General features: G+C 36.6%; 10 protein-coding genes and 2 long non-coding RNA genes across 13 annotated transcripts; 8 read left to right on the top strand and 4 right to left on the bottom strand.

Moving 5' to 3' along the window:
* Positions 1-2,135: 2,135 nt before the first annotated feature.
* Positions 2,136-14,478, top strand: LOC136811609 (uncharacterized). Its single transcript, XR_010847254.1, has 3 exons — positions 2,136-2,260; positions 13,529-13,630; positions 14,038-14,478. It is a non-coding gene; the product is annotated as an uncharacterized lncRNA (long non-coding RNA).
* LOC136811604 (uncharacterized) lies at positions 4,874-8,602 on the top strand. The gene is made up of 2 exons (XM_067068232.1): positions 4,874-6,239; positions 6,728-8,602. The coding sequence occupies exons 1-2, from the start codon at positions 4,898-4,900 to the stop codon at positions 8,566-8,568; spliced, it is 3,183 nt and encodes a 1,060-aa protein (XP_066924333.1). The 5' UTR covers positions 4,874-4,897; the 3' UTR covers positions 8,569-8,602.
* A 6,165-nt stretch (positions 14,479-20,643) lies between the features above and the next one.
* On the top strand, positions 20,644-23,673 carry LOC136811608 (uncharacterized). Of its 2 annotated transcripts, none has more exons than XR_010847253.1 (3): positions 20,644-20,722; positions 22,840-22,951; positions 23,166-23,673. It is a non-coding gene; the product is annotated as an uncharacterized lncRNA (long non-coding RNA). The 2 variants fall into 2 exon arrangements; XR_010847252.1 differs by having other exon boundaries at positions 20,644-20,766.
* A 4,765-nt stretch (positions 23,674-28,438) lies between these two features.
* On the top strand, positions 28,439-32,100 carry LOC136811607 (epithelial membrane protein 1-like). Its single transcript, XM_067068234.1, has 3 exons — positions 28,439-28,488; positions 31,042-31,171; positions 31,467-32,100. The coding sequence occupies exons 2-3, from the start codon at positions 31,054-31,056 to the stop codon at positions 31,886-31,888; spliced, it is 540 nt and encodes a 179-aa protein (XP_066924335.1). The 5' UTR covers positions 28,439-28,488; positions 31,042-31,053; the 3' UTR covers positions 31,889-32,100.
* Positions 32,101-44,602: 12,502 nt separating this feature from the next.
* LOC136811606 (uncharacterized) lies at positions 44,603-48,048 on the bottom strand. Its single transcript, XM_067068233.1, has 4 exons — positions 47,686-48,048; positions 47,008-47,056; positions 45,705-46,148; positions 44,603-45,234 (listed from the first exon to the last, which is right to left on the bottom strand). The coding sequence occupies exons 1-4, from the start codon at positions 47,962-47,964 to the stop codon at positions 44,777-44,779; spliced, it is 1,230 nt and encodes a 409-aa protein (XP_066924334.1). The 5' UTR covers positions 47,965-48,048; the 3' UTR covers positions 44,603-44,776.
* Positions 48,049-60,302: 12,254 nt separating this feature from the next.
* On the top strand, positions 60,303-63,704 carry LOC136811596 (UPF0764 protein C16orf89 homolog). The gene is made up of 4 exons (XM_067068225.1): positions 60,303-60,845; positions 62,386-62,586; positions 62,886-63,176; positions 63,518-63,704. The coding sequence occupies exons 1-4, from the start codon at positions 60,359-60,361 to the stop codon at positions 63,604-63,606; spliced, it is 1,068 nt and encodes a 355-aa protein (XP_066924326.1). The 5' UTR covers positions 60,303-60,358; the 3' UTR covers positions 63,607-63,704.
* Positions 63,705-67,688: 3,984 nt separating this feature from the next.
* On the bottom strand, positions 67,689-70,421 carry LOC136811595 (uncharacterized). The gene is made up of 2 exons (XM_067068223.1): positions 70,133-70,421; positions 67,689-69,286 (listed from the first exon to the last, which is right to left on the bottom strand). The coding sequence occupies exon 2, from the start codon at positions 69,262-69,264 to the stop codon at positions 67,879-67,881; it is 1,386 nt and encodes a 461-aa protein (XP_066924324.1). The 5' UTR covers positions 69,265-69,286; positions 70,133-70,421; the 3' UTR covers positions 67,689-67,878.
* A 13,763-nt stretch (positions 70,422-84,184) lies between these two features.
* Positions 84,185-86,610, top strand: LOC136811615 (uncharacterized). The gene is made up of 3 exons (XM_067068239.1): positions 84,185-84,659; positions 85,063-85,311; positions 85,429-86,610. The coding sequence occupies exons 1-3, from the start codon at positions 84,185-84,187 to the stop codon at positions 86,529-86,531; spliced, it is 1,827 nt and encodes a 608-aa protein (XP_066924340.1). The 3' UTR covers positions 86,532-86,610.
* A 1,278-nt stretch (positions 86,611-87,888) lies between these two features.
* LOC136811590 (TALPID3 protein-like) lies at positions 87,889-143,099 on the bottom strand. Its single transcript, XM_067068219.1, has 30 exons — positions 142,947-143,099; positions 142,567-142,687; positions 142,316-142,362; positions 142,126-142,201; positions 141,210-141,282; positions 140,469-140,610; positions 139,858-140,043; positions 138,946-139,210; positions 138,511-138,649; positions 113,918-113,981; positions 113,420-113,467; positions 112,195-112,344; positions 111,782-111,824; positions 110,987-111,152; positions 110,327-110,396; positions 109,600-109,830; positions 108,732-109,074; positions 108,257-108,420; positions 107,687-107,953; positions 106,623-106,700; positions 106,104-106,324; positions 105,759-105,892; positions 104,906-105,066; positions 104,013-104,196; positions 103,381-103,600; positions 102,397-102,569; positions 101,889-102,056; positions 100,959-101,164; positions 89,272-89,488; positions 87,889-88,466 (listed from the first exon to the last, which is right to left on the bottom strand). The coding sequence occupies exons 1-30, from the start codon at positions 143,067-143,069 to the stop codon at positions 88,117-88,119; spliced, it is 4,830 nt and encodes a 1,609-aa protein (XP_066924320.1). The 5' UTR covers positions 143,070-143,099; the 3' UTR covers positions 87,889-88,116.
* Positions 91,033-93,326, top strand: LOC136811593 (uncharacterized). Its single transcript, XM_067068221.1, has 2 exons — positions 91,033-91,335; positions 91,703-93,326. The coding sequence occupies exons 1-2, from the start codon at positions 91,131-91,133 to the stop codon at positions 93,055-93,057; spliced, it is 1,560 nt and encodes a 519-aa protein (XP_066924322.1). The 5' UTR covers positions 91,033-91,130; the 3' UTR covers positions 93,058-93,326.
* On the top strand, positions 98,712-100,923 carry LOC136811591 (uncharacterized). Its single transcript, XM_067068220.1, has one exon. The coding sequence runs from the start codon at positions 98,783-98,785 to the stop codon at positions 100,448-100,450; it is 1,668 nt and encodes a 555-aa protein (XP_066924321.1). The 5' UTR covers positions 98,712-98,782; the 3' UTR covers positions 100,451-100,923.
* Positions 124,453-126,975, bottom strand: LOC136811587 (interferon regulatory factor 2-binding protein-like A). The gene has a single exon (XM_067068216.1). The coding sequence runs from the start codon at positions 126,774-126,776 to the stop codon at positions 124,866-124,868; it is 1,911 nt and encodes a 636-aa protein (XP_066924317.1). The 5' UTR covers positions 126,777-126,975; the 3' UTR covers positions 124,453-124,865.
* Positions 143,100-144,179: the final 1,080 nt, after the last annotated feature.

Below are 144,179 nucleotides of genomic sequence, written 5' to 3'. Positions count from 1 at the left end.
AAACTTTGAAAAGATGAAGATGCTATTTTTGTGTTGGAGTGGAGACAAAGTCATTTGGCTGTCTAAGCTTTTTAAATGGCCGTAAATGAATTGAGTTGTAGACGGTTGTCTAGGCGAGAAGAAGAGGAAGCATTTAGGACTTCCTCTAGAGTTGGGTATGCCGGCAGGAGTAAAATTCTTTGCTTTTCTAGAACCACCAACCTTCTCTACCAAGAGTCATTTCTCTTCAACTTATACCTGTAGACGTAGAACATGACATATCAGTGGAGGGATTCAAAGACTGTTATGTGCCTGAGTGTGGCTGAGTGAAGCCTCCAGAGGAGAGTGAAAAAAATGAGAAAAAGAAAAAGAGATGTTGAAAGAAATAGATATTTTGAAAGCAGTGAGGAAGATTAGATAGTGGGTAAATGAACATAGTAATATTCTTACATTCAGGTGAAGCTTGAGTCATCTTCAGTAATCTTGAGTGCAGAATGCAGAGAGCGAAAAAAAATTTGTTTTCCTTTTTTTGAAATTTGGCGCTGTTGTAAACAACTTTATGTAACCATGGAGACTACATTTCGATTGGTTCCTGTCCAGAGATTCTAACCAATCGATTGAGAGGGGCGTATGTGGCGGATATGTAATGGGCGGGTCAAACGGGTGTGACGGAAGTAGATATACTAAGCAATGTTGGAAGTAGTACCAGTTTAGACAAAGCCAAAGTGAAAGTGGAGTGGTCTTGAGGTAAAAAGAGTGGTGAGGGATAAGGAAAAAAGGAGGGAGATAGAGATTTTTTTTCAAATTTTAAAATTTTAAGATAGAAAAATAGCATCCTCTGTGGTCTAACCCGGGTCATTGCGGCCCGGGGTAGGAGTGCTAGCAGTTTGAGAGAGCAGTTTCTATTACGGAGTATGAAGGAGATAAAGGTGACAGGGCTACGACGGTGTAATCAAATAGCAATTATCTCTCACGTGTGAAAAAAGAGGGGAAGTAGTGCAAATCAGTGAGCACGTTGAAAAAACAAATATGGTGAATCTTGAGTTAGCAATTGGGAAAATTAGAAATTGGGAAAATTAGAAATTGGGAAAATTAGAAATTGGGAAAATTAGAAATTGGGAAATTAGAAATTGGGAAAATTAGAAATTGGGAAAATTAGAAATAGGGAAAAAGAATGAGAAGAGGATCCAGAAAAGTTCATGTAGAAGGGTAAGTTTACGAAAAAGGAGATCCACAAGGAAGTTGACAAAATTGATCTGTAATCATTGTAGCTTCTTTGGAATTATAGTCAAGTATAAGTTGGATAAAATGATAAAATTATTGAAATGGTGATGATACGAGGCTAGTATATAACGCTTTGAATGGAATTATAATTAAGAAATTGAACAAGTATATCCAAATGTTTATCTTCATTAACTTAAGTATCAATATTTGTATGTCAGTGTCATAGGTTCCCTTCTTTACCTTTCCCTTTTACTGTTGGAAAGAGTTATTTTGAAGTAACAGGAGATTCTTAGGTAGTAGATAGTACATGCACATTTTTTAAGAGAACATCCAAAATCGAAACATCCAAATATGTTTGTATCTTCGGGTGTTCTTAACTTTTTGAGTTTTAAGCCTAAAAATGTTATTGACATGTTCTTGTTTTCATATTTTTGAATATCTTTGTTCATTTTCCTAAGAAATCGGGGTTCTAGGATCTTTAATACCGTAATATGTTCTTAGCTTGTTCTTAACAATTTGGCAATCGATGCCAAGGCCAAGGCCAGGTTCTTATATGTTTTGTCCTTAAAAAACGTGTATTTTATGATGCAAGCCGATACTCAAGATAGGGAGGATTTCTTTGGGTCTATGACCCAGGTGTAGTAATTAGACGAAATCGGTGTCGGGTATGTGTGAGCCATAAAGAAACTTTACTAAGCTCTCGAAAAAGTGATTGATTCTCGGAAAGGGTCCCAAAATTACAAAATAAAAAAATCTTCCGGTTACTGTAAGTTTCTCAAAGGGTCGTAAAAACGCTACTAAGGGGCAAAACATTTTAAATTCAGTCCCTCACAGCCTCGGACATACTCGTCACCTTGCAACCCTAGTACTCCTGGTCTATCATACATGGGTGTGTAAAGCCATAGCAATATTTTTAATTTCCGTTCTAGCAGATTGGTCATGGTTGAAGGAAAGAAGATTGGAATTTTCATTGCTTGCTTAGTTATCCTTGCCATTTTATTAACATCTGTTGTTGGTGTTGGATGGATGACATATAACACTCCAAACCTCGATTTATGTAAGGAACTTATTTGATATATTGTTACTTAGTTGTTTGCTTTAAATTGTACTAGCTGCCAAAAATAATGATCTTCATGATTGAAGTATGGGTTTATTTTCTTTAACTGACGTTTATAAACCCTGGAATAAGTCATAGTTGTCATCTTTGAACTAAAATCAAGGTCATAATATTTGAGAAAAAAGGGGAATTCACCGGGAAGTTTTGAAACCACAATTGACTTGTAAGTGCTCTATAGTAGGTTTTAACTTCTTATGATCTGAGGATCCTAAAGTTAAAAAATATTCCAATAACGCTCAGAAAAAAGCCTGGAAGCAAATCCCTCCCAAATTGAAATATTCGATTAAATTAAAGGGATAGCCCAAACACTGGGCGAAATCTTGTCTTTCCATTTTCGAAAGATGTTGAGAAGATCAACTTTCAACAAATTTTCAAAATTTTCGAAAGATGAAGTTTCAAATTTGTTGAAAGATATTGGAAGCTCATCTTTCGATGTCTTTCGACTTTTAGGAAGATGAACTTCTCTATTTTTCCAAGATTTGGAAAGACGAACTTACAAGTTTGTTGAATTTTGTTGAAAATTCATCTTCCAACAACTTTCTTTTTTTCGAAAGACGAACTTCTCTGTATTTCAAAAGTTTTGAAATATGAACTTTCAATTTTTCAAAAAGATGTCGAAAAGTCGTTTATCGACGTCTTTCAACTTTTCGAAAGATGAACTTCTCTGTATTTCAAAAGTTTCGAAATTTGAACTTTCAATTTTTTAAAAAGATCGTATTTATCGACGTCTTTTAATTTAACTTTTCGAAAGACGAACCACGAACTTCTCTGTCTTTCAAAAGTTTCGAAATAGAAACTTTCAATTTTTCAAAATGATGTCTAAAACTCGTATATCGACGTCTTCCAACTTTTCGAAAGGCGAACTTTTACACTTTTACGTTTAATGTTTAATGTTTAATGTTTTTTAAATACACGCTTTTTTATAGGAACAATTTTAAAAGAACACGAGTTTGCTGATTTCAATGGGTTTTAATAGATTTTAAGCCATTTTAATTTCTTAAGGAAAAAAACTAATCGTAAGAACATTTAAGCCTAAAAACCTCGAAAAATTTTGAACAGTCCAGACAGCCCAGCCTGAGCCAAAATTTTCTTATAAAAAAAGCAAAAATTTCGACGCTCGTATTTCGACGTCTTTCAACTTCTCGAAAGATGAACTTCTCTTGGTTTTTCTACGCGCCAGAACGTTTACGAACCAAAGTCCGCACTGATGAATACCGGAGATCAAAAAGACTATTTGAAGCATACTTTTTGACGTTTAAAACACAAGAAGATACTAAAATAGTGTGTCAAATTTCTTGTAAAATGAGATAATTCTAAGTGTATTATATACACAGTTTATGGTTAAATACTGTAAATATAATATCTACATTATTGGAAGTACTTTTGCAAACCCCCGGGAAAAAAACTTTGATTATTTTATGATTGCCAGCAAAATTTCTTTTTGTAATTTTGAAACTGGAAGCTGTGGATTGGAAGGCAGTGTGTGTGTGTGTGATGGAGGAAGACAACAAACCAAAGCAAAGCCAAAATGCAGTGCAAATGGAAACTTTATTCTAAAGATATGAAATGGGAATCAAGAGAAGCTAAGGTGAGCTCCTTTTTATATATTTCTAATTATCAACCACACTTCAATCATACTTTTTGTGTCCAGTCTGGACACAAAAAGTATGATTGAAATGTGATACACATGGCTACACCACAGCTTTTCAAAGCTATGGGCCGTTCCAGTTATAGTCTGTTAACCCCCAGTGGACGATGTGGATTTTCCACAACAATTTACTTTTGAAAAACTTCAGGGTATTAGCCTCCCAGGGGGAGGCACTAGTGAGGCACTTAGGCAAAATTGGGTATGTGTCGCTGCTGGTGACAGGGTCCCATTTTTAGGCTCCATCAGATGGCTGACCAATTAAATCAGAAAATTTCAAAACAGATGAACTACGCATGCAGCTCTGCTAGTAGTAGTACTCTACCATTTTTGTTTTGATTTAATGTTGTATTTTAATGACCAACCAGCCAGGTCAATCATTCGAGAGCTATGCATGTTAGCCTCCACTGATGCAAGTTGCCCAATCTCACGGTATATGACAGGTTCCCAAAAATTTCGATTTTTTACTATTTTGGACAATCTTCAGGGTGAAAATCAGAAAATTCTTTTAATTTTTCATCTACTTTATTAATTTTGCCACTTTTCAGGGTGAAAATGGGAAAAATTTTCTTCTGACAGAGTCCCAATTTTGCTGAAAATTCATATCTGACAGGGTCCACTTTTCAAACTCCAACGGCACATCCTTGTCGGCTGTCTAGATCAGTGCCCCACCCCCTAGGTGAAAGCCTCCTTTTCAAAAGTTTTCCACCAAGGACGTTTTAATACCAATTTTCTTTCTATTATAATGTGTAATGTATATACAGGAATTCTTCTTGATAATCAAACAAGTAGGGGGTCTAGAGAACTATCAGAGACATTACATTTGTGATTTATCATTTCTTTTATATCTTTTAGTTCCAACATTGAAATATTTACAAAAAGTATATTCAAATGATCTCGGATCTATTTATGTTGGAACTTTTGGTTTAAATATGCCGTCTGTTAACTGCCCCGTCCCTGGGTGCAACTATGCCACCCCAGACACAGAGGCAGTCATTGTTGCAGCCCTTATCACCGCCCACGCCAATTCGACACATAACGGTCCAGCCCAAGCAGGTCAAGGCACAACCAAGGTGGAGAAAGTCAAGCGCCCAACAATCGTATCATCCAGCACATCTGAAGACTGGACGTACTTCCTGACCCGATGGAATGAGTATAAACAAGCCACACGTGTCGCTGGAAGAGAAATTATTATTCAATTGCTTGAGTGTTGCGAGGAACAATTACGTAAAGATTTAACAAGATCCTCTGTCGGACCACTAACCGAAAAGACAGAGGACGACATCTTAGCAGCTATCAAATCACTTGCCGTCCGAGAGGAAAATATTATGGTTGCCCGAGTCGCTCTAAACAACATGCATCAGGACCAAGAGGAATCTATTCGTGCTTTCGGTGCCCGCCTCCGGGGACAAGCTGCAGTATGCAGATACGTTATCGATTGCCCAGGAGATGAGTGTAACATTGTAGTAGACTATACCGAACAAATTTTACGTGATGTTTTTTGCCGTGGGATTGGTGATCCCGACATTCAATTAGAACTTTTAGGTCATACAAATCAGGACATGACCTTAGAGGAAGTCTTTCATTTTGTTGAAGCCAAAGAGGCAGGCAAGAGATCAGCGAATCGTTTATTAGACAATCAAGCTGCTGCCATCAGAAGTAACTACTCAAAATCTAAAAGAGACACTTTGAAACAATCCTCACAAACTGATAAGACTGACAAAGTTGATAAAAACTCTAAATGTTCGTATTGTGGCACGTTTGGTCACGGTACAAACTCCACGTCTCAGTCTAGGAGAAACTCTTGCCCTGCGTTCAACCACACTTGCGGATATTGCCACAGACCTCACCATTTTGACCACGTGTGCAGAAGCAAGGATAAACCTAAACGTGTGGAAAAGAAATCTGACAATGCTTCGATCCAAGAAGAATCCAACAGTGTTTTCAATACCCTATGTGCTGTTTCTTCCAACGCTTCTACAGAGTCGCCAATTGCTCACCATTGTTACGATCCGTCGACCAACACCTGGAAAAAGCGATCGTCAAAATCGCAGCCCTTCATTCCGTTGTCCATCCAAGTTGCCGAAGAAGACTACCTCCAGCTTGGCTTCAAACCAATTGCCTTCGAGTCAAAAACGATTCAAGTCCGAGCAATGGCCGATACGGGATGTCAGAGTTGCCTCATCAGTTTCAAACACATCCAACGTCTTGGACTCAACAAGAAGGACCTTCTTCCAACAACCATGAAACTAGTTTTTACCAAGCGTGCAAGTGGTTAGACATTTGTGGAAAGAATGGGATAATCCAAAACCCATCGAAATTCAAATTTGGAGAGAACATTGTTGAATTTGCGGGGTTCGAGATCACCCTTGATTCTGTACGACCAGCTCCATCCATGCTAAGGGCTATCACTGACTTCCCGACACCAAAAAACATAACAGACGTTCGTTCATGGTTCGGGCTCATAAACCAAGTTTCGTATGCTTTTAGTATGACAGAGACAATGTTGCCATTCCGTGAATTGTTAAAACCAAAGACTCCGTTTTGCTGGACGGACGAACTCCAGCATGCATTTGAACAGTCGAAACTGCATATCGTTAGCGAAATCGAAAAAGGCGTTAAGATCTTCGACAAAGGATTGCCTACATGTCTTGCTACCGACTGGTCGAAAACCGGTGTAGGATTCTTACTCTATCAGAAACATTGTTCGTGCAAAAGTATCAAACCACAGTGCTGTAAAGATGGGTGGTAAGTCGTTCTAGTCGGCAGTCGTTTCACCAGCCCAGCTGAATCACGCTATGCACCTGTGGAAGGAGAGGCTCTTGCAGTTGCGTATTCCCTTGATAGGGCAAGACATTTCGTCCTTGGTTGTAAAGAACTGATCATTGCTGTCGACCACAAACCACTTTTGGGTCTATTCACCAATCGCTCTTTGGATGACATACCCAACAACCGGCTTGAGAACCTGAAAGAACTCACCCTACGCTATCGATTTTCCATGTATCACATCCCTGGACTGAAACACCGTGCATCTGATGCAACGTCAAGATATCCAACGGGTGATCCTTCGCCAGAACCATTGTTTCTCCAAGATGACATTGCACCCATCAATGTATCCAACTATACTCTCCAATCAATCCAATCGATCACTTGGGACAAAGTACGTCTACTATCAGCCAGTGACCCTGAGATGAAACAGCTTATTGACTTCATCGACTCTAACATGTCAGCTAGCAAAAACGAAATTCCAGCTTCAGTTCAACCATTCCATCAATTCATAGATCATCTCTCAACCGTTGATGGTGTCGCTCTCTACAAGGACAGAGTCATCATTCCCAAGCAGCTTCGACAAGCCGTCCTGATTGCCCTGCATGCGGCACACCACGGTGTCACATCCATGACCGCCAGAGCTGATTCGTCTGTTTTTTGGCCTGGTATTTCAAAAGACATTGTCAAACAACGTAACAACTGCAACCATTGTGACCGCATCGCCCCATCGCAACCATCTGCTCCACCAACGCCTCTCGCATACCCAGAGTATCCTTTCCAATATCTGTGTGGTGACTTCTTTCACCACAAAGGACATTATTACCTCGTATGTGTTGATCGATATTCAAACTGGCCCATCGTTGAAGAGTCCAAAGAGGGTGCCACCAGCCTAATAAATTGTCTCCGACGCTCCTTTGTTACCTACGGAATACCGGACGAGTTATCATCTGATGGAGGTCCAGAATTCACCGCGTCATCAACTGAAACTTTTCTGAAGAATTGGGGCGTCAAGCATCGCCGTTCATCTGTTGCCTTCCCACACAGCAACTGCCGCGCCGAAATCGGTGTCAAGACCGTCAAGCGAATGCTCACCGACAACTCTGGACCGAATGGGGAGCTCGATACCGAATCATTCCAACGTGCAATGTTACAATATCGCAACACACCTAACCAGGACACCAAGCTCTCACCCGCCATGTGTTTATTTGGCCGTCCCATCAAAGATTTTATTCCAATCCTTCCTGGTAAATACCTACCACATTCCACATGGCAGAACGTCCTCCAAGACCGCGAGAACGCACTCCGTCATCGTCACATGAAGATTGCTGAACGGTTGGAGCAGCACACAAGACGCCTGCCCCCACTCCGTGTTGGTGATCGAGTGAGATTGCAGAACCAAGTTGGCCCCCATCCAAAAAAGTGGGACAAAACCGGATCTGTCGTCGAAGTCAGACAACATGACCAATACGTTGTACGTGTAGATGGATCGAGACGTGTCACTCCCAGAAATCGTAAATTTCTCCGCCGCTACGTACCTGTTCATCAAACACCACAATTCGTCGGGAGCGACATCCCGGTACCAATTTCTCCTACAGCCCAACAACTGCTCAACACACCAAGAGAAACAACTTATGCTCCCGGCGTATCTCCAACACCACGTGCTCGCTTGACTGAGCAGACACATCCATCAAAGAACCCCTCCGCAGCACCTTCTTCCGACGGACCAACATCAACTTTGGATCCAACACCTACAACCAACGCGCAAGCTCCAGCCTTACGAAGATCAAGTCGTATTCGTAAACCTCCAAGCTACCTTACTGACTTTCAAACATGAACTTTCGTTTGAACACTGTTGATTTACTTGAGAAACTTTCAAACACAACTTTTCGTTGAACACTGTTTATTTATGTACGTCAAAGACTTTCAGACACAAGCTTTTGTTAGTACATTATGGAACTACATTCAGAAACTTTCAACCAGCCTCTCATTTGAAGGCTTGCGCACACGTGTATATATTATCGTCATTCCCTTCAGTAATGACTGGGGGGAGATAGAGAACTATCAGAGACATTACATTTGTGATTTATCATTTCTTTTATATCTTTTAGTTCCAACATTGAAATATTTACAAAAAGTATATTCAAATGATCTCGGATCTATTTAGGGTCAAGCAGCTAGTACGAGACATGTCATCTAAATGCCTTTTCGTAAGAAGCTGGTAACATTATCACACATATCGTGAGTGGTCCTAAATCCGACAGCCCTGCCTAAATCCGACGTGGTCTTTCAAAGATACAAACTAAAATGAAAACAAAATTTTTTGCTGTAACACAATGAAGATACCAACAAAGTGTCAACTAAACTGAGAGATTATATACAGTAATTACTTTTACAACTCACACTTTTTAATTACATTATTGACATCTTGCATTTGGCTAAAGCTTCAGATGCATTCGGCTGGACTGGATAATTTTTTTCAAGTTGAATAGTGACCAGAGGGTCTCGAACCGGGAACATATAGGCTTCGAAACCATTGCCCTATCCACTAGGCCAAGCTAGCTGCCTAAAAATCGTTATTTGGGGTTACTTATATGAAGGTCTTAGTACTATATATAAATAAGTCTGACTGACAAGTTAGGCTAACTGTTATGATCGCCATTACTCCGAAGAAGCCACCACACGTATGCACCGCTGGGTGGGTGCACCGCCGGCCGGGTGAGGGGTTGATGTGCACCAGGGTGGCTTAGCCACCCTGGTGCAAATCCCTAACCCTATGCTACGCGCTCCGCGCGGTATATTTGCATCTGAAACATTAGCTGCATTCTGGCGTTGTAAGGAAATTAAATTCACATAACACACCACCACCAGGTACCAACTGGTATGATGTCTTGTACTAACTGCTTGATCCCTCTGGACCAAAGCTGGTCACTTTTGTTTTAACTAGTTGTCTTTCCATTTTCAGGAGATAAAATAAAGGTTGGTTGGTTGGTTGGAATGCAAGCTGTCAGATCATTTTATTTTGGAAGATTCTTATTCTGACTTCCCTGTTAGAATTAATGAAGATTTTGTCATAACATGGTTGAAGTAAAAAATGATGTTAAATTAAACTCAATGTGGAATATCAAATTATAACATAGCTGAAGGTAGGCCTTTGAGACATAATTCTTTAGACTAAAAACAAAGAAATGTTGACGTTTTCGTTTTTGCTATGGAACTGAAAAAGATGAAATGATTAAATACACATTTTTTAATAAGCAACTCCAAATTTTCTGGTCAGGCCTAGGGTTACTTAGCATTCTGGTCCATTTTCTGAAAAAATTGCTTTGAATACCCCTAATATTATACCATATTTATGTGTATTGGGCCAAAGGGCTATAGTTTGCCATGGTTAGATCATCTAAAACAGCTGTCACTTTTCGAGATAGTGGAAAAAAATTGACAAATTTGAGGTCTCAAGCCTTAGCAGCCTAATTGCTTATAAAAAATGTGTAGAACAGGGAAATTACTTTTTAAACTCTGAGGTGGCAAGCTTTACAGTGTGTCAAATTTTCATAAAGCTTTCATGTTTATAGGATACATTGAATGTGTGTCGACATTGAGCCATTGAAGTTTTGGGGATTTCATTTTATCCATTGAACAAGGAACAAAATACAACACAGTAAGTATTTTTTGTAATATAATCCAGTAATACAAGACTATTGATGATACTATTCCATTGTGCATCAAAAGAAGCTAAAATTTTGTTACAGTACACAAAGTCTTGACCTGAAATTATTTTGAAAATAGGTTTTTGTAACCTTTTTTAGAACTCTTTAGAAATAGAAACAATCTGAATAATTTGTCTTACTAAAGGGTCTTTCTACTATAGTCTACTGAAAGCTGTAAATAACTTATCAACAATTTTACAAACCTCTTTTAGTTATACACCGTTTGTATGCCTGGATTTCAATACTGATTCAATTTCTATTTGTTTTATTAGGGTCATGACGTGAGGACACCCCCAGGACAGTTACTGGCTGATTTTGAAATGCACTTGAAAAACGATGCTGCAAAACAAAAATGTATGTTGCTGCCATGCAATCAAGATATTTATATGCTTCATGTGGTAGTTCGTTTCAACTTCGAAAATAATAACTTGGTAATATTTTCATTGCAATAATTGGTTGCTGAATGATAGAAGGTATTCTTGTACTCTTTAATGCTTAATTGTAAGAGTCAATCTGTACCATCTTCAAGGGATTGACAATACCGTACCATATCACATGTTCTATAGCACAATAACCTCAGTCTAATAAGTGAACAACTAAACTGAGGACTGGAGTGAGATTGTGGGTCATATTTTTGGAAAATATCACCGTAATATAATTTTATTAAGACCCCCTCCCATTTTATGAATTTTTTCTGTCAGATTTATGCTTCTTTTACTGTGTAGATTTTTCGTTGGATAATGTGTTTAAGGTTTGAAAATATTCTTCAAAAGCATTCAAAAATATCTCAGAATATGTTAAATTGAGAAAATGGAGAGACTTTTGGTTTACCCCTGAAATTAATTTTGTCAAAATGGTGGAGTCCACAATTTTTTTTAAAAAATTACAAAGTAGGTGGGACGTTTATTCAGACTAGAGCATTTTGGGAAAATCATCTTAATATCAGTTTTTAATAATGACTTGTACTTTATGGTTTTTCTACCCTCCCCTATAATTGAGCACAAAAGAGTTTATTTGGCATAGCTTTCATTATTCATAGTGTCATCTTTTAGAGTGATTTGCATAATTTTTTAATTTATTATACAGTATTTTTATATTTTTCATATTTTTTACTTCATTACTTTTTATAATTATAATACCGGCTAATACCCTCAGGCGCCCAAATCTTCCCTAAACCCCCACCGCCCATCATAATTTTGTTCCACCATCCGCCCATTCAAGAAACTTTTTGACTTTTTTCTAGGAATTTTGACTTAACACTCGGATTCGAGAGTCTTGTTTTAATTATCAAAAAAATATTAGAAATAGTTTTGAAACACCCGGTTGAACCTTTTTGACGACGATGTGAGTAATCAATTCCAGTTTCCTAAACATTGAAAGTTTGCTCTCTCTCTCTCTCTCAAACTCGCAAAGGGATCACACAATTTTTTTATATTTATGTATAAGGGTATTTTAAATAGTGCAGTTTACACATTATGCTTGTTTTTTGTTGTGATTTAGGAGATTAAATTATTTGAAACTTTGTTAACTGAGGCTCAGCATATGCTTTATAGGCAATGTTTAATTTTCCAAGGGATCAGTCTGGATATGCTTGTTAGCAGTATGCTTATAAAAATGTCTATAATTTAGTAGAATTGATCCCCATTGTAGAAAGTATTCCCAAAGTATTTAACGAGGATTTCGCACTTACGGGAATGGAAATTTCAATGTATCCTGTAATGTCCTTTGAAGCCCTATGGCCAATCTATTCCTTGATAGGGACTAAGATTCTAAAAAATTATAATTTAGATTAGCTACTATATTATTGAAAATGAAATTAGATTATAGAAATTACACGCAATTTTTATAAGAACCAGTAAATTCTTGCTCAGGCTGGGCTGTTCTTAATTTTTGCAATTTTTCAGGCTTAAATGTTCTTATGATGTTCTTAGTCGCTTAGTTTCTTTACTTAAGAATCAGTTAAAATCTGTTGAAATTAGTGTTTTAATAATTTCTGAAAGCTGAGGCTCAGTTTGTTCTTAATTGTTTTTAGGTTTTGGCCAAATTTCAGCCTCGTGTTCTATTAAAATTGTTCTTATACGAAACGTGTAATTTGTCATTCAGAATTATTTTATTTAGACTACTTAATTTTTTTAGCAAAAAGTCATCACTACCGTACTATTTTGTTTCATATTTTCTGTTTTCTATGCTTTGTAAATATATGAATTGTTCGTTTGAATGTCACAGAAAAAATTTATCCGCACATAAACACAAATTATTTAAAAGATCTCTCATTTACTTTTGAAGACTTGTTAATGAAAGAAAAGCAAAAATCATCTTCCAAAGTATTTGGAAAGTTTCGGAATATGAAATTTCAACATATTAGGGAGTTAGGAATTTAATCTTTCAGGCCTGTTTGAAAGTTTGAGAATGTGGTCTTTCAACTTTTTTGGAAAGTTGGGAAGATGACCTGGTCGAAAGATGTTGGAAGGTAAGGTGCACAACTTCCCAATCCTTGTTGAAAGACCAACTTTAAAACCTGTCGAAAGATGTCAGAATATGAAATTTCAACATATTAGGAAGTTGGGAATTTCATTTTCCCAGCCTGTTTGAAAGTTTGAGAAGGTCGTCTTTCAACTTTTTTGGAAAGATGGGAAGATGATCTGGTCGAAAGATGTTGAAAGGTAAGGTGCACATCTTTCCAATTTTTGTTGAAAGACCAACTTTCAACTCTGTCGAAAGATGTGGAAATGTGACCTTCCTACATCTTTCAAACGATTTGAAAGACATTATTTCGCCCAGTGAAAATCGACTTTCTCGCCGGAGCTTTAAATCTTGAAAAACGTTAAAATAACCCGAATTCTCAATATGTTTCAACCGTGATTGTAGCGCCCTCAATGCTATGCCATTGAGGAATGCTACCATTAGAGTACCACTTTCAAAAAAAATTTCGATCAAGGACTTTCATGGTTTGTATGGAAGCTCTGTGATCTTATATGTAAAATGTTGACTCGATTTGCTGCTTATTATAATCTACAAATAGATCCAAATACATCCTATCAAATTTTACCGACATGCTTATTAATCAACCATAATTAATGTTTGTAGCCATATTAGACAAACATCTGGCAAAACCAATAAACCCTGCAAAGACTGAGGAGAAAAATCCAATCAGAAATCGCCGCAGTGCTCCAGAAGACTCCCTACCAGGTACCTAATTATTTTGAGGCTTTATTCTATTTTCTATTTCAGTTACTTTTCAATCCCACTGTTAATTTTAAATTTCCAAATAAATACACAAACGCCCACAAACGGTTAGATTTTATTAAAAAAAACAGTAGTGTCGTGATCGCATGCAGAGGATGCAGCCGTCGATTTTTGGTTGGTGGGAGCGAGGGTCCCTTATATACAAGGGAAACAATTATTATCGTCAATATAGCACTTTTCTTTTCTCCCCGCAAACTGAGTGGTTTTTCAGCTAAAAAAGGTAAAATTATCCCGAAAAAAGCTCTAAAATCCTAATTTCTTTCCTTTTCCTCCCCGTAGTCTTAGTTTAGCCACGTTAATTGCAATACAGCAACCTACATACAGCTTTATTTCATTTTTTACTTTCATAGTGGATTTAAAGTTGGAATTCAACATCAAGAAAGGATTATTCACGGGGTGTTTCATGGGCGTTTGACAACCATATGGTGTGACGGTACCGCCCAAATGGCGTTGTGTCCAAGCCTTTATGCTGTTGTCCGTATTAGCCAGTATTGGAGCAGTGATATGTGGTATCACTTTTATGACACATGATAAAACACATGGGAATGCCATTTTTATAGCCCTGCTAATTACTTTTTGTTTTCGCATTGAGTATCTTCATCAATATCAAAGAGGACATCATTTATAAGCAATATAGCTATGGATGGGCGTTTACTTTAGGATGGGTTGGCGCCCTTTCCGCCTTGGGCGCTGGTATCGCTATCTTTATCATTAATCGATCGTCATAAAACAGTTCCCGAGTCTAAAATCCATTTTCTTTGAGTATCTTTTTTCCATGTGGAAACCACTGTTAAGGGAATAACTGATAAAACGCTGTCATGGTTTCTTTAAAGAAGCAGAACAGAGTAAACTTAAACGTAAATAGTTTTTACATTTTCGAGTTTTTCAAAACAATATTATTTCAATGATATTAATGAGATGATTATTGTATTGTGAAATTTGTATCAAGATGAACCTGAATTACCACTACTTGAATATAAGTATTTCTTCAGTATTTTACAGTGCTCGATACATAAGAAGAGCGATGTCAATCAGAAAGAAAGACACGTTTTTATTCTGCTACTGGTAGTTTCATGCCACTTTGGTGACAATTTTCAGGCAACGTTAATACAATAATGACCGGTTAGTGAGGGCTGTACTGAGAAATATTGTCCAAGTTCAAGAAACGACCGAGTTTGCAAGGTTGTTGCGTTGGCCGATGGTAACATTTCACAGTGTACAGCCCAAAAAAACGGTCATTATTTTACTTGTTAACCCTTTCCTTAAGCTTTGATTGATTTTTCGCGCTTTATTCAGAAAAATAGCGAAAAAAGCCAAAATACAAGCGAAAGGAGACCAAGAATTGTTTTAATTTCTGACGTCAAAATGAAAATTAGGACGAATGATGTCAACGCAGTGTTCATTTTCCTTTGAAAAAAGTGACGTCACAATGAATTTTCCTAACGACGGGCAACTCTGTGCAGTTTAATGTGCAGGCCCGTCGTCATTTTAGCAATGCAAGGTCTTCCTGTTTTGCAAGTAGATTAAAGAATGGCAGTTCCGATTTGATTTGCTTTAAAAATAACCTCAACCATTTTCAACCTTTTTTCAAGACAGAAGGGGATTTTTGTTGAAAACTTGGTGAAAGTAGCAAAAGTTTGATTCAGCTAATTCTCTTGAAACATTTTAGATTGTGATACGTAATTTTTTCCTTGGAAGACACAAAAAATGGTATTGGTCGATTTTCCTTAAAAAATGCAAGAATTTGCTTAAGGTAACCTGATAACAGCTGGTCATAATTTCTTTACGGGCACGGTAATTCTCTGTCGGCGCTTGAAAATTAACCATCTGAGGAAATAGTCCTCCCACGCAAAATTCCACAATAAGAATCTTGTTGTGCGCCGGAAAGTCAAAAACTATGATACCTGATACAGTGCCCTATTTTTAAGCACAATCACGCACCTTTTTGCATTTCCAGTCCTATAGACGAGCGTAGTCCTCGCAAATTCGAGATAGCATATTCGCCGCAGATTGTTTTGTTTTCACACATACCTTTAGAGCTTCAGCATGGTGTGCAGAAAACAATCACAATCTAATCTCAGGCTAGCTTAAGGATGTTTCCCTTGCCAAAAAGAAAAAATGTATTATATCTAATTTTCCTTTGAAAAGGCAACAAATCTTATAAAAGTAAAAGATACATTTAGATTCTCAAAAATGACAGCCAGCCAAACGAGCTTAATTATCATGGTAAAGATGGTTGTCTCGGACAACGCTGGAACGGCGTATCTCTTTAATTTTGCATTTCTTCTGTTTCTTTGTTCATGTTTTCTTTTGATTAAAAAGCTGTATCTCTACTAACACAAGAGGAACGTTGTTGCAGATTGATCGCAAACAAGCGGATTATCTGATATTCTAATGGCGGATTTGCAGCCGCCCATACTAAAGCTCTAAAGGAGCGGGCCAATTTCCCATCGGAGAGGAATGGTAGTCGGCCTTTGATGTGCTGCATCCCCAGTCTAACTATCCTGGGGCATAAACCTAAAAACCCCAACCATGCATACATCTTTGGAGGTTAAACCACCGACCAGGTGTGGGGGGGTTCCTCCTAACCCCTAAGGGTGCGCATATAGGCGCTGTGCGGTTTATTTACGTCTTCTCGGGATTTATCGCTTCTATGAAAAACAGCTTCCCGCTTCGTCGGTTACATTGAATTTCAACAGCACGATCTATATTGCTTCGTAATGGGTAGAACCTTTTTGCAAATTAATCATCATAAGCAATCGAGAGCTAAAATAGTTTATTTAGTGGTATTTATTAGGAAAAAGGATCTACCGAGTACCGTGGAAAGCACATGCAGAAATCATATATCGACCTGTGCCGACAAATCTAGATTCTATTCAGTGTGAAGTATCAACGCAGGAAAATTAATCATGACAACAATCCAAGATCTTGGATTAAGTTCAATGTTGAAATTTTTTGGCGTCGTTGAAAACACAGCTCAAAAATGTTATCAACGCTTTTTAAAAAGAGTCAGTGATAGAGAATTGGGCTGTTCCATTAAAAAACCATACAGGGGGTGGACGAACCTTTTCAAGTGAAAAAAAATCATCGAAAATGTCTGGATACCCCCCTGGAAAATGGCAAAATTTACACTTTTCATAAACTGAAATAAGGGTGGACGAACTAAAATCAGTCTTTTACCCCCTGGAAATTCAAAATAACTTTTTACCCCCTTGGAAAAATGAAACAACACCCCCTGGAATTCTTTCTCTGATACCCCCTATTCAATTGAAGTAACATTACCATAATTGATAATTTAGGGTGCTTTTTCACTACGCTAGATAGATAAGTGGCTCTCATCAACATTTTGATCGCTTCATATTAATATTCCAGATTTTTGGTCATTAAACCTTTTGTTCTCCAAGAGAGCAGTAGAGGGGTGGGTTTACATCTGTCGGGAGAAATCGATTAACACTGCCTTTATCGATAACAGTTCAGACCATAAACGAAACAAAAGCTCAAAATCACTTTTACAAATTCTTTTATAAACATAATCGATCTTTCCCTCGTTGTTGCCATCGTTACAAGAGGTAGGTTTGGGTACCTCTTAAGACAAAGGACCTAACGAGGAGAAGATCCATTAAATTTTTAAAAGAAATCATGTAAACGATTTTTCCAATTCATTTTAAACAAATAAAAAATTGGAAAATGATTTCGATAACGAAGATGACGGGTGTTTTCACTCTATCTGCTTGAAACATGGTGAGCAATTGAATGCAAGATTTTCTCTATTGTTTGCTGAAGATGTCAAGCATACTTGAAGTCGATATGATTAAGTAAAATGAGCAATTAAAATAGGTTTGTGAACCGAGATTCTTTTCGGAATGTCACTTATCATTAGAATATTTTTGATTCTTATATGGAAAAATAGCCGTATTACACGTATTGGAAATATACAAATTTAGGGTTTTTAATTTAATTTGTTCAAATATGTATAGTCAGTTCATTTTCGTTTGGATAATCGTTTTAACGACCTCAGAAGCAAATATTTTCTTTCAACTTTCGAAAATAATGAAATTAATGGGTTTTAAAAAAACATTATCCAAATGAAAGTGAACAAAACTATATCAATATGTTGCGAGTCTCTTTCAAATGTAAAAATCTGTGAAAAGTCAAAATGGATGGACACAGACTTAAGGTGTTTATTATAAGGAAGATGTTTAAAAGACGTAAAAAGTTCAAAGGAAATCATTCACATTGATTTTTAAAACTCATTGTTAAGTAATTACACTGCACGCTTTCCAACATCTCAAGGAACGTCAGACCTTCCCCAGGAAAACAAAAGAAATTATTACTTTTGCTTGAACGAGTCTCTGGCATTCCAGCGAGAATTAATAAAATTTCTTTTCTTTTCCAGCCTTTCTTTATTTCATCAACAAAACATTTATATGATTCACACGTTCAAGCAACAATTAGCTTTAACTTGCAGACTAAAAACACCCGACAACTACGCAAATTACTTTTTTGATCAATATATTCTATGGCTGCGTTTAGACCAACTGGCATTTGTAATTTGGCATTTGCTCATGAGGGATTCGATTTTAATAGCTTTTTTAATTGTACTTTCTGTCATGGCATTTAAGGAATCGTCTTTTTAGAGTCATTACTGAAAAGGTGATTCCCTCAAGTTCAACTTTGACAGATCAAACAATGAAAAGCATGCAATTTCACACGAAATTGGCAACGAAATGCCAACACGCTGGTATCATTAGGCATTTGGCAAACCGAACAATTGCGCGGAACAATAGAATTCAAAAGAATACTGCAAGCAATTACAAATGCCAGGCTGGTCTAAACGCAGCCTATGTAGCATGAACTTGTACGGGGTGCTTTTTCACTACGCTAGATAGATAAGTGGTTCTCATCAACGGTCCTTTTCATAAATTTCTAAGGGTTGTAAAAAATATACAATAAAGATTCGTGCTTAACATCAGATTTTGATCGTTTCATATCAGCATTCCAGATTTAACGTCGAAAATTGGTCATTAAACCTTTTGTCCTCCAAGAGAGGGGTAGACCTCTCTTGGCTTAATGACCAATTAAGTGAAAAAGGCAGCATAAATAAATTGGTTGCCATAAAAGTAGCAGAATGTGCAGAGGGATTCTTTTGTAAAAAATTGGTCGTATGGGAAAAGTGTTTTCTTTCCCGATAGAGTTGAAGAGCAAACTTTCATCTGTATTGATTTGATACAAAAGACGAGGAATCTTGTCACAGAAAATGTTCATTAGAAGGCTGTAATTCTAAATCCCTTGATATGCGAGTTGATGATTTTAATAAAATTTTCTTCAAATTCAGAGGGTTGTAAACGCTTTGAAAACTGTCTTAGGAGTCAATAATGTTTTCCTACCAATTTTGTTTGTTTCAGCTAATCGATTTTCTTAAACAGCCTCAGTGAAAAAGCACCCACACCATCAACATTTATCAGCAGTGAAATGGTTCGGTTTTTGCATAAAATGAAAGAACTGCCTCCACTGTTGGAGAACTGTTTATAGAAACGACTGACTTAAAATATTTTTTAATTAGATTTTGTCAACCATGCTGCAGTTAACTCCAAATTCAAAGTTTGACAACTGTTTTGGGAGTCAGTAATTTTTTCCTATCAATTTTCTTTGTTTCGGCAAATCGATTTTCGCCAGACAGTCTCAGTGAAAAAGCACCCTTAGTAAGTACTGTAAATTTGGGAATCGTGTAGAAGATTTCTTTTGAAAGAAACTCATTTCAATTACACTCGGAGGTTTCTTGGGAATTTCGTCAATAGTAAACATGTATATTGATACAATCTGCCAGACATTAGTATGGTAATACTTGCTCTTCATCTTTGATTTTTTCTACTGTGATTAGATTGACACATGCGTGATAAAATTTCTTTATTTGGTGCTCAGAGGTTGATATGTTCGTCTTGTCAACCTCTGATACTCAGGGTATGTACCGATTATTAATCAGCCTCTACAAGAAACTCGTTTCGCTAAAAACGGAAGTTATTTTTCTTTATTTTTCGACACTTCTTTTTCTTTCTTTTTAGAATTTACATTGACACAAACCGTAGCCTGGATATCCAAGCTCAAAATTTTAGAAAAAACAAAATTTACCTCAACATACAAAGTTCTGAAATTATAGAGCTTGGTCTCCCTAGAGAATGAAAGTGCAAACCCATGTTTCCAAAACTTTCCTAGCCAACCCAAGGCAACAAAACAGAAATTAATAAAAAGCAGCCTTACAAGATCTAAAACCATTTAAAACATCCAAAGATTACACCAGAATCCATAAAAAAGTTTGCATGTATTATCATGACCAACCATGTTTTCTTGGAAAATGAACTCGCCTCTGTTTCTTCTTTTTCATGTTTTCATATAACAGAAAGCCCTATTTTCACTAGCAACTGGATGACTATCCTATTTTTGCTTTAGAATTGCTCAACGTAGTGAAGATTGGCCCTTACGGTTTTAGCGAAGTGAGCGCAAGCAAGCGGACTTTGCACAGAATGCAAATCGCTCTAGGGAGACCAGGCTGTAAACCAGAACATAAAATATAAAAAACTAGACTGTGAAATAGTTTACAGCCTGGATATCCAGGCTACACAAACCGGTGCAATATTTCATCCAACATTTGAGAAATGGCCTTACCCTGGCCTTACATTTCCACAATACAACGTTCAATCCGGTCTTTAAGAAGAGGGTTTGTATCAAGTGGAATATATATCTCTTTCAAGTTAAAATAGTTATCTAAATTTCTTGACATACAGGCTTCTAGAGTCTGCCTCCTAGCTAAAAGAGGAAAAAAGTAATCATTATTATAAATTAACGATGTCAGTAGAAATACTATTGTTAACCTATTGTTAACTCCATTAACAAGCAATTTACGATTGTAACTGGAGTTCAAAATTATAATTAACATGAAAATGTTAAACAGGATAACCTCTTCTCTGTAGGATCTGTTAAGGGACCATTTCACAATATAAGAAGACGGTTTTTGAGTTGATTCCATTATAATTTCAGGTAAATTTAGAGAAGTCTAATTATTTGGTTTGTGCGTCAAAAAGGTAAAATTTTACGTTTGTCGATAAATTTGTCTTCTGGTTTACAACCCTGTCTCACTTTCGAACCCAGTCATTTCTAGAGTAAAGAGTCCAAAGAGAGACCCTCTATCCAATGTCTCTTTTATCTAAGGTAATGGCTGGATTGATCGGTGAGACAATGGCGTTTTTTCCACTAGCGGCTTAAGCTAACAGGATTAACAAAACGTGTAATAAAACGCTGAATAGCTCAAAACTATTTATGTAAGTTGTAGATGAAAAGAGATGGTTACACGTTTACATTTTCTTTTGAAAAAATTATTTTCATTTCCCACAGTTTGCTTACAGTATGTGGCCCCAAAAACGTCGATCAAATTTTAGGTTTTAAAAAACTTTTTGCTGCATGAAAAACTTTAACATCTCTACTTTATTTCCCGAAAGTTCTCCTTCAAAATATTCAATATTTCAACAATATTTTTCAATCGCTTAAAGATAGGTAGCTTTTTTCTAATGGCCCCCAAAACGGAGGTTTGCTAATTTAGCGATTTCTCGAGATCTTTAATGAAAAGGTTTGATTTGCAATCACAGAAACATTATGCTGGATTACGAAAAGGGCTACGGCATCAAAATTGCCTCGTGAGATAGTTGCCTCGTGCCAGTTGCCAGGTCTAATTACGTCATGAAACGTAATATATAATTTTTAAATGGAATTTAAGACAATCTTATTTACCAGCGTGGTAACCTTTCGAGCATCTTCCTATTTATTAAACTAGAAGAAGCAACTTGGGGAGGGGGACTCGAGGCCCATCACTTACAATCTTAAGATTGACAAGTACTATGACCTTGAAATTCTTACCAGTGGTAGATATGAATAATCAAAGATGATTCGCAAAATTTTGGTTCGGCCACCTATCTTGTTGGTATTTTACAGACCAAGATGTACATCAGGCAAAAATCATATATTGACTGATTGACTCCTACGATTTGACCGAAAGTCGTTCCTGAAGGCTACTTTATCAAATAAAAGAGAATCGTGATAACGTTAGCCACCTGCCGCAGTTCAAGAACCAGTGATATTAACCATTTAAGACATTCTTTGCTTTTTAATTCTATGAGCAGTGCCGTAGCCACCGGGGGGGGCCTGGGCCCCCCCCAAAAGATTTTCAGATTATGGTGTTTTTGAAAAAGGTGTAAATTTCGTCAACTTTGTCTGTATATTTACTTTTTGAAAATGTAATGCACTAACTATTTACAATGATAGTCTTATGATTTGAAAATATACATGGCCCCCGTCACCGGGGGGGCCAGGGGGGCCATGGCCCCCCCAATATTTTGCAAAGTAATTTTTTTTAATTTAAAAGATCTTACATATACCGTTTAGAGGGGTGAAATAAGGGTGAAAAGTCGAAAATTTTCTTTGTCGCCCAACCATGGTGGGCGACATATTTTTTTGGCCCCCTCAATTCAATTCGCACGCCGGGGGCCATGATATACTAATATGCATATCACGCGATTTCTACTTGCCTTTTTCTAAAAATTGACTTTCGGAGAGGTAGTTTTAGCCAATCTGGAGGGTGTGAAGTCCAAAGATTTTTCTACCCCCTCGGCCCCAACTATGGTGGGGCCTCCTTAGATACTATAAACTTATATGGCCCCCGCTAGAATATAATTTATGGCTACGGCACTGATGAGGGAGCTTAAAGCTCCAATTTCAGACCACCATAAAGAGTCGATGAACGAACGAAAAAAACGAGGTTCTTATTTTGGTCACTGGGTACGAATGCCTCAAGATGGCCTTCGGTCCTAAATTCTTACTCTCGAGTTCAATCCTGACCCTAAACCCTAACTGGTAACAACCCAATACCCCCTGAGAAGTAACAGTAAAGAACGAGAAAAAAACAACAAAAATGATATTGCGAGGACATTCTGGGATAGCTTACCAGAAAATGGTGCTCTTTTTAGAGATATTTTGCTGTCGGTATTCCTTTAATCTTTTAACCCCCCCCCCCGTGTTTCTTACTCCGCTGTCTTCAAAACAGTTCTCTGTCTCTTTGAGTGTAGGTACTAGATTCAATTTTTTGTTTTGTTTTTGTTTTTCAGAATTTGATCAAGATGGTTGAAGGAAAGAAAGTTGGAGTTTTGATTGCATGTGCTGCGGTTTTCATATTGTTATCGGCTTCTACTGGTGGTGTTGGATGGTCAAATTACGAGGGTAAGACCAAAAAAGTCAATTTCAAAATTAAACTAATTTTACAACTATAGTTTTGGTTCAAAAGGTTAATATTTCTATCCACTAGTTTGTCGTCTATTAAATTCCATTCAGAGCCGCTGTTTGTGGTTCGACGCTCTTTAGAGAGAGCCACCTATTGAAAGTCAACACTAAAGAAAGAATACAGTTACAATTTCGAAATTTTTATTTCATTTAGCATTGTTGGATGGAGGGTCTGTCGAATTAAAAATGGGTTTATTCAGATCATGCCGAACTGAAAAGAGTTTTTCAACTTTTTCAATCAGCAATATTTGTTCAGATTTCAAAAGTGAACAGCTCTCTTCCAAGCATAAGGCGATTCAAGCATTCATGATCTTGTCTGTGTTAGCATCCATTGCAGCTGTCGTTTGTGTTATGTTCATTGACAAAATCTCTGCTAAGCTTATCTCCTGGCTTATGATTGATGCTTTCATTTCGGCATTGATTGGTTTGGCAATCTTCACTGAGAGTAAAGAAAACAGTATTATTGACATTTATGACTATGGTTGGGCCTATGCATTAGGGTGGGTTGGCGCTATAGCCGCCCTGATTGTTGGTGTAGTGGTTTCTGTAGCTTATGGATCATCTTAATGAAATCACCGTTGATTTTGGCTGATACTTTTTTTTACTTTTTATCCTAGAATGTTACTTTAAGCATATAAAAAAACACAACATTATACTCTTTATACTCTATAATATTCGTGAACGTAATTTTTCTCCAACCTGTCTTTGGCCCTCAATATTTTGCAGTTCTCCAGGATAGAGGACACTTAAATTATTGCCAGAGTGGTGAAAGTGCTACCATATTATCAATAGTTTAAAGTCATCCGCAAGCTATTTTAATAAGATAAATTTTCGGTTCAGCTCATCCGTGAAATTTTAAGATTTCCCGGGAACTTCAAACGTCATCCAATATCCAAGCTATTTTTATTCTTTTTTCTTCCTTTTTTTGAAAAATTTACATTGACACAAACCGGTCCAATATTTCATCCAACATTCGAAAAATGGCAAGTTGAATGAAATTGTGAGCCGTATCTCCATGGCTTTACATTTCCACAACCTTTTCGGGTAATCTTTCTCGTGGGAAGGCCGGTCCCATCCGCTTAATTTCTGAACAAGGCTTCCAGAGTCAGCCTCCAAGCTGTAAGAGGAAAAAAGTAATCATTATTATAAATTAACGAGGTCAGTACAAATACTAATCACTAAAGAAGCCTTCCAAGAATAACCAAATATAAAACACCACTTTTAGTAATGGTGTCGAGACAATTTTATGTTTTTTTGGTAATGACAAAATTTATTCGAATATTTTCCACTACATCGAAATTTAGTTCAAAAAACTGAAATGATTGTCTTAACTAAACTTTTAAGCATTCTTAATTGTCATCATAGTATAAGAAAGACGCGGCAAGGTTAGGTCTTGTAAGTTCTTACAAGTACGTGAATTCAATAATCGTGTAAGTTTTTGTAAGAATTTGTAAGTTAAAAAGCTCTATATACTCAATTGAGGTGAAAATTTGTAAATTTTTCTTTTTGATATTCAGGAGCGACTTGTAAGTTCTTAAAAGATTTTCATTTCTTGCAAACCTTAAGATCTTACAAGATCTTTGCAAGAAATTACATAAGATCTCGTAAGAACTTAACTTCCTTCAAAATCTTGTAAGATCTTGCGCATTCCTTGTAAGATCTTAGTAAGATTTCGTAAGATCTTGTCACCTTGTAAGAACTTGTAGGATCTTAAGATATCTTGTAGGATCTTGATAAGTTTTTTGACCAGGGCGTGAGCCGATAAGTTTGTAAAATTGATCTGTGGAGAAGATCCTATTTATTGAAACATGAATGGAAAGTACACTCCTCCATAAATTTTCTAAATTGCTCATCTCAGACAAATTAATCCTCTTAGTATAAATAGAACTAATGATTCTGCTGCTGCTGCATTTATTCTTCACAATTAAAAACTTTTAATTATCAAGAGGATCTGTAAAACAGTTATAAGAAATTTCTTCTGTAAGATTATAAATAGCAATTTTTGATTTGAAATACCAAGCTACGCTACGAGATGCCTCGCTTTCTAACTGATATTTTCAGATAGCAAGTCTACGGTATGTCTGGTTATGGGAAAAAATTTCAAGTCAATTGAAACAATATTTGTAAAAATATTTACATCTGAAAACTCTAAGAGGAATCGGGTAAGCTTCACAAATCCACAACACTCGCTGATAAAATTAGATTTCATTTACAAGGAAGTATCTTCTGCGAATACTTTTTTAATGAAAAGCGGGAACATCATACCAAAAAATGTGCAGACGTACTGCATGACTACTTTGTCTCCTTTTTTTTCTTATAAAAACAGAACACTCAAGGGGACAGAGATGGATTTCTATTAGGAACAGTTTACAATGGTTGCTTTTTCACTGAGACTGTCTCGCGAAAACCAATTAGCTGAAACAAAGAAAATTGGTAGGAAAACATTACTGACTCCCAAAACAGTTGTCAAAACGTTTACAACCCTTTGAATTTGAAGAAAGTTTTATTAAAAATCATCAACTCGCATATCAAGGGATTTAGAATTACAGCCTTCTAATGAACATTTTCTGTGACAAGATTCCTCGTCTTATGTATTAAATCAATGCAGATAAAAGTTTGCTCTTCAACTCTATCGGGAAAGAAAACACTTTTCCCTTATGACCAATTTTTTACAAAAGAATCTCTCTGCACATTCTGCTACTTTTATGGCAACCAATTTATTTATGCTGCCTTTTTCGCTTAATTGGTCATTAAGCCAAGAGAGGTCTGCCCCTCTCTTGGTGGACAAAAGGTTTAATGACCAATTTTCGACGTTAAAGCACGAATCTTCATTGTATATTTTTTACAACCCTTAGAATTTTATGAAAAGGACCGTTGATTAGAACCACTTATCTATCTAGCGTAGTGAAAAAGCACCTAAAAGAAAAGACAATACCCATTTTTTACCCTTACAGTTTTGTTTGTAAACGTCAGTCTTTTAGTCATAAAAACTTTTGCTTGGCCTAATTCGCGGGCCCCCTCTCAAGAAAGTCTTAAAACCTTCCTACTTTAGAACTAACCACGTGCGGTTGCGCCGCATAAAAGGATCCTAAGGATTGGTCCCCTACTCTCATAAATTGTCTACAGCTACTTAACCTCGTGTAGTAAGTTCTGCAAGAATCATCAGACATCGTTATTGGTTCACGTGTATCCTTGCGAAAGGGAAAAAAGTATTTATGATGGAATTTTTGGTTAATTTAATGCTTTAATTTAAGTTTCAAATGATGAGCCAACAAAAAGCGTTCGTAATGACCAACAATTTTAGTAATGGCGTCGAAACCATTCCATCAAAAATATTAACGATCCAAGAAAATTAAACAAAATATGTGTTTGGCTTAATCAACGACTTAATAAAATAGATAGACCAAGAACTTCATACAATTGCTCTTAAAAATCTTTTGTTTTCTATTCATTTTGTATTCTTTCATCTTGCCGTCTTTCCACCGTCCGCGTAAGTCATATTACAAAGAAATTAGACTTTTTACAAGCATCTCTAAATGGTGTAAAATCAATTATATCGAATTTCTACTGACCATAAACATAATTTTCGATTTTTTTTGCTTACGTCTGATCGCATTTTTAATCATCTTTCTCACAAGATATTGTTCAATATTTTTCGACAACACTGTTGCGCTATACCGGCGCATTTTCTTTAAGAACATAAATATTTTTGAAAGACTCTAACTAAGAAAATAAACGTGCGTTCATGGTGCGTTCTTAAGATAAAAAACACAAACACTATCCAAATACAAATGTTATAATTTTAACAATGTTTACTAATTTTTAAGCCTAAAAGTTTGACTTGAAATTAAGAACATATTCACAAAATTTAGGTCATGTGATCAATATCAACCAATAGCTAATCTTAAAAAAATACTTTTGCACGCGGAATGACATTTTAATGATGCAAAAAATCATTAATTTTTTCATCATTCTTACGCGGATCATTTCAATAGGATACTGGTCTATCTATTTTATTAGGTCGTTGGCTTAATACAGTTTAAATGATGCTGTTGATGAATAACAGCTTCCTTTAGTAAGTGATTGCCAGCCACGTTGGTCTGCATACCTGATCCAGCCTTCGTGGGTCATCAGGAGAGAACCCAGCTGGCACGCAACGTTGTTTCAACGTTTATTTAACGGTCATAACGTCCATATAACGTTAGATGAACGTTGAAAAAACGTTGCGTGCCAGCTGGGAAAGCGTTCCGTTTCGGGGCCTTCCTCTTGACGGCAACCATGACACAGCGTCCCCCTCACTGAGGTGAGTCCCAATCCAACTAATTGTGACTGGCTTGAGTTGTTGGTGACGACAAAAAACAGTTGTAGGTCTAACTTGAACAAAATATTATTAGCCGACGTACATATACATCTGTTAAGTTTAAAGTCCAAAATGGTTTAAATGAGTATATTCGTCCTATGCCAAACAAAAAATAGTGAAGTCTTCACCCTATTCCTACTAAGACGACTGTTTTTTTTTTTGATGAAAAGCTAGTGTTAAAAGCTGGAAAATAAAGCTTTGCACCTGAAATATATAGATTCCATAAATTCATGACCACTTGTACAAGGCCAAAACAATGGATCCCATGAAAGCAATAAAGAGTCTATTGTCAAACATTGAAATTGATTTGTTATTGGGTTGGTTTATATGGAAGCCGAGTAGGGTTAGGCTAGTCATATCTTCCTTCGTTTCGAGCGTAAAACTCCTACTCTTCGGGATATGAGCACTGCTCTTGTTTTGAATATTGAAATTCTTCGGATAAATCGCTTGCGCACTGAGGTTATATTTTCCAAAGACTGTCGAAATATCTTTCAAGCTGTCGCCTTCCTAGAAATCATCAAAATCTCAAAAATGTCGCGTCCTCAGAATCTGTCGCGTTCCCTACTTTGCCAGACATTAATATAGCAATATATTTGGCCTTCATATTTGATTCTTTCTAAAGTAATTAGATTAGTCTGGTTTAAGTTACTATAGTTTAATATGTATATTTTTACAGTATTTTTCTAGAAACAAGTACTATTTTCCATTAATAGGGTATAAAGAGAAGATCTATAAAATAATTGATAATGTTAATATTCTTTTTGTAGCTAGACTAGCACGCTAGCTGGGCAGGTAAGGTATCACCCGGAAAAAATGATTTGCTCAAAAGCAATCAAAATTAGGAAATTGACATGACTAAATTCCAGGAAGATTCAGAAGACTATGATGCTTGACCTTTGACCTGTGACTTTAATGAAAGAAGCATTAATCAGTATTTTTAAATAGTTCTGGACTTCTTAATTACGCCTAAAATTACACCTTTTACGACCTGAAATTAGTCGCTTTGGTGAATCATTTTCGACTATTTTTCACTATAAAAGCGGTTTGGAATTGACCATTTAGCTATCATTTAGTGAAAGAACTTTGGAGAAGATATTGATATCATTTCACGTTAGAGGTAATTATAAAATTTCAAATTGATTAGTCTGGTATAACTAAGTACGGTAACATAATCATAACAGAGTTATTGAATATTGTATTAGGCTAATACTTATATTTGAAATATTGTATTAATATTTTTATTTTCAAAAAAAATGCTAAATTATATTGTGAAAGATTTGTAAAAAGCGTTAAAAAAACATAATCATAACTTAATCGTACGGTTGTAAGCAAATTTTTGCAATATTTGTTTGTTAACATGCAAATAATCCTTGTTAAGCTCGTCATGTCTCACTGTTTCACTTCAAGCAATTATAAACAGCAACAAGAATTTTGACGTGAGCTTTTGCCGGTTTCTGTACAGCCATTAGCCCACCTCTCCACTAGCATATAGTCAAATGATGCTCCACTCGTTGATGTGTCGTATCCAGAGCCACTTGTATTACTTTTTAATTTTACTGATAATAAATCATTACAATCCTTTCGTGAGCGCTATCAGAATCATAAAAAAATCGAATTTAGGGACTTGGTTCGAGTTTATGCTCGTTGCATTCTTTCCCCAAAAAAACTTTAGATGTGAGATGTGCATCTTTCGTCAAAATTTAAAATATTATTTCGATAATTATAACAAAAGTTGATTAAATGTCATCAAATTGGCAGAAATCCACGAAAAATCGAGGCTATTTGCGAATTGCAGAAGATTTTTATGAGAGAACATTTGCTTAGACTGGATCTTTTTTGACGGATGTGTTTAAAGTTTCTAAAAATTAATAAGCGGGCGATTTTGTTTATTCGGAACCTTAGAGTAGTAAAGTGGAAGATCAACTTAAGATTTGATGGGTCATTTATCATCAAATTGGTCTATAGTAGTTTAAGAATTATACAGAAATGAAAAAAAAATCATTTTCTGAGAAGAACCTATCAAATTTTGAGACATATTACGCATCATCAATTCCATTGTTTAAGTCATGAAAACAATAACCAAGTTTCCAAAAATCACAATACACAGAAAAATTTAAATAGCTAAAAGATATGGTTTTTTTAGCAGAAATGCCACTTTTATTATCGCCATGAATTTATTATAGACACTGTAAAAACAACGTATAAAACGGTGGAGAGCGAAGCATTGTCTTTCTTTTGTTTAAGAAAACAATCAAGGATCTAGCTTTGCCCGCAAAGGACAACTGTCATGGCGGCTCGAAGCTCTCTGATTTTTAAAAATTATTGATAATCTCATTTCTAAAAAGTCCTCTATCTTTATCTTTTTGTACTTTTACTCGCCAAAAATTTGGAAATAAATGCTGAAATACTTAACGGATACATGTATTAAATCTGTTGTGACAAAAACATCATCAGACAAGAAAAATCAAACAAAAGGCCTAAAATGACACAGAACTTTAAGTTGGCAATATCTTTCTAACATCTTTCCGAGAAGAGCTAAGATCGACATATATGAGACTTGAGTGTCTTGGCTTCACCGTGGTATGAAAATATTGTGGAGGCTCGTGGTGGATCGGTGGTTTCATTGAGGTTAAATTTTGAAAATTTCTGGTGTCAACATTAAATTTTTCATACATAGCATGTTTTTCGTATCTTTCTTGCAACTTGAAACGTCATAACGACACGTAATTAGCAATTATTTTGATGCGTTCGCCTCTCTAAGGAAAACTTAATTTTCATTTGGGAATTAAAATGACTGTGTTAAGATGAAAAAAATGATTAAAATGTTACGAAAAATCGTTTAATGAAGGAAGGAGAGTGAACAATAATGTCATTACTGCGGACAAGGCTAGAACATGAGAAATCAATGAAAATATAGCTTGTTGGTTATCCAGTGTCTATAATAAATTCTTGTTATCGCTTTGCTAAAGAAATCAGCGTTACTTTCTAATTTTCGGGGTCTTTTTAACCGAAAATTAGACCGAATTTTAGGCTAAATTGGGAATAAAGTAAATTAATTTAGGAGACCTTTAAGATTTTCAAGTCTTTCTAATTTTAGTTGCAATTATAAACACTTTATTCAGGTTAAAGGTAACATATCAGTGTCTTTGTTAGAAACCTTGTTAGTTCTAATGAAAAAGGTTTCATTTGCAATCACATTATGCTCGATTGCGAAAAAGGCTATACGGTAACAAAATTACTTCGTGAGAAATTTTCCTCGGGCTGAGTTGCCTTGGGAGAAAGTTGGTTCGAAAAAAAGTTGACTCGTGAGTTAATCGCGTCAACTCTCTGAAAGGCGATGGGAAAACGACGTGGTGAGGAATTTCTGGGGATAGTTTATCAAAGTGTGGTGCTCTTTTTAGAGACTTTTTGTTATCGGTGCCCCTTTATACACCTTTTCGACCGTAGCCCAGTCTTTTTTTCATGCCTAAAGACAATAGAAAAAAGTATAAAAAAGGATTGGATCGAGTTTAGGGTGGTAGAAAATTCCCGTGCAGCTATTGGCGGCTACGGTCGGAAAGGTGTATTAATATTATTGCTCCCTCATTTCTCACCTCGCTCTCTTCAAAACAGTTCTTCTGAAGTGGTGGAGGCACTAGATTCAATTTTTTGTATTTTTGTTATCTTTCAGAATTTGATCAAGATGGTTGAAGCAAAGAAAGTTGTAGTTTTGATTGCATGTGTTGCAGTTTTCGTATTATTATCAGCTTCTACTGGTGGTGTTGGGTGGTTACATTACGAGGACGTTATAGCGGTGGACGGTAATACAAAGAAATTCTTATTCTACCGGGTGCGCCTTTAAAGTTAACTTTTCCGAGATCTAAAATTTTTGAAAAATGAATCCTTTTACATCGTAAAGAAGAAAGATTAACTTAAATTTTGACGGGTCATTTATTAAATTTGGTTTATTAGATCAAAAGTTAATCTCGATTGAATGAAAAAGTTACTTTCAAAAAGTGCTCGAAAACGTTGAGAATCAGCCTATAGGAAGTATATCTATAGAGGTCTGCGATTCAGACTAAGTAGGGTCAATTTCAAAATTTTCATCTTATTTAGGATTGTCGAACGGAGCATCTGGAGACTTAAGCGCAGGTTTATTCAGATTCTGCTTTAAAGCTAAAACTGAGGCTCGTCAATCTTGCAAAGATGTGTCAGATCTCATAGAGGTCACTGTCAAACGTAAGGTGATTCAAGCATTCATGATCTTGTCTGTGTTAGCATCCATCGCAGCTGTCGTGTGTGTTATCTTACAAATGGTCACTGACAAAATCTCTCCTAAACTTATCTCCTGGCTTATAATTGATGCTTCCACTTCGGCGTTGGTTGGTTTGGCAATCTACACTCACGACCATGAAAACGATAATAGTTTAAATGGCGTAACTTTTTACTATGGCTGGTCTTATGCATTAGGGTGGGTTGGCGCTATAATCGCCCTGATTGTTGGTGTAGTGGTTCGAGTAGCTTTTGAACTGAAATGAAATCACTGTTGATTTTGGCTGAACTATAAATTTTGCTTAATTTTAGCAATTTTAGATTTTTAACTAATATTAGTGTAGTTAACTATGCTAGCGTTAGTATTGTTTTTACGCAATATGTATTGTTTTTGCAGGTTTTCCGATTTTTTGTATTATGATTAGGGCACTTTTTATACTTTTTCTTAATTTTTCTAGAATGTTACTTTGAGCAAAGAAAAAAACCACAACCTTATACTCTGTAAATCTACATGACCGCAATTTATTTCCAACCAATCTTTGGCCTTCAAAATTTTGCATTTCTCCAGGGCACCTAACTTTTGACTAGAGTGGTGAAGGTACTGCCTATTATTTTTCCTTAGACGGGCGGAAATATCTTTGATATTCGGAAATATCTTTTGACGGTCTGGCATATCAGCATATTTTATAAATATTTCCGACCATCAATTTTCCCACGATTTTGTAAAAAATCTAAGTTTTGACATATACCTGACCATCAAAAGATATTTCCGACCATGTCCATACTCATGTCAGCCGTGAAATTATTTTTCGAAAAAAAAAATTAATTTGTAAGATATTGGACACGAAAAGTAATACCTAATTGAAAATTTACTGCCAGCTAATTTGAAATGTACTTTAATTTCGCGGATAATACCCAAATCCGTTAAATCTGCTATATCCACGAACTCCGCAAAATTTAATCCTCGCAAAATGTGTTCCTATTAAGGTAAAGCGTGTGTTTTCCGAATCAGTTCACCATTGTCTTGGCTGTATTCTTACCAGCTGCCCCAAATTCTTGTTGTGCGAAAGGGATCAATTTTAATACCAGCATAAGAAAAAAAGTGCAAATTCTTTTACACTAAAACAAAATGTTTTAGAATGTTCACTCTTTAGATCATCTTGGACCTCCCTTCCTTAAAGTGTTACATAGAAGCACATATATTTCTAATTTGATTGTTATATCTGACTTATTCTTGGCCGATCGGCCTTTCTCTTGCAGTGCCGTAGCAACTGGGGGGAGGGGCAAAGGGGGGCTATGCCTCGCAATTTTTTTTTTCAAAAATGCTTTTTTTGCAAAATGCAAAGTATTTCTTTTTTAATTTGTTATAATTGTCTTTAAACAAAAACAGCTAACCGGAGTTTATCTAAACAAGATCATTTTTGCTACATAATTTCATCTTTATTTACATAAAAATCAGCAACAATAATAGAATAATAGGTATAAATTTTCTTTTTTTTATATTATCATTTTGGCATGACCAGGTGAAAATTAAACAAAAACTACACTTATAAAAAACTGCACGAATAAACACACTTCCCTCAACTTTTTTTTATGTTTATTCGTGCAGTTTTTTATGTAGTTTTTGTTTAATTTTCACCTGGTCATGCCAAAAAGACGTCAAGACACATTGTTTTCATGGTGCAGCAAGAAAAAACGGTAAATGACCATGTAATATCATAATGCTATTGATAACCTTTATTTACCGACCGTTAATTTGCAGTAACAATTTTTTTAAATTTACTGTGTTTTTGATTTTTACTAATCGCTTTGAGCGAAAACATTCTAAAGCTAGTCTTTTCACTTCAGTGAATCAAATCCACAAGAACCTGCTGCAATAAACTCTACGAATCTTACCATTAATCCGAATGATACCGAATCGACCGACCCAATTAAACTGCAATCGCAACCACATCAACCAAGGTCAAGGTCAAGGTCAATGCAAGAATCCTCAGCGATGGAGACCTTGTCTACCGATGGAAACATTGGGACGAATTCTTGCCAAATCACTGGGATCGACGGATCGACGGATCGAAGCACCTACGGCGCTCACCGCCCTCCCTCAAGATCAATTTCATCAAGCAACGTGTTTTTGCAGAAGGGTGTAGTGGAGTAGGACACTACACCCTCAAATCAGCTCCGACAATCAACACCCTACAACCATGCAGGCTCGAGGCTCCTCCTTCTACGTGCAGGAGATATTGAAAGCAACCCAGGACCATCCTGCGATACCTGCAACAAAACAATTAGAAGAGACCACATCAGCTCATCCCTCACATGTTCTGTCGAGAACTGCAACGCGCTATGCCACAAAGGCAAAGCCTGCAGCAAAAGAAGCAGATGGGGAAACACACAACCAAATTGGAAATGCCAATTGCACTCAGAATGCACGTCGACAGAGAACACAATTTCCAGTCAACTACAACCACCGCAGCTAGAGGACAGATCCTGCGAAGAATGCGGAAAGAAGATCAAGAAAAGATCAACCCCTCTCAACTGCCAGTCACCTTCATGCTCAAAAGTATGCCACAACTGGAGGAACTGTAGCAAGATAGGAAGATACCAAACCAACAAAACATGGTTCTGCAACCAACACACACACAATCCAGCACAGGTCACCCAACAGACTCAAACAGACAACCATGCACTCACGAACCCACCTCCAACTACAGAAAAACTATCCTGTAGCGCGTGCAAGGGAATCATCAGAACGAAGCCTACTCTCAAATGCAACTGTTGTAACAATCACTTCCACAAACAGACAAAGTGCTCAAAACTAACACGTGACACAGTAGACAACATAATGAAGTCTGCCACGCCAACCTGGACATGCACCAATTGTCTGGAGAGACAGGAAAGAGACTACAATAAAGAGGAAGAGGCAGGCACCAAAATCTCAGAGACCGTTGTGGGCGACAGTAAAGAGGCAATACGCATCATGCAATGGAACGCAGACGGTTTGAATACAAAGATGTTCGAACTATCAACAAGACTAAAAGAAGATAACATTGACGTCTGTAACATACAAGAAACGAAACTTCGACCACACATGCCAACGCCGAAGATCCCAGGTTACAAACCCACAAAACGCGCAGACAGAAGAGGAGGTATATCTGGTGGTGGACTCATCACTTACGTGAAATATACTGTGATTTTCGAAACTGCAGGTGAATCATCCCTCAATGCAACAGAAGTCACAACAATCCGAGTTCGCCTAACAAGAAGAAACTGGATGACTATAGCAAATGTCTACACTCCTCCGACAAACAACACTGGCCAAGCAATCGTCTTTCGACCAGACAACATACCCACCCCTGACAACGCAATAATCACTGGGGACTTCAACGCCCACTCGCCACTCTGGGACCTTCTTCAACCTCCCGACAACCTAGGAGCAGAAGTCGAAACATGGACACTTGAAAACAATCTAAATGTCCTAAATGACGGTACACCAACAAGGATAAACAAGATCACAGGAGGGGAAAGTACCCCTGATATTTCTCTCATCGGAACAAAATGGAACGACAAAAGCAAATGGGAAGTTGGCAATCAGCTTGGCAAATCAGACCACCTTCCCATAACAATCACAATCCACTCAAAGGTTATACACCAGTCAATATTTGGAAAATCTGCTAAATGGAAAAGAAACGGAGTAAATTGGACGAACTTCAGAGAAGCAGTAGAAGAATCAATCAGCACCCTACAAGACGAAACTAACATCACAAGACGAATTCTACGATTTAACAAAATCCTCGTAGAATCAGCCAAAGTACACGTTGGCAAGGTCAAGCCAAGAAAAACTGCAAAGATATACATGACCCCTACAGTCAGAGCAGCCCTCCAAAGACGAAACAGATTAAGACGAAACGTTAAAAACCAAAGACAACAGTGGCTAAACGCGTGCAAAGAAGCACAAGAAGAGATACGAAAAGCAAAAGAGGAAAGCTGGAAGGACCTGCTAGAATCGACCTTACAAGAAAACGATGATCGCAAACTGTGGAACATTGTAAATTCCCTGAAAGGATGCCCGGAAACAAACTCCCCAAACGAGACTATGAGACACAACGGTCGAACGATCTCCTCAAACAAAAAGAAAGCAAACCTATTTATACAACATTACGCTAAAGTTAGTCGACACAAATTCACAAAGGATGAGAGATCACTAAATAGAAACCTCAAGAAAAGACTAGAAGCACCCTCCGTTGACACGGAACACGGAAGAGACTTCACCATCGGAGAATTAAAGAAAGCAATTTCAAAAATGAAAAGAAAAGGAACACAAGGACCGGATGAGATACCACCGACATTCCTTAAAGAACTTGGCCCAAACGCCCAGCAAGAACTTCTAACAATCCTAAATATGTGCCTACGTAATGCAGCATGCCCCCATATTTGGAGAATAGCAACCATCTTACCACTTCTAAAAGCTAGCAAACCCGCAAGCGAGCTTGCCTCCTTCCGCCCCATCAGTCTAACTTCGTGCGTCTCAAAATGCTTCGAAAGGATGATAGCAGAACGCCTATACTTCTACGCAGAGACAAACAACATCTTGGACAGCAAACAAGCAGGATTCCGAAAAGGTAGAGGATGCGACGACCAGATAGGAAGAATAATACAAGCAATCCAAGACGGGTTCAATCAAAAACCTATGCAGAGGTCAACATTGGTTCTGCTAGACTTTTCAAAAGCGTATGATACAGTATGGAGGGAGAAATTACTACACACACTGATAGACGATGGAGTGCCAATGTCAATTGTAAGATGGCTTGCCAGCTTTCTCCGTGATAGACAAGCAAAGGTCAACTTCAATGGTGCCACCAGCAAGAGTCGCAAGATAAAACAAGGTGTCCCACAAGGATCAGTACTGTCTCCTATACTCTTCTTGTTCTACATAAACCAACTGGCCAAAATCTTACCACAAGAAACACTCAACGCCCTATTCGCAGACGATGTGTCAATACTCGCAACCGAAAAGACAAAAGAAGAAACAGAGAGGAAAGCGCAACAAACTGTCGACGTGGTCACCAGCTGGGCCCAAGAATGGAAGATCAGTCTAAACGCAACGAAAAGTGAAGCAAGCTTCTTCAGCACATGGTCACAAGAGGCTACATGGATGCCAACCATCACAATTGACGGACAGCCCATAAAGAAAGAGAAAACACCTCGATTACTGGGGGTCATTCTTGACAGACTGCTCAACTTTTGCCCACACATCGATACCATCATACAAAGAACGGAAAGAAAGCAAAGAATCCTCAATGCAGTGGCGAACACTGAATGGGGATGGAACAAAGAAAAGCTCATCCAAATATTCATTGCACATGCCTCTAGCACAGCTGAGTATGCAACTTTTGCGTGGCTACCAAGCACCGCCAAATCTCACCTAGAAAGACTGGATCGAGCACAGAACAAACTACTTCGAGTGATCACCGGACAGTACTTGGCGACTCCAGTCGAAGCACTCCGATTGGAATGCGGAATTCCAAATCAAAACACAACCAGAGACAGGCTAATCGCTAAAGCTTCCGAAAAAGCAAAAAGACTTGATCACAACCATCCACGAAGTATTGCATCCCAAGGCTCAACTACTCATCACAGAAAACAAACTAACTGGAGAGCAAAATCTCACACACTACAACAATACCTGCCAGCAGAAGTATCCAACAGACAACCACTGAACTACTTCCCATCTCCTCCATGGATGACGGCAGCCAACCTAGAGATATTTGCTACCCTCCCAGGAGTTAACAGCAGAGAAGATGATATCCACACAAAAAGGAAATCTTCCATAGACAAGATCAAAGAAGCGGACGCTGAGATCACAATCTACACGGACGGCTCTGCCTCCGAAGGTACTAGAAAAGGAGGTTCTGCGGCAGTAATCACAAGGGGTGACCCCGAGAACCCAGAGACGATCCATGTCATCCAACGCAAAGGATCAGATTTTACCTGCTCGTACGAAGAAGAGCTGGACGCAATGCAAACAACCGCAAATTGGATCTCCCTAAACTGCGACCCAGAAATCAGCACCATGGTCTGCACGGACAGTCAGTCACTATGCCTAGCCTTATTAAGCTACAACGTCGAAACAGCAACAATAAGAGAAGCACTACACAACAGACCAGGAAGAACGATCATCCAATGGATCCCGGGCCACTCAGACGTCCCAGGAAACGAACTCGCTGACCAAGCAGCCAAAGAAGCGACCAAATTAGAGGCAGACCCCAGACCAATATCATACAGAAGTGCCTGCACAATGATAAGAAGCAGAATCAAACACCCGACGAACCACCAACAATTAAAGAAGGTCTACAGTCATTTCTCTAAACAACGCGAACAAGAGGTTAAATCCAGAGCGGATCAAGTCCTACTGGCACAACTGAGAAGCGGAAAACACAAGGTCTTCCGTAGCTACCAACATATGATAGATGAGAGCATTGACCCTACATGCACCAAATGTGACAGCGGGGAAAGACACAACCTCGAACACTGGTTCCTCCGCTGCCCAGATGCATCAGAAGCAAAACACGAAATTTTTGATGAAAAAGAACTTGAGGTGGGCCTGGGACTTCTCACAAAGTGCCCTGAGAAGTCGATTGCCCTGGCGAAGAGGACTCTCTTCGGGGTTCAGCAATGACCCAGTATTCACACACACACACACACCACATCAACCACCACCACCGCTGAGACAACAGCCGCAACCACAACATCTACCGTCATCACAACCTCAAAATCTACCGCTACCGCGCCCAGATATCTCATCATTAGTTTCCTTCACGAATATTCGGAAAAGATAAGAACGGAAAGGACATAAAATGATCTTTTAACTCATCTTGGTATAAAAAGTATGACTGGATCCACTACAATTCATTACGGGATGCTGTCTTTTGCTTTACTTGTTTGAAAGCTGCTCACGAAAATCTTTTGACAACATCTAAAGCTGAGGATACGTTTACTCGTTTTGGCTACACACTTGAGAAAGGGCGTGGCTTTGATAAGCATCAACATTCCGAAGCCCACAAAGAATCACATGATCGGTTCATCATCATTCCAAATCAAGTTGTGGGTGACATTGGAGAACTTTTGTCACAATCCTACAACAAAGAAAAGTTTAAAAACCGAAAAGTTTTGCTCACATTTTTTGAAAACATACGATACGATTCCCTTAGGCGTAGTGGTGTAGTAGTTATCATCCTTGACTCCCGCCTGGGAGGCCCGAGATCGCATACCCACCGTGTCTCTACGATTCACTGGGCAAGTGAATTTACCTTCGCCCGGGTCAACCCATGCCATGTGAGGGGAATTGGGTACCATTACTCTGATACAAGAGTGTGAGTAGATTAGACAGACATTGTGACGTACCGTGGCACTCATACGGTTCGGCTTCGCGTGAGCATCGCTCTCCTAGTGTCGTTCAAGTGTCATGGTATACGCCATGGCTTGGCAGCTTGCGTCTGTCAAGTTGCAGTGTCTGTCAGCGCTGTGATTCCAACTCCTTCGTGGGTAGGACCCATCCCAAATGCATTCGGAGGCTCATATCTATCTATTTATCTATCTATCAATCGCTTTCCCTTAGAGGTAACTGGAATGAAGAAAGTAAGTCTGAATTAAACTCTAATTTTTATCAACTATTAAAATTAAGAGCATTGGAAGATCCTCGTATTGATGAATGGCTTGTCCGTAAACAGCGAAGATATACTTCCCCAGAAATCCAGAACGAAGTGCTTAAACCCATGGCTCTAGAAAGTCAAAGATCTCTGATAAGAGACAGATTTATTTCTATCATGGCTGATGAGACTGGTAATGTATCTAATTCGGAACAACTACAATCTCCCACGAAATATATTGAGATTTTCGTGTACATTAACGTTTTTCAGAGTTTAAAGTTCGGGCGAGAATTGCTATTTTAGCACTTCCACTTTCTTCCATTGAATATTTCGATTTTAGAGGGGTTTGGTAGCTTCTAGGCTATATTCCAAGCCTCATTTGAGCAAATTTGAGCTTTTAAATCCTGAGTTCCTAAGCTCCTAAGTCTTAAGTCTCATGTTAAAACTCTACTTTCCAACTGTAGTTTACCAAGGCGCTTAAAAATCAATTGTGGTGTTCAAAATTACACCGGAAACTCCCCTTTGTCTCAAATATTTAGTGGACGATTGTAGCAACATGCATTCGTTGGGTTACAGATGACCTTGAAGTAAACGAAGAATTTCTAGGACTTCACCCTTTGTCTTCAACAGATGCAAATAAGATTTTTACAGTTTTGAAAGATATCATTCTCCGTTGCAACTTAGATAATAAATAAGCTACGGGGACAATGTTACGACGGTGCAGCAGCCATGTCAGGCACAAAATCAGGTGTTGCAGCTCGATTTAAAATTTAAATTTACAAATGTCTTTATACTCACTGCTACGGACACGCCCTTAATCTCGCAGTCGGTGATGCCATTAAGCAAGTTACATCACTTAATGAAACATTTGGTACTGCCTTTGAAATTTGTAAGCTTGTTAAAAAGTCACCCAAAGAAACACCAAGCTTAATGAAATTCGTGAAAAAATGATGCAAAGAGTATTCATAAACTTTGTCCAACTAGGTGGACTGTCCGAGGAGAAGCATTAGAGGCCATTGTAGAAAACCATGAAGGAGCTTTGGAAGTGGTCGTTAGAGCATGTGAAAGTTACAGAGATGAGAGGGAGAATAATTGGTGTGCAGTCCAAAATGGACACTTTCGATTTCCTGTTTGGTTGTCTCCTTGGTAAAACCATTCTTAAAAAAACTGATAATCTGAGTAAAACACTTCAAGATCCAAAATTGTCAGCAGTAGAAGGTCAAGAAGCTTGCAAGGATGTCTTTACTGCATTGGAAAAAAATCGTAACGATACCGAATTGTTTTGGGAGTTAATAGAGAAGCGCAGGCAACAGCTCTCCATCATGCAAGGGAAATTACCGAGTAAAAGTACGAAATCAGCCAAATTTCTTTCATTCAAAAGTCAAGTCAAATATTGAGCACCAGTTTTAAACACTAAAAGATAAATACCGTAAGCAATTCTATGACGCAAACGATTACACCATCGAAGGTATCAAGGCTCGGTTTGAACAAGAAGACTACCAACGCTATTCCAAGGTGCAACAGCTGATTTGAAAGCCGCCAATGGAAAGGAGTACCAAGAAGAATTGGCCTTTGTCACAACCTTTTACAAGGATTACTTCAAAAAGTCTCTTCTTGAAACTCAACCATCACTTCTTCCAGTCTCCTTGGAGTCTAGTGGAAAGGTGAATATCTCCGATGTTTTGAAAAAGTTTCGATCTTTAAGCCAAGCCAGGAAAACGCTGTTATCAGAAGTCATCAGAGAGTAGTTAAGCTTTAGCTTGTTATGCCAGCCACGAACGCAATCCAGGTACCATGAGTAATAACCGCCTAAATCATGACTCTACACGTGCACAAAGACAGAACTGATGAATTAAACTTAATTAACGTTGGTAATATTTTCATCAATACCAAAGACGAAAGAAAAAACATTTTCGGACAGTTAACTGATAAAGATATTAAAGTTAAGTTTACTTCGAAGGATGCATCAACACAAACCCTGTAAATTTTCATCATCTATTTTTATAAACTGTATTTTTACTATTTTTTAAACTGTATTTTTACTATTTTTTAAAACACATCTTTATGTTAAAGTTTGATTTTTGTGTTGTTTTTTCTCGAAAGCATTTTGTTTTGAGTGCATTTTCAAGCAATCTAGAGCTCAAATTTTCAAAACTTTCCCCCTCGGCCCAAACCATGGTTGGCCCTCACGGTGTCACTAAACTTCATCCCCCCCCCAATATGAAAATGCTTCCTACGGCACTGTCTTATACTTACATTTTTGGTAGAAACGGCACGATATTGAAATACTCATCCTCCTATTGTTAGCACCATGGTAAATAGAATCGGAATATGTCTCCACAATAGCATAATACTATTTCGATGTAATACTTACGGTGCACCCTCCTCACGTTTATCGCTTCGTAGCGCACTCTGTGCGCATTGTCTATTTGATAAAAGATTCCCGATTTCCGTACGGAGACTTCTGCGATAAAGTATGATTCATAAATAGCAACACTTCTCTCATCGCCTCCCCTTTCTCACCAACACTCCATCACAGCGGTCGGTTTGAAGAATCTCAAATAAGAAAAGACAATGACAATAGACCCTCTACGGGAAGGAAGTTTGAAATTAATCGTAGATACTGGTTCTGTCTGTGTACAGACAAACCCCCTCCAGTAAAGCTACTCATCCTAAGTACACTCTATCATGAGGCCTAGACATCCCTTTTCTTAATTAAATTATAATTTAAGTTATAAGAAAAATGGATCATAAGGCAGTTACATTCCATATAAACTTGGATAAATAACTCGGGGTTTTCGTCCCCACTGATTTTGCTCATTTGTCGTTTGATTCTGTTCCAGAGCAGTATTTGTATCAAAATTGCAGATGCGTGGAAGTTCGATCGGATGGACTCATCGAAAATGATTAATCGGATCTAATTTTTAATCGAATTTTTTATCGAATACTTGATCGCATAGAAATTTGACAAATAATTTATCGTGTTTTACTGTGTTTATCGAATGAGTCACAAATATTTCAATCACGTAACGCACCTACAGCGTTGCATAGCTTTAGGGTAAAAATTACTTAAAAACGTTTTCATACAATTAATTTATCAAACAGTTTTGTCAAGAAATAATATCCTGATCTAAAAGCTAATTTAATTTGACTAAGTCAGCCCTATGAGGCAAGTCAAATCAACTATCCGAATCCAGTTATACGCTTTTTTTTCTGTAAGAATATGGTGTAAATCCATTTCATCATGGATATTCTTTACTTTTTTGGGAAAATCATTCCATTCTTACAGGATTCTTAGGTTAGGATCCTAATTCAGACTAGATTTAACATTTAGTACATACGTCTCAAGCATGAAATGGCATTTTTGTAAAAGAAGTAAGCCTTGACAATTTATAATCAAAAATGCTCCAAAATTGGCATTCTTAGCTTAAATAGGAAAATTCCATGATGATGATATTCTTAGCACTATATTTAACCTTTAGACACCGCTGTTTTTAAAAACAGCGCGCGCTGCTGCCGCTGTTTTTTTCATGAAAATGGAGGTTTCGCGGAAAATGTCATAAAATCTGAACCGCTAAAGCTTAAGTAAAAAGTAAACCCATTTTGAAAAGCTAAGGATCTATTATTTCAGATAATACCAAAAAGACGCCTCATCACCCTTTTAAACCTGACACCACAGCCTCAAATCAAAACAGTAAAAATTCCATGTTTACGATTTTTTCACTTTTTTTCTTTTTTTTGACAAATTGAATGAAAAAAGTGGGTACAAGGTAAGGATTGGTCCCAGAAAAATTATTTTGTTTTAGTTTATGTTATAAGACACCATTGTGTGAAATTTCAGGGCTGAAGAAGCTCATTTCATCTCAGAATCTAAGTTTCGGCGAAGCACACTTTTTCACCAAAATGGACACTCTGGCCGAAACAGGTAAATTAAGTGGTCCCGTTGCTCTAAAATTGGCCCTACACTTACCCTAAGCCTGTAAAATTACTACAATAGTCATAACACTCTCTATCATGTAAATTCAAGCAATAAAACACCAGAATAGTGAAAAAACTGAGGCAAAACAGCCCTGAGTTGTTGGAGCTAGAGATAGGCATGTATGCCAGGAAATACCCCCTAAAACCCCTTCAAACCACATAGAAACTGCCAATAAAGGTTCTCTATCTCATATAATGATATTTATATGCTGAAACCAAGAAAAAACCAGACATAAACATGACTTTTCAGTCCAAAAATCCATCAAACACCCTCTGTCCACCACTAAAACGATGTTTTGTTGACATTTGAAAAATACACCGACATTGAGTTCCGATATCTCAAGATGTATAAAAGCAGGACCCGTAAAATTTTGAATGAATGAACCGTCACCCCTATCCTGTCTGCTAAATTTTACAGAATAGAAAAATTCAAACTGGTCTTTATTTTATTAAACTTTGAAAGGACCCCAGTATCAAAACGTACGTGGTACGTCTCTCGGCCTGTATATATGACGTACGTGGTACGTCTCTCCGCGTCTAAAGGTTAATTTGTTGTCCATTTTCATCATGGACATTCTTATAAAGTGTATTCTTATTAAAAACGCGTGTATTTGGCCTCAACCATTGGGCTTTTCCAGAAAAAAACCGTGTACCCCCTGTTGAGGAGGTCCATTTCCGTTCCAAAGGGGTAAGGTTTGATATGTGGGAGAATTCCATAGGGAGATGGATATAGGGATATTCTTTACTTTTTTGGGAAAATCATTCTATTCTTACAGGATTCTTAGGTTAGGATCCTAATTCAGACTAGATTTAACATTTAGTACATACGTCTCAAGCATGAAATGGCATTTTTGTAAAAGAAGTAAGCCTTGACAATTTATAATCAAAAATGCTCCAAAATTGGCATTCTTAGCTTAAATAGGAAAATTCCATGATGATGATATTCTTAGCACTATATTTAATTTGTTGGCCATTTTCATCATGGACATTCTTATAAAGTGTATTCTTATTAAAAACGCGTGTATTTGGCCGATTTGGCCTCAACCATTGGGCTTTTCCAGAAAAAAACCGTGTACCCCCTGTTGAGGAGGTCCATTTCCGTTCCAAAGGGGTAAGGTTTGATATGTGGGAGAATTCCATAGGGAGATGCAAAAATCTGCCTAAAATAACTGGATTTCTGTGGGGGTAGCTTTTTAAATCCTATTAAAATTCAGAATTTCAGAGGGGTTTAAACCTGAAATTGCTTGGATTTCCAGGGGGTTGCAGCATTTACAACAACAGAGGGATGGACCTCCTCAACAGGGGGTATACGGTTTTTTTCTGGAAAAGCCCATTGTAAGAAAAATACTTTAATACTTTAATACTTGATATTTTAAGTACATAAACGAAGTGGTATAAGTAGCTTTAGTCTTTTGTAACGTGTTCCTCGTCTTTTTAAAGCCCGAAAAACATAATCTTCCTTTTCCTCTTTCTCAGAAAATCTAACCATATCTGGCTGAGCAACCAAAAAAGTGTATAACAAAAAATAAATCATTTATATTCCAAATCCTTAACTACAAGCAGTTTATTTGATTCAAGAAACGAGACTTCAACAGGAACAGGCATTGATGAATACCTAGAATGCAACATGTTTGCTTGTTCAACAGAGTTGATATATCCTTTAACATATGCCTGCCCTCCAATGATTTTTTGTTCGATTGTGATGTGTATTTGAGTTTGTTTCGGTAGATGTTTTTCGAAAAGGATTTTATCCCCGTCATTTCCAATATGTGTCTTGATAACCACCATGTTTCCTGGTCCAATCTGACAACTTGGGATTCGATTGCCCACTGCTCCGTTCCCTACACGCGTCGAGAATAATAAAACACCTGACCAACTCGGGAAATCTTCTAAAAGAGTGAGACGGAAAGACACGTGCCAGTTTGGGGGAGGCCAGTTTGCAATATATTCGACTACGGCACTCTGCTTTGGTAAATAAACCTCTGCGCCTATAAAATAGTAAAAATGAGGACTGAAATTAATATGGCTTACCTCACGCTTTTAGATAAGAATGAAAGTTGGTCTTAGCCATATCCTGCCGAATAGTGTCTATGATTTGGATTTTTTTTTGCTATACATGGATCATATGATAAAAACCCTTGCAATGACTTCAAGAAAGTATGTAATTTGCCTAGTTTCTTTCTCTTAGCAATCAGCTGTTGTAAAAAAGCGGTGCATATTCTGAATATCAAGAAAATATAACCAAGGTAATACACAAATTTCCTATTAACAGATTCATGTAAAAAAGTCACGAAAAAACGTGTAAAACTCTGATTTGCTAAAAATTGCTTACATTAGAATATTTCTTTCAAAGTATGAGGTGATCTTTGCAAGTCTCGGCCAATCAGAGCTTTACTCGAGGTTTATTCGTTACTTTGTTACATGAATCTGCTAATAGGAAAATAATTTATTGACTTACCGACACCGTAATAATCTTGTTTCGGTTGATAATGTAAATTGCTAACAACAGCTGATGCAGAGGGCAGCCTGTAGAAAGGATCTCCAAGAAGGACTTTGGTGTCCGTTTCTGTTCCAATTCCATCCCCTACAATCCAATGGACCACATTATCAATAAGAAAGCAGATTCTACAGGCATGTGCTCCTGCATATTGATATTTACGAACTTTAATATGATAATTTTTGTTCGGTCGCAGTTGAAATTTTTTTGAATCCTGGTTATTTTTGAATCTCATCCAATTATGGTCCATTGTGATTTGTGGACGTGCTCCATCAAATGCTAATAGCTGTGTTATATCATGATCTGATACTTGGAACATGACATTGAAAGTCATTATGAAGTTGTTCACCGTCTCTGGGATAATATTGACGATTTTTCCTTCAGCATGTTTTGTAAGGTTGAACTCTACCACAAATGAAGAAAAATAATACGCTAGCAGTCTTTGGTGAATGTAGCCCATTGACCTTTATATACCCTGGACCAAGCTTCTCAATCCTGGCATAGCAAAATCTTTTATCGGAGTTTTTTGAAAAGTGGTACCCTAATGGCGGCACTACTCGAAAATGCATCGAGAGCGCTAGATCTACTTTTCCTGGAAAACTTTTGATGATGTAGCGTCGTTAGACGTTAATCTTTAACATTGCAATGGCTTCTTCTCGGGTATCAATTCCAAAAAATCCTATCAAAGATGGCGGATATAGCTTGGTCCAGGGATATATAAAGGTCAGTGATGCAGCCCGGTCCTCATACCGAATTCCCTCTTTTATTGACGAGGAGATTGACCTGGAAAACTGTGGATTTTTATTGCTCATATGAGGCGATTTCGAAAAAGATTAAGTAATTTTTTTAAAGTATTACATACCACAGCTCTTCAAACTAAGCAAAAAATTCACTGCAACTTTTGTAGATTAAATGTTTTGGGCGTCTTTGTGGTCGAAAAATGAAGGAAGATGGGTATTTTCCTGGCCTGTAATTCATGCTATGCGTTTTAAGCTTCGCCTCAACACTCCATTTCGGATAAATATCTGTCATCAGTCTTGAAAGGGTTAAAGCCTATTACACGTTTTTATGAGAACAACCAAATTTTTTGAAGCATTCGGATGTTCTTAACTTTTTTTGTTTTAAATGTTCTTAGCACGTTCTTATTTTCACCATTTTATGAGTAATTTTGCCCATTTTCCTAAGAAATCGGGAAGCCTAATGTTTCTATATAGTTTGTCCTTATAAAAAAATTTAATGAATGGGGTTGACGAAAAAGAGTTACCTTCTAAAGAAAAAGATCCACCTTGTTGTGAAACCACAATGTTCTGAGACTAAAAAATAAGAAAAAATTAACTTTTTATATTCCTAAGTTGCATACATAAAGCGCCATAAAGGTACGATTTGTCAAAGATGTCGAAACCACAGCATAGAGTGCTTTTGTGTGTATTTCCAACAACCCTGTATGTCACCTTAGAATCAAAATTATGACTTACCACTCTTTTGTTATGTTTTACAAAAAGACAACAACAACGGAAAAATTTATTGGGTTCCCACCACGAGTCAATTGAATGTTGACTAGAAATGAATTTGTATCAACGTCTTTCTTGAAAGGAAATCTTCACAGTTTTCCACGTAATATTGCTCAAAATTCTAAAACTGGTGTCTTATATATTTTGGGTGTTTGCGTATAAATGATTACGTAATGAATTTCAAGAAGTGAACTCACTCTGCTTCTTGTGCTTATTCATGATCTTACATTAACCTTATATTAAAGACATTATTTTTCCAACTTTTTTACCACATTTCAAACTTTAATTGTAGGTTAAAAAATGACCTACGTATAAAACTTTTGGCACTATTGGAGAGTTCATTTCCTCAGCTTTCTAACTAAATAAATTGAAGTGGTCTTCTCGACGAAGTTTGAAAAAACGACTTTTTTAATTGTAAAGACAAGGGCTACCTTGAGATATTTGTATCCATTTATGACGTCATCGTTCTGCAAATTACCACCATCTCCTTCAAAGCATCCGCACGAGCAATCGTCTCCGTAAAAAGCGTTTTTCTTTTTCTGTTGACATCTCAACACACATTCTACTGCAGATCTTGCACCGTCTACTTTTTCCAAATTCCTTTCAGAAAGTCTTCCTTTACCTGATGATATGTGCACACAAAAGGAGTAACTTACTAGTAAAGGAAAACACAGGAGAACAAATTCTAGTTTTTTCCAGCCGATCAACATTATTTTGTCAATTCTGTCTTCAACTTTCTGGATTTTTACATTTCAATGAAATCAAGAAATCTAATTTAAATTATAAATTTTCCCCCGTTTGTACTGTTCGCGTGATAATATCAAATCAATTGTAAAATATCTTATTGAAAATAATTACGAACGTATGAAAATCAATATATTTCACAAAAATTGTAACTAAAGGCCGGTCTCCACTTTCGTGCGAAATGGGTAAAAAAACTTTCTCAACTATTTTTGCCTAGAGAAAAGATTACGTCATAAAAGAGTTTCGCGCGAACAAAGAAAAAGTTCTACAATTTTCATCTGTTACGTCAAATTCGACCAACGGAGTTGCTTCATTTTTCGGCCGACCAATGAGCTTACAAAAACGTTAAAAAGTTTTCGCTCATTTCGTGCGAAAGTGGAGACCGACCTTTAAGGATATTTGATAGCTTTTCATCAACTGAATTGCTTTTTGACATATTTTTATTGAATTAGACAAAATATATTTATTCACCTGAATTATCTTCTGACCGGGGAGGGGTGAAACTATTGTGAGGTTGATGATGATGAATAGTAAACAATAATGAATAATGCAAAGGAGGTTGGGACTGAGCCAACACGATGTTAATGAACTGAAAAATGAATAGACATCAATAGAGTGGTGCTCAGGCCCTCGAGCTCAGACCTCTGAATAGGGCGAGAGATTATGAGTGAGAAAAGGAAAGAGATCAGGGACTTGAAAAGGAGAACTTGAAGGAGAAGGACTTGAACAGAGACAATCGTTAATTACACGCCAGAGTTACTAATTTATTTGATGTTATTTATGTTACGCTTATTTGATATTTATTGCTTAATTGGAGAAACAGAATTGATGTTGATTGAAATCTATTAGCGTACCTTAACTACGTGTCCATAGACTTATCCCCAATAAGGGATACCCTGATCGAAGGAACAGATAAGTGATCTGAGAGGTCCCCTCAATAACTATAGGGTGACCCCAATCGCCTAACTTCCCTTCGTCACACTATTTTGGATTAAACTACTTTCTTCCGGTTTTCGGTGAAAAAACAGAGAGAATTTCACTTCCCCAAATTTACAGTTCTTGTCCATTATAAACTCCATTTGCATGTGTGCACTAATCTAAAGTTTTCAATGTTTCAATCCTAACATATTATCTACCGTTGAAAAAATGATTTAGAATACTGTGATTTTTAAGAAAATAATTTTTAAAAATTTTTCGTACCTCATCGCGTGCGGGTGTGCTCTTGAATGACTTTTGGAAATTTTGAATTTGTTAAAGTTTATACTGAGCAGGAATTGAAAAGCATGAACAAAGACTATGTGATAAAGATCTTGTTGCAACAACAATCCATCCAACAACTACCCTGAGTATCAGAGGTTAAGTTTTCAAAGAATATATTAACCTCTGAAAACCAATAATAGAAATTTTATCGCGCATGTGTCAATCTGATCACTGTAGAAAAAATCAAAGATGAAGAGCAAATATTACCATATTAATGTCTAGCAGACTATATCAGTATGCAGTTTACTATTTACAAATTCCCCAGAAACTTCCAAGTGTAATTGAAGTGAGTTTCTTTCAAAAGAAATCTTTTACATGATCCCCAAATGTATAACAGTAATTACTAAACTATTAATTATGGAAATGTCACTTTAACTGAATCGAAATAATAGGCAGACTTTATGTTATGATTCTCTATCACTGACTCTTTTTAAAAAGCATTGATGACATTTATTAGTTGTGTTTTCAACGACGGGACTTCATCCAAGATCTTGGATGGTCGTCATGGTTACTTTTGCCTTCGTTGATTGCGCGCTGAATAGAATCTCGATTCGTCGGCACAGCGTCGATATATGATTTCGACCTGTGCTTTTCACGGTATCCAACAACAGCTAAGAACTCTAACTTAGAAAATGGACAGTTTTGAAGAGAAGCTGAACGAATCGCAAGATGTTGCTTCTGTAGCCTAAAATGCTTATGGTATTCTCCAAGAAAGGGTGAAAAGTTTAGAAATTGCTGATGTAACTGTATAATGTTTACAGCGGTCGGTACCGTAACATTAGGACACGCACACGTTCATAATGGTAGACGAAGTAGCGGGACTCATTCTTGAAAACTGAAAGAGAACACTGAACACGCTTTTTAAACATGCTGTTTCTTTTCCTGTTTCCTTCCCCGGGATACTTCAATTGCTTCAATGAAAAGTGAGCAATACAGTCGACAAGAATGTTTGGACATTATTGGGCTAGACGATTAGATTAGTGGAAAGGAAAGTTATATTGAATTGCTGGGGGAAATTAATGTTGTTAATATTAATGTTAACGTGGACAGAGATAATCAAGCCTGTCACAGGTATGGCAGGAAAAAAGATGTTATTGTAAAATTTTCTAACAGGAAAATGGTTGCGAAAATTCTTCAAGCGAAAAAGAACTTACAAGATAACATTTTCATCAACGAGTCATTGTGCCCACGTAATAAAGCATTACAGGGAGTTTCAAGGTTTACGGTGACACGGTATCAGCCTTTTTTCTGTCCGGTATTTTGGTAAAAAAAGGTATGGTATTCCGGTATTTGAAATGCTGCCGGTGACGGTAAATTGCCTAAAAATGCTTCGGTATTTCGGTATTTACTCGTAAAACTTCGGTATTTTGGTAACTTTAAAATCTTTTCGAACTGTTTTCTGCATGAAGAGACGTCCAAAAATCGCCTGCGGCGCTAAACATTCTTAAATTTTAGAAAACTACACCAATGTTTTCTAAAACGATCAGTTTTGGCACAGTATGTATATACCACTTTAGCTCCCAAACAGTAGCGTGGTGACATGGGGTCAGAACAACTCCATCTCTAGTCAGTCTACTCTAGTGGCAACTTTTGTGGTTATAGCACATCCATTATCCTTTAAATAATGACTTTTTACAAAAAAGTGCTACCTCAAGCACTTACAAATGTATTTTTAGAGTATAAGTCCCCTTCCCTAATCTCACATCACAAAACACACTTCTAGTCACAATAGCGGAGCTGTAAATTAGCACAAATTTTTCACGCTGGCTTCGCTCGCATTATTTTGTTAAAATGCTTCCCCAAACCCTTGCGGGTTGCCTTTTTTTTATTTGCCTCCCCAATCTTGGTCAAGCAACTATGCTATCGCCCTTTTCTCAAAGTAAGGTGATTGGATAGGTACTGCCTAATTCTCAAAAATAGAACTAAAAAAATATCGATAAAAAGAACTTTTCGAGGTACTTAGTTACAATAGTAAAACCATTCTAAAACATAGTGCTTTTAGCCAAATAAGAAAGCGGGGGGTTTTCACTTTTACGGTATGACGGTATTGGGCCTTTTTACCCCCGGTAAATCGGTATTACGAGAAAAAAACGACGGTATTACGGTATTTCATTTTCTAGCGGTATCGGTAAATTGCCTGTTTTTTTGTCGGTATTTCGATATTTTTATCAATAAAAAACGGTATTTCGGTATAAAACTATTTACCTTTTAGTTTCTTCATGAGTTTCATGCAGAAAAATTTTCAAAAAAGATAAGTCTCTTCCGCTATTTTAACCAGTAAAATTTTCATGCTCGCTTCGCTCGCACAATCTAGGATGTCCTATTGAGTTATTGTCATGGTGAGGTTATTCAAAATAAGCAAAACTTTACGAACGAAACTAATAATTTTGTTAATTTCTGCGGGCGCATTTTTTAATGACAAACTTTTGTGATGCAAATACTGCATCCATAGTTCTAAAAGCATCTTGTGCAGCATCGAACGATTAAAAAATAATTCACATCATGATGCACATGATGCGTTTTCAGGCAATCTAGGCATTCTAAATTTTAATTTTTCTTGGGCGAAACTCTTGGAACGCCGCACCGGGTACGGCAGGTACGTCGCTCGCCGTACCATATTTTTGCCAACAAATGATCAGTGTTAAATAAAATCAAAAATTGTATGACCAAACAAGGCATACTTGGCTAACAATAGCGTATTAAGGCCGTTTTTCAATAACAAAGGAGAGCGAAAATTCTCGAAAAATTTTCGCGCTCGCTTCGCTCGCGTTATTTTTTATATTTATTTTCTTTCCTCCGATACGGGGGGGGGGGTTAAACTTTAGAATTCGCGTCCTCTAGTTGCACCACAGCACCACCTCTATGAAGCCTGTGTTGAAGTCTACGGCTTCTCAGACCATGATTGGCCCAAACCTCGATTTTGAATTAATTCTCAATATAAAAGACATCTTATGGGTCTGCGAAGAAGAAATTATTGGAGGAAAGGCTTATTTTTGCATTTGCCTCCCGTAACAAGCAAGTAACTTTGGCGCGGCACACCTAAAATATTGCTTTATGAAAGCTCAAATAGCTGTAAAAGAGGCCTTAAAAAGTGGACGATATCGAGAATAAGGTCACAAAACTAGCAAAAAACTTTATTGGCGAATGTTTTGGTATAAGAATGGACAGCTGGAGTTTTTACAAGCTCTCGTTTGATTTGGTTGGTCGTTAATCTGTAAGAAAAATTTTGTTACTTTTTCTCAAGACGCGTCATCTCTATTACTTCAAATAACCAATAGTGAAGTCTCTTGTAAAAGCTCAGCCCATCCATAAGATAGGTCAATCTGTTAAGAGACCATAAAAGGTTAAATTTAGCCCAATAAGGTCACAATCGTTTAACCAAAGATGTAAAAGCAAAAATGGTTTTTTTCGCGCGTGAATACGTGAATTGGCAAAAATTTGTGCGTGAATACCTGAATTGAGGGTTGAATGGGGGGCCTCATAAAGTACAAAACTTGTTTGTACAATTTCTCATTTGTTACTACACAATAGATTTGATAACTGAAAATTCATTATTTTCGAGAAAAAAAACATAAATATGATATCGGTATCGGTATTAGGCTTCCTTCACCGACGGTATTACGGTATTTGACCCAAAATCTTGTCGGTATGACGGTATTTAAGACCCCTGAAACCCCCCCCCCCAAGAAAGTGTCAAAATCAAAATTTTCTTCGATCGGCACAAACCATGGTTGCACTTTAACAGTAACAAGAGCCACAAAGAAATTTTCATTTTCTGGCTTGAGAAAATATCTTTTCAAAACAAAATTGAACGGATAACAAATTGGAACATAAACTTGTTTCGTGGACGAAGTTTTATCTAAATTTTCGTATATTAAAAGGCTAGAATCTTCAATACTGATAATTAGAATGTTCAGAGCAAACTTGAGTTCTACTAAAAAGTCTTATTTCATCGGGCGAGCTTAGAATTTCTTTTGATACATATTATAAAAGAAATCAAAAGACTTTAACGACCAATTACCGACACATTCGACTCCTGTTTTTCTTTATACCTCTATGCCCCAACTTAGTAACTTAGATTTATTAAAGCCTTTATATTAAGCAATATCCAATGCGAAACAAGATATAACCATATTCCTGCTAAAAATTGTCCTTATTTCATAGACATGTTCACAGATGATATAAGTCTACAAATGATAATCATTTTAGCATAAAAATAAATGTATTTAACTAATATTGGTTTTTACCGTCATACTAAGGAAATAAAATCTTAGTTGGTTCAATTGTTACAAGAATGTTTATCTTTGTTTTATATTCTCATTATGTGCAACATTATCATTACATCATTGCCAGCAAGTTACATTGTATTGTCAGTAATCCTGGCACCTGAATGTGAAAGGAAGGAAAAATTCAAAATTTCATAATGGGAAATAATCTTTTTACAGTAATCAATGCCAAATGTGTGGTCATTCGCTGAAATCTCCCGAGAAAAAAGACTTTAAAAGGGTGAGACTCTGCTTGACGGTTAGGGCTTGTCTATACATGTTTGCCATGTATATATACTGAGCCATTAAAGAAGTTTACGGGAACGTACGACCACAGGGAACGTACAAAAAGGGAGAGCCTATAAAAGGTACACGGGGAGCATACATAAAGGTACACGGGTGGGGAGCATATATAAAGGTACACGGGGAACGTACAATAAGGTACACTGGGAACGTACAATAAGGTACACGGGGAACGTACAATAAGGTGCACGGGGAACGTACAATAAGGTAAATGGCGAACGTACAATAAGGTACACGGCGAACGTACAATAAGGTACACGGGGAACGTACAATAAGGTACACGGGGAACGTACAATAAGGTATACGGGGAACGTACAATAAGTTACATGGGGAACGTACAATAAGGTACACGGGGAACGTACAATAAGGTACACGGGGAACGTACAATAAGGTACACGGGGAACGTACAATAAAAAACACGGGGAACGTACAATAAGGTACACGGGGTACACACAAAAAGGACCAACTGAGAGCGTACAAAAGGTACCCTGAAAGCATTCAAAAAGGACCATGGGTAGTGTACAAAAAGGACCACACGAAACGTACGTAAAAGGACCACAGAGCAGAGAGCGCACAAAAGATACAAGGGAGGGGAGCGTCTGTCCATGTCTATGCTTAAACTCCTATATCAAGATTACGGGATTTTGAGTGCGGGCCGATTTTACTTTCATTTTTAGTGGTTTCACTTGTGATTTCAAGCTAACTTCTTAGCAACGGGAAGCTTGCCCATAGTTACAGGGGTTTGTGCAAAAAAGCAAACATAGAAAGTTTTCCAAATCTCCTTTTTCGATTGAATCAATAAAAAATGAAACTTTTCCATGTTTCACTTTTTTGCACCAATTCTTCAAAATGAAAATATTTAAGATTTAAAGCAGTTTAAAGCTCTTTATTTATTCAATGATTTTTTACGGCATTTTGTCGACAATCTAACTCTCGTATCAAATTCCCACTTTCTTCAGTAAATTGAAGATGAGAAAAAACCTAAGCCTTAGGATCACGGATTGAAACAAATAAATGAAGGGTGGGATTTTACAGCCGCCCGTCGTGCAAGGCACTGAGAGGCCATGGGTGCCAAAAAAAAGGGCCGTGTGAAATGTGTCAATCTCATTGGTGGAAATTTGATAAACAGCTGCAAAGGAGCGCCAATAAGCAAGCAGTAGAAGAGACCACTTTCGTTTTTGTTGCAGATTTTGATCTATAAACTTCTCTCAGGGATTACTTGTCATTGTGTTGTGTCAACTTGTCTGCATTGTATTGTTGTAAAGGGGAAGATAAAAGAGGTAAGACTAGCCTAGTTTCTAATCATGATATAGGAGTTTAAGTTTGGACTGACAGGCGGAACGTATGAAAAGGTATACAGAGAGCGTACAAAAAGGTACACGGGGAGCGTAAAAGGTACACAGGTAACGTATGAACATCTATGCATCTATCTATTATATTTTTGATCCATTTTCGCTTGTTTTTCGCTTTTTTTTCGCTATCTTTTTTTGGACAAAGTGCGAAAAATCAATCGAATCTGAAGGAAACGGGTAACAAATACAATAATGAACGATTTTTTTCGGGCTGTACTGTGAAATATTGTCCTTGGTCAACGCAACAACCTCGCAAGCTCGGTCGTTACTTAACCTCGGGCAATATTTCTCAGTACAGCCCTCACAAACCGGTCATTATTGTATTATAATAACATCTTACTTTGGCTGCGTCATCGTCTATTCAGATTCTTGTTAAAAGTGATTATTGGTCGTAAATACATTTTCTCAAAATCTGAGGCATGGATAAAAATCTCTTTATAAGGGTATATTTTCACTACATTTTGTCTCAGTTCAGAAAGATTCCATTTTAAAAAATGTTTGAAATTTACAAATCTATTTCAGCTTACAATCTGAAATTTTAGGATTTGAAATTCAGTGCTTTCATCAATTTTCACTTCAAAAATTATAATCTGAATTCCAATCTACATGGAAGGAATGACTAATTTAGGTGAAAGTAGCTAACTTCGAATACATAATTTGTATTTTTACTGATGGGACCGATGTGCCTTAAATTTCCATTTGAAAATATTCAAATTATGTTCATAATTTTCGAGAATTCAAAAGAATCTGATAAAGCATGTGAAAATATGTAATTAATATACGATAATAACAAAGAAATGAAATTATTATTACACGGGTATAATAGAATTCCCATTGCAGCTAAGGGACCCCTTACAGACACGCTTCATTTTGACGAAAAAAGCTTGTATTTATTCTATCTGATGATAGTTCTATGCTAATACACCTTTTCGACCGTAGCCACTAATTGCCGCGCGGGCATTTTTACCACCCTAAAACCGTCCCAGTCTTTTTTTCGCGCCTGAAGACAATAGAAAAATATGTAAAAAAAGGATTGGATCGAGTTTAGGGTTGTAAAAAATGCCCGCGTTGCAATTGGCGGCTACGGTCGAAAAAGGTGTATACACTGGATATAAAGTGTTTATAGTTTTTGGAAAGTTTTTGCTCTATAATACTTAAGGTGTGCTATATTGAAAAATTGATTAAAAAATGATTTTCAAAGCTCTGTAGAATTTTACTGGGAAAAACAATAAATTCAGCATACACGAGAGAAACTCAGACAGTCCTCTGAGCTTTACACACAATTATTTGTTTTATGAAAAGCTGGTAAAAATCCCTGCCATATTTTGATAGAAAAATGTATACTATTATTTTTGAAGAAAAACCCAAAACCCCGTCTTTATAAAAAAAACGCTTCCCCGCTAAATCTTTGCGACGGTTTTTAGTCACGTGACTGGAGTGCCTAGTCATAATGTGCAGCACGAATAAAGAAAAAATTAACATCGAAAATGGAAGAAACCATTGAGGAAACGGAAAAAAGCCGTTTTAACAAATATTCCCCTATAATAGGGAAATATTTAATTAAACTTCACTTCTTCAATGCTATTTGTACTTGGAAATTAGATCGTTCGTCTGATATACTGAGCTAATAATAGTTGAAAAAGTTTTCAACAGGGTAACCCTTACTCCTTATTTCATCAACAATTCTTGCAGTTGAAATATCTTTCCTCACGGAATAGGCTCGAAATGAAATGTGAAAATTTTCGGTGACGGTATTTGGAGTTAATTGTGTCCGGTATTCCGGTATATCGGGAAAAAATTGCCGGTATTTCGGTATTCAGTACCCCTTGAACCCCTCTCTACTTAATGTCATTATACTCATGACAAGTTCATGTCATGACGAGTGTATTGAAATCTTTTATTAATGGCGTTTGCTTTTTTATTACAGTTTTTTTCATTAATTTATTTTTGTGTCATTACATTTTTGATTTCATTTTTTGCACTAAGAGCATTGCGAGGAATATCATGTCAGGTTGTTTGATGGTTGTTGAACATGGTTGTTTGTCGATATTTTAAGTTTGAAGTTCCGTGGCAACCTAGGTTCTTCGCTAAAACTCTATAGCCTACTAAATCTTGCATCTTTTATAATTTTCTGCCTTTTAATGGGAGATATTGAAGTAAACCCTAGGCCGGGGAAGGAAACCACACTGAGTGTTTGTCACTGGAATCTGAATAGTGTTTGGGTTGATAAATTCATCAAAATAAAACAACTTTCTGCATTTCTCAGTATTCATAAATTTGATATCGTGTGTTTAGAAGAAATCTTTTTAAATTCTGAAATAAGTGACGACGATCACTATACGATCGAAAGATGCGACCACCCCTCTGACAGTTAGGGAAACCATCCAGGATTCTGCCATTCTATCAGTCAGCAAAAACTAAATGACACTTATAAACTTAAGTTTTTTACCATTTTCCATCGAAAACAATCGAAAACATTACTACTTCCCAAAGCCGGAGACCAAAGCAAATGATCTTTCTTGATAAGGGCGCCCTTTTGGATCTATTGTTAACTCATTTAAAATAGTGGATAAAGTTATGGAATGATGAAGGCGCCCACTGCTTTGAGGGTGGAAACGCCAAATCGCCCAATATGATCAGCCAACAGAAGGGAAGTTTGTTGCCGCGCGAGTTACGTCATGCACTCCACCGTAGACGATGCTATCGTCCGTTTAAAAGTCGGTAAACGCGGGAAAGAGTTAGGGCGTCAGGGCGGTTTACGGGAAAAAAGTGGCGGTAGAGTTTTGGAAACATCTCCGCCACTGCTTACTCCACCGGAATTTATCACGTCTCTCCTAAACTATTCCCTTTTTTAGTGATCTTGTGTAGACGATAGGATCGTCTAACTCCACCGTAGCGAAAGCGCGAACGACATTTCACAATTATAAGAATATCTTATGTGCTTAATTCTATTTGACTTTGAGAGCTTCATGGAAAAAGAAGTAGAAAGATAAAAAATGCGCTGGTTAATATTTTTTAAATAGGTGTGGTCTATCATTGTTGAAAGTTAGAGCAATTTCTATCGGCGCAGAATGTTTTTACAGCCAATTAAAGGCATAGTCTGCTTATACTTACTATGTTTGCTATATCTTCTAGGCAAAAAAACGGTAAAAAAAGACGCAAACGTAATTTTTTATGGGTGTGGTTATAATTTTTTTGATTGCGGCCGCGTACAGGAACTCGCCAAATGTTCCTAATTGTCTGATTCCAAGAGAAGTGGAGTCTGTGTTTACCATCGAGACCACTTTAGGTCTCCAGCCAAAACCTAACTTTACTAATTTAAACGAATGCTTAGTTTCCGAGATGAAAACCGGCGTAGACCATTTTTTTTTCATTGTATATGTAACCGTTCAGAAGTCAGAATTCTGACGAGTTTGTGGTTTTCTGTCATAAATGGGAGACAACCATGATAAACATTAACAACTGCACTCCTTCTGCTTCGAATTTTCTTGGGGATTTCAATTTTAAGAATTCTGACTGGTGGGATGGTGACGTCACTAATTCTGCAGGCAGAGATATTCAATATTTAGCAACCCAACATGGCCTGAAACAAATCATTGATGGTCCTACTCATTAACCTAATAACCCATCTTCTTGCATCGAACTAATCTTTTCATCAGCAGATCATTTGGTCATGGATAGCATACTCCCCTCCTTGCACCCTAAATGCCACCATCTTCTGTAAGATCAATTTCAAGATCCTCCTGGCTCCATGCCAATTCGGTTTTCAGACGTGATGACAATGGAGGTGTGCTTCTACTTAATCGTTTAAGGGTCGACTTCAGTCATCTTCGGGAACATAAATTCAAACACAATTTTGGAGACACAGTTGATCCTTTTTGCAACTGTCAAAATAACTCTATCGAAACTACACAGCATTTTCTGATGCATTGCTCTGATTTCTCCGCTGATAGACATGTAATATTTGACAGCCTTCTTCAACTTGACATATGCTTGCTACCATTAAACCCAAGAAGACTTTAAGTATACTTTAAGTACTCTTTGGGGATTCGAATTTTAGTAACAACCTAAATCATGATATATTAAGTAAAACCGTAAAATTTCTCCAAGATACCGGTCGATTCGAGGGTTCGTTGTTTTGATTGTTCACAATGCTCATTTAGTTTGTTTTTTGTTTAATCTTTTAGGAAAAAATTATCGATTTCCTAGCCTAGGGATTGTCGATTTTCAGATCGGGATTACGATACATTTCCCTAGTCAAATCCCTAACTAGGGAAGCTGCAACGGGTCCCTATAGGGAATTCGTATTTCTTGAACCCCAAATTTTCATATGAATTTACAGAAACACGATGTGAATATATCACAGGAAAAAAAATTACCTAGGAATGTTCAATCACCCTATTATTGAAAATGAAATTGCTTTTCTCGAGCGGACCCCAATAAAACTCCATAGGGTTACCCATATTCACAAATTTTTTCCTGTGATACGTGCAGCCCAAGATTAGGCCTTTAAAATCAGACCCTAACAGTGCAGAGTAAACAAAATTTGAGCGAAAAATCTACCCTTAGAGTGCATTTTCTTGCAAATTTTTGACCTTTTTCACGCAAAATATGGTCAGATTCTCGAAATTTTACACCCTTTCAGCGCAATTTTTCTCATCTTTGCTGATTTCGACCCTTACAGTGCACTTTGGGAAGCTTGGAAAGTATACTCTTAAGGGCCGCCCGCACGTATGATAGGTCGTTTACCTTGAATGCCCCCCCCCAGCATTGCTTTAAGATAAAACACCGTATAATAATTGTAAGTTAGTTCTTTATTTCTCGATATTTCGCTCGAATTTTTTTGAATTTTCTTAAACACTTTATAATCATATTTACTTCACTGATTTCAAAAAAACAATTATCTTTCAATGGAGTAATGAGGACTTGTTTTTGGCAAAGAAAAGAAGCAAAGGACAAATTTTATAATAGCTGAAGAAAAATACAACAGAATATAACAGTTCTTAAAAATTATTGTAATAACAGAGCTATAAAGAGGACTTTTTTGTTGTCCCGGGCAAATATCGCAGTATATTTACTTGATGTACTTAACAACTTTTCACAAAATTTTTCTTCATTTTCTCTAAAAATCATTTGAAGATGTGAAAAAAGAAGAAAAACAATTTGCCCTCTGAAGTAAGATGAAGTCAAGATTATGGCCAGTGGATTTGGTTTTTCTTGTATTTTTCATTCAAATATTTGGTGATGGATTATTGACTTATCAAGATGAAAATCTTATTGGAAACGACGTTATCAAACCAAGAATTTGCTCTGGGTTCAGTGACAATGAACATAAATCAAAATACATTTCCGAAATCGTAGCTAGTCTTGATCGCATCATAAATCACTTCTCTTTTTACACTGATCACCTGATCGCTGATGGTCTGTTTGGTTTAAGAATCGCTGAAGGCGTGTTGAAAAATATCGTCCAATATGGAGACCGTTACAAACATCACAAAATTGAAGCATTACACTCTCGTTTATCAATGATCAATCAACTTTCATATGAAGGAATCACAAAGAGAAAATTACCTTATGATGTTCAATTCGATAAAATCATGAGGGAACCTTTTGATCGATTGTGGCCATTCAAAAGCTTCAAAGATTTCAAGAAAGACATTGTGAAAGGTTTGGTATGAATTATGTTTTAAGTAAATGATCTAATTTCCTTTCATGCCCGGGGGGGTTCAAAATGGGTTACGGGGATGCGCCGCTGGTCAGGGTACCTTTTTTAACCTCCACGAGTCCCAGGTAGGGTCGCAAAAAACACCAAAATAGAAAGATCAGTCCCTCGTAGGGTGCCTTTTTAGAAAATTTGGGGAAAAAGAAGGAAATTTTAGAAAACTTTAAAATTTCAGTCCCATTCAGGATCACTTTTTCTACAAATTTCGCCAAATTTTTGAATAAACGAGTCCCACGTAGGGTCCATTTTTCGAACCTTAGCGGAGCACCCCCGTCGGTCGGTGAGGGTAGTACCCCCCCCCACCCGGGTTTCACGCCGTCTAGCTCAAATTTTAGTTTACTATAATATTATGAACCTTTAGCCATTGATTACTTTGCAAATACTGAAAACACGCTGGGCTGACATCGAAGCTGAACCTCTTACTAAAAGAACGAGATTGTGCTCTATGGCTAGCCAGTAGCAAGGTTAAAGTTTTTTTAAAAGCGTCTTTGATATTATTGTTTCGGCATCAACTCAAAGAAAATTACTTTTCCTATCCGAAAATCTTTATGGCGATAGCTGATCAATATCTTGTAATCAACCCCATCTTATCCATCCCTGTTTTAAAGCCACGGTGGAGATTTTCCACAATGGGAAATAATTTTTTTATCGGAATCCCAATAGGGATAAAGATTATATTCTTCCCAGCCTAAAAAATCCAGTAGGAATGGTCTTGGAGTGCAAATTATTACCCTGAGTATCAGAGGCTAAGTTTTCAAAGAAAATAGTAACCTCTGAAGACAAATAATAGAAATTTTATCGCCCATGTGTCAATCTAATCACTGTAGAAAAAATCAAAGATGAAGAGCAAATATTACCATATTAATGTCTAGCAGACTGTATCAGTATGCAGTTTACTATTTACGAATTCCCCAGAAACCTCCAAGTGTAGTTGAAATGAGTTTACTTCGAAAGAAACCTTTTACATGATCCCCAAATGTATAACAGTAATTACTAAACTTTTAATTATGGAAATCTCACTTTAATTGAATCGAAATAATTGACAGACTTTATGTTATGATTCTCTATCACTGACTCTTTTTACAAAGCATTGATGACTTTTTGTAAGTTGTGTTTTCAACGACGGGAATAAAAATATCGACTATGATGCTCATCCAAGATCTTGGATGGTCGTCATGGTTACTTTTGTCTTAGCTGATTGCGCGATGAATAGAATCTCGATTCGTCGGCACAGCGTAAATATATGATTTTGAGCTGTGCTTTTCACCGTAGCAAATTATCCATTGAATTTCAATTGGGATGAAATCGAAGTCATTTTGCTAATGCAGAATTGAAGGTTATTTTTCCAACCGAGGATGAAATTGTGGTCGAAAATATTCCATGGGCGAGGGTCCCACCGGGGCTGTGGCAAAAGGGTGTGATTCAGTAAGGTTAGATTCGGTTCTTGATTTTAGGAATTTAAAACCCCGACCCAATTTCTTCCAGATTACATACATGGTATAGACAAAGATTTTGATGAAGACTTCAGTGACCACTGTTTCGCGTTGTTGTTTGGGACAGCACCTCAATCGAAAGGTCGGCAATGCGTGGTCACCAGAAAGTGTATTGAAGCAAACACCAGAGAAAAGACGGGCGATTATATGCTGACTCATCAGTTCCTTTATTTCGTTTTTGGATTCCAATATAGTAAGTATATCTCTTTGTCTGCTGAGTTCCAAATATCGATATAAGAAAAACGGATGAAAAGCAAGCACTCTTTTTTTTAAACGTTGAGATCCCCGCCCCCTCTAATGCAAAACAAATCATTTTAGATCTTTAATATGAATATACTACCCCGATGAAATTGAAAGAGAGAAAAATTTTGATCACCCCTTCAAACTCTTGAAGCTTCTTTCTCTGACCATTCCTCAATAACGATAAGGCTACACAGAAAAAAACTGTTATTATTAACTATTGTTAACAATGAAATTTTAAATATCCGTTAGATTGTGACCAGCAAATAGCCAAAGCAATGGGAGGAAAACACAAGATGGACGCGTTCTTCAGAAAGATGGCAGTAAATATAGCATATCAGTTACAAATCAGTGGAAGTCCTAAAGATGCTTTGCTCCTGGATAGAGAACTAGAACAAGCGATGTTCTGTGCAATGTTTGGAATTGTGGAATGTACGTCACGTGATTTAACTCTTGATTTTATCAAGTATGTTGAAGCTGACGGTTGTACCAAGTTATCGAAAGATCGAAAGACAAGAGAAAAACGCCAAGATCAATTTCTAGGTAAGAATTGGTCCATCCTCATCCACCCGTGTACTCCAGGCTTGATTTACGTTACTGATGGACGCCTGAGATTACCTTGGGTGTAGCAAATTCCATCTCTATGGCGCTATCAGTAAAGCAATATGAAAAAGTCGGGATAGACTTTGTCTGAGATATATTTTCATTTAAAGCACAAAATTTAGCATTGGATTGTTTTCAATTTGTTTTCAAATTTTGGCCAAATTTCTTCCTCGTATCGTTATAAAATTGTTGGCTATTTTCTATATTCTTACCTATAAAGAGGAACGAGAATATAGACAAAACAGGAACATTCAAGCTATCTACTTTCAATTTCGTTTTAGGTGGATGTTCGCAACACACAGATGGATTAATGGCAGCATTCCTTTCTTTAAGTCTCAGATCTGCACTCATGCTACCCAATTGTAGTTAATGGAGAACTTAACAGAACAATCTTTTAGGACATTTAGGATTCTATTCTGCATATCACAGCATTTTTGGCAAAAGTTCAAATCTCAAAATTACTGTCTGCAGAAACAGAGATTTCTTTTACTTTGCTAATTTCAAAACTTTGAGGTTTGCCCTTGTTGTGTAGTGAGAAGGATGCTCAATCTCAAATGTTTTATGTTATCGCAAAGCAAAATAAATCTCAGTTTTCGCAGACTATTATATTGATATTTGGCTTTCTGTATCAATAGCAGCGATGTATTATAGGATATTCATACCCGGAGACGACACTGGAAGATAAATACATAGAAAAAATTTGTGACTCTCTTGGTGGTTTCAGCATAGAGGTAGAAAGAAAAACAGGAGTCGAACGTGTCGGTAATTGGTCGTTAAAGTCTTTTGATTTCTTTTATAATATGTATCAAAAGAAATTCTAAGCTCGCCCGATGAAATAAGACTTTTTAGTAGAACTCAAGTTTGCTCTGAACATTCTAATTATCAGTATAGAAGATTCTAGTCTTTTAATATACGAAAATTTAGATAAATCTTCGTCCACGGAACAAGTTTATGTTCCATTTTGTTATCCGCTCAATTTTTTTTTGAAAAGAGACTTTCTCAAGCCATAAAATAAAAATTTCTTTATAAGCACACACAATTTCAGACTCAATTTGTAGACATTAAGTCGCTGGAGAATTTTGGAAGAAAGTATCAAGCAATAGAGTTCACCTTAAAGAAAACATTGATCGAAAAACTTTATCATTTGATGAAGGATTGCCAAGTTTACAGGCCTTTTTTTGGTCCAAATATTTTCTTACACTGATGTCAGAAACAATGAATCGCGACTCATCTAATTTCTAAAGCTTAAATGAGCCAATAAGATTTCACCTATGGATAAAAGAGCTCATTAAAAATGCACGATATATGAGATTTTGAGCATGCATACATCGTAACTTTTTTAATCGTAGGGCGAGCTTGGTTACAATAGCATACTTCTCCTGTTTCTTTATACAGTATTTGGCCCCCAAAACGGAGACGGCCCCCAAAACGGAGGTTTTCATTAAAATGCAGATTCTGACTTGTAGATTTATCAGAATTAAACGATTTTTGTTTATTTTGAAAGAATGATGGTTATACTTAAAAATAAGCATTTTTTTGCAGGTTTGAGACGGATTCAAAATAACATATTTGCGTCTAAAGGAAATATTTTAACACCAAAATTGGATAAAAATTGCATATAACTCACTCTAGCTCCTTGGATATTGAAAATAAGTTATGAAAACGGGGTATAGGAAACTTTCTACACCTAATGCCGTTCAGAAAATGCAAATACATCTGTTACTTTAGAGGCTGGGTAAAAGATATAGCATCTTGAAGGTCAACCAGTATTTTGGAGCCCTAGAATCAGCAAATATGAGAAAAAGCAAAAAATCTTGAGTTAATAATTTATAACAAAAAATTAACATTATATATAAAATTTTTTGCTGAATCAGCAAAAACGGCAAATTCTGTCATTTTTTTGCAAAATGTAGGAGAAAAATATCTTTAAAGCTTAATATTTTCAGTTTCAGTTAAGCTTTTTTTCTAAAATTTTCACAGCTTATTCCATACATGAATGGAACTATTTTCAAAAGAGATTTGTTTTCAAAAACTTGATTAAGACGTTGTTAAATCAAAATTGTCATTTTGAAAATTTCTTAATTTTCAGTTTGGACTTTGCAATATTGAAAATCTTGAAATATTTCATAAAAATCATAAATTTTACATCCATCGGGTCGTAAATTTAAGGGAAAACACAAATATGTTCATAGTTTTTCCCCCTTTTACCACCGGGCTTAATAATTTGATTTTAGCTACACCTCCGTTTTGGGGGCCCCAAACCTGCATTTTGACAACCAGGGATATACTGTAAAAATTTTATCAAATAAATTTATCAAATAAATTTATGCCCAAAACCCTCTAAATCATATTTCAAAACTATGGTCAAAATTTTGTATTCATATCTTAAAGATATCTCGAGAAATCGCTAAAATTTCAAACCTCCGTTTTGGGGGCCATTAGAAAAAAGCTACCTATTTTTAAGCGATTGAAAAATATGGTTGAAATTGAAAATTTTGAAAAAGAACTTCCAGGAAATAAAGTAGAGATGTGAAAGGTTTTCATGCAGCAAAAATTTTTGTAAAATCTCTTTTCCTCTAGATTTGAGAGAAGTTTCAAATTTTATCGCCGTTTTGGGGGCCACATACTGTACCTCTATGGTTTCAGATTGATTCACATTCATAAGATACTATCGAAAGATTCGAGATTTCAGAGGATGACTAGAAGTCAATGTAGTTTGAGTTTAGAATATACAATCATGGTCAAAATATATTGAGATTTTAGTGTGTTTTAACGTTTTTCAGAATTCTGGCGAGAATACACCTTTCCCGTAATTCAAAGTTCTCAGAAATTGCCCGGGAAAATGTGCGCTCCACCGTTGTGTATAAAATTTTTTGGGAGGTAAAAAACGCGTTTTTGCCTACGAGGGGTTAGGGAAAGTGGGATTTCAGCCTCTAACTTTTGACAGAGATCTACTTTTTCAAAATATTTTCAGGGTTGTATAATATCATGAATAGATTGAACATACTAAAATTTGAGGGAATTTTGTTCGACAGAACTTAAGAAAAGCTCAAAAAACCAACTTTCCCTAAGGGAACGCAGGCATAAACGGGATTGTTTACCTTCAGAGACCAAACGGTGGAGAGCATCAAAATAATGCGCGCGCATTAGTTTTACGAATTACGGGAAAGGTGTATTGTTATTTTAGTAAGTCCACTTTCTTTCATTGGATATTTGATTTTGGAGGGGTTCGATGGCTTCTAGGCTATATTCCAAGCCTTATAGGAACAATTTTGAGCTTTTAAGTCCTGAGATCTTAAGAGGTATTAAGTTAAGTATAATGTTAAAACTCCGAGTTAAAACTCTACTTTCCAACTGTAGTTTAACGCGCTTAAAAAACATTTGTGGTGTTTATAATTTCGCAGGGAAATACCCTTTGTCTCAAATATTTTGGCCATGTATAGAAAAGCTTTGAAAATTTACTCCTTAATTTTGAACTAGAAGCCGGAGCGGCGTGAAGGTCCAGCTGACGTGGAAATAACCAAATGTCGTTCGTACCGGGTTCCTTAAGTGACGTAAAAAAATTTCCTTCCCATCCTCCACTCTGAGCTTCTATTCTTTAAGAATTTCTTCAAATTGCTAAGTTTTAAAAGTTTCTGATGCATTTCCCGAAATTTCGAAACTTTTGCCGCCGATGGGATTCGAATCCATTATATAGGATTAGAACGCCAGCGCCTTAACCACTCGACCATCGAGTCACAACTGCATTGAGGAGTTCAAAGTTTCTTGTAAACATGGTATTTACTCCAAACTTTACCCGGGGGCTAAAACCCTAACCAGGGGTTAACTCCCATCCCCAACCCTAGCCCTAACCCTACCTGACCCTACCTGAAACAACCCTTTAATCTAACCGGGAAGTTTGACTCTACTAACCAATTCGATCCAAAACATAGGTCAAACATCGTGCGGGTAGGTGGGGCAAAAATTCTAGATCGGCGGCTGGTCTAGCCTGGACTTGTTAATTTATTGCGCGCACAGGCCCCGACAAAGACAGAATCTTTTCGATCAGTTGCTTTTTAAAGGTCCATTCTGCTGCGCGCTGGACCAATAATATTATATACCGTCAAATTTAAAAGTCTTTCTGAAAATAACTTTGAAATAAAAGTTTCTCGTATGTATCAAAAAACGTCATGTCAAAAAAGTCAGCCCTGGCGTATCCGTAGTAATGCTTATTTATTTCTTTACCAAAATATAATTTTTAAACCTAAATGAAAATCACTACCTACCAAAAATAAAATTCACTAGCTATACATATCATGAAAGTATGTAAATAACTAAATAGACAAGAATAAAATTTTATGACAAATTTCCCGTTAGATATTGCATAAAATTCCGGTTCAGTTAAAGCCTTGCAAGTAGACTGACACGCCAGTCGGGCTGGAACGGTATCACGCGGGAAAAGTGGGTGTAGGAGTTAAGTAAGCGTAGGAAGAAGTTTCGTCGGCGGCAAGGGCTGAAAGCTGTTAATCAGCAGCCTCTCGCCAACTTTTTCTCGTTCTCCTACGCAGCTCCTATTCAAGCAAACGCCCGCCGCCTTTATGTTCCCGCCCTCTGACATGAATTAATTAGCAGACTAGTTTGTTAGTCTACCTTGCAAGATACCTCAAAACAAAGACGTTGGGTTAACGAGAACTTTTTTTCTTGAAATGAAAAGTACCAGCAACGTAAATGAAACCAATAGCAACGCCAAACTCAAATATTGTAGGTTGTCAAACAGACCTGATGACGTCACACCTGAGATTATGAAAGCGGCCGAGCTGACAGAGCGGCGGACGCCTTCAGCGTAATTTTGACACCATGATGGAACCAGTTTCGAAAATAATGACCGTGATAATACTTCCTCGATAGTCCATGTTGAGCTGAACGCTAGTAAGTAAACAATCAGGAGGCTATACTTCAGAACCACATTTGTGACTTCTTGTAAAGCGAGCACGAAAATTGCTGCTAATCCAGCAAATAGAATTGAGAATGACATCACAATAGCGTGATAGTCGGTGCATCTTTTAGAAGCGTATCCAAGCAACCAGAGTACAACAAAATAAATGCCTCCATCTATAATGAAAATGAGGCTTGTTACCTTGACACTGAAACCAAAGTACCGTGAGCCGATAAGTGATAATAATGTGTCAAATCCGAAAAGAATATAGGAAGCAACAAAAGTGAATGAAAGTAGGAGTAATAAATCTGGTTGCTTTAGTATGAGACCCAATGTTTGTAAATGGTTCATTTCTTCCTTACTATCCATCGAACTTGGTTCTATGTCTTCTACAATCAAACTGCTTTTTTCGCTATCACTTATCTCATCAAAGTTTTTCATTTCCCGATCTTCGTAACTTTGACTATTCTCTTGGTTTTGTTTGAGGTCAAACTCACGTGAAATATCATGGACAAGAAAAGTGACCACACTTAAAACAATAGTGAAAACGAAAGCCATTAACAATCCCGGAATGTTTCCGTATGTTATCCAAAAATTAAATACGGAAAACCTGACATCTCCGAAGAGAATGTTTGCTCCCGGTGCGATGATGAAACCGCATGAAAATGTCATGACAACCAGTGAAAGCTTTTTGGTGATCTCGTTCTTGGGGTAGGATCGAGCAATTTCTCCTGTTATAATCATATTGCAGACATCACCAAATCCGGAAAGTAAACGTCCGAAAAATGGACACCATGGTGAAAAATACAAGGAATAAAGCAGATTGCCAAAGATTTCACAGATCAATAATAAAATGAGAATTTGTTTTGCTTTTCGAGTTCGATCGACGTATCTGCCGATAGTGAAAGCTCCAATGATGCTCGCAAGTGGATAAGCAGAGAGTGCGCTACCATAAAACAATTTAGGGTAGTCAGCCTGGATAATGTTATTAATGTAAAACCACAGGCTAGGAAAGACTAATGAGTACTCTAGTCCTAAGCCAAATGTGACGACACAGAAAGCGATATAGGTTCGTTTTCGTTTGGCTTTCCATTCTGTTTGACGATCCTCCATCTTCCTTTGTCAACTGTCAACCCTGTTGAATGAAAACAGAAAGAAATCTTACTTAATGAGATATTTGCGGAAGTTAAACGGGAAGAGGAAAAGACATTTCCCACAGCTTCGTGGTATCGGAATTCGAATAATCGTGTATAATGTTCACGTCTTAGAATAAAGAATTAAAAGCAAAATAGATATTTTGCAACCTACGGCGAAATTATGATTAAACGATATCCCAAGAATTGCATCATGTAAGAATGTGAATTTTTTACCCTTTCTTACTTTTGAATTTGAAAAAAATCTACTGATTCTTAATAAATTTTTATTTAGCATAACATTGCGTACCACGTCCAGATTGAGACATTCGACTATGGAAATTATCAAATAAAATTATAAAGCTGTTAGAGTTTCTGTTTTTGGGCTCTACAGAATATTTTTTTACAGACAATTATTTTTGTTGTCGTCGAAAAGAAAAAAACTTTTTTGTGGTGCATCTGGTACATCATTGATCGTCAAACCCGGGGATGCAGTCAGGCAAATTGACCGACAGGTATGTACGGTGGTTAAGGATATGTTTTTCAAGATAGCAGAAATGCACTATAAGGGTGGAATTTTGTTAAATGCACTGTAAGGGTGAACATTATCAAGTCAAGGAAAAATTGTAGATTCTTGCTCAAAAATTTTAACTATTTAATTTAGCTCTGAAAGAGTTGAAAATTTGAGAAAAATACACTGTAAGGGTACGAATTTCACTGATTTTTTTGATAAGCGTACGGTTTTAAAAGCCGAATTTTTCGACATATATACCGCTGTCAGTTGGTAAACTCACTGCCCCATCCCTCCTGTCACCCAAAATTATCAGAAAATTGTAAAGGTAACTCACCTCCAGTTGGTTTGGTAATTCAATTTCTTTTATACTGACTGACATGTTCATAAACGTAAAAGGAATTAATATTTCGATGATTTGGTGGTAAGTATCTTCGTTTGTTCAGATGGCTTTTCCTTGCAACATTTTTTACGAGCAGACAAAATATTTAACGAAACTCGATCCCATGAAAAAAAAATAACCATCAATAAAAATTGAATCACAAGAAACAATTCATTTTAAGAATAGATACCATTTGTAACCTTAGATAGAATTTCTTCTTTATTAACTTTTTATAATTTATTTGTATTTTTGGGCCTCAGAATTTAACTTCAATGATTTTTATATAATTTTCTTAGACAACCATAGCTTTCGTGCGTCAGACTGAAAACATCTAATCAAATTAATGCTAAAATTTAAAGTCAATAATATTTTTGTGAAAAATGAAATCACGGGAATATCGAACATTTATATTTGATTAGGATTCTTAACTTAATTTTAACGCACGAATTTCTAATAATAATAAAGATCGAAATTGAAATGAAACGAATAAATTTTTCAAAAAGTAAATGGAAATGGAAATTAACCTTCTTTTTGTTTATGCATTCATTTGAGGGAGTTTCCAGCAGTGGCGAAGTGGCAGGGGATGGCAAGGGGCGACAGAGCTATGACCCAGGATCCCCCACAACACACAAAAAAATCAAAAGTTTCCACAGAATCATAGAAGAAAACTTCTAGTACATCATCAGTTTCATAGCTATATGACATCATGAGCACTATCCGAAAAATTCAAAAATATTTCTTTTTTCAGTATGCTTTTCCGCAAAATTTATTTTTTTCATTTTTTCCCTTTTCCAGGTTTTCCCTGTTTTGGATAAGCCATCATGTTACTGACTGGTTTCTAAATAATGTTAAAATTGAGTGTTAAAATACCTCAAGTGCTGACTTTTATCATATAAATAAACAATTTACAAGCTTGATAGCATGCTATATTCTAAGCATCGTCATGCAAAGATCATATTTTTAATCCCCATTAACTTTTTTTACCACTAAATCCTTTATCAAAATCAAAATCATACCAGGAACTAGGATTAATCAAAATACGAAATTTTATTGAAAGTAAATAAAGTGTGAAATTATTAACAATATGATAGTTTTCGAATATTCATTTCAAATGAATTTTTCCATAGAAAGGTGTATGTACAATAATGCAAACGTTAAACATCTAATGCAAAGGATTAATGCATTGAAAATTTACCAAAAATAAGTATCACCGAAAAATAAGTATTCCATAAAATTATACAACTAAGAAAGTTTAAGCAAAGCATGAACATTTACAGGGGGGTTTCACGGGTACTCAATACCAGATTACCGACAATTTTTTCCCGAAATACCGGACAAAATAAACTCCAATTAGCGTCACCGACAATTTTTAGAATCTATGTTAAGCCTTATTCGTGAGGAAAGGCATTTCAACTGCAAGAATTGTTGATGAAATAAGAAGCAAGGGATACCCTGTTGTAACTTTCATTTTTCGACTGTTATCTTCATCAGACGAACGATTTAATTTCAACGTCCAAATAGCTTAGAGGAAGCAAAGTTTAGTGGCTTGGGCTGAGTGAGGAGGTGCAACCATGGTTTGTGCCGAAAGGAGAAAATTTCGATTTTCACACTTTTTTATTTGACTAAAAGCACTATGTTTTAGACTGTTCTACTATATATCAGAAAAAAAAAATCAAAAAATCTGTATTTTTCACCTAAACTAGAGCTCTAATCCACTATTCCTCGACATTTCCGGATGGACGAGGACACTACAGCCGACACCTCCATAGACGATCACCCTAGTCAAAATTTTGACGAACTACGATGCTCCCAGACGAAATGTTACGGTTTGGAAGAAAATATCCTTGTTTGTATGGTATGCAACCGCTTCGTGCATTTTAGATGTTCCCAGCTCCCACCGTACCAAATTCAGGCCTTCCTGAACACCAAGACAAAAAGAAACGGAAGATGGAACTTCTGCTGTATCAACTGCGTGGAGGTACCCCAAGACCTTTATGCACTGTGTGATGTAGTAGAAGACGAAGTAACTGAACTCAAGAACGACATCTCGGAACGAGACCGAATCATCGAAGTTTTCGATGGTAACGAGAAGAAATTAATCAAGTCTGTCCAATCACTGAAGTCGCGTAATGCGAAACTCAAAGATAAGTCAATCGAGAGATGTTCCGTAGACGAGATGAATCAAAAGATCCAAAAAGAGATCACTGAGCTTGGTGCAACCATGAAGGCGTCGATTATTGACGAGATCAAAGCGACACTCTTGAGCGTTGAAAACCAAATGACTGTGGTAAAGCAGTCTTATGCTAAAGCAGTAGACGACTCTAACACCTCCATCAAGGAGGTTATTAGAGAAGCTCTACGAGAAGAAGATGCAGAAGAAACAAATAAACAAAAACGTGTCTCCAATGTCATTGTCCATGGAGTACCTGAACAAGATACCAACATGGGCAAGAGCTGGGTGGACGATCTCATCAAAGAAACACATTCAAATGTAACAGTTAAGCGTGTTACTCGATTGGGTAAGACCTCAACCGACAGGAAACGTCCAATATTGATCTGTCTATCAAGCGAAGACGAGAAATTCAATCTTCTCGGAAATTTACCTGCTCTTAAAGGAAATGAAAAGTTTTATGGAGTGAGCATCACTGAAGACCTTACGCCTGATTTGCGTAAGAAAGTGCACCAATTGTCTATCGAAGCTAAAGAATTGAATGCAACAAAATCTCCAACATCAGGAATATATCGCGTCCGTGGTAATTCAAAAAACGGGTTCAGTATCAAGATGGTGCCACTCAAGAAAAAATCATCGATGAAGAAATCACCAACAGAGAAGAATGTCTCCTTCTCCGAAAACCTAACAGAGACAAACATCATCAAAGAATAGGGGCAAAAACCGCTCCAAAACATATAATAAAAGATATGAAGATTCTTTATACAAATCCAGATCAGTTAACAGCGTTTAAGAAAAAAGAATTACAGTCCATGGCCCGGGAAGAAAAGCCCCATATAATTGCAATCTGCGAAGCTAAGACAAAAGCAGGTGCCTTGAAGGAGCTACATGAATATGAATTCGATGACTACAAAATCGCTAGCCAAGTTAACCTAGATACAGATCAAGGGCGTGGCATTGTCATATTTGTCCATATATCCATTAAACACTTGGTAATCGATGTCAAGCCTCCAGTGACTTTCAATGAAGTTTGCATGATTGAAGTACAACTATCAGGAAAAGATTTGCTCGCTGTTGCATGCATTTATCGAAGCCCAACTAGATCTACGTCCTCCAACGAAAACAACAACAACCTAAACTTATTGATCAAGTCCATTGCATTAAACAAGAAATATTCGCACAAATGTTTGTTAGGTGATTTCAACTTTCCAACAATCAATTGGGAAAACTGGACCACCCCGCATCTGGAGGATAGCAAAGAAGAGAAATTCTTAAATGCTTTGAGAGACGCATATCTCCATCAACATGTTAATGAACCAACTCGATGTAGAGGAACTGAGGACCCATCCCTCATCGACTTGATCTTAACAGGCGAAGAAAACCAAATTAGGAATCTCGACTACCTGAGACCACTAGGAAAAAGTGACCATAGTTCGTTGGCTTTCAATTTCGTTTGCTACGCATACTCCAAACCTACGCAGACAAGGTTCATCTATGCGTCGGCCAATTTCAAATTAATGAAAAATGACCCGACGTTGAGGGAATGGAAAGAAGGTTTCAAAAATGCTTCCGTGAATAAATCAGTGGAAGATCTTTGGGAATCGTTCAAGAAAGTTGTCATTGATCTCAGAAATCGGGTTTTGGAGGAAAAAAGGTAAAGTTCCAATTAATAAGAATCTTCAAGATGAAATCAAGTTAAAGAAAACGCTCCATAGAAGGTGGTTAAGATCTGCACCTCTCGACAGAGATCGTCATCGTGTCAATTACACTATTGTAAGAAACAGAGTTAATCGTTTGATGTCAAAGGCCCACAGGACTTATGAAAAAAGCATTTGTGATAAATCCAAGGAAAAGCCAAAGATATTTTGGTCTCATGTAAGATCTAAACTTAAGTCATCAAGCGGAGTCTCACCACTACTTGAAAACCCTGATGACAAATCATCGATTAAACGCGACGATCTCGACAAGGCTAACATCCTACAAAAACAGTTTTGCAGCGTCTTTACCAATGAGCCCCCAGGAACGATTCCCGACTTTCCTACACGAACAGAGATTCAAGTTGAGAACATCACCATAACAGAAGATATGATGAGAAAACAGATAAAATTGCTGGACGTGAGTAAATCCTTCGGTCCGGATGATATACACCCGAAAATGTTAGTTGAACTGATTGACCATCTAGCCGAACCCCTGTCTATCATCATGAATAAGACCTTGTCTGAGGGAACAATACCAAAAGATTGGAAGATGGCACATGTGACTCCAATTTATAAAAACAAGGGTGCCCAAAACCTTGCGATAAATTACAGACCTGTTAGTTTGACTTCAGTAGTGGTCTGTAAGGTAATGGAATCATTTATAAGAAAGCACATTATGAAGCATCTAACTGACGAAAAGCTTCTAACCAACAAGCAATACGGTTTCATTAGTCGCCGCTCCACCGTCACACAACTCCTAAATTATTTGGACAAGTGCTGTGAAAGTATAGCTAACGGAAGTGTTGTTGACACTATATACCGATTTTGCGAAAGCTTTTGATACTGTTCCCTATCGCCGTCTACTTAAAAAGCTGAAACATCTTGAGATGGGTATAGTCTTTTCTGACTGACAGAAAACAATTGGTTAAGGTTAACAAAACTCTATCTAAGACGGATGATGTTATCAGTGGTATTCCCCAAGGAAGTGTTTTGGGACCACTTCTCTTCGTTATCTACATCAACGACCTCCCTGACAATGTGCTGTCTTCGATTCTCCTATTTGCTGACGACACGAAGAAGATTTTCAGAGAAGTCAACTCGATTGAGGACTCATTGGCTATCCAACAAGACATACACAAACTTGAAAAGTGGTCAAATGATTGGCTATTAAGATTTCACCCAGATAAGTGCCACGTTCTCACTCTCGGTAAATATTGGAATATTGTCCATGCGCACCCTTATTCGCTTAAAGGTGAACAACTTGAACATGTTTTCGTTGAAAAAGATCTCGGTGTTCTGATAGACTCTGAATTATCCTTTGAAGAACACATATCAAAACAAGTGAAAAAAGCTAATTCCATTCTAGGAGTCATCAGAAGAGGTTTCGAAGACCTTAGCCTTAAAACTTTCTTCACTCTGTACACAACCTTTGTCCGGCCTCATCTCGAGTATGCCCAATCTGTATGGTCACCAAAACTACGTAAGGACATCAACTTAATTGAGGGCGTTCAACGACGTGCCAATAGGATGGTCAGAAGGTTAAGTAATCTACCGTACGAGCAGCGCCTACGAAAACTTGACTTGCCTTCTCTCGAATTCAGAAGACACTTCGGAGACATGGTTCAGATCTACAAACACTTGCACTTCTACGATAAGGACACCACAGTTGGAAAGTTTATTCGCAGGGTGCGTCCATCTCGAACTCACGATTACGAACTGATACCAAACTTTGCAGACGATGGATTTAGAGGTGTCCAGACCAAGTCGTTTTACTATCGATGTGTGACAGCATGGAACCAGCTACCAAAAGAGACTGTTAACGCTACTAGCATCAAAGCGTTCAAAGAAGAACTAACCAAGGCATGGATGGAACATCCATTGCACTACGAATCAAGATCTTTGTAATTGTAGACGATAGATCGGTTTAGAGGCCCTCGTGTGCCTGGACTGTAAATCTTCATAAAGAAAAAAAAAAAAAAAAAAAAAAAAGAGTGTCTCGATAGCATCTTTTCATAGAAATGTTGAAGTTCTCATTTGAGTTCATTGGAAGAATTATTCAGTACCTATCTCATCACCTTCCTTTGGGGGGGGGGAGAGCATTAGCATGGCTGCTTTATCAAGACTGAGGAAGCGAATCGGGAAAAGGCAACCCGCACTACGGAAATCCTTTAGGAAAATAACGCGAGCAAAGCAAGCGCGAATTTTTTTTTAGCTAATCCAAAAGCCCTCTCTTATGGCTAAAAATGCGTTTTGCAATGTAAAAATAAGGAAAGGGGCTCTATCAATTGGTTTAGTCCGTCCATTATGGTTTTGATAATCGTTAATGATTTTTTATCAAATTCTACTCTAACCAAAAAAAAAGACATTTGTAAGTGCTTTAACAGATAGTATCACTCTCTAATCGAAGGTTGTTAAAATTTATTGTTCAAAGGATAGTGGATGGAATATTCGGCGCCCCCTCGAACAGTCACCCACTGGAGGGGAGCTGTTGCCATACTGTGTCAAAGTTGATGGTATTAGAAATCAAGGGTGTCGTTTTCTAAATTTTAAGAAAGTTTTGCGCCACAGGCGATTTTTAGAAGTTTTTTAATAAAAATACAGTTCAGAAAGATTTTGAATTTACCGAAACACCGAAGCATTTTTAGGCAATTTACCGTCACCGGCAGCATTTCAAATACCGGAATTTCGTACATTTTAATTCAAAATATCGAAATACCGCACAGAAAAAGGCCTATACCGTGTCACCGTAAACCTTGAAACGCCCCTGTACAAAGTACGTAGTCTGGAATTCTTAATTTAATGAAATTGAAATTATCAAAATATGTAAAATCCCAAGTTAAAATAATTGTCATTTCCGTGTTCCTCAGGGGGGGGGGGTCATGCAGTTATTATATAAACACTATGACAATTACTACCGTGGTGGTATATAAACCAAAATTTGGGAAAACAGTTACTCCACCAGTGGACTAACTGCAACATGGGTAGTGCCTAAGCCCAAAATTGTCGATTTTGGTAGGATATGGTGTATTAAGTGAGCACATTTTTCAATTTTTCACTTAAAATTTTAGGTTTTTAAAAATTCCGGAAGCAAAAAAATTCAAACCATTTTTTTCAAAAGTAAAAAAAAAACACAAATTTTTTTCTTCAATCAAGGCATGAAAGATATTTTAACAAACTTGGAAAATGATTGAGATATTTAACTCTTGAACGGTCGTTAATAAGACGTACCCAGTAAAATGGTATCAAAAATGAGGAGTTCAGTCAAAAAATTGCCAAATTTGACATTTTTGGGGGTGGTATACACCAATTTTGAGGGTAAAATCAGTTAGTACACTATGGAATAACTGCAAGGGTGGTGGTGTCTGTAGAAAATGTCCAAAATTGCAGTTACTCCACATAGTGTCAAGGAGTAACTGCAAGACCCCCCCCCCTGTGTTCCTAGTTTCGTTTTGGTTATTTATCTTTACAAAGGAAACTAGCTTTGTCCCAAAGTTTAACAGTAGCCTCTAGCGTTTAGTTGTAGTTGGCAATGCGAAGATTTCTTCTTTTAAACTTTGGATAAAATTCAATACTCGTAGTCCATAATTTTTGACCCTCTGTAATCTCAAACGTACCAATTTTTCCACAATTTTCCAAATCTACCAACTAACTAATCGTAGAAATTTGAGAAATCAGAGTGGCTCATACTTCGTTTACGGCCATTAAATGTAAATTGATTGGCATTAAATTGCGTACCATTTCCTGAAAGTCCCGCTAAAAATCTTGAACTTCTCTGAAGCAAAGGCGAAGCAGCAGGGGAGGATGGATTTGAGCTTGAAGTTGTAACGATTGTTGGTATTTGGAGGGTGGTATTTCCATTTGACGCCACCGTAGACGGTTTAGGATGGGCGTTTATAAAATGGTTTTGTTGTATTGGTTCATCTTTAGATACGGTGGTATGGGCAGCCGTCTGTTTATGAAGGTCTGATGTAGACTTCGATTTCAAAGTTCCGTCGACCAAATTTTTGTCGTGTAGATAGAGGCTTACATTGGAGATGATGCTCATCTTCACCAATTGTGTTGTCCACCAGTATGTAAATGATTTTCAGATGATATTTATCTATTCTTTTTATTTAGTTTTAAGGTTATTGAACCCCTGCTAAAGATAAAGTAATTGTGTTACTGAATAATTTAGTTATTGTGCGAAATCTTTTGGAATTATCACTATCAGGAACATTTCATAAAATGCACATGAAATGCACAAAAACATCAAAAATACGATGATCATGGCTGAATACAAAAATCACGATAAAATAAGCATAAAATTCTCAACAAACCACATCGTAATACCATTTTTTCCTCCATATTAACACACTCAAAAATGAACGAGAAACATGAATTAAGCTTATTAGTAGCAAGAGTAAAGCAGTACGACTCAAATAATTGTTTTCCACTTATTTAATTCTTTTAAGACAGATTTAATTAGTATAATCCATTTTCCTCATTGACAAATAGCATATCAACTCATTCACCAAATAATTATTCTTAGAGAAAGGATCTACGAGACCAGGGGGGGGGGTGGAATTTTTTCGAGATTTTAATAAACGGGGGGAGGACCTAATTGACAGGGAGGTTGGAAATTGTACTTCTTAAAACCCTAAAATAAGGTAAATATAGGCTAAATCAGGATATTTAGAGGAAAATAGGGGCCTTCTCTTTGACAACTGAAAATATTTTTAGAATTATTAAATGGGGGGGGGGGGGGGTCCTAATAAGGTCCGAAGACGAGGAGGTTGTTAAGGCACTTGGATTCGCAAACCTCAACAAAACTGAAGGAAGTATACAGGAAGCAGAAATCCGCTAGTGGATGCCAGCAGGCTATTTAGTCACCTAAGATGTATTCTCCTACTGTATATTCCAGTAATGCCCCTTCAAAGTCACATTACACAAAATCAATAATTATCCTGCGAATCACCCTTCATGCTTCAACTTCTCACCTGAAGATCACGTCAAAAAATACACGCTTTTTTATGAGAACAAACTATATAAGAACATAAGGCTTCGATGACCAAAATGTTAAGAACAAGTTAAGAACATTTTAAGGCTTTGTGGACTCAAAAGCAGTACTGCTCAAAAGCACCCTATTTCTCAGAAAAATGGTCAAAAATATTCACAAAATGGTTGAAATATGAACATGTTAAGAACATTTTCAGGCCTAAAACTCAAAAAGTTAAGAACATCCCAAGGGTTTAAAATTTTCAGGATGTACTCACACTAATGCCATCACAATAATGTTGGGAGCGTTAATGAATGTCTATCCTTTAACCTCAAATAAAGATCGCAATCCAAGGAACTAAAATCGACACACTTTACGATGACTTCGTGCAATGAAGTTATATTAAAAATGAAATTTTTGACGGAAGATTCAAGAAATCGGCCACGAGTGCTAAATAATGCAAAGTGGAATTCATAAAAATGCATAAAAAATCCTCATAAAAAACACAGAAGATATATCTCTATATCAAAATCCAATAGGTATCAGTCAGAGAAAGAGTGCTTGATTTTGGGTCAAGAAAATAAGAGTGTGATAACGAATGAACGAACGATCGAAACCACGATGGATTCAGTTGATATCAATACACAATCAGTTACATCAAAACCCCATCAAAACATTTGATGACGTCCTCCTAGCTTGTTGATTTAATGAAAAATCTCTAATTTGACGTCACTTGAAGTTTATAACAGAGCAAAACAAGTCACTTGGAAAATTGTTTTCATATACCTCTCACACACTTAGTCCAACTGGAATAAACAAACAGAGCTAGCTTATTAGAACGGTAATCATTATAATACTAACCTTTTAACAAAAGGATGTCGCTCTAATAGCTCTAGATTTAGTTGTAGTCTTAATAATGAGATCCATTACATTTGACTAATGACTAATGACAATCTTTTCACTCCTTTTAGAGTTTGACAAAGCAACACGAAATATGGTTAGCATGTCCGTATAAAAAACTCTGGTCTGGAAGCTTATCGTTTTAACTTTTTGTTAGCTTTTTCCTTTGTTAATATCAAAAGATAAATTAAAATCGATTTGCTCAGTTTTTGATCACGTTACCAATTATTCCTCTTGGGATTGGTTTAAGATTTAATCACATGATCAAAAAGTGAGCAAGACAAACTAATTTCTTAAACGCAAGTTCAAGTAAGAAACAATGAAAAGAAACAAAAGGCTTCCAGACCAGGGTTTTTTATACGGACTATGATGGTAGCAAGTCTAAGTTTGAGCAACCCACAAGCTCCACAAATCTTAAAAACTGTGCTAAATATATTAAATTTTTTATGGAACTTGAAATGTGAATTAGAGATTTTTTGAAATATTGATGACGTGTGGTTGGATGGTCTATAAGGATTATTTTGAATCAAAATAGGATCTACATAGTTGTTTATATTGAATGATTATTGATGTCAAACTCCTGCAGATAGATTTTCCTTCGTTGAAAGGAACTATTCAAAACATATAGGGGACTAATTTAGATCATTTTTTTATTCAGCTTCTCTCTTGTAAACCTTTTAGAACCACATCATTTAGTTTTAAACAAAGTTTAAGTTGTCAACATAAATAGGCCTACTTTGAGTGACATGTGATTTTGATGAATGGTTTACTGTAAAGCTCTTTGTCAGTTTCGAGATTATGGAATGGACATTGGCTAAAAATTTTGATGGTTTCGATCATGTGCATCTGATTGCGGTTGTCTGAAAATTTACAGTAAATTTACATTAGTGCAAAGGTTACAAGGGGGAAGTCGAGTAATTCTCTTCACAGACACACACCTTTTGTCTACCTTTCCTTAAGGGCTACATACACTACACAATATATTGTCAGGCAATATATTGATGATATATTGCTGAGTGCCGGTAATATATTGAAAAGGGGTCCACAATATATTGTCAGCTTGATTTGCAATTTTTTAACAATACAGGGGGATTGTTTACAGAAAGTAAATTCCTTTTTATAAATAGAGCACATGTTATTTACTTCGTACATTACGGTCCGAAAACGATATTGTCAAATATTGTACGTCAATATATTGTGTAGTCTAAGTAGACCTTTATAAGCAGTAGTAAAGACGATGCGAGTAATTGGAAGTGTGTCAGAGAGTAGAAATAGAATAGTAGGGATAACTTTAGAGAAGAAATTTTGGCGAGTAATTTTATAATTAAGGGAAATCAAATTCATTTTGGGGGGTTCTTTATATTGAAATATCACCTTTTAAATTTAACGAAGTCAAGAAAATCATACTCATTCCCTTTTCTGTGTTTTTCATTATTATGTAAAAATTTGTGTAAATTGCTTTGGGAAAACATACACGTTATTTCATAAGAACATCCAACATTTTTGAAGCCTTCGAATGTTCTTAACTTTTTGAGTTTTAAGCCTAAAAATGTTCTTAACATATTCTTATTTTGACCATTTTGTGAATATTTTTGACCATTTTACTAAGAAATAGGGTGTTTTTGAGTCAACAAAGTCTTAATATGTTCTTAACTTGTTCTTAACATTTTGGCCATCGAAGCCTTATGTTCTTATATAGTTTGTTCTTATAAAAAAACGTATATTACTTTTCCAGACGATTATTAATCAGTTTCAACTTTAAAAAATAAATATATTACATCTATTCTAATTCTTTCAATATCAAAGATGTAGTAGATATGAATAAAGTAGATGCATTTCACGAGTTTGTAGCAAAGTGAGTGAATAGAAGAGTTGAGTTCACTGATCCCTAACTACTTGACTGGATCGGGCTTTCAATATAAAAGAAAGCGTGTCCAGTTTTAGAGCTGACAAGCCCCGGGGGGGGGGGGGGGGGTACTAGGTTTGCGAGGTGACGGGTATGTCCGAGCCGAAAATCGAAAATCGACCCTTTGAGAGACAAAATTTTGGTGATTTTGGGACCCTTTGAGAGACTTTTTCCTAAATTTTGGTCCATTTTTTCCAAATTTTGGTTTGATTTTCACCAAATTTTGGTCAAAATTTTTGGAAATCGTGACCCTTTGAGAGAGAAATTTTAGATTTTCGTGATTTTGGGACCCTTTCAGAGACTAACTTTTGAATTTGTACCCCTTTGAGAGACTTTTGAGGAATGAGAAAAGGTACCCTTATGGCTCGCACATACCCGGCACCCATTTTGCCTAAGTACCCCCCCCCCCCGGGTGACAAGCTCGCCATCTAAGTTTCAATTCTGGTCATCAGTAGCGCGATTCGAATATTTTGAAATTCGAACGTTCGAGAATCAAAGACAGCTTACAAAATAACATGGCGGACTAGTCGACAAAACTGGAAACATTTCTATGAGAAATTTGTGAGAAATTAGCCTATGGTTGAATACCATATCATATCAGGTTAGGAGAGGTGTGTGAGGTCATGACTGGAAAGAAAGGTTATCATTTTCTTTTACTTTGATGTTTTAGGTATGCGAAAAATATCAAAAGCACATAGGAAGAAAAGACAATGAATTTCAACAATTGGAAGACCAAGCCAGTTGTCATCAAAGCTTCATCAAGCGAAAACCTCCACCATTCATCACCAAATACATCAACACATCAGTCCATCAGAGAAATTCCTTATAATGATAAAGAACAATTAAAAAGAGTTTTATCAAGTCCAGCACCACAACTAAATCCAGCACGACTACGGCTACCTTCTTTGAATCTGATTGGTTCATCTTCAACACCAAACTCGCCCCAAGCCTCTCCATTAATGCAACGCGCGAGCAGACTTGCACCTGTAGGAACTCAACAAAATGATACGACGAACAAAGAAAAACATTCAGCAAATATGTTTCAGATAGACGGTCGAAAAAGAAGTGTCAGTTATTCAAATTTCTCAAATTTTTACGAATCTTAAAAAACGTGTATTGGCTTACAAAATTTACAAAAACACGAGCTAAGTATTAGAACCGAACTGCAATGAGAAACAGTAAATACAACGGAGGACTAAAAAGCCCTAAAAGTACGTACGTACCAATCAAATTGGTATTTATAAGGCTCTATTTTGAGTTTGAGTGAGGAATTTATGTAAATTGTTATTACCGTAAATCCTCGAATAAGCGCCCGGGCGCTTATTTAATTTTTCAGGCTCAAAGCCGGGCGCTTATTCGAGCGGGGCGCTTATTTTTTTATTTCGGAAATTCGTATATCAACAAATTCGGAATCTGCTTAAACTGGGTTGATTTTTCAAAAAAGGATGAATAAAAGAAAAATTGGAAAAATCCAATTGACAATTTCTATCATTTTATTCTTACCAGTAGATACACCTGAAAAACTACAAAAAAAAGAGGCCCCCTCTATCTCTTTATATGACTGGAATTTTGGAATAAAACTTTTTGTGTTTAAAGTAGGCTATATATGAATGTCTTCCCTGGGTGTAACTTTTTTTTTAAATTAGATTCCTGTTTTTTACAAGGTAGGGAAAAAGTGCATTTTTAGCGTTATACACCTCAAAAACTACAAAATGGTTTTTCTTCAATAACTTTTTACAAAAAAGTGTTTTTGATTTCAAATTTTGGATACTGATTGGCTGGAATGTTGTTAATTTAGTAATCAGCCAACGGATTACAAAATGTTTTCAAAATTTTTTCTTAAAACCGAAAAACACCTCAAAAACTACACTAATACACCTCAAAAACTACAAAACTAAAGCCTTGCTCACAGATTAAAAAATCAAAAGAAAAAGATTTTGCTGCCAGATTATCATTTTATGGTACAAGCACTAATCCTGTTTCAAATCTTATGTCAAAATTCTCATCTTTCAGGTTTTTATGCCCGTTTTCTATGGTCTATAAAAATTTGCGAGTTATTTTGGCTTATATTTGCTGGTTATAAAACCATTCCATTTTCTCTTCTTTTCGAATGTTTTGATGTCGATTTCAACTTTTATATAAAAAAGAGAAATCGACAAGACATAATAACAAGTCAAGAGAGAGAAAATCAAAAGTTCAGAGCAGAAAACCGAAAAAAAAAAAAGAACATATGGTATAATTTGGGTTCAGATTTCCCTAACCTTAGCTAGACGAAAAAGGTTAACTTCAAAAAATACGGTGCTTGATAAAGTGTGGTAACTGTTTTTGCGTAGAGATTAAAAGCAATTTAAGATACATAATGGTCAAGCCAAAATTTGAATTTAAAGTGAAAAAACGTGTTGTGATGGTATATGGTAAGCCAAGTTCTAAGGCCGAAGCTGCAGTGAAAAGAAAACAAATCAACGAAAAGAGTGCTCAAATTGAGGAGGCTGTGGAATGGTGTAAGATAAATGGGAAAAAGGGTTACAGTGCTCTAAAAACAGGACGGTTTCCATTGATTAAAGATCGTGGTACCATAGATCGAAGATTGAAAGAAAAAAAGATCAACAGCAAAAAAGAACACCAGAGAATTTTGACACCAGAGGAGGAAAGATCGGTCGTAGAATTTGCCAAAAACAAAAATAGGTGCCATCAGGGGATATCGAGAAGAGATATCACGAATCTCATAATAGATGTGTTGAAAATAAGGCAGCATTGTAATTTGAAGTTGCGTGGTGGTCGGAAATTTGTGAAGCTATCTGCTAACGCTAAACATACGTTGGAGAAAGAAAGAGGTATGTAATTCGATAATCAAATATTCAATGAGTACCAGTCCATGAACTTAGCCAGCAAGACGAAGTTAGAGGTCTGAAAATATTGCGTTTTAGTTTTTTGATGTTTCACAACCAAAATAATATTCATATGCTTTCTTTCACTAGCCTCTCGCAATCATTCTGGCAAAGGTTTGAAGCAGAAAACCCTGATATTTCTCTGAAACGACAAGGCACGGTTTCCATCAATAGAGCACTAAATTGTACGAGAGAGATGGCTGAGGTGCATCTAGGTAATTACAATTTCACGCATTTTAAAACTGATGGTAATGCAACGTCTCAACCTGTTTTAAAACATTAAATTTAGGTCAAATTTTGAGCGCAGTAGGCATCAATTAATACTCTGTTTAATTTTTCTCTTATGTAGACGACCTGGCCGAAGAGTTAATTTCGTGCGAGATCTTTAAAAATGCTGAGAAAGTTGAACCTGGAGTATGGACAGGAGATATCGATACTTCAAGGGTATTTAACCACGATGAAACACCGCAGTTTGTTAACTATGGAGTCGATGCTACTCAATCTGGTTTGGCATACGCCGCTCGCGGAGAATCATGCAAAAAGATGATGCGGGAGAATCGTGAATCTGTGACCATTTGTCCAGTTGTTTCATTAGCAGGTATTATTTACAGCATATTCTATAGTATTTTTAATGAATCATGCTAAAACTTATCAAAGGTCGAATTATTTTTAAAAAATGTTATGAATATAATTTGACCATTTTCTTTATTTTTAGGAGAAATGGCTGTCTCTCAGGTATTGTTCTCTGGAAAAGGCATAACAACACATATGTGCCCGAAGCCAGTTGCAAAGAAGATCAACAATCTCTTGATATCTTCCACTGAAAAAGGCAGTCAAGACAACAAATCTCTCCTTGAATGTTACCGCTTGTTTGATAAGTATCTTGACGAAAAGAAAATTCAACGACCAGTAGTTATGTTGGCTGATGGGCATAGCTCAAGATTTGATTATAAAGTATTAAAGTTCCTCAGGGAACATAAAATTAATTTGTTCATATCGCCACCAGATACAACTGGGGTGACACAGTTACTCGACCAAAATCCAAATCAAAGTTTGCATAAAGAATACAACAGTAAAAGAGACGAACTTTTCCCTGGCTTTCAAACGATCAACCGAGAAGGTTTTATGAACATCTTAGGAGAGATATGGGAAAAATGGGCTACGGAGGAAACAATACTGAAAGCTGCTAAACGAGTTGGTATCTCCAAAGATGGGCTTAATGTTGAAGATATGCAACAAGATAAATTCGAACAAGCGGCCCTCATTATGAATAAAGACAAGGATATAGAAAAGCCTGGACCGAGTACACCGAATAAAAGATGCACCCGTACTTCGGCTAGAGCTACTTTAGGATCATCTGCCGAGACACCAAGCACCCCTAAATCAATGTCGAAGCTCGCACAATCAAAGTACAAATACGGTTCTGTTGAATATTGGAAATGCATGTGTGAGCAGTACCAAGGAATAATCAAAGATGGCTACGAAAAAAGCTTGAAATTAGAAGAAATACCTGGATTGTTATCAATCAAAAAAGTCAAACCCAAGGAATTAGAGAAAACGAAAAACATCCGAATCACCAACGTACATGGCAGCATGGAAGCTCAAGACATCTTAAGCAGAGTGGAAGCGATTGAAAAAGAAAAGCAGAAAAAGGAACAGCAAAAGGAAGAAAAACTACAGCAGAAAAATTGGGAAAAAGAAGCATTTTTCAGATGCAAGAAAAACTGTGTCTGTTCTGACGGTGAATGTGAAGCTAAGGGACTCAAGCAGTGCCCAGTTTGTTTTGAGGTGAAAAGGTCAGTTTGCAGCAAAAAATAAATGTCAGGTCAATGGAAAGAAACCAATCATGATAACACTGCCAAAGGGAGAAGTTTTCAAAGATAATAAACGGAAGCTCAGTACCGAGTCTGAGTATGAAAGTGACTTTACTAGTGATGAAAACGAATTCGAAGATGTTTTTGAAGATGCTGAAACCTCTTCTAAAGATGAGGAGACAGCTACAAATGAAAAGGTTTCAGCTAAGCTTCTTGACACATGGAAAAAGCTTTGTCCACCAACAAAAGAAGATGATGTTCTTAAAAAGTGGTACGTTGGGGGTACGTTCAACAAAAAAATCCAATCAATTATGTATTGGTCGTTTAGAAATGAGATTTCTAGATGATGTCGATGGAAAGGTTGTCTCCGTTATCCTAAAATGCTTAAACCCCAAAACTCGGGAAAGGAACAATGATGGACGAAGCTCCTGAAAATGCAGATGCATTCCTATTTCAGATTGAGGATATAATAGATGGTCCAATAAAAGCTGTTCCTCGACGTAACCTAAAAATGGAATATTCCTGATTATAAGGAGATTCGTGATCATTTTGAGAATGCTGTAAAAATTGATAGGCTATCTCTAAAAAAACATGTCATTTTAGTTTATAGATTTATTTTGATTTATGATTTTTGATGTTGATTTAGTTGAATTTTTTTGTGTCTCATGTCATTTGAATGATTAAAATATGACAAAGTTGATTTTAAAGTTAATTGCTCAAATCACTTTTTTTGGCTGGTACACCTCAAAAACTACAAAAATTTGATAACAATTGGAGGTCTAATTACTTTCTTTGACGACTATCTATTAAAAAGACAATGATTTTTCCATATCTACAGTAAGTATAGGTATCTAAAAAGTATAGGTTTTCTGACCTTAAATTCAATTGCCTGGTCTGTAAGGCCAAAAAACCTGATTTTTTAAAGCAAATTATGATAAAATTTTGAATAGATTCGAAGTTTAAGGTACTTTGACGTGTCTAAAATTTATAAAGTTTGGTATTTTTTGAAAGAACATTTATATGTGGTTGTGAAAATTTAAAAAAATTCTGAGTCAAATAGGTTTAGGGGTCCCGAGAGCAAAATATACAACTTTGTAGTTTTTGAGGTGTATGTGTTTTTGAGGTGTATCTACTGGTAATTGCTTTCTTTCTGCTTAAGACACAAGTATCTACTCAATATCTTATTCAATCAAGAACAATATTTGAATAAGCGCCCCTTCCTGGAGGAGGCGCTTATTCAAAGGGGGGCACTTATAATATTATTTTAACTAAAAGGGGGCGCTTATTCGAGCAGGGTGGTTATTCAAGCGGGGCGCTTATTCGAGGATTTACGGTATGGTTTCTATAGTAGAAGAGATATATATGCATTATTATGGTTGTAACTTAAATAAAAGCAAAATACATTCAATCATTTACAATTTTTAAAAAACTGAAATAGTTCCTTTTTCAGCCATCACGGTGAAGGTCAATATGTCAGCAAATTTTCATTGTTTTTTCAAATTTTACATTAGACTCAAGGCTGACATTCGGTCACTGACCTGAAATTCAATGGATGCTTTGTGGTACCTTTACAAAAAAAAACATCATAGCTACAATTCCCCACCGGAGAGCGTGGATAGATCGTATTCACTTAAGTCAAGGTCAAGCACCCCGTCATTCATATCACTGAGTAATGACGTCAGATCGTCTCGATTACTCTCAGCCTGTTGAGCTGGTTGATCAAGGTGACTTAATTGTAGTTGCCCTTCACTTGAATTGTCAAGATTTGTCTCATTGGCCCTGTTTTCAACTGTTCTAGGTTGAACCATCAAGACGCGCGGAGTAACAGAGTTTGTTTGGTCTCGATTATTAGCATTCTCAAGTGTATTCTCGTTAACTGTACTTTGAAGGTTGGGATCGAGTTGTCCAAGGGATAAAAGGTCTTCAATTTCTCTTGAGCCTAAAAGAAAAGAAAATGATTTTCTATTTCTCTGCATGAACTTTTTGAGATTCATGCACACCGCATAGGTGTGCATGAATCAATATTAATTACCACAGAAAAAAACAACACTCACCGACTTGTTAGGCGCCCACTGCCAGGTCGTAGCCTATTGTCTATGCATTTTCACACAATAGAAATTATCATCGGAAAGATCCCGGAAATGCGCCAGAAATGTTTCCCCGGGAATGAGAAAGTTTATCCATCCTATGGTACCGTACTAACCTGAAAACATCCCTGTATCAGTGGCCCGGTCAGATTCGCCCCTGTCGATAACCCGGTGTAAAAATCGAGTGAAGAACAATGGAAATCTCAACCCGGGCAAAATACGAGAACTTTATCAAAACCCCCGACGAAATCTGATTTTTCTAAAGTGCTAAATAGCACAAACCCAGGGAAAAATCCTGACTTTTGACTTTGCCCGGTATCAATATTTCTCACTTCAAAGTCACCCCGGTGAACTTTTAATACCCAATGGGTTACTGAGACAGGGGTGTCTAAAACAATCCAAATGCTCCCTTAACAATCAAAAGCGCCAAAATCACAAAAATATTGCTAAAAATATTGCTAAAAACACCCCTTTTGAACCCTTGGAAATTCTTCCCAGATTACCCCCTAGAAATATTTGTCTACCACTTTGTATGGATATAAAATGGAGTAGCCCAATAGTCGACTTTATTACTGGACGCACTTTCACGGGAAATCTGTAAAGGTTACCAGAATATGATATCTGTATTCGGAATACCAATAAACAAGGTTAACTCACCATTCGATTTATCGAACACAGCTTCACCTTCACTGATTTCCGTAGAAAAATTTCGTCGCTTCGTTACTACGTTGTGTGTAGCTTGCGGTCTCTCGGCCACCAGAAGTGGACGCTGACGAACGGCTATTGGTTGATTCGTCGTTTGATGTATTGGATTTTGCGTGCTCTTTTGAATTGTTTTATTTGTTGGATGCAAACAGACTGAATTTAGTGTATCCTGAAAAAGGAGAATGGGGAACACATATTCTATAAGCGGAACTTGTCTAAGTGAAGACCTGTAGGTTTGAAGAATCCCTCTAGTGGGGTCGTTTAGCATAATTTACGGGAAAACAATAAGATCTAGCTGAAACTTTCTCAAGACCTTCTCTATAGGATGCTTATACCTCAGGAAAAATTCCCCTAAATCCCACTGGTGGAACATCCCTTTTTTGGGACATTTCTTTTTTCCCCAGGCAAAACCCTAAGGGCGAAAATTTTTGAAAATTTCAAACTCATTTTCAGACATTATCAAGTATACCATTCAAAAGCTCTCGAAAAACTATATAGAAGACTTTTAAGCGGGAATAGCCGATTTCATTACCTAACTCAAGATAATTCACGCAGAAGATGCTATTTATGGTCAATTTTGACCAAAGCGTGGCGAAACAGCCTGTATTTTTGTAACACGACCACACTACTCTGATATTTTTGTTATGGGAATGCGAATCGACCTCAAAAACAACGCCCACTCAGCAATTTTGACTAAGTAAGTAATTTGAGATGGGAATTAGAAAAAGTTAGTTAGCTAATGTCTACTAATAGTTTACAAGTCATTTGAAGATCTTTTTCGTTACATCTCCTTTTGTTTCAAAACTTTAACCAATATCTTATCCACAAAACTAACATATTTTAGATCCTGACCCTGATGCTGTGGCTGACAGTTTCACGCATTCATTATCAAGGTGTGTTCGATACTAAATCCCAATTATAGCAATAACGAATAACGAGGGCCTGGTATACTTTCAACCATTTATTTCGGAAGTTTCTCATTTTGATACGTAGGATCACCAAAACCTTAAATTACATCATCAAAGGCGAGAGGCTTTTAAACAATACAGTTGACGCTCCACTATTCAATAATAACAAGAAACACTCACAAACGACGCTCTACTATTCGATACACTCCCTCATTCGATCGAAACTCGACTCCCCTTGAAAATCGTGAATTTAAAGAGCTTCTGTTGAAAGTTTATCAACATGTTCTTATAAAAAGAACTAGATTTACCCTCTCTCTTACAAAATGTAATTGAACTCAAGAACACCAAGGTGGAGAACAAGTTAATGAATAATGCAAAGCCAACACATATCTGTTAATGTATGCACTTTTACGACAAATTGGAAATTCAAAATGGTAGATATTTACAAAATCAAAACAAACTTAGAGGAAAGGAAAGGAGCAGTTAGCAGTGATTTTTGATGGATTATGAAGTCATGAACTGATGATAAGTAGCGAGAATTTCTAATATGAAGAGTATTTTTGAATTTCTAACCAGGGCACAGATTTTGCTGCTTTTCGTGAAAGGGACACTCTTTTTTGAGGCTTTTTCGAGGGGTTGGGTCAAACTTTGAAGAAGACAGGGTTTTTAACACTAGGTTTGACACAGAGGGTGTTATCGTGAGCTGGTAGAGAAATACTGTGATCTAAAGTATTGGATTTCATGATAGCACACGAGGTAAATTGTTTAGGGATTAAAAAATTGAGTCATTGATCAATTCTTAATTTTAGTAATTTTAGTATAATTAAAAGAAATTTCTCAAGACATAAGAACACTTATAATCCTGGTAATGATTCAATGACAACTTAGATCGCTTAAGACGCCATGGGCGAGATAGTTGCAGCCAAACTTACCATTGGGTTGGTATGGAAGCTGTTTGCACCAGCAGCAGCACAGAAATTGCAATATGGGGATGTAAGCGAGGAAAAAATCCGACAGATGTTGTTGTCGGAATTCAGCAAAATCCACGAATCATTGAACGCGTTGAGAAGAAAGGAGTTGGTAGCTGCCATAGCTTTCATGGAAACAGGTAGGAGAAGGCAAACACTTTAAGTCAAGACGAGTCTCAATAAACCTCGAACGATTTTCCATCCCTAAACTAGTTTACCGTTCTAAAACTCAACTAATTACTCCCTTATTCGAATGGTTAGTGAGATATTCTCCCCCAAATTTTATTACACATTTTGGAAGTGACAGTTATTTGTGGTGTTTACATTTTTTCAGATCGATTGAATGCTCTTTTTGCGACGCTTGTAGACCTTTTCATAAATTACGTCAGGGTAACTCCTTTGCGATTCAATTACAGTTACGATCAATGCAAAACTAGGAAGGATAGCCTAAAGGGGTTTGGAAAAAAACACATGTTATAGGTTTCACTTTCTCGCTAATATTTACAGGTTTTGAATTACTGGGAAGAGATTTGAAAACGGCAAGAGAGGAGTTCCGTAAAGCGAGAGATGCCGGACAAATGGCATTTGGGGTCGTTCCGGAGACTACCGACAAAATCCTTGCTACTAAGGTCATGGTGACTTCAACTTTTTATGAATTTCAAGACAACGTCGAAACAGCCCGTACGCTATGCACTAAATATCTTGACCGCATGAATACTATGCCAGAAGTTGTACGAGCGTGCGAAATGATTTACACGCCTCAGAAATCTGTCGCGGGTAGGCTACTTTCAATCCACGGAAAGGAGAAAAGGAATGATATTTTACAGAACGCCGCTGAAGTCAATATCTCTGTATGGAACTATATGCGTGATCTCCTTCAAACGGATTTCGAAGTGAAACCGTCAATCCGATTCGGAAAATTTCGAATCAACCCGATTTCCGATTTAGTCTTAATGCGAAAACCGACAGTGATTGCAGAGATTGATAAATGCCAATCAAACTTCATTTCCGTGACAACGGCACCGGGTTATATTTTCGCAGCAATCGGGGAATCGGGAGAACTTCAACAGACGAATGTCATCCTTGCGTTGAATTTGCAAACGTGTCATGTGACCAATCTATTGGTTCACGAAAAGACAGTGATGACGGTTGAATACGACGGCCAAAACCTTTGTTCAGGTTCGGCAGATAAATCCATAGTTATCTGGGACATGGACTCTCTAGCTCCGGTAAAAATCATTCAACAACACGAAGGTTCAGTTAGAACTTTATGTCACACCGATGATTATCTCATCTCTGGTTCCGCTGATTCAACTATCTGCGTATGGAAGAAAAATGAAAGTTATGAGCTGCAGACCGTCATGGATGCCGGGGCACCAGTTATGGTTGTCCAGGCATCCCGGCGTAAATTTTTATTCTCAATAAGCGGTATTTCAACAGTGCGTATATGGGATTTATCAAAATTTACTACTCTACAAGAAGTGAATATCTCAACTTTCGGTCAAGCCACGGTTCCGAATATTCAATGTCCGGAAATTATCGCTAATGATAATATGATGATTATACCGGTCAAATCAGAAGACGGTGAACACATCCAGTGCTGGAATCTCGGCTGTTTATCACTCTCAGAAAGCATACCAAATACCGGACACAACATTGCCAAGTTTTACAACAACCCTTACGTGTTTTGCGGTTCGGACAAAGTGAAGATGGTCACTTCTTCCGGACGCGTTATTACAGAACAGGATATTTATATCGGACAGACCCGTGTCAAGCGGATACTCAAAATGTGGATTGAGAAGTGTTATTTGTACATGATGTGTCAAACTGAAAGAGACTCGTTTTTCATAATAAGGTACTAATTGGACATCGAGTTTTTTTGGGTCGATCCCTTCCTTTTAGTATTATGGAAAATATTTTTGTCTTTCGATTTTTATAAATGATTATGAATAATTTAATTTTGTAATTTCCGCAGAGCAGGCTCTACACGTTTTTGTGAAAAATATTTTATGGATGTATGCGGTTGAACATAGATAGTTTCATCAAGTGATTAAATTCAAAGAAAAAAGAAAATAAAGCAGTTTTTAGTAAGGCCTGCCATGTACTGTATGAAAGAAAAGTTTACCGCAAATTATTTCGTTTCTATTCTCATATGCGATTACAAGTTCTTACAACATAGGAAATTACATTTTGATTTGCAAACGTTAGCAATTTTTATTGAGAGAAATCCGATAATAAAAGAGATAACATTCAAGCTCTACTTAAATCATAACATGGTTTGTTATCGTTTGGTTATGATCAAGAGTCTGCTGTTTGTTTGTAGTTTTAAACAACATTTAAGGAGACTGTAAGGAGATTGTAAAAAACAAACTGCTTCTGTAATGATTTTGAATATTTTATTCTTTACATTGTATGTATACACCATTGAGTTTAAAGCCCGAAGGGCTAGAGTTCAATCTCTAACCTTTCTCAGGCAATAAAAAGTGAAGCCTTAAAAAATGCGCCGCATTTTTGACGACAGATTGAATCTAGCAATTCCTTTGTTTACGATTGATACTGTATTCTTTTCGAAATTTAGCGGTAAATTTTAGTTTCAATCTGTTATTTGTGAAAAAACCAGGCGAGCCGCTCAAGGCCGCGCAACTTTGGTAGGATTTGTTGGCTTCAAATCCTACCAAGGAGATTGACTTCTAGCCCTTCGGGCTTATACTTCATTGGTGTACACGTTCTTATAAGATTTTTTAAAGGCTTCGGATGCTCTTAACTTTTTGAGTTTTAAGCCTGAAATGGACTTATTTTCACCATATTGTTTTGTGGGTATTTTTATGAAAGCCTTAAAATGTTCTTAACTCGTTCTTAATATTTTGGCCTTCGAAGCATTGTGTTCTTAAGTTTTTCTTATCAAAAAAACGTGTAGACTAATATTTCATCACTCTCCTTTTCCCATTCCAGACCGCAAAAATCAACATAAAAATGATTCATGTTAATGAAGAACCACAAGTTCCACTGTATAGTAACATCAAGTTTGTGGATGGTTACCAAGTTACCATGGACGCACTTGGAAAGTCCTATCTGATGAGCGACACACCTCTCAGTAGCGGCAATCATGGGAAGTTATTCCATCTCTTTGGCGAAGAGAAGCAGACTCAAAATTTGCGAGAAACTACACTAATTAGACTTGCTGGTGGAGTTTTCAAATCCACAAAACCTGTCTTATCTACAGAGCAATGCGAAGAGATGGTTGCTCGATTGGAGAATGTGAATAAGGAGTTTTCTCTAACAAACGAAGAAAAAAGCCCAACCATAACATCCGTTATTTACGATAAACAATTTGCAGATACTGTATGGGAGAGTTTGAGGACAGATTTTGTTCGCCAAAACCAGAAGCCTGCCATGTTAGGTTTTGATGTTCAACGAGGGAGCTGGGAACTAGAAGGATTACATCATGGTTTGACTTTTCATAGACATTCCAATCGTTACTCAAAACCTAACCAACTCGACGCACAATTCTGTCCTACTCATGACCGTCGTTCACTTTACACTTGTTTGATTTTCCTTTCTGATGAACTGAATGGCGGTGAAGTAGAATTCACAATCTTGCTGCAATCTGAAGATGATGCAATCAATCGAAAGAATGAAACCATCAAAACATTGATCAAGAAATACGAGAACACTGGTCTTCTCAGAACAATCAGCTACAAACCTAAATCAGGGGATGTCATCTTCTTTAAACAAGATATCATATATAAGCACAAAGACCTCGCAAAAGACACTGACCACTCAAAATATTTCCTTAAATGTGATTTGATGTTCGAACGGCGTGAAGCAGAGCAGTTTCAGTATTTCATCCCAGAAGAGGAGTCGAGGGCGTACGAAGCTTGCGCCCGAAACGCCCATGTCATCATGCGTGAGGAGTTCAATGATCATTATCGTTCTCTGAGAGACGAGGGGAAATATTACATAAATGATGATGACTATGATTATCCCGATGAAGAACGCATGCGCGAATTATTAGAACATATTTTGAATGAGACGTATTGTTATCCTAAGAAATCGAAAAGTCAAGATGATATCGATAGCCAGGGTGTTGGGAGTTTGAGTGAGGACAAAAATAGAAAAGTTTCTTCAGTTGATTCTGAAATACTTGATGATAGTCTGTCGCGCGCATGCGTCAATTCATCTACTTTCCCATGCGAAGTATGGATGGAAATTATCAAAAAGTTGAAAGTGAAGGATTGTCGGAACCTCATCAAGGTTTTCCCTGACTTAGAGGACACGTATCATCGAATGTTAAAAACATCGGTCATTGTGCCCGAGTTGATTCACCATAATGGAGTCACAACTGAATTTATTTTTAAGCGTTGCAACCTGATCGAAGATAATCCTGAAAAGATGGCTCTAGTCAGTACCGTTTACAGTATTATGCTTCTGGGCAACAGTAACCGCGAGAAGGACTACTTGATTATGTTTGACCGGGATCAAAAGCAGGCTGAAGAGATCACCTTGGAGGAGATTTTACATTGCCTTTTTACTGATGGCGAGCTGCCGGATGGTGATTTGTTTGTCGTTACACAACAGGATGTGGACGTGAAACAACCGATACGCGATTTGTTTTACAGTGTCGATCGAAGGTTCATGACGCAGTATTATAGGATGAACTTCTTTGGAGTCGACGTCAACGCAGAGAAGAAATGCTCATTTGAAATCACAAAGGAATATGATAATGCACGGAAGACGCACATCATGTTCGATCAATATAGACATAATGAGCGGATCGAAAGTACTCTAGAAAAGCTGACAGGTTGGGATCGTACTTTCCGCTTATATCGGGACAACAAAAATCGGGAAGAAGAAAGTTTAGAGAAATTCCAATACCAATTCGAACCTGGTTTGACGTCCCAAGAAACTTTAAATGGTATTAGCAGATTCTTACCTTACCCTGACAGCAGTGAAAAGGACGAAGAAAACACTTATCTTTTTGAGCTCGTCGAGCGGGAGAGAAATTGGCGTCTTGCGGACTACCCGAGTGCTTTGATAGTCCGTAAGCTGGACAAACCGGCGTCCGTGAATCGGGAAGATTATGTTGATGAACAGATATCGTGGAAGTTGAGCAATAATTGTACAACACACGTGTTTAATCGGTTCATTTTGAATAATGACAAATTAGATCATTTTAAAATCGACGAAGACTATGAATACGTCGAAAATTCCGATGATGATGATGAGGACGGTGAGGAATACAAGTGGGAAAAATATGACGGAAGCAGCCTCTGTATTATCATGAGGGATAATTGTCTTAACCGAAAGTTAATGATGGAACGGGTCGAAATGCGATACAAAGAATTAAAGGGCAAGTTTTATGTCGATAGCTTCATTGTGAAATTAAGGGGCTGCGGTAGTGAAAAGTGTAAAGGCAGTATCGATCTCCAACGACATCCGCTGAGCCTTGACCCAAAATGGATTTCACGCCCGTATGACTTCACCGTCAATGAGTATACGGACATTGTGGCATTCCCGTTAATCGGACACATGCATTTGACGTATGTGAAAGAAGAAAATATTATTCGCTTTTTCACGACGTACGGCAATTTAATTGCTTTTTAAGTGGACTTTCTAAGACATTTCATTGAGATAGACATATTATAAGCAGATATTCAATAGGTAGATATTGGTTATTGAGATTTATTAACCCTGTTTTTGCCTACAGGTATATAATAATAATCGATATCACATTGTAGTAGAATATTATATACATCACATCAAGATACTTTATGGGTTTTAAGATCTTTTTCTTGGTACTCTAACGGGTTGTTGTATACATTGCACCTTTCATTATAATAGCCTTTACCAGTTGTACAAAAAGACATTGGGGGTTTATTACCATAGGGAAAAAATTCGAGAGGGAATTTAAATTTGCGGATTGCTCGAAGAAATAAATTTGAAGGGAATTACATTTGGCGGATGAAGGATATTTGTGGCCAAAAAACCCTATTATATAAGAAATTACCTGTTTTAAGGTCTAAAATAGTACTTAATTGGGGGTTGAATACAACAATTTAAATTTGGCGCATGGCGGGGAATATTAAATTTGGCGGGAACTTAACTTGACGGATTTTGGCTAAATCTGCCAAATTTGCCAAAATTTTCTTTCCAGAAAGTTAAACCAACATTGTATGCATTGCATGTCGGTTGGAGTGTATTTCAGTGTAAGGCTTTCACCTCACTTCATAATTGCTTTGCTAAATGTTTTAGTGGCCCCATGCGATGGTCAAGTGGCCAAAGGCGTCAGCGTCTTAAACCAGGGGTTCGCGGTTCAAATCCCCCTCCTTCCAACGTTGTGTTCAGTTCATAGATGGCCGAGTCAGCTGGCCGTGGACCCCGTGAAAACAACCGAAAGACTGTCTAAAAGTCCTAGATTACTGGGCTATCCACGTAAAATATCGATTCTATCTATCTTTAATAAAACTCGAATAAAATCAAACAAGTGATATCACGCTTAAAATGAACTAGAACAACAAAAAGAAAACAAGACAAATACCATAATACCATAATAACCATAATAAGAACCTATTCTAGTAGGGGGTTAACTCTTTGGGGTTAATGAACCGCATGAATAGTTCAGAAGAAGGTAGGAATTGGAGATATTTTTAGAAGGGGTCATTTAATTAGACTTGGCAAACTTTTTATGGATAAAATACTGTCGAACGTGCTAACCGCACTGGCTCAACTTCAGTACCTTTGAAATCATTCGTAGGCCCAATTGTAAACTTAATGGCTTAAGAAAAATTATAGCATTTTGGGTTTTAGCCTCGTTTTGGCGAAAAACTCGTCCCCAGGCCCCAAAAATCAAAATTTTGAAAAAATGAAAAAGACAACCCAGGGATTTGCCCAAGGATCAAGTGTGCAAAATTTCAGCCAAATCGGACCATTTTTGAAGTCTCCAGCCTGCCCCAAAGTTTTAGCCTCGTTTTGGCGAAAAACCCGTCGCCAGGCCCCAAAAATTAAAATTTTGAAAAAATGAAAAAACCACCCCCAGGGATTTGCCCAAGGATCAAGTGTGCAAAATTTCAGCCAAATCGGACCATTTTTGAAGTCTCTAGCCTGCCCCAAAGTTTAAGCCTCGTTTTGGCGAAAAACTCGTCCCCAGGCCCCAAAAATTAAAATTTTGAAAAAATGAAAAACGCACCCCCAGGGATTTGCCCAAGGATCAAGTGTGCAAAATTTCAGCCCAATCGGACCATTTTTGAAGTCTCCAGCCTGCCCCAAAGTTTTGGTGACAGACACACATGACAGACACACAGACAGACATTCTCAGATTCTAGCTCAACTGAAGTTGAGAACTGACGACAGGCAAAATTCTGTCAGGTACACGAATCCTAAGGGACTATTTCGATTGTCAATCATTTGGGTTTATTCTATGTTTTGATAAGTTTTTATTTTCTTTAATGTTTATTTTATCAAATATGGTCATCTAGAGTTTTAACCTGTGATAACTGAAAATATTTTTGAAACCAACGGCAAGCGTTTTTTCCTCCTAAACGATCAAAAAGTAAAATCAAAACCAAAAAGGCAAAACGAGTAAATAACATGAGGTCCATAATAATTATTTTGTTGATAATTTTTATCACCGTTTATGGATTGTATGCTGACGAATGCTCGTGTGAGAATCCATGTTCTCCTGGTTTCCGATGTACCAGGTGTAATGACCGTACTGGTTATGGTTCTAGGTGGTGTAATGGTGAACTCAAATGTCAACCATGTAGCAAAGGGCGCTACTCAAATAGACCAAATTGCGATAAGCATTGTATGGATTGTGAAAAGGGTTATTACAGTGATGTCAGAGGGGCCACGGAATGTAAACCATGCCCAGCAGGTCATAGCTGTGACTTTTTTAACAAGCCAATAAAATGTCGTAGAGGATACCATAACCCGCAAATTGCAAATCCGCTTGGTTGTCAGCCTTGTGGAAAAGGTAAATACAGTGATCAAATTGGCGCACTGGAATGTAAGACATGCCCTGTTGGGCATTGGTGTCATTCCTGGGTGAATAAATACGCAACACCATGTTACTGGGGACAATACCAAGACGAAGTTGGTCAAACCACGTGCAAGATTTGCGAAGCAGGTACCTACACCGACAAAAGGAGGTCTACTCGATGTACGCCGTGCGGCTTAGGACAATATCAACCATCGTTCATCTATTTCGGTAATCAACGCGCAGACTGCAAGAGATGCGGTGAAGGGACGTACAGTGACGTTGAAGGTGCTGTAAAATGTAAGACATGCCCTAAAGGACATTATTGTCCAAAGTACTGGGTCAATCATCCCTTGAAGTGCCCACCACGAAAATACCAAGACCAACCTGGTCGAGTGGCATGTAAATGGTGCAAGCCTGGTACATACAATCTGAAAGAAGGCGCATCCAAATGTGAGCTTTGCCCTGCTGGTAGTAAATGTATTCATGGTTTTCCCATTATCTGTCATTATAAGTATTACTCTCCAGAAGGCTCTGATGAATGTCTCAAATGCCCAAGAAAACATTTCTGTCCAATTCCTTCGCTTGAACCCATTCCCGAGAGTAACAACAGAATGATCAAAACGCTGATCCATAAAGCTGCATTACTCTCTGAAGAAACGTACCACAGAAAACACAGTGAAGGCAAAACAGTTTATGGCTTCGTGGAGTACAGATACGACTTCATTGTAGTTGCTTTTAGAGGAACAGATACTTGGGAAGATCGACTTACTGATGCACTGGTCGTTAAAAAGTCTTATAGCGGTTGTGGTGGATGCCAGGTTCACACTGGGTTTCTGAACTCTTATAGTATTGTACGCAAACCAATGCTTGAAAAAGTTGACATTTTAACCAGGAAACACCCAAAAGCAAAAATATTGGCCACAGGGCATTCTTTGGGAGGAGCTAAAGCGGCTCTGGCAGCTTATGAACTTTCAATGAGAGGTTATCTTGTTGATTATGTAACTTTCGGTTCACCTAGACCTGGAAATGTTATATTTGCTAATAATGTCAATCGAGCTGTTCGAGGAATGAATCTAAGGGTAACGTTTGGAAGGGATATTGCTACAGTCGTTCCACCAAAGAATTCAGGTTATTCACATATCGGCAAAGAAATACATTTTACAGACCAGAGCACAATGCATGAACTACCTGGCTATGTGGATTATGCGTATGGTGCTCTACGTAGAAACAGTTTCTGGGATCACAAGATGAAAAATGGCTACCGCTGGTTAAGGTAAGCATCATTGTTTTATGCAGTCTGGTTTTGACCGATTCGATTTTGCTGTGTGTTATTTTACTACAACATACTTTTCATTAAATGTTATCCTTGACTTTAGAGACGAGTAACACATCTAGAGATTGAAGAACTGGGTACTGCAATGGCTGATCGCAAGCTTTGGAGGGAGGATTATTGTTTGTTCGAACCTAGATTGAAGGATAATGATGATGCTGAATATTATAACAATATAATACCTCATTATTTACGACCTATTTCAATGTTTTATGATTTTCATGATTTCTTGAATGATTCTTAAGATTACTTTTTTGACTGTTACGATTTTAATGAAGAAACTTTTGATGCTTATGTTTATTGACCTAAGAAAATTCAATAGTTTTTGCTGATGTACACAGGGAATTCAATATTATAATAAAAAGTATATAGTTAATTTTCCTGATTTTACAGTGAAAAAAATTTATGATTTACTGAATAAACACTAATAAAATTTATTATGACGTTTTTCTTACCTCCAGTAGAGTGTCATCATCTTCATTCGTTCGATCTTCATCGTTCCCATACCCCTTCTCCCCAGCAGGAATCTCTCCAATCGAAAAAGACTGGGGCTGGGTGATTTCACCATCTGACTTCAAAGGGTGACGATAATGGCGGTTTGAGGGCGGGTGGTTAAGAAGCCCTTTGACAAGATCCTTTAAATCAGAGTGATCGCCAAAATCTAAATAGTGGGAAGAGGTGTTAAACTTCGGATTTGATTTTCTTTTTTCTATTTCTATTTGGTTGAGTCGCAGGAAGCTTTTACTTTGAGGCCCATTTTCGCAACTATAAACACTTTCAATTAGCGCCCCGTCAGCACCTTGAACTGACTACCCAATTCCCCTCACAAGGCATGGGTTGACCCGGGCGAAGGTACATTCACTTGCCAAGTGAACCGCTGCGAGTGGGAATCGAACCCCAGTCGCCTGTGCAGCAACCAAGGTCAATGACCACTATACCACAGCACCAGGATTATACTGTCCGTTCATGTAGTAGAGAATCGATTAGAATTTTTATTTACTACACTCTACACGTTTTTTAGGAATATCCAAAATAGCCTTCAGGTGGTTTTACCTTTTGGAGTTAAAAAAAAAATGAGGCCGCAGAGCCTAAAATGTCCATCGAAGCCTTATGTTCTTATAGTTTGTTCTTTTATACAGGACAGAATGTGGAGAATCTAAGAGGCTGTATTTTAAGGGTAATTTGATAGGTACCTGAAAGTCGTGAAACTTTAATTAATAGAAGACTTCGTCACCCTTATCACGTATTTCATTATACGTGACGTATAACATACGCAGCTTGCCTACTACGTAATTCTAACGTCAATACAACGTTATATGGACGTCAGATAAACGTCGTTTCGACGTCGTGTATAGAGCTGGCAAAGACAAAAGAGGTCATAATACCTTGCTCGTAGGAGAAAAGATCTTCGTCAATTTCATCTACGGTCTTGTAGTTGGGCAATAATGATTGATGGAGCAACCCTGCTGTAGGCTCTCCTTCGCTACCACCTCGACCCTCCTCCCCCTCTGATGCTAACTGACTTGGAAACAAGTGCTCTCCGTCACTTATCCCTAAAATGAAAATCAGATCTTTTTGCCTTGTTCAATATCAATGGTAGGTTTGAACAGACAGGTTTCAAACACAGTGATTTAATTTGATAATATTCCAAGGATGATAATTTAAGGGGCAGGTAATTCTTATTCATCGTTTAATAATAAGATGGGTTCTTAAGATAACACAAACCATGCATAGTAGTATCTAAAGGGGGTCCTTCAAAATCAAGGGGGAGAGGTAAGGAGGGAGGGAATCAAAAATAACTCTACCTACACCTCTGCCCCCGGATCTGCCATTGATGCACACGATGGAGCAACAGAAAAACGAGAGTAGGTATGCCAAAAGATCATTTCTTACCTTCGAAGGTGCTTAAACCAACTGCAGTAGACGAGGAATAAGTCTGTTGTGTGGTAGATGGTGTGGTAGGCGTGGGGACAGGTGAGGGTGGCTTATGAATGGGCGGAGGCGTTTTTTGGGTTGGAGTTTTGATGGGTTCGTCTTCAGGGCTCATCGTGCGTTCAGGTGATGTACTGAAAAATGAATGAAAGGAAACTCACTACTTCAATAATGTCATTTAATCACCCATTTTTCGCAGTTGATTAAATTCCTTGATGATTCCTTGATTAAATTCATTAGAAAGTTTAACGCGGAGTAGAGATTGAGTTAGTACTGAGATTGAGTTAGTACTGAGGTTAAGCATACAAGGATAATCACGACGACTGACGAAAAATGTAATAGGCTAGTGAAAATACGAGATTTGATTGGTTGAAACTCACTAGCCTGTTAAATTTTCGTTTGTCGTCGTGATTTTGCCGATTTACTTAACCTCGCTTTTTCAAGTAATCGCCAAAACCTAATAATCGGCTCGATTGAATTTTTTTTTAAAGTCAATAAACAAAATGGCGAAACAACCAGAATTGGATATTTCCAGGTACAAGAAACTAGCGTTGTTTTTTCTCGAATTTTTATAGCGCACTCCTTCTCCGAGAACAGGAAATATTGGTTCTATTTTGTCAGCTATTTCATATACGATTTTATACAGCAGTCTTCTACTCGAATTTCTATTACTCGAATGTCTCCTTAGCTCGAACAGGTTTTCTAATCCTTTCAGTTGGAGAAGTCTTATATGCACCTTACTCTAAAACACAAAATTTCCTTAACTCGAACAAATTAGTGTTCCCCGTGCGTGGTCGAATCATGGAGACTTCGCTGTATTCCCAATTGGCACACAACGTTGTTTCGACGTTCATCTAACATTATATGCACGATGTGAACGTTAGATAAACGTTAAAAGAACGTTGTGGACCAGCTGTATTTATAATAGTTATAATGTTGACTTACGGTACAAAGTCTACTTGTTCGACCAACGAAGACATCCCATCAACCTCCGTACGGTCAGGAGTGAACACTTCCCTTTCTCTTGCGTCCTCATTCTCGTTTTCATACAATGATGATACAGGCGTTGCCATGTTGTTACCAGGGTAAACAACATTAGCGACGGGGGTAGGATCTCTTTCTGATTGCTGGGGAGTATTGACCAGCGGGTAGGATGTCGGTTCGTCTAAAAGTTTTAATCTCGTTCACTTTAACTTTTATTACTGACCTAGTATTTTCCCGACATATAATTTCTTATAATTAGGGAAACTGTTTATCGGGGATGATGTTCAGATACCCAAAGCTAGTGTTAGTTGACAGGAACACAATCTCCTAAAATATCAGTAGTCTAATATGAAGAGTAGGAAGCAGGCGGTCGACTATAATTTCAATGTAGTAATCTACAGAATCGATAATTATCGATCAATAAGTTATCTATAATTGCCTATGACATGTAGGAAATCGTCATCTAGAGTTATAAATATCCGACTAAAATTATTTGACTATATGGGTCACGGCTTTTTTTTCCACATGTGATTTTGTAAATTGTAATTTAACGTTATGACCAAATCAATTTACATGAACATTATAGTGATTACCTATTTCTGTAATAGATTCTTCATCATTTCTCATTAAGCTTTGTTCCACCAGACTGCCAACTGATTGATCAGGGGTACCCACGTGACTGAAAGCTCGCGATGTGATTGGAGGACTAGATACGGGTGTACGTTGAGGTGTTTGGATTCGTACCGTTCGTTGAAATGAAAGGTCTTCTTCCACTGGCTGGAAAAAGTTTTAGTAATGAGAAAAGGCCATTCTACGGTTGGAAAGAATTTTGGGTAAAAAGGACCTCCGCGCTCTCAAAACAACTTTCTTTTTATCTAAAATTTTGGATGTTTTTGCACCGAGCCAACGGGAAACCGCTATGGGAGCGCAAACAGTCCTGATAACCGATGATTTATTTTGACTGTGAAATTGCCTCAAACGAAATGATTGGCTCAATTTGTCAGACCTTATGGCACTCAAGCCAGGATACAATTTGGAGAGAGCCTAAAGAAGACCTTCTCACTGTAAGATCGTTTTTTTCTGAGTAGAATAGAGTTAGATCACTCTTAGTAGTTTACAAGTCTGACAAGAGAAAAAAAAAATTTGATGGAAAGATACAGGTTCGAGCCATTTTGGCTGTTACCCAATTCTCATCACCTTTTTCATCAGAAGATGATGATTGTCAAAATAACACGTCTACGAATATGGAAATTAGAGTTGAAGTATTTCAGTCGTGAAGAAAGAAGCATTCGTCTGAAATGTCAGCACATTTTACCCTTTGCCAAAACATGCAAATATAACCTGTTATGGTTCCAACCAAATTTTCAGTTGGAAAAAATACTCGAGATTTATATCAACATCCGGCCACAGAGAGATTGACCGACAGGCATTCTTATTCATAGTTGGGAATACATATTTTGAAATGAATTTTAGTTCTGAGCCTTACCTCAGTGTTATCTCGGCCCCTTCCCATTGGCTGTGGGTAACCATACAACGATTCCAATCTTTCGATGATCACGTTACGAACCAAACTTGTCACAAGTTCTTTATCGATGGGAACGCCCGCGTCCACAAAGAGTTGAATGCCGTGTAAGCCGATGACTTGATCTAATGAAATAATGAGAAAACACACTTAGGGAATTATCTCTTGAAAGGTTGATGCGAAATCTCCCAAAAAAAGGAGCATACACATTCTTTTATAAGAACAAACTATACGAGAACATAACATAATGAGAACATGAGGCTTCGATGACCAAAATATTAAGAACAAGTTAAAGGGACATAAAAGTAGTAAAATGTAAACAATGCGCGAACCACGTGTCATTAAAGAGAACAATTAAAATCACGTGTTCAAAACAAACTTGTAAAACATTTGAACAATCAAAATTAGTCATATTTGGTTTAATTTTTTATTTTGACATGTGACATTTGTTTTGATTTTGTATCCGCTGCATACAGTTTGTTTACAAATTTCGCAAGTACTGTTATGTCCCTTTAAAGGCTTTGCGGAGTCAACATTCATTTTCTAAGGAAATCGCACAAATTATGAAAAAAAAACATTCTATGAAGATTTTTGAGCTTAAAATTCAAAAAGTTAAGAACAACCAGAGGCTTCATAATTTCTTTTAAATAAAGTGAATACTCACAAAGTTCCATGTTCTACTTAGTTCTTTGAAAACGTGGAGAATGAACATAAATATTCCAAAGAGGGTAATTTACCGCTCAAATTCAGCTCATGCTAAAATTCATTTAAACCAGAATGCTACATGGCAGAGATTACAAGAAATAATTATTTTTACCCATCCAATTGGTTGATTCGCTTTCGATTTCGACTTCAGAGAGAGAAGCATTATCAGCCATTTCTTTGAGAGTCGGGTCTGGGTTTTGCGTTTCAAACTGACTGACTATTTTCGCTAATAACTCGTTTTCCAGCCTGTAAAAAATCGAAATGATAGCTAATCAATAGATTAACTATATCTCTGAAGGGCCAGAAGTGTTTTTGTTCGATATTGAAGCTATTCAAGGGAATAAAGTAAGACTTAAAAGTCAGACCTTTCCCAAGCGCAAATAGCCTAAAAGTTCTAGCCAATGCCCGCATCAGATTGTTGTGCTAAAAATGTTTGATTGGAAAATCTGGTAATTACCATTCTTGCGCTCTTGTTTCGAGATGGTTGCTCATTTCGACATTGTTCTCTCTCTCCAAAGGAATCTTTGATTGTCGAGGCGGAAAGGGTGGGCCGTCATCTTTTAAAGGGCGCTGATAATCAGACGAATGTCCACCTTGAACCATAGTCATGGGAAAGTCATTGCTCTGATCCGCGTCTGTTGATCCGTCATTGTATTCAGTTTGGTCATCAACAGAGCACTAGAAAAATACAAATTAGGCCGCTGTAAAATACATTAGGATATGAGATAACGTCAAAAATTTCTGATTCTTTGTGATCATGTCATCTTAAAAGAGTGAGTAAATTTCGGAAAGAAAAAAGATAAACTAAAACGTAACAAACAAAATAAAACTAAAGTCGTGAATAGAAAACTTTCAAGATCGGCAACTTCTACCCTAACACGATTATAATTTGAGCCAGGCACAATACCCGGGTTCAATTTGTTCGTTCGTTTTATAGGCTACACACAAAACAAATAAGAAACACAATTTCAATTACCTCGTTTTGTTGGATATCGCGCACAGCAACGAAGTCTTGAAAGTCGTAATCATCCTCATCTTCCCCGACATTCTCGTTCTAAAAATTAAAAAATCATTCAAGTTTGTACAAATCGTGCAAATAAGCTGAGTTTTCAGGATCGAAATTGGATTTTATGACTTGAGAAAAGATTAATGCTCTTCTAGTTCAAATCAAATAAAAAAAAGTACTATTAAAGTATTATACTATTAAAGTAATATACTTTAAACTTTTAATGTGCTTCTGCAAAGTAAGTTTGAAATTATCGTAGTTTTGATGTAGATAATTAGCCAATGGATGTATATAGCACAAATATTTAGGATGTCGAGACAATCTTTCGATTGGTACCACGGGGTCCACAGCCAGCTAGCTTGGTTATTTAAAATCTGGACAGAATATTGAAAGGAGCGGGGATTCGTCCCTCGAACCTCTGGTTTTAGAAGAAGAGACCATTGACCATTCAACCATCGCTCCTTCTGCGACAAATCATATTATTCGAGCAAACTCTATCTAAAACCCTCCACTCAGTTATAAGTAAGTAAGTAAGTTTGCGACCGCAGTCGAGGGCGACCCAAAGGCTTCCTTTTCTCTACCCGAAGGTAGAGGAAGGCGTCACTCCTTTCCCCGGTTTTCTCTACTTACCCTTGATCCGTCTCTTTAATTGCTGAGCATCAAGCAGAGAGGCATCAAGTACTATTTTGGGAATCTTTGATATGACCCGGCTAGGGATAGAACCCGCAACCTTGCGCACCGTAGCTGGATGCTCTACCTTCATGCTACGGTCCCTACTAAGTTATTTCCACAATCTTTGATCAGACTTCTTATAAATAACAACACAACTATCATCTGGTATTACCTACTACCACTAAGATTTCTGAAAACACCATTCAAAGAATTTTCTTGGCCCAGGATTGAGAAATCGTCTCTACCGTTTATAAAGCTTGGTTGGTGTCAAATCTTGCATCATCAGGTGAAGTTTCCAACGAATATAGAATAATGAATGTAAGAATATTTAAGGAGAAAGTAAAATTCGAGTTTTTTAATACCTCTGGATATTTCTTAGGAGACAAAGCAGTGCTGTGTGAGCTATATGGCGTCTTTTTTCTTGGTGACGCATGATCAATCTTTTCAGGAGAGAAAGTGGTTTTCTTCTTTGGTGAGGAATCATTGACTTTCTCTGGAGAGTACGTCGTCTTTTTTGCCGGCGACGATGTAGATGAATGATGAAGTTTGTTGGGTGATTCGAAAGCAGAAGAAATTAGTGTCGTCGAAGAAGACCCTTCAGAAGTGTCGATATCAACATTGGGCAAAGGCTGTAAAAATAAAATTATTGAGAAATATTGGAGAAAAAATTGTTCCTAACTAGCAGCCCAAAATATTATAGCCTATATAAAAGATATTTTTCGCTAGGGACTTGGACAAAAAAAGTGCTTAAAATTCTCTAGCCCGTCGAATACGTTGACAGTACATTAATTTAGTACAGTAAATCTATTTGGTAAGATTTCGCCGCCCTAAGATCTAAAATTTACCGCTGTTAAGTATTTTTTTTACTCAGTCGGACAAAAGCTACTTGATGGTCTTTTCTGCATGAAATGATCAAACAACCCAGTTCTCACCTGTACATTTAAACGAATTTTGTCTCTGACTCTTTTCCTGAGGTTAGCACGTATTTTCTCTCGCACAGAAGACGATTCGCTTTCGGTCGAATCATTATGTTTGACTTCTATAACTGCAACGTTCGAAGTCTTTGAAAGCTGTTTCCTCTGCTGAATGTTGGGTTCTAGAAGAAAGTGAAAAGACGGCGATATTTATGATATGCACCATTGCAATATCTTCTAACATTACAATCAGGGAACCACCAACAGCTGATTGGCTGCAAGTGACGTATTGACTGATTTTACGTCACTTACAACCAATCAGCTGTTGGGTCTATAGTGTGATGTCGCGGACATTGCAGTGATGCATATCATGAATTAGGCTCGCATGTGGAAAATACGGCGATATAAGGCTTGAATGTAAAAAAGACTCCATAAAAAGGAGCTTAATTTTTCTGTTAACAAATACTGACGAGTGTAAAACAAATCACCATACCAGGTTTATCAGTATAACGATTCTCCTGTTGTTCACTGTAATAAATTGGCATTCGTTTAGTAGGGTCCCTTGATGGTTCAGCCAGTGGTATGGCAACAGGAAACAAATCTCCGGTTACCGGCATATTCTCCTTCCCACTTTCTCGAGCATGAAAATAAAATTTCGGCGATGGTAATTGAGAAGGCTGAAGATTCGGTTGAGGTTGAGTGACGGGTGTTTGTGCAGGCGGAGTTTTTGGCTTGAGGGTGCGACGGGCGGGTAATTGAGGTTGACGCCCATATATATGACGCATAATAAGATCATCGTAAGCAGTAGAAGAGGCGGGTGGCGGTTCTTTTGGTTTCTAAAGAAAAATTCATACCAAATCTAGGAGTTCAAATGAAAAATAAAGTTAAGAGTAAGTGACCAAGTATTCGGGTAGTGACTAAAATTTCCAAATGTAAATTCCCTTCAGCTAATTTTTATAGTCACTATGCAATGATAAATTTGTAATTTTTCAAAGTGACACAACTGTTGTGTCTTGAATTTCTGCATCCAAAGTAAAGGTTTGTCGGTTCCTGAAAAGGGTTTGTCGGTTTCTAAAGGAGAGTATCTGCGAGCCTGTCTCACAACTTTTGCTGTGGTCCCCATATTCAAAGAGGAAAGTTTGACGGTCATGTTCAGCCCTCAAATCGATCACCAATTTAACGAAAAATGAATTGGTCAACATCTGACAAACCAGAGTTTCTTGGAAGAGGATTGTCATAGCTTTACCTTTTTGCTGAGTAGTATGTATGTATGTAAAGGAAGGTTTAACACTCAAGGGGTCCCTTTCTGCGTTGTGTGTGGAAGGGGAGATTCACAATAGAAATCACCAGCGTAACCTTACCTCGGGCTTTTTCTTACGGCGAACTGGTTGAACTTTTTCAGAAGGTTTCTCAACATTACGTGTCGCTGTTGTAGTTTTACGAGGCCCTGCATTCGAGTTACGAGTATTCTTCATTTGATATCGATCCATTAGCGGTATCCGGTTTGATGGCTTTCCTGATTTCGTATTTGGTTTATTAGTTTTCGTTTTATCTGGTTTAACTGTTTGTTTGAGTCCCTTGTCTAATGTAGCCTATGGACAAAAGAAATTAATATTGATTATTGTCACAATTATCTTAGATTTTTACGAATGAAATTACTGTAACTATTTAAATTTTTATTCAGATCAAGCTATGAATTTTCTTTGTCTCGTGACTGTCTTTTATGTGTAGGACAAGAAACCAATCAGATCTTATTTTCTGAACAAAAATCAAAATTAACGCTGCAAATTCAGATTGCACCGAAAAATTGATATGATCTGACTGTTCATACTTGTTTGCATACACGTATTTTTTATAAGAAAACATTATATAAGAACATAAGGCTTCGATGGCAAAAACATCTTAAGGCTTCATGGGCTCTAAAACACCTAATTTCAAAAAAATACTAAATCACAAAATGGTGAAATTAAGAACATTTTTAGGCTTAAAACTCATTAAGAATATCCAAAGGCTTCAAAGATTTTGGATGTTCTTATAAAAAAACGTTCATATGTAATGGAAATTTAAAATCTCTTCAGTTTTACTAACCTCGATGTCTTGATTGATAGACATTATTTCCACATCGACTGCTTTTTGTATTCGTCGCAAGCTCGCTTCTCTATCAACAAAATGCAAAAGTATTGGAAATATTGAACATTTATTTTTGCAAGAAGCAGGAATTTCAGAAGATTCCCAGTTTACACTTTTTTTGCAAGAATAAAATAAGAACATAGGACTTTGATGGGCAAAATATTTCGTAGAAAATATGAAAGACATTTTATAGGCTTTACGGACTCTAAAACACCCGATTTCTAAGGAAAATGGAGAGAAATGCCAATGAAATTGTGAAAATAAGAACATGTTAAGAACATTTTAGGCTTCAAACTCAAAAAGTTAAGAACATCCAAATTCTTTAAATTTTTTGGATATTCTTACAAGAAAAAAAAACGTACTGTGTAGGATAAATCTGATGTTTAAGTTGTGACTGGATAGCTGATAACACTATTCCAAGGCAAACTTAAAATCCGTAAATATGAAAAAATCGTTAATGCGACGAAAACGCTATATTCCTGTATTCCTGTTTTATGAATTAGCCTTGTGAATACGGACTAGGCAAACTGAGAGAGTGATAGATGAAAGATGGGCTACGCCTTCGGAGAGGAGATCCATGGGACATGAAATATTTTCCAAAAGTAAAACAAATGATACCTTTCGTTGTTTGGAGGATCGAGGAAGGTATTCATTTCTTTACGTTTACGCAAGATATTGTGTACGTTTTCGTCCAGTAATTTACGTTGTTCTTGTGCTTTACGTAACACATCAGCAACACGATGTATGGTTTGATCTTTGTCATTCTGCGGCGAGGTTTGTAATACTGAAAGCGAGTGAGAAATCTTATACTGATAGAATTTTCCCAAACTTTTGTCGAAGTAGTTAGGGTAGGTTTCATTTCATTTCAGAAGGATCAAAAATACCTTATCAGGGAAAAAAATGTCGGTGGAAAGTGACGAAAATTTTGAAGGGGTGACGAAATTTTTCCCCGACATTTTTTTTCCCTGATAAGGTATCTTTGAAGCATACTATACCGGGTGACCCACGAAAAAGTTCAGACGTTTTTTTATGTGTTTTTTACACTTTCCGAAAAGTGAATTTTGACTTTAAAAGCTCATAAGTAGAGAACAAATTGGTCAAATTTAAAAAGTGATAGCTCAAATTTTAAGTTAGGATATCTACTTTCTAAATATTTAAACTCCAAGCACTTTGGGACATTTTTTCGGCCTCAGGACGTCGAGAAACGTCTGAACTTTTTCGTGGGTCACCCGGTATATTAGACAATCGCTATAAAAGATGCGGACTTTGAATTCACAGTAATAGTATGTAGTATGAGGAAAATTTACTCAGTGGTTGTGATCGACCTTTTACCAAACTACATAGACAAAATTCCGTCCCACCCATTATACACTTGCATTCTTGAGATTAAAGCTGAAAGAGGAAAAAGCTCACGTGACGTTTGTAATTTCATGATATCTTCATTGCGAGGACGTGCCTGTAGATAGAGAGAATCAAAAAAATTTCATTGAAAAAAAGCTCACATAAATCTTAAAGCAATCAACATATAAGAGGGGTTTCTACGGTCAAATATTGAAATTAATCCTGCTTTACCCTCGATCAATCCATACAATTGACCCTGAAGGAAACTAGTCTATTAACATTACATTTTGATACATCCAATGCAGTCTCCATTATTCGGGGGACGCAAAATTTGTTCGAGTTAAAGGAATTTCGAGTTAAAAAGAATGGCTTATTTTAAGGCATTGTTAACTGAAGGGAACCTAAAACTTGTTCGAGTTAAGGAGACATTCGAGTTAAAGAGACTCCACTGTACTACAAATACTAATAGACCAATTTATAATCACCAGATATTTATCCAGAGGACATTCTTCAGAAATGAGATCCGTCGTGCTAGTACCCGTTTCTTGTGGACATTGATAATGATGGATTATTCTTTCGCTTTCACTTGAGTCTGTTACTGGTGATAAGTCAATGTCGCCTTTCAAGATACTTTTCTGAAATGTAAGCAAACACGTCTTACACGTCACTCTGTTTTATTGTAAAAGTGAACCAACCTTGGGGTCGCTCATACATTGGTTTGGTTTATTACAAAGGTTAACTTCAAACAGATATGCAACAACAGTGACAGTTTCAATCATACTCAAACATTTTCTATAGGTAGGATTTTAAGAGTATTTAGAGACGGGGCCGTGAATAAGGCCTGACTAAAAATACTGATGTTACAAGCAAATTTCCAATTGAATTGCATTGAATTCAAAAAAGATGATTGTTATCATCGGATAGATTATGAAATTCCAAGCAAAAATATACAAGTGCACTACTACTACAACAAGTCGGTCGCCCTCTACTATTGGTGATCATTTCAACAACGAAGACGGAAGAGAGTAGAGTCACGAATAGTATGTTTCTCTGTCTAGCACCTTGATAAGGAAAGGCATAATGGTAGACTGGAGACGTTTATAATGCATGTAATACTAATAATAAACAGAAATAATGATACGGGATTTAGTTTGTATAAACTAAAATTTACTTTTTTGCTTTATTTCTAATATGTCTGAATTAGTCGTCTAGCTTGCTAGACTAGCATAATGGCGGACACATTGTGTTCCTAATTTGAAACGTAGAATGCTTTTAATTGTTTAATAAATCGATGGGTCCCAATTTCTGGCACTCGCTTTGGAAATTTTCTTCCGAAACACTAAAGCTCCGAAGGTCGAGAAACATATGGAAGTTGTTTACGGAAGTTCGCTAGACCAAGTCAAGGATTTTGCGGTGGCAGGCTTAAACCCAGTCCCTCGTTTTCAAGGATTATCGGGTCAAACCAAAATATTTTCACGCTTACGCACGTGGGCCGTCGAGCCGAACTGGGGATGCGGTATATTAAAGGCCGACTATCATTCCTTTCAGATGGGAAATTAGCCCACTCCTTTAGAGCTTTCTGATGACGTTAATCTACTATTAGCAGTGAATAAGACTATGTCATATCGAATTGAGAAGTACTGCCATCACCAAATTTATTTTCACAGCGGCAAGGTTCTTTTGCTGATAGTTCTTTAATAATACTCATACCATTTCCCGATTAACATCTTGTAAACTTTTTTTCAAACCATTCGTACCCTGAAGTAAAAAGATAACTTTTTGAGTTTGCAAGTCCTCTTTCACAAATCTAGAATACCGTTGCACATTGCAGGAGTCAAACCGCAGTAAAAAATAAAAACTTAAAGAGCAACAAAATTATTATATAAAAGCCACGCTTGAGAATAATTGTAGGGTCGTTGTAGGAGATGGAAAATTTGCTGTTGAAATCCTAGCAGCCCATGGAAAGTTTTCTCGAACGAACCTCCATTTATAAGACATACTTCACAACAGTTTTAGTTATTATTGAGGTTAAGTATACCAGGATAATCACGACGACGGAAGAAAAATGTAATAGGCTAGTGAAAATACGAAATTTGATTGGTTTAAACTCACTACTTTTCGTTCGTCGTCGTGATTTTACCGATTTACTTAACACTGTTGGTGATTTTACGGGAGGTGGGCCGTTTTTTACAGTAACAGATAACTTACATCCAAGATTTGATCAACTTCGCAATGAAATTGTCGACTATCTGATGTATTTGTCTTTGTTGGACTAAAAAAAAAAAGAAATTATTTATTTTATTGTAGATTTTTTGCAAGTCCCTTTTATTGACAAAAAATCTGATTGTAGATGACGTCACTATGTCACTAACGGGTTCGATAATACACCTGGCACTTGTATAGAAAGAAACGGTTGATAAATAGAGGCTAAAGAGTAACCCCCACCCCGCGTCTTGACAGTACCGAGTTTATGTATCGGAGGATATCAGTGGCGTATTTAGGAATTTTGCCAAGTAGGTCAAACTTTTGAAGCCAAGTGGTTCAAGTCTGGTTCTTAGAAAGGCGTTTATCATTTTCGTTTAATCGCTATCCGAGTTATTCTATGCAAGACTCCACTTTTGTTTAGACGGACGTAGTTTGTATCGCACTCGTACTTTGCAAATTATGAGAATTTTTTTACTCAACGTATACCCCTGTCTCACGTTTTAACTAGCTTTTTACGCTAATTAACCGCTTGTGGTAAAAAAATAGATACTGATGTGGAGCAATGTCCGTTTCCCCAAAACAAGAAATATAGATGAGTTATAGTTGAGTTTATAGGCCTTTATATCCCTAAAATTATTTTCTATGTTTTGAATTGAATAGGAGGTAATTAAATGGTGTCAAGTCATTCTAATATATTCATTTCCGCTCACAACAACAACCAAAAAGCAGGTAAAAAACAAAGTTTTAAAAGACTTTGAAAAATGCTTCATTTTTGCTAAAAAATAAATATTATTAGTTCAACTTAAAGCAGTGACAACTGGTGCTTATACTTAATACCCTGACGATCAATTCTTAGCAATCGATCCATAAGAATTAAAGCTATAAAATCACAGTTGACGTGAAAGTTACTTGGACTTTCACAAAATTTCAGATCAAACTCAAAAGTTAACTGGGTCACTTCAGCAAATTTCAGCTCTGGAAACTGAGCTTCTCTCAATAAAAACTGTGAAAGAGATAAGCTAGGAAAAGTGAATTGAGTATTGTTTTTTAATAAACTCGACAGAGAAGCTGTACGTAGCCTCATAGCTATTACCCCGATTTTTCAGAAATTTTGCTAGGTCGTTTCAGCTATTTCTAGCTATGTCTCTCAGCTTCATATTATCTCTAAATGAAAGGCGGCCAGATATATAAGCAGTTACTCAAGGTCATTACTAGTCTGAATCGCAGACCTCTACAAAACCACAGGTAGTATACCTTATTGGAACTAATTTTCGCGGGAACTAATTTTCGCGGTCGAAAAAAAATATCCGGAAAATTGCATTTCGCGGGTTTTAATTTTCGCGGTTTTTTCCATTCTGGAATTTTCGCGGGTTTTAATTTTCGCGGTTTTGCCCTTTTTTGGACAATTTTCTTTCATTTTCCTAGGGATTTTTCAAATATTTCGATAAAATTGGAAAAAATTTTATTTCGCGGGAATTAATTTTCGCGGTTTTCAGCTCTCAAAATATTTCGCGGGATCAAATTTTCGCGATTTTGACGAAAAACCGCGAAAAACGCTAAAATTAAAACCCGCGAAAATTAGTTCCAATAACTACCAACCGCTTTCCGGTTCGCAAAGGAAATCTTGGCGAGTAATTTGATTGACATTGATGTGCGCGCAAAAACGATCGTTTCGAACGTTTTCAATGGAATGTTTACATTTGAAATTCGAATCCCAGACCAGAAAAACAAAACAGAAAAAAGATAAAAAACAATCTGATGCGCGCATTATGTACAGTCTGTAGATTCATTTTTGACTTTTGCTTTTATAAGATATCTGGTCTGTAAATTTATCAAAACTTTTCCATCAGCTCTTCGGTCAAAGCTCAAAAAATACAAATATAAACACAAAAGTAAAAGAAGACAACCAGAAACACTCCAATCTCTTCAAAGAATTGAAGCTAAGTACCTGAAAAGATACAAAGGCCACACAGTATTAAAAAGTGAAATGCCAAAGCTGAAGAAAAGTTCTTTGTTTGTTTTAACATTTAAAGCCTTTAAAGGCCCTTGTTGAAGGAACAACAACACTCCCTTTTGTAGAATCATAAAGAAGTAATGTCAGAAATATTCAATATGACCCCCCAAAATGTACTGTACATAACTAGAATACCTTGAAATAATCTGCAACATATCTGTAGAACTGACAAAACAATTATCTGGAGCCAAAGTGATCAACGAATCCAGTGTGGTAAAAAATTATACACTCATGCAAGTCCAAATTAAAGCATCAAAATGTAGTAGTTTTATGAAGCAAAATTTTGTTGGTGCACACAGAAGATACATCAGGGCACTTAAATTCAATAAATCTAATTCTCATCTTTTACGAAATCTCCACATTAAAAAAGAAAGGAGGAAGAAAAACAAGCAAACTTCCTTCCGCCTACTTTTTTTTCAAAATCCAAATATATTTTCCAATCTATGATTTGGTGCCTCACAGAAAATTTAAACATTACGTAATGTTATATTTGTAGACACTCGCCAGCTAAAAATGTCTTTAGCCGTATATCGGCTACTCTGTACCAGAGTGTATCTCACGATTATCGTAGCGTAGTACACTCTGTGTGCATTGTCTGTTTGATAAAAAATTTCCCGTACGGAGACCTCTGCGAAGAAGTATAATTTTAAAATAAAATGGCAGCTAAAGTTTCAACAATTGTAAACAAAGGGATGGGGTCCATGATTGAGGGTCACTTTCTAAGCATGTTTTGGCTGTTTTTTAATGTTTTTGAGCCAAACTAAAAGCCGAAAAGTAACGAAGACGTATTCAAAATTATCTAACAGAAATTATTTTCCCATTACCCTATATTTATATGTAGTCAGCCAAAGAAAAACATAAACATTTTTTACAAAAGTTATGCCAACAAAACAAACTATAACCACTCTACGTAGTTACATAGATCAAATGCAGTAAAAAATATAATAAATTGAAACATAAAAATATACAGAGATACTCTGAGTATATTCTTTTGCAAAGAACTGAAGTTAAAACCACTTTAAAAACAAGTTCAAAGAACTTCTTTTAGTCGGTCAGCTAGACAAAATTTTGGGCTCCGGAGAGGGAGTAAGCCTAAGGTGGTTTTTTGGTATCCTTAGGCATCCTAGTTATGGAATTAGTCGGGTGGACTGGTCAAATCGGTAGCTTAATATGATTTTCAGGGCCAAATGTAGGGTTCGTTGGTCAAAAAATGTGGTAAAATTTTAATGGTTTTTGGGGGTCGTGCAAACTTGTTTAAGCCATAACTTTTGATAAAATTGTTCTTTTTACTTCAAATTTGGAGGAGAACTTTATTTTGGTAAGTAAAATCAAAATTTAAAATATTTTTTTCAAAATTGGACTTTCGGGACCCATGGCTGGCCCCAGAAGGCCGACTTGGGTCAGAAAATGAAATTTTTGAATCTTGATTGATGCTTGCGGGGTATACCCATGTAAAGTTAATGAAGGATACTGAAAATGCTTTAAAAAGGTTCACAATAGGGTACTAAAACATAAAATAATGTACAAGATGACAAGTTGGCCTCTCAGAAAAATAGGGCGGGGAAGATAGAACTAGAATTTTCGCTTTTTTCGCTATTTTTGGTAAAATCTGACAAAGACTCGATGCAATTGATTTATTAGCTTCAAATTTTGAGAAGGACTTCATTTCAATAGAATGGAATCATAAAAAATAAAAATAAAATTAAAGGGGCCTTGGGGACCTTCAACGGGCCCCAAGAGGCCGAAAATGGCCGACGACTTTCCTTTCTCTAATTTGGTCATATTAAGTGTTTGAGATCAATTTGAATGATTAAATGTTATTAAAATATCGTAAAAATAGTTTCTAGCACTAGTATAATTAGCAAATAAAATAAAAATTGGTTACCAGCACAATTTCAACAAAAGAGATTTTTATCGTCATCAAAATTATCATCTTCACTGACTTCCATATCAATGTCACTTTCCTCATCGTCACTCTCATCACTTTCATACTCACATTCATCATTATCGTCCTCGTAATCAATTTCATATTCTTCTGCTGGTTCCTCATTTGATTGAAAGTTGTCACATTCATGGTTGGTGCAAGCATCTGTACATTTGAGGGAGTTATCCACACAAGGGCACGATCCACGGACACACTTCTTTAAACACGTGCAAAACATCATTTCCAGAACTTCATCTGGAGCACCTTGTTCCACGAAATAGTGAGATCACCTTCGTCATTCTGGTCCCAAACAAAATCAACAGGCGATGGGATGATATGGGATGATAGGGTGACTTTGCAACAAGTTTCTCCATATGTTTTTTCTAAAAAGGAGTCTTTTGACTCAAGGAGAGCAATCTCTTTTTTTAAAAAAGTATTCACGAAGTAAATTGTCTGCCTCGTAATACGGTAGGTAGGTGGTAGATAGTTTGTGTTTCAGTAGATTTTTTGTATTTTTGTGGGTATTAGTTTATTGTGTTGATTTGAATTCAAGATTAATGAAACAGTTGATTAATGGGAAGTGTTCTTGAGGTCATCAGTTGAATGCTGTCACTCGAGCGAAGCTTTCGACCCTTATTCAATAACTTCATCGCGACAGTGGGCCAAATTGTACAACCGAGTTGAACAAAGTCCTCGACTTCTCATTTTTGTAGTAAGTTTGTCAATGTTTGGTTTTATAGTGTTTTTAGAGTACCAAATTAAGATATATATGATGGATGTGATAGTTATGAAAGGAAAGAAAGGAAAGAGAGGAAAAAGAGGAAAGGAGACAGAAGAGAAGAAAAAAGGTTCTTTACCTTCGATAATTGGAGAGTTGATATTGTCCATGTTGTCTCAAGTCTTGTTAGAGTTAAAAGAGGAAGGAAGAAGGCATAAGGAAGAAGGCATAGAAGCCTGTTTATTATATATGGATAAACACCGGGATATGCTCCCTAAATTTACACCCAACAACAGAATACTTCAAACACTATTCCTCTTTGTACTCGAAAACAATTACTTTGAATTCAATGAGGACTTATACAAACAAATTCACGGGACATCGATGGGAACTAAGGTCGCGCCAATATATGCCACATTATTCCTCGGTAAGTTCGAGGAAGAACATATACTTGTAAAAAATTTCAAAAACAACATACAATTTTACAAAAGATTCCTGGATGACATTTTTCTTTTATGGAAAGGCACTTTGAAGAGCCTGAAATACTTTCTAAGTCATTTAAATAATTTACATCCGACCGACGATTAAATTTACATGGGAATACTCGAAACGAAAAGCTAATTTTCTGGACACCACAATATACATTGGCAATAATGGAAGAAGCTTTAAGAGCAAACTATATACAAAACCAACGGATGCAAAAATGCTCCTACACTATTCTTCATACCATCCGCCACACACTAAGACCAACATTATCTACACCCAGGCATTGAGGTATAGATTACTTACAACAGACAACATTATTCTAAGAAAAGAACTAAAATCATTAAAAAGTATCCTTCTCTCCCGCGGATACTCCAACAAAATTATTGATAACAATATAAAGAAAATCAGAGGACTGACTCAAATGAACTGTCTCTATAAGAGACAAACAACATATTACCGGAGAATACGAAGAAACAACATACTCCCATATGTTGTAGAATATTACGAGCACCTTAAAATTTACAGAACATATTGAGAAAACATTGGAGAATAGTACAGGAGGATCCAGATCTAAAACATATATTACCAGAAAAACCAGTTGTTATATACAAAAGACACAAAAACATTAAGGAACAATTAGTGAGGGCAAAATTCAGAGAATAAAATCCAGAGAATAACCGGGAACATGCAATTATACCATATTGTGACTTATTTTCAAAATATTGACCGTTTTTACTTGTTCTAATTTTATTTCTATCAAATCTTATTTCTATCATATTTTTCATATATATATTTTTTTCTATCATAAATTTGTTATATTTAAATGACCTTTATAATCAGAATTATAAGACCCTACTTAGAACCCATAAAAAGTAAATATAACGGAGGAAAAGGAAACAAACTTAACTTTGACCTATCACTCGAGAAACGCAAACTATTTCGAACGCCCGACCAGACAAACAAAATAAATAATAAGAAAAGTCTGGCCGGAAACACACCCCTTCCTTTTTTGAAGGCCCAGCCAATACACACCCCCTCCTTTTTTGAACGCCCAGCCAATACATACCAATAGGGGAAAATAGGAAAAAATCCCTCCCTTACTCTTCTACACGCCCTTTTCGACCGCCCTATTTATCACCACCCACCACCATCGCCATTAAAAACACGCCCCACCTCGAACACCCGACCACAAATATATTTTACTACCCCCACCACAGGGAACTCGCCCACCCCCACTAACGGAACTCGCCTACCCCAAGTAACCGAACAAAAGAAAAAAAGAAACTAGCCGAACAAAGAAAAAAAGAAAATAACAATAGATGAAAAACTACGGCCATCTTTCCGACGGCCCTGAACTTTCAAAATCGAAAAACGTGGTTGAAATAAACCTCTTTTTAAAACTCTAACAAGACTTGAGACAACATGGACAATATCAACTCTCCAATTATCGAAGGTAAAGAACCTTTTTTCTTCTCTTCTGTCTCCTTTCCTCTTTTTCCTCTCTTTCCTTTCTTTCCTTTCATAACTATCACATCCATCATATATATCTTAATTTGGTACTCTAAAAACACTATAAAACCAAACATTGACAAACTTACTACAAAAATGAGAAGTCGAGGACTTTGTTCAACTCGGTTGTACAATTTGGCCCACTGTCGCGATGAAGTTATTGAATAAGGGTCGAAAGCTTCGCTCGAGTGACAGCATTCAACTGATGACCTCAAGAATTTTTAGAGAAGTTGAGCTCGGTAATAATATGATCCTGATTTGCTAGGGTGAAAGAGGTCAAAAAGGGTGTTGCTAAATCACTCAAGCGGGGCGATATGGGTCGGGCGGTATTAGATAGGTTTTCGGATTATCAAAATAAAAGCCTCTAAATAGCGAAAGGTTCACTCGCAAAACATTAGAGAGGTAAAACTGCGGAGATAAATTTTAGTCTAAGTTTTAACTGCCGCACGCATAAAATTGATAAAGTTGATACAAGACATGGCATCTGAAGGGGACTGTGTATCACTAAAAGGAATAAGAAAGCCTGTTTCACAATTTTTCATGTTTTTCAATTTCTCGGAACTATGTCACTTGACCTACTTGACCTACCCTAAATACGCCTCTGGATATCGAGGGCGACGGTAAGTGAAATGATACAAAACAAAGTCGATAGTTGATGTACGGCTCTATATCCCCTTTGCTCACCTAAACAGACGACAGTATTTTGGTGTTTTTACAGTCGTCGACCAAAGTGGACGGTGATTTTGGAGACATGTCAACTTTGCTTTATACCGTTCCCCTCGATTCATCTCCCCTCGATACATAAACTCGTGTTGGGTGATTAAAACCTACAAGATTCGATAAGAATGAGGCCTGGAGGGGGATCATAATCTAATTTCTTACAAGTAAATTTTATCCATTTCTTGGAACTACTATGGAATTTCTTTGGTTCGCGAAATTAATCCGAATAAAGTTTTTACGCACCTTTTTTCCATTTACATTTTTGAGAATTAAGGTTCGAAAATTCAAACTTTGAAGTGCTCAAATCTTATGGAGGGCAAGGTTAAACCTGTTAAGGCTGTTGTTAGTAGAAAGTTTTGAAAGGATAACGCTGGGAAGCGGATAGTTGTCGTTTTTTAGAATGGTATTTCCACTGTGGAAGGCGGTTAAAAAGGTCGATTCTCTTCAGGCTTTCCAAAAGTGGCACTAGTCGTTTTTAACCCAAATTTGCTCAAAGTCGACTCAATTTACTCTGCATGCCAGGGTCCAATTTTGAGACCCTAAGGGAATTTACCAGACACTTTTTCATGGTTTTTCTTACCAAAATATAATAGACGATATCGGCTTTACATGAAAACTCCTATTTGACCCCCGAGAATTCCCCACAATGCTTTGCGCGGAAAAAATTTCACCGTGAACTTTTTTCTGCGCAAAGCATTGTGGGAAATTTTCGGAGGTCAAATCTGAGTTTTCATGTGAAGCCGATATCGTCTATTCCCCACAATGCTTTTTGCGGAAAAAATTTCACCGTGAACTTTTTTCCGTGCAAAGCATTGTGGGCAATTTTGGGGGTCAAATCTGAGTTTTCATGTGAAGCCGATATCGTCTATTGGAGATTTGTACGATACACTTTTTTTTTCTTGTAAGAACATTCAAATTTTTGAAGGCTTCGGATATTCTTAACTTTTTGAGTTTTAAGCCTAAAAATGCTCTTAATTTCACCGTTTTTCGAGTATTTTGGTACAATTTCCTAAGAAATTGGGCATCATTTCATAGTCCATAAAGCCTTAAAATATTCTTAACTGCTGGTCCTTAATATTTCGGCCATCGAATCATTATGTTCTTATTTAAAAAAACGTGTAATGTATGATACAAGGAAGATAAATTCGCTCCAAATATCGCGTTTTCAGTCAACCTCGTTCCCAGTATTTTTATCATCCGTTTTAATGCTTACTGACAGCGCTAGATAATATTCTCTGGTGTCAACGTAAATAAAGCCTGGAATACACGGGGATGAGTTTGGTTTTTAGCCACTTGAACATATCAGCAGTCATAAAAAGTCATTTTAGCGAGCGTTGTCAAAACCCCTCAGAAATATAGGCGGTAAAAATAATCGCTTGTGGAGGACAGGGAAACTCCCTAATGATCAAAAAGGGGTCTTTCAAGGTTAACTTGTTAGGGAACCACCTAAACAAATTCAAACTCTCATTGAATAGAGTAAAGCTATCAAATGTGATTAAACACGTTTTTTTATCAGAACAAAAAGATTGAATGTACAAAATACTAAAAACAAGTTAAAATTAAGAACATTAAGGCTTTGAGGACATATAATACCAATTTTTTCAGGAAATTGCAAGAAAATATTCACAAAATGCCAAAAAAGAACATTAACAGGGTTAAATCGGAAAAAGTTGATTTTAATATCTAAAAATTTGGACGTTCTTATAAAGAAAATGCGTACTTAAAAAATGTAAGTACATCTTTATCGTGCAAAAGATTGCGCAATTTGAAATCATTCCCAAAATCAAAAATATTGCGTCATTTATCAAACGAAGGGCCGCTTATCCATTATTCACAGAGAAAATCACTGTTTCGTTGATAGTAAAATGTCTTTCACTGTAATCATGATATATTATTCAAAAAACAAAACATCTCGTAAAAATAGATCAAAGAATGAAGAGTTTTCAATGGAGAGTTTCATAGTGAATACAGATTTTCAGATATCGTGACTTCCAGGGATTCCATTTATTTTTACTCAAAAACCGCAATAAGAAAGAAGAGGTCAAACTAGTCTTACTCATGGTAATTGGCTCGCCTAATTTTAATTCCTAGGAGTAAAATTGTCTATTTTCTACCTTTTTCTGATCATGACGATATCAAAAATTCGAATGACGTAATAATGTTGTGCAAATTAATAAAGATTTTCCTTCAAAGAAACACACATGGGGCCAGTTTGAACATCTTTTTCTAAAGTTGGAGAAAAACAGGACCTTTTGATACTTTTGTTCGAAAACAATATTTTGGAAAATCTCAATAAAAGAGATCTACCGACACCAAGGAGAAACTTTATAGTAAAGAAGGCTTTTTCATTAAAAACATTAAGAAGAAAAACCCTCTGCTTTATCATTTCGAAATAAAACGATTTGTGTTTGAACAGCGAAAGATGTTTAGCAGTCGCCATGGTAACTTATCAGTCAGACGCAAACCTTTTTTCATTAAAAAGAGAATATATAGAGAGAGGCATTTATAACACTCGAACATTTTCTTTTATTTGAAGGGCTTTGACTCCAGCTTAAGAACATTTCGTGTAAAAGTGACACGAAATTATTTAGTAAACAATGTTTATCATATAAAAGTTTTGATTCATTCATAAAAAAAAGCAACGGATAACGAGGCGAGAGAATACAAACAAAACGACAAAAATAATCCTAACGTGACGTCACTTGAAGGAATCTTGTGTTAAGTGAGGCAGTTTTGGCAAAAGAAAGGCGGCTTTCAAACTTTCTCTCTCAATTACAAGAAGTCAATTATGAGTAACCAATGATATACACTGAAAACAAAATAGGAAAATTGTTTGATTTAATCACCTTCATAGAAAAAATGACTAATAAGGATAGATGGAAAGAAACAAAAACACAAGAAAAAGCTCATGTATCAAAAAGTAAAGTGACCTGTCACGTCACCAAGAAATATGTACTTATCTAAAAGATAATTGCTCAGTTGAGTAAATATTCTCTTTCCCAATTTATCTTCAAGTTCAAAGGGTTCAAAGGGTATGAGAAATCAAACTTTTATCACAAATAGTTTCTTTTCACTGAGTCAGATATAGACGACTTAGGATTTTGTTTTCAAGCCAAATATCAGTGATGACGAGATTAGAGGAAAGATATTTGAAACAACTTCAATAATTCCATAATTTGTTGAACTAAACAAGATTGTTGTTATTTTAATCCGTCCAGATTGATGTATGTTACAAAGTCGTATATTACAAGCTTTTTCGTCTAAAAAATGATTACTTTATCAATTGGCATACGTTTACAACTACTAGGTTATAATAATATGTACAAAAGGAAAGGGTTTCTTCTTTTTCAGACACACAAATTAACATTAAATGTTCTAAGAACATCAAGGAAAACACAAAAAAAAGTAATTCACCCTAAAACTTAAAAACACACGAGACTGGCGAAAAAAGACAACTCTGAAAGAAAAAACAAGTCACTTTAGACTAAAGAACAAAAAAACAAACCTACAGAAATTTCTTTTTTTGAAAAGAAAAATAAAGAACAAAAAAAACAGACCCCTGGATTAAAATCCTAAAAAATCATGGTTTTTCTTCTTCCTTGACAGGTGCTGAAGGTTCTTCCTTCATCTTTTGTGGTCGACCTTTAGTCGCCAAGATTGTCTGAATTTCACTTTGCATGAAAGCCCATGGAAGGTTGCTACCAATGAGAGGGCAACGTTTACCACTAGGACAAAATACATCATTTCCAAGTCCTTGTTTCTTAATACTGTCTTTGGAGCAGGGAAAACAGAATTTATGAGTTGTGACTGAGGGACACTGTACAAAATGAGTGTCTTCAAGCCAGTCCTCACAGATACTACACTTCAACTGGCTGACACCTTTTCCTCCAGATTTCTTTGTGTGGCCTTCTGGTACAGGGCCTAACTCCTTGCGGTCAACATTTTCCTCAAGCTTATGCGATTCATCCTTTTCTTTCTCTGTAGGCTCTTTGTCATTATTTGGGGATTTTGATTTTATATGTTCTGAGGATGCCTTCCTACCTTCTCGTAAGGTTCCTCCATGGTTTGTGTCTGCTCCTGCTGCACTGATCAGAGCAGCCATGGACGTTGGTACTCCCCAGGGTCCTTTTGGTGACGGTTGATGGGGTGTTGTTGGTGGAGCAGACCCGGGTGTGATGGGTGCATGAGGTAAAGGAGCTGGATGACGGGGGTGATCCATCATGGCAGATGAGCGAATTGTATTCATATGCATAGTTTCAGGAGGAGCAGTTAAATGTGCCATGGACAAACGTAAAGCATCAACCTGAGACTGCATCCATAAATGTCTTTGAATTTGCTCATCTTCTCGTTCTTTGTAAGTGCGTCGTGGGGCCCTCGAAGGAGCTACATGCGGCTCCAAATCTTCTGCTTTACGTTTGTGGCGATATTTTGCTTGGTTGAAGGGTGGTGGACCTAACATTGGGTGGTATGTTGGGTGATCTGTAACTCTTATAGGAAGGAAATTACGACTAATCGGGTCCTTGAAGAATCGTACTGCCTCAGGAATAAGATCAGCAAGTAAACGCCACTCACTAGGACTTCCTTGAACCTCATATTCAAGGTATTTGAAGCCAGATGAAATGCCACGCCCAAGCTCTTTCGTAGAGTCTTGATACATTTGTTTTGCAACAGCAGAAACACTCTGCGTAAAACTCTCTGAGCCTCGTGGATACTCCAAGTGAAGTTTGAGTTCATATTCGTTTGATGACGTGGCTCCTGTCCTTGGAGCTGCTTCGAAAAGGAAAACCCTTCCGACATGATTGTGGTCCTTTTTAAATCTGATATCAAATGGCACACATGTGTTCAGAATCTCAAGTGTTTCACGTACAACTTCAGGGTACTCAGAATACTCAGGTGGACGTCTGATAATGGGCATCCTGGAAGACGGTGGTAAATCCTTTGGATGTGGCATGAATCTACGCTCATCATGATTAATTTCCTCTGCACTTCTAGGATTTCCTGATGATGGTGGGCCTCCAGGTTCATTTGGACCGTAGGGAGTTTTAGGGGGAAAGTTCTCTCCTTCTCCAGGAGCATGTTGTTGCTGTTGTGCTTGTTCAGACTTCACAGAGTGTAAGAATCGCATATGCTCTGCACTGTGATGTGGGATTAAACTGTGGTACTGACCAGAAAAAGGATACTGAGTTCCATTAGCATCAATAGATCCATTTGAGTGGCCCCCAGGACTTGGGCTTGAACCAATCGAGGTTCCCGTAGAATTTAAACTTTTCGAGTTTCGTACTTGGTGTTCCCACCCTTTTCTGAGGGATCGTACGTAGTCAATAACTGCTTCGATTCTATCTGGTCCTTCATAATTACAACATCCTCGACAAACAGGCTCAGTAAAGTCATTGAGAATAGCCCAAGGAGCTCTTGGACAGTCACATAAATAACATTGTTGTCTTTGAAATCGGCTGGCGTTCATGCTTTGCGTCCAAGACGAATATGCCATATAAACATAACAGTGTTCACAATTTATTCAAAACAACAAAAATCAGCAATAGGTAAAATTCCAAGTCTTATTATCCAGTAAAGAATGTTTATGAATCCGAATTTTTAAAAATTCCTTCCAGACAGCCTTCCCTTCTCTTCAAAACTGCACTACTACTCTAGCCTTCAGCTGCGACAAGCCAATCCACTACACTGACGTCAAACCCTTTGATCGTGGAAAATACTTCACTTACCATATAAGGAGATTTGCAAACATGGAATAACGGACATTTCGAGCGTGAAAGAAAGGAGCTCATTTTTATTACAAAAGAAAAATAGCAAAGGAGACAAACGTCAGGGAATTATCTTTCGAAAGATGTTCCCTTTTTTCTTTATATTTTGATCTTTGAAAAATAATAAGGAAAAGTCGAAAAAAGTTGTGCAACCATATTTTTCTTCATTCTTTTTTTTTTGCAGACAAGAAACTTCTTCTAAAATTTCAAGTTAAGGTGACGTTTTATCATTTTCTTTCTTTTTTTTTTCCACAGAAAAAAACTTTTTTGGAGTTTTAATCTAACTTTTGTTTTAATAAAAAGCAGATGTAATATGTCTTTTGAGTTAAGAAATATTCGAGGGGGGGACTTTATAGAGGATGTGTGGGAGGGTCAACTTCAAACAACAGAAATTTGATAAAATAAAATAAAACCATAAAAAAACATTACACTCTTTTTTATAAGAACTACAAATTTTTCAAGTTTTCCCATTGTTCTATCATTTCTTTATTTTGATGTTCTTATCCTGTTTTAATTTATAGGGCAAAAATTTATTTACTTAATTTATTTAATTTATTCACTATCAGTTTGCTTAAAATCAAGCCATGCTAAGCTCAGGACTGTTCTTAATTCATTCTCATTTTTCGTATTGCTGAGCCTAATTATTCATATAAAATTATTCTTATGAAAAAAGAACGTAGTTTTATATCGTTAAAAAATGGTATGGTCGCTTTCATTTTGATGGAAATTTCAAAATTCATCGCCGTAGAGCGAAGCTATACGCAAGATATACAGTGCACTTTTTATAAGAATCAAGAAAATTCTTACAAATTCATTGTGACACGTTCTTTATAAGAACACCCAATGCTTGCTCTTAACTAGTTCTAAATATTTTGACCATTGAAGCATTATGTTCTTATAAAAACCGTTTAGCATATTACACGTTGTTTTTATATTACACGTTGTTTTTATGAGAACATCCAAAATTTGTGAAGCCTTCTGGTGTTCTTAACTTTTTGAGTTTTAAACCTAAAAATGTTTTTAACGTGTTCTTATTTTCGCCAATTTTTGAGTCCATTTTCCTAAGAAATTGGGTATTCTAGACATTAAGTTTTAAAGCCAAAAGGGCTAGAATCTCTAGCCTTTTCCAGGCAAGAAAAAGTGAATCCACTTATTTCCCATCCAGAACGCACCGCGCCGCAACCATGACGACGGATTGTATCTAGCGGCTCCTTTGTTTTTGAGGACTTGATTCTTTGGAATCTAGCGATAGATTTTACTTTCAATCCGGCGGTTGTGTAAAAACCACGCGCGGGCGCTTCATATCCCATCCAGGACTCTCGAGTCTAGCCTTTCAGGCTTGGATTCAGGCTTCAATGGTTTTAGAGTCCGCGAAGCCTTAAAATGTTTTTACCTTGCTCTAACATTTTGGCCATTGAAGCCTAATGTTCTGATATACATGTTTTTTTTATAAGCATAACGCTTATAAGCATATGAAGGCTCAGATTTGCAGATTTTCTAAACATAACATAAGCATATATGTCAGCCTGAAAATTTTTTCCAGTTGTCATTTTTTTCTGTTTAAAAAGGTTTGATAGCGGTCAAGTAAAGAAAAAGACTTTCCCCTTTCCACGGTTTCCTACATTCCACTGCTCCCAAAATCTGAAATTTTTTTTACAAAATTTCTGAAATTTCACTAAAAACTTGGCTCGAGGGGAATCATAAGCATAATTCATAAGCATATAATAAGCAAAATCTATGCCTGTATGCTTTGAGAACTTATGCATACACGAGCCTGACCAAGGGGCATACACTTGCTTATAAAAAAAACATGTAGTTTGTTTTTGTATAAAAAACGTGTTCAGGTAAGACAAAATTAAGATTTTGAAATTTGTTGTAATACTACTATATGATTTTAATTGTGATCATAAAAATTATAATTAACGAAAAGGTCTGGTGGGCAAGATCTATTTTATTTAATCAGCATTTACGTATTTATAAACGAGATATTCGTCGTCGAGAAGGCTCATTAAGTTAATTACTTTAATCGTCGCTTTCAAGTTCCGGAGCAAAAAGAATCTCGTACCAGACTCCTAGATAAAGCTCATTAAATGACGAAACTGTTTTTCATTAATCATCTCAGCACAAACAACTCGTCCCAGGGGATTCCCTGACTAATTACATGAGATAATTAAAGCTCTTTTAAGAAAAGAGAAGTCATTCATTACAATGGGATAACAATTAACTAGATAACTACTTAAATCAAATGACGCAACCAAACTGCATTTTTTCAGATGAGGCACGCGGAGAAAATAAAAATTGTCCGAACAGCAGGGGCAACGAAAATAGACTGAAGCAGAAAAATTCCGACCTCTATCTTAATACCGCCTCCTATTGTTGTTTCTTCACTATGACAAAGTAATCATCGTATTTTAATGTTTCTAGGTACTTTCTTTCTTTTGGTCTCTCTTTAATCCGAACACTCTCTGTTATTCGAGCAAATTAGATTCTCCGTTCGAGTTCGATTTAGCAAGTCATTTTTTAGTTCCTTCGCTATAAATTGTGTGAATCAAGTTTAAAACCCCTGTTAAATGATTACGTAATGCTGAAATTTTCATACATTACTTATTAATGTAAGTTTAACGTTCGAAAAATAAGACGGAGAAGAAAATGATATGGTGTGTTGAGCCATCATTAACATTCAATGGTTTTGATGACGTCATTGATGTCATAGCAACTAACAAGAGAGAGAAGTTGTCAAGTCGCCATGACAACCAGTTATTGTAATAGCATTATTTTTTGAACGTATGCCATTTTTTTTGCAGAAAGGGAAATTCTGTTACACGTCTACATGTTAAGAAATATTTTGTTTGTTCATTGGGCTCATCCAGAAAAAAATTGTACATGGGGGTGGAGGATATAACAATTTTTAGTGATTTACCCCCCGAACAGGGTGACTTTTGGCCCCCCGGACAATAGGTTTTACCCCCCGGACAAGCATCTTCCGACCCCCCGGACACCCCAAATTACCCCCGGACAGAGCAAATTTACCCCCAGACAAGGCAAATTTTGATGATTTTTTGCTACCCCCCGGACTAAATATCATCCATCCCCCATGTACGAATTTTTTCTGGAAGAGCCCATTGCAAACTTCCACACTGAGATGTTGAAACAAATCAAATTGCATCTATGGATCTAATTTGGTCAATAACACAAGTGCCCAATCCACCCTCAGATATCTGTAATGGCTAAGGAAAATTCTAATTTAAAGCTGTAGAAAAAGGTTGCTGGTTCCATATAAAATAAGCATTTACAAAACGTTTGACGCCAGACCTAATTCGCGGGCCCCCTTTCAAGAAAGTCTCAAAATCATATGAACTTTCGAACCAATCACATGCAGTTGAGTCCTACGAAAGATGCTACAGTACGGATCCCAAGGTTTGTGCTCCTACTACCATGGATTCATGGATTCTTAACTTTTCTGGAGAAGCACAATAGTTTTTTTTCTCACACTTCTCACAGTCTTGTTTCTATGCCTAGTCGGGGCCTAGTCCTCAGCCTATATAAAATCATAATATATTCATGAGATATTATCTAAGAATAGTTTATTTTATGTCTTACTGTCTGCCATAATTTATCTAGGACGACTATCTTACGAACAAGCCGTTATCCAGTCTAATTATTACTAATCGAACAAACTTCCAAACGTCATATCTCAGTATTCTGATTCCGAGCATCACTTAGTTTTCCTTATTCCCTCCGATGAGTCGTTCTTCCCGTATCTGTTCGAGTTGTTAGTTATTTATATATTTTATACACACAGTATATACATTATATAACACTTTTCTTGTAAGAAGAACCAATATTTTTGGAGATGAAGGAAATTATAATGTTTAGAAAAATAAATAAAAATAAATAAAATGTTCTTACGTTATTCTTAGGTTAGGATCCAAATTTAAAATTATCATGTAAATTCCGTGATGGTGATTTTCTTATAGTACAGTCTTAGTATTTTCATCAAGAATATGTAAGACATTATAGATTCTTATAAAGGGTGTGTATTCTTTCCGAAAAGGAAAGACCAAATTTGGTTAGTTTTTCTCGCAAAAATGCAACAAGTGATAAAAAGTTCAGCAAAATTGCGTGAATTTCAAAAAAACATTGGCGTTAATGCGTGAAATTCAGTTGAGACCTCTACTATTGAGACGCACATGGGCACCGGAAAGAGCTGAACTAACCTGCTATCAACGAGTCTGTTCTTTGTTGCATCAGCAAAATACACTTTTTTTATAAGAATAATTTTACGAGAAAAATGAGGCTCAAAATCGCAAACAAATAAGAACAATTTAGGAATAATGCGAAGCCTGGAAGTATTGGATTTCAAGCAACTTGAGGGTCAAAGTAGTAAAATTTGGAAGTGTAAAACTAAATAATTTAGCTCTAAAACTAAAACAGGGTAGGATTTGAGGTAAAAAGTGTAAAGATTACGAACAAATGATCCGCACCAGAAACTTCCTGTTTCTTATAAAAAAAGATAGCATAGATTAAAAGTCATGGTGAAAGGAGGCCAACAAGACAGCTTAAGGAGATTTTGGTTTCCTGAAAAAGGATTGGGTTCCAGACAGAGTCAAATCAGAAATGACGTCATCAAGAGCGAAAGAGAGGTCGACCACAATCTTAATAGAAGTCTCAACGATGAAGTAAAAATATACTTGATAGGTTCGGAGTGTTTACAGTGAAAATATAAGGGGCTTTTGTCACAACAAAAACATGGAATTCTGAAGGGATTTCATGTGTAGTATTTTGTCAATTGACATTCGTAAACAGTAAGTACCCAAAGAGAAGCGAAAGATGACGTGAGATGATTGCGATAAAGGGTTAAAAATATCTTGCAAAACAACATACTTTTCATAATGAAGTACACTTTCCGTAATAAACTCAAGAATCCCTCGACCTGAACTATAAAGTCCTTTAATAATTCAAAAAGTGAACGTTTCTATCTAAAGCGAAAATGCTGTGGCACAATGAAATCCATTCACTATCGCGAAATAAGACATTTTGGCCACATGATTTCGGTAAATATGGGCGTAAGAATATGTTTTGTGTCTCTTCAGGCAGAGAATAAATTTATGGATGGTAACAGTCTGTTACTCTTAAGAATCCTGCATTGTAAAACACATGCGTAATTTGTCGTTCTTTAAAAACCATATGCAGTTAATTCCCGTGATAAACCAAGAGGAATGAATACGTACACGTTTTTTTTTATAAGAACAACTAAAATTTGGTTGAGTCTGGATGTGCTTATTTTTTTAGCCATTTTCAGCCTAAAATGTTCTTAAATGCGTTCTTAATTTTTCAGACTATTCTAAATCGACATTATCATGCAAAAGAAAGAGCACTTAAAATTGGTAAAATTTGGACAATATTTGACTCTCGATTTTAGAAAATCTATGCTTAAGTTCGGTTAAAACTGCTTGAAAAGAGGAAACTAAAGTCTATTCACGATAAGTGTGCACTCTTTTTTCATTTACCTATAACTTTTGAAGGAATTCTTCAATCTTTATGAATTTGGTATCATTGGAAAGATATTAGTGAGTGGAACAATTTGAAATAAAAAAAACTTTAAAAAGATTATAAAAATGAAGATGAAAATGAAAAAGAAAAAAATGAAGATCTTGTAGAAAAGTGCTATAACTATCATTTTCACTGAAGTAAATCCTTAATCATCGAAAGTCATCACTGTGAAAAAAATTCTCAAAAATAATCATTCAGTCAAAAGATATCAAACAAAGTTATAAGCTGATTGACGTCTAAAAACGCTGTTTTCTGCAGTTTTTTGCTGTTTTTTGGGGTCAATCACTTATTAACTTTGTATCATAACTTTATATTGAATAAATATTTTAATGAAATTTTTTCACAGTGATGATCTCCTAAGATCAAAAAATCTCTCCAGTGAAAATGAAAGTTATAGCACTTTTCTACAAGATCTTAATTTTTTTCTTCTTCATTTTCATCTTCATTTTTAGAATTTTTTTAAAGATTTTTTTATTTCAAATTGTTCCACTCACAAATATCTTTCCAATGATACCAAATTTATAAAGATTGAAGAATCCCTTCAAAAGTTATAGGTAGAAGAAAAAAGAGTGCACACTTATCGTGAATAGACTTTAAGGCTGGGCATGTTGTTAAGATGTTTTTAATTTTTCGACGAATTTCAGCCTCAATGTTCTTATAAACTGGGTTCTAATAAAAAAAACGTGTAAGTGTGGTACAGTCACTTTCGGTCGGGTTTATAACTGGTGAAATTTGTCGTTCTTTATGAAATTTGTCGTTCTTTTTGTCTATACTTAGTAAATGTAGGATTCTTTAGATAAAACCCCTCGTAATTGAAATGACACTACTTTATTGTTCAAACAACCGAATCCCTCCACATTCAGCACTTTTAAAACTGGGATTAAATTTTCATAAGTTTGAAAATCGGTTACGCGTATTTATATTCAGATTAGTTTCGTATGAAATAATGTTGTAAAAATCCATTTGACATGTGTATTTAGTATGAAAGCTAACTATCAAAACAAGTGTTTTATTATACAAGTCAACTCGGTGCAGATTGACGTGTGGAATGATTGATCATTAATAAGGGTGATTCCCTTGGGGAGCGTTTAAGTTGACATGCGGTAATTTATGATGACAATAGACAGGCGAGTTTTATAATGTCATGCAATAAACAAAGAGACAATTTGCTTTCTTTTGAGCCAACAAGTGAATATATACATGAACAATTGTTTTGAACAAACGATTGCAGGAAATAAGAGAAGCGAAAAAACAAAAGAGACATTACGCAATGGTAATATATTTAATTAGATGATGCAAAATACTTATGGAATGATGTTCTGCCAGAATCATCAAAAAATTACTCCAATTCTTGATATGCGTAAGTCATTTTTGTAGCGGAAACACCCGAAAAAATCCGGGATTTGACCTCTCTCTGTTACTAAAAATAGAAACACGGAGGTCAAAATCCGGCTTTTTTCGGATGCTTCCGTTGAAAATATGACGTCATCTTGACTTACGCATATCAAGAATCATAAAAAAATTACTCCAATTCTAGTACCCGTCTTTTCCTCATTATAAGAACTGAAGCATTTTGTATTTAAGGATATTCGAATATGTACATTGTTTACCAGAGTCATGCATGAGCCAAGTACAAAATAGTTTAAAGTCCTATATATTTTAGCATGATTAAAATACTGTATACAAGAATTAGTGCGGAGTAGAACATTTTTGGAAATTCATAAAAATGAAAACTTGATGTTCTTAAATCAAAAACTGGAATAAGATTCTCTGATTGCAAGTTCGTTTTCCGATGAAGGGCTACTATTTCTGAGGAATGACGCTTCCGTTGATATTAAAGGTTCCGCTTACGAGATTGACCGATTATAATAGGATTTCGGAAACAAACACTTAATGGGTCTTTTCTCTTTTTCTCTTTTTCGGTCATACGCTTTGTCATTTGATGAGTTGGAAAGGTGTGCCTCTCTCGTTTTTTTGAATGAACAGAGAATCTTTCCGTTATGTGCATGTTGCGTCATCAGATGAAATGAGCAAATGAGCAAATGAATGAATTAATGGATGAATGAGCAAATGAATGAATAAATGAGTGAAAGAGGGAATGATCGAACAAACGAACGAACGAACGAACGAACGAACGAACGAACGAACGAACGAACGAACGAACGAACGAACGAACGAACGAACGAACGAACGAACGAACGAACGAACGAACGAACGAACGAACGACGAACGACCGAACGAACGAACGAACGAACGAACGAACGAACGAACGAACGAACGAACGAACGAACGAACGAACGAACGAACGAACGAACACGTATTTGCGATTGTTCGCGAATCAAAGGATGGACGATCGATATATTGAGAGAACGAACGAATGAATGACCGAGTGAGTGAATTTAACGACAAAAAAATGAATAGGGAAGCTTTAAAGTCATCTAAAATAGAATTTGAATTAGTTTCATTTACAATTAAATAGGAATGGCATTTGCACCTTAAGCATTTTTATGATCACAACGTGAGATTGATAAGCCAACTCCTTCGGATATAAATCATCTCAAAAGTATTTATAGAGTATTTTTGAGGTCTTTAAGTGTGTGTAGGTCATCATGACAACAATAAAGATTCTTTGTAATTGGTTGTCCCGTATAATGTGACATACCCACGTGATATAAATAAATTTACCCTCTAGTCTTTACTTAAAGATTCATTATCGCAAAATATTTTGTTGGTTATTTGCTGAAAATATCCGACAAAAGCCTCCGCCGTTATGTTTTGCACTTTTTACTGAGAACCTTTGAATATTTTGTTATGAAAAAATCATCACCTTATATGGTCGTGTTTTTGTTCGAGCGAAAACAATAAAATGATAGAGGAGATTAAATGATGTCAAGACTTGTCAGCATGCTAAACAACTTTTTTGTAAGACTTTGTCTGATGTTGCGCGTTACTCATTTGCAAATATTTTATCAAGAAAATTGTAAGAAGAGATAAGAAGGTTTAAAGTCGACCAAAATATCACCCATATATATACTCTTTCTATGATGAAAGTATGAATTTTTGTCATTTACTAAAGTCCATTTCATTCATGTGCGAGCTTGCGGTAAATGTTTAAAGCTTGAGGTAGAAATGTGAGAATTTTATTGGAATCGTCATCAGAGTTGGTCACGTGATTTCCCAAACATAATAGCAGCAGATAAATAATGACTTATTTCTAAAATTCTCATTTTTTTTATTTTTGACTACAAATCTTTATTACCAACCATCAGGATTCACAGAAAAATACAGTTTTTTTTCAAATAGAGATTACTTTTCCAGGAAGAATATGACTTTCAATTAATCGAATTTTTGATCAAACAGTACACTCTATTTTTTAGAAGAAAAGGTAAATTTGTAATATTCTTATTTTTTTGGCACTTTGAGCCTAAAGATATTCTTATCTTTGCCTAAAATTTAGTCATTCCAAGCTCGGCTTTGTTCTTAAATTGTTCTTATTTTTTGACATTTTTGACTCTCATTTCCTTAAAATAAAAAATATTTTACACGACCTTTTGCCACAAAATGATTTGATTCTTTTAAACTCACTCAGTTCTTATGAAAAAGGACGATGACACACCTGTTGATCTGGTAACACATTTTACACCGAGTAGCCTGGGTGGTTAAAACATATCATTTGCCTCGCTAACCCAAAACAATAAAACATAAGGATTAACTTTTACTGTCGGTCATCACAATATGGGCAAATAAAACAATTTTGTATGATCGACCACCCCCTCTCTCTTCCCTTTCAATAGGATATGATGACAAGTAAAAATCATCAAGTTTCATAGCTATCAACCGCCTCATACAAGGATTACGCAATAAGTGCAAGAAATTATATCTCAAAAAAATTACTAGTAATCGTTCATGTCATCATCATTTATCCAAGAGGTCTGAGGATGAGTCATCCATTATCTTCACAAACAACAAAGTTATTTAAAACCAAACTCCTCTTTTAAGAGTGTTTGATATATAAACACAAAGAGATAACAGGATCATGTCAAACCTTGAACTACAGTATGAGAGTTATGTAAAATACACGTCTTCTCTCCTCTTTCGATAAAAAAGACCTTGCTCAGCTCAATTTTTATGCTGATGCTGGATATGCAAAGATAAAAATGTCAATCTCAGGTCAAAGGGTTGACAGTTGGATAACAGTCAAAATACAACTTTAAATTAAGGCTCTAATAATGAAAATTTACAAGAACAGGCTCGTTTTAGTGCCTTTAAATACGCACAGACGAGCCTTGGCAAAAAATTACTGATTCTTATAAGAATTAATACATTTGTGCCCAGCGCATTTCCCAGGAAAATCACTCAATTGAATGACAATTTTATGTTTTTGTCTGGTCCAAGAAATCTGAGAAAGACTGATTGGAAATATCACGCAATAGGTTTGATCAATAAAACAGCTAATTTACAGAGAAATCACATTGTAAAATAATACAAGTTGGAAATGAGATATCGGTCTGAGAAAAACACGCTGTAAAGATTCAAAAGGTAAAAGAATGTGATCCCAAAAGGTTTTTGAATTTCGATGCTAAATTTTAGAGTTATATTCATCATGGTCGAAAGTCACAACACTGTATACGCTAGATGATTAATAAGCTTGGATACCCCTATCTAACAAGACTCACGGCCGTTAAACAAAGAAAATGACATTCTACGTCATAGCACAGTGGGCGTCAACCTTTCTGATTTCTCTTGCTAACATGCAAATAAAACATTGACAATCAAAGATCAAATAAGATTGTCAATCACTCAGCCTAGAATTAAATAGAACTCTCGATCAAAAGAGAGAAATAAATTTTCACAAAATAACCTACTGTAATGTTGTTATTTGACGACCATAATAAACTGCGTTATGACGTCACCGAGATAGTAAAAGGTTGTACAATTTATCGAATTTATTTCATTGAACGAAAGCGAAACATTCAGTAATGCAAACATGTTGTTTTTATAAGAACAAAGTATTATAAGAACACTCTAAAACATGCAGTTTCTTTTGAAATTAATAGACCAAAATACTCATTTAGGCTTTAAACCCAGAAAGTTAAAAACGCGTCCACAGGCTTAAAAACTCTGTGAAGTTCTTTAAAAAAAGTAGGGATCAAAATTTTAAACCATGTCACTCACTTGGGAGTTTTGTACCTGTTACATGACTTAAAGACAATATATATCATCTAAAGACAGCTACTGGTGGATTTGATGCACATGCTACAATATCTGATAACTAAAAAGGCTCTTGACAACTAAATTCAGATTCACTAATTTTTTTAACGTAACAGAATACGTACAAAGTCGAAATGAAACATGTTATAAAAACAAGACTAATTCTCTCACGATACAAACTTACAATGACACGTTCCTATAAAGGCACTAATATCGTACCAAGTCAATTTAGCAAAGAGAATTCCAAAGCACGAAAATAACAAATTCCTGGTTAATGGAAAAGCTTTAGAATCTGGATGGATCTGGATTTGTAAATCTTGTCAAATGATATAAAGAAAGGAATATTCTTTAATGTTGCATTGTATTGACGGTGAAAGCAGGTTTACTGCGTAAGATCTTTCATAATAATTACCTACGTCATGTAACAACACTTACCTCAGTTCTTTATGAGGTAAATCTTTTGAAATTTCTGTTACAAGAAAAAGTCTTACACCTTGCATCGTGTCGTTACATATTGTTTCAAAACGAGGCAATTCTTATTCGTAACGTTATTTATGAAAGGACTGTTTACACAAAGGTAAATTTTCACGACAGCTAAATTTTTGTTTTTTGGATGTCTACCGCGATAATTAGCTCCACGAAATACAAATTTAACAAAAAAAGTATAAAAAACATCAAAAGACAATAAAAAAGCCATACCTTTTAGACGATGATAGGTGAGTGAAAGAGGGTCTAACCGATGACTTTGGTGGTGACGGGGAAACTACTCGCTCTTTACTGCTGTTGTTACTTCGAGTTGTTTCGTTCTCTCCCAAGATCTCGTGTAGAAGTGCATAACCTAAAATTATGAAAGATAAGTTTGAAACTTTATAAAGTCTAGGAGCTGTCGATTTTAAGCTATAAATTATATAGGCATTTCCCTGTAGCAGTAACTTCAATAGACTCAAACATTCCATCAGGACAGGAAGGCCATCTGCAAAAAACGTTATAGCAAAAAAGCGCCTCTTAGTATCTTAAAAATCTGTTAATTACTTAGTAAAAATTTCCAAAATGATCTCACAACACAGGTGTGTAGTTGGGGAAGGGGGAGGGAGTTGAAAAAGAGAGTTATCTTGAAATTAATTAGCTGCTTACCCTTTTGACTGATACGTGGGCCACTGGGTTTGTTATCAAGGTTATTGTTAGATCTGTTAGAGAAAGGTTCTGGTGGTCTCCGACGTGGAATTGGTGTCTGTAATACATCTTGATGATGAAGTGTTGATTTAGATGTTTTATTGGCGAGTGGTTTAGTTCCTTTCTGTACAGTTGATGATAGTGGAGAAGATTTGGATCGAGTTGGTGGCTTGTTGATATTGACAGGGCTGTTCTTTGGTGATTTCACCATGTCTTTCTTTGTGTGCTAAAAATTTGAATGTCAAACATTCATAAAAAGATGTTTCCTTGGGCCAATAATTTAATGGTGAAAAGAATAACCATGTTTCTAAATAAAAACTATATATTCGACCTTCACTACAAAAAAATGACGCTTCTGGTTATTCTTTTCACTATCAAATATACATTGAAACCAATCAGACTCGCCTCTAAATGGGTGTTTAGATTTATCACTTGTTCGCCATTGGTAAAAGAAGCTATTTGCAGATTCGAAATGTCAAGAGACTGTTTGCTGGTGGAAACTAAAGTAAAGGTGTGACAAGATCTGAGATTTAGGTTTAAATGTGTGCCTGAGAAATATCTGGGGTGTTACGCTTAGAATCAGATCGTTTGGCCAATGGTTCTGGGAAAATAATTTCTAAACAGTTTTGTCCAAAATGATAAGGATATCTTTTAAGGCAATTGTTTAATATTCAAAAGGAAAAATTATATAAATTCAATTCAACATCTTTGTAACAATATATGTTGATTAAATTTCGAAGTAGACAATAGTAAAATATCATGAAACTTTCCTCTCGATATCCCATTGGGGAATCTTCAGGCCAACAGTCGCAATATAGCTTGGCTAAATCCCTTTTTAAAAGGTCAAGAAAAATAATATAATATGGTTCTTACATTACAGCATACGTTCATCTTCATCTCCTTCAGATTGTGAGCAACAGAGTTCAACGCCTCCAGCATTGCATCATCCTTTGAATTCATGTCCAAAGCTTTGTTCTTCAAAAATTCCTTTTCTGCAGAATCGGCATATTTCAAGGTAGATACCAGACTGGCTATTTTATTCTCCAAAACATCCTGCAACTGAGAAAACATTGATAAAATTAGAAATAGCCTTTTCATTCGTCTGGAAAAAGGGTTCCTTTAATCTTGAATGTCAAAAATTTGGCAAAATGAAATATTGTTGATACCAGCACTAAACAGTAAGATAGGATCACTTCCTGTCAGGATGACGGACTCTCTCTACCTTCACTGATATATCACTCTCTCTCTCAAAGTAGTGTCAAAGGCTTAGCAGAGCTCAAAATCGCAAATGTAGATGGATTCGCCATCTGGTTAGGCTATTACTGTGCACCTCACTAACATTCTGCTGATTTAGTGTCAAGGTTTAAATCACAGACTGGCAATGTCAGACTGTGTTTGAATCTCGATCTCTCCCAGGCAGGGTGTTAGAGTAGCATGCTGATATACTCTCTCTATCTTAACTGGTAATCTGAAATGCTACTTACCTGCAGATAAGGGGCTAGAGGGTTCTTTGTTTCATGTTCTGGTGAAGAAGAATTATCTTGACTTTTTGGTGTGTCCCTTTGTTTCTTTGAATTGATAATGGTTGGTTCAACTATCTTTGGGTGTTTGTAAGAAGCGCTTTTCCTAAAATTAAACACACAAACATTCAAATACACAAACAAAAATGCTCTCATTATAGGTCAATTCTATTGGGGATATTAATAGTAGGGGGCCAAGCCTTGGGTTCTGTGACATCTTTTCTACGACCTAGCCACTTTTAGTCTATTCCAAAGAACAGTATATTACAAGATATTTTTGAGAGGGAGGACGCGGATTAGGCCCGGGAAAACTTTTTATGACCAAAATAGTGACGCCATAGGCAAAACTGCAAGGGAAAATAAGGGGTAGAGAAAAAGCTTATTTTCAAAAGTCAAAATAAACGAAAATGATTGGTACCATCTGATAGAGCATGAAGTTCTGAGCAAAAAATTGTATTACAACAACTCTCTGACTAAAACACACAAAGAAATACAGCCGGCTAGGTTGTAGAAAAGATGTCATGGAACCCAAGGCTTCGGCCCCCTACTATAACAGAAAATTATAGTGTGATGGAATCGCATTTTATTTGGATCTAAATTATAGTCAGAGATACTAGTCAAGCTCTCCCATCCACAGGATAAAAGCAGCTCTCAAGAAAGGGTTTAAAAATTAACGAGCTGTTATAGTTATTTTATAAAAATTACTTGGATTTCATTTTTTCTCCAATTAACCTTTTCTTGGCACCTGTGCTGTACCTCTCCGCAATGACATCATTATCTAGTTAACAAGATAAATAATTTTTATTTCTCACAAAGACAACCCTTTTCATACTACTATGCTTACATTTTGCTGAATGCTTACATCAGCTATGGAGTTTTAAGTTTTAAGAAAACCTAAAGGTCTTGATAGTTGATATTAGGGGCTGGTTACACGCAGGCGAAGCAAGACTTCACTTTACTTCAGGTTGTTTACACGTCGCCTTCACTTCACCCTCACTTCAGGTATCAGGCATCTTATCCGACGAACCTATCTTTCAGCGTCTTCTATATTAGGTTGCCCATTGATTTACTATTTCAATACTATGTAGCCAAGCTTCCATTACTGACATAGCTGTCCACTTCGTATCAGTTTGAATCGTAGAATTTTATATACATTACATAAACATAAAATATTTCAATTTCTTGTAAGAAGAACCAATATACTTTTGGAGATCAAGAAATTAATGATGAAAAAAAAAAAAAAAAAAAAAGGTAAAAATTAAAATCGATATTTTTATGTTTCAAAGGCTCTAAATCTATGAAGAAAGTGAACTAAAGCACTTTTTTAACGAAAGAATGATGAAAATTAATAATCCCAATCAAAAATTAGAAATAGGGTTTCTGTTCAATTTACAATATTCTGAGTTACACATTGATTTTTGCTTTTTTCACGCCGAACTGAAATTACTTCAGAGTTTCACTTCACTGCACATTTGAGGTATGTGTATTGACCGAAGTGATTTCACTTCACTTCACTTTGGCAAACTGTACGTGTAACCACCCCCTTAGAATTAGTGATTGAAGCTAGGAAAAAGTTGATTTGATTAACCAGAATTTGAAAAATTGACCAATCTAAACTAACCATCAGGTATATGGAATGTTTTTGTGTTGAAAGCAATCCCTTTGAAACACGGTGTATCGTTTGATTTCCGAGGTACCTGCGTAGAAATTGAAAAAACGCTGATATTCTGGCATTTTAAGAATGGTTCTGACTCAGAAACATTATCAGTGGAATAAAACTGAAAGAAAAGAGGAGAATAATAATAAGTTACCTGCATCATGTCCTTTTCAACAACTAGCACTTTGCTTTTAACATTATCTGAAAATAAAAATAATACTCATGGCATCAGATGACATTAGAATTACAGTTAAAGAGTCTCAAAATATTTTAAACTCTTGCTTTAATATAAAATTTGCCTTTGGTTGGATTAATTCATATGATGAAATTTTCATGCTTGTCTCAGGAAACATACACTGTACATAGTATACTCTGATATCAAACAAAATAATAAGGAAAATATACCAATTGGAGCAATAGGTAGTAGCTTTCTGTTGGGATTTTCGAAGTCCAGGGAAGATCGTAAAGAATTTAACGATTCACTTTCTTTTTCAATTTCTTTTGAGCTGCCATCTGTACTGACATTCTATAACAAGGAAAAATAAATGAAACTAAATAGTTTACATACGCTGCCCAACACTTATGTAAGTAACCTTAGTCATTTTTCATGTTCATTTTCTGTTTTGTCTATTTGGTAATATTACACTCTTGAATACCTTTATTAAGTTTCTGCTGCAGATCGTAATTATATCATAATTATATCAATTATTCCAAAGGAATTCCCCATAAAGTTTATTAATCCATTCTAAACAATTAATGGTAACCAATTCTTCACACATATTTACCTTTATTTGAGAGTTCAAAGAATCAGTATTGGATGTCGATGAAATATTTGCATCCAAAACTTGATCTTTTACTATGACAGAATTAATTGCACCATCTGTGATGGTAAGTATGTCGGATAGCATAACTATTCTTTCATTTAAATTCTATAAATTTGAAAATTTCACGGTCAATTTTATTACAAGTCAAAGTAAAGGCGCTGTGGTATAGTGGTCATTAACCTTGGTTGCTGTCGCCTGTGGTTCAATTCCCACTCGCAGCCGTTCACTTGGCAAGTGAATGAACTTTCGGCCGGGTCAACCCATGCCATGTGAGGGGAATTGGGTAGTCAGTCCAAGGTGATGACGGGGCGCTCATTGTAAGCTTCTATAGTTGCAAAAATAGGCCTGAAAGCCTCCTGCAACTCAACCAAATAGAAATAGAAATAAAACAAATCTTGAGTCGACTTTTATTAAACATCTAAAAATTCAATCAGTATTCATCATCCCAACTCTGGTTTGCACTTCAACAACACATTATCAAATTTACTTAACTCAAAGTTTTATTTATTGTAATTTCACTTTGTTTGACCACCCACCTAACCAAAAAGTCCCTTCTACTTGGAGTTTATTTTGCTATTTTGACAATCATTGCTGTTACTGCATATTGGTTGGTAAGAAAAATTGAAATGAATCTTATCTTGTGATATTTTGAACAGTCCTGAAGTCTGTCAAGAGTGTATAATAACATGTGAAACAATAGAATACAGAAAATGGTCTGAAAGTCAGAATGCATAATTTCTAAGACTGATAATCTTTGTCAGAGCAGCTAATAAAAAAAATAAGGAAGTCGTTGCATACTGCAGTGACAGACCATCTACATAAACATGGCAAAGCAGTGGGCCGTTTATTTTCAGTTTCCAATAAAAATTTAAAAATCTCAAAATTTCTTTTTTATATTGTACAAATGACAGAACAGATATATTATTATTTAAAGAAATCCAAGGGGCACTCAATTTCTAAATGACAGTATGTGCTGCCAAAAAGTTGGCTTTCAAAATCGGGCCCTTACAGTGCCAGGGATTTTTCCAAGCACCAAGCAATGCCTCCGTTTTTACTTTCAAATTGAGTTTTTAACAAAGGCGTAAGCCGCGATATCAGAGGCTGGGGGCGCCTTGAGCCCCCTGTGGGTCCAGGGCTAGCCCTGCCTGGTGGGGGGTTCAGAAAGCTGAGCATATTTTTGTCTTAACTAGCACT

The sequence above is a fragment of the Clytia hemisphaerica genome, unplaced genomic scaffold (genome assembly GCF_902728285.1).
Source record: "Clytia hemisphaerica strain Z4C2 unplaced genomic scaffold, Clytia hemisphaerica genome assembly, whole genome shotgun sequence".
NCBI lineage: Eukaryota > Metazoa > Cnidaria > Hydrozoa > Leptothecata > Clytiidae > Clytia > Clytia hemisphaerica.
This window is presented reverse-complemented; position numbering and strand designations above follow the sequence as displayed.

What these genes read in the sequence shown, in the direction of transcription:
- LOC136811587 (XM_067068216.1), bottom strand. Translation starts at nt 126,776, where the DNA reads ATGGCATATTCGTCTTGGACGCAAAGCATGAACGCCAGCCGATTTCAA.
- LOC136811604 (XM_067068232.1), top strand. Translation starts at nt 4,898, where the DNA reads ATGCCGTCTGTTAACTGCCCCGTCCCTGGGTGCAACTATGCCACCCCA. An exon ending in TTTTACCAAGCGTGCAAGTG is followed by an intron (nt 6,240 to 6,727) that starts GTTAGACATTTG and finishes AAGTCGTTCTAG; the next exon opens with TCGGCAGTCGTTTCACCAGC.
- LOC136811607 (XM_067068234.1), top strand. Translation starts at nt 31,054, where the DNA reads ATGGTTGAAGCAAAGAAAGTTGTAGTTTTGATTGCATGTGTTGCAGTT. An exon ending in GGACGTTATAGCGGTGGACG is followed by an intron (nt 31,172 to 31,466) that starts GTAATACAAAGA and finishes CATCTTATTTAG; the next exon opens with GATTGTCGAACGGAGCATCT.
- LOC136811591 (XM_067068220.1), top strand. Translation starts at nt 98,783, where the DNA reads ATGAGGTCCATAATAATTATTTTGTTGATAATTTTTATCACCGTTTAT.
- LOC136811595 (XM_067068223.1), bottom strand. Translation starts at nt 69,264, where the DNA reads ATGGAGGATCGTCAAACAGAATGGAAAGCCAAACGAAAACGAACCTAT.
- LOC136811593 (XM_067068221.1), top strand. Translation starts at nt 91,131, where the DNA reads ATGGGCGAGATAGTTGCAGCCAAACTTACCATTGGGTTGGTATGGAAG. An exon ending in CATAGCTTTCATGGAAACAG is followed by an intron (nt 91,336 to 91,702) that starts GTAGGAGAAGGC and finishes TAATATTTACAG; the next exon opens with GTTTTGAATTACTGGGAAGA.
- LOC136811596 (XM_067068225.1), top strand. Translation starts at nt 60,359, where the DNA reads ATGAAGTCAAGATTATGGCCAGTGGATTTGGTTTTTCTTGTATTTTTC. An exon ending in CGTTTTTGGATTCCAATATA is followed by an intron (nt 62,587 to 62,885) that starts GTAAGTATATCT and finishes AATATCCGTTAG; the next exon opens with ATTGTGACCAGCAAATAGCC. An exon ending in ACGCCAAGATCAATTTCTAG is followed by an intron (nt 63,177 to 63,517) that starts GTAAGAATTGGT and finishes ATTTCGTTTTAG; the next exon opens with GTGGATGTTCGCAACACACA.
- LOC136811590 (XM_067068219.1), bottom strand. Translation starts at nt 143,069, where the DNA reads ATGCTATCCGACATACTTACCATCACAGATGGTGCAATTAATTCTGTC. An exon ending in ACTACCTATTGCTCCAATTG is followed by an intron (nt 142,363 to 142,566) that starts GTATATTTTCCT and finishes TTTTATTTTCAG; the next exon opens with ATAATGTTAAAAGCAAAGTG. An exon ending in CACCTATCATCGTCTAAAAG is followed by an intron (nt 113,982 to 138,510) that starts GTATGGCTTTTT and finishes TTTTTTTTTTAG; the next exon opens with TCCAACAAAGACAAATACAT.
- LOC136811615 (XM_067068239.1), top strand. Translation starts at nt 84,185, where the DNA reads ATGGTCAAGCCAAAATTTGAATTTAAAGTGAAAAAACGTGTTGTGATG. An exon ending in TACGTTGGAGAAAGAAAGAG is followed by an intron (nt 84,660 to 85,062) that starts GTATGTAATTCG and finishes TCTCTTATGTAG; the next exon opens with ACGACCTGGCCGAAGAGTTA. An exon ending in TCCAGTTGTTTCATTAGCAG is followed by an intron (nt 85,312 to 85,428) that starts GTATTATTTACA and finishes CTTTATTTTTAG; the next exon opens with GAGAAATGGCTGTCTCTCAG.
- LOC136811606 (XM_067068233.1), bottom strand. Translation starts at nt 47,964, where the DNA reads ATGTTGATCGGCTGGAAAAAACTAGAATTTGTTCTCCTGTGTTTTCCT. An exon ending in ATGGATACAAATATCTCAAG is followed by an intron (nt 47,057 to 47,685) that starts GTAGCCCTTGTC and finishes CTTATTTTTTAG; the next exon opens with TCTCAGAACATTGTGGTTTC. An exon ending in ACAAGATTATTACGGTGTCG is followed by an intron (nt 45,235 to 45,704) that starts GTAAGTCAATAA and finishes ACTATTTTATAG; the next exon opens with GCGCAGAGGTTTATTTACCA.